General features: G+C 46.9%; 4 protein-coding genes, 1 long non-coding RNA gene and 2 pseudogenes across 11 annotated transcripts; 3 read left to right on the top strand and 4 right to left on the bottom strand.

The window, feature by feature from the left end:
- Positions 1–4,109: 4,109 nt before the first annotated feature.
- On the top strand, positions 4,110–26,529 carry BID (BH3 interacting domain death agonist). Of its 3 annotated transcripts, XM_068559678.1 has the most exons (7): positions 10,926–11,059; positions 11,765–12,423; positions 16,127–16,188; positions 19,539–19,740; positions 21,948–22,087; positions 22,794–23,006; positions 23,918–26,529. In XM_068559678.1, the coding sequence occupies exons 3-7, from the start codon at positions 16,177–16,179 to the stop codon at positions 23,927–23,929; spliced, it is 579 nt and encodes a 192-aa protein (XP_068415779.1). In that variant the 5' UTR covers positions 10,926–11,059; positions 11,765–12,423; positions 16,127–16,176; the 3' UTR covers positions 23,930–26,529. The 3 variants fall into 3 exon arrangements, 2 of the variants coding, with proteins under 2 accessions (XP_068415778.1, XP_068415779.1); XM_068559677.1 differs by lacking the exons at positions 10,926–11,059; positions 11,765–12,423 and adding an exon at positions 4,110–4,197; XR_011075906.1 differs by lacking the exons at positions 10,926–11,059; positions 11,765–12,423 and adding an exon at positions 4,829–5,020.
- LOC137774617 (uncharacterized) lies at positions 10,926–23,927 on the bottom strand. Its single transcript, XR_011075907.1, has 3 exons — positions 23,379–23,927; positions 11,720–11,830; positions 10,926–11,047 (listed from the first exon to the last, which is right to left on the bottom strand). It is a non-coding gene; the product is annotated as an uncharacterized lncRNA (long non-coding RNA).
- Positions 24,788–29,924, bottom strand: LOC137774616 (cytochrome b-c1 complex subunit 10 pseudogene; annotated as a pseudogene).
- A 71-nt stretch (positions 29,925–29,995) lies between these two features.
- On the bottom strand, positions 29,996–99,171 carry BCL2L13 (BCL2 like 13). 5 transcript variants are annotated; one of them, XM_068559670.1, is made up of 7 exons: positions 99,002–99,167; positions 88,786–88,956; positions 60,198–60,305; positions 57,601–57,757; positions 53,808–53,877; positions 47,157–47,300; positions 29,996–32,091 (listed from the first exon to the last, which is right to left on the bottom strand). In XM_068559670.1, exons 2-7 carry the CDS (start codon positions 88,904–88,906, stop codon positions 31,345–31,347), a joined length of 1,347 nt encoding a protein of 448 aa, XP_068415771.1. In that variant the 5' UTR covers positions 88,907–88,956; positions 99,002–99,167; the 3' UTR covers positions 29,996–31,344. The 5 variants fall into 5 exon arrangements, with proteins under 5 accessions (XP_068415771.1, XP_068415772.1, XP_068415774.1 ...); XM_068559671.1 differs by lacking the exon at positions 99,002–99,167 and adding an exon at positions 89,162–89,182; XM_068559673.1 differs by lacking the exon at positions 60,198–60,305 and having other exon boundaries at positions 99,002–99,168.
- On the top strand, positions 40,216–40,739 carry LOC137774620 (AP-1 complex subunit sigma-2 pseudogene; annotated as a pseudogene).
- A 6,978-nt stretch (positions 99,172–106,149) lies between the features above and the next one.
- Positions 106,150–125,852, top strand: ATP6V1E1 (ATPase H+ transporting V1 subunit E1). The gene is made up of 9 exons (XM_068561187.1): positions 106,150–106,303; positions 111,807–111,872; positions 113,667–113,776; positions 114,178–114,244; positions 120,308–120,397; positions 120,965–121,033; positions 122,205–122,299; positions 124,261–124,348; positions 125,289–125,852. The coding sequence occupies exons 1-9, from the start codon at positions 106,271–106,273 to the stop codon at positions 125,349–125,351; spliced, it is 681 nt and encodes a 226-aa protein (XP_068417288.1). The 5' UTR covers positions 106,150–106,270; the 3' UTR covers positions 125,352–125,852.
- A 1,400-nt stretch (positions 125,853–127,252) lies between these two features.
- On the bottom strand, positions 127,253–136,009 carry SLC25A18 (solute carrier family 25 member 18). Its single transcript, XM_068560820.1, has 8 exons — positions 135,940–136,009; positions 135,222–135,309; positions 134,932–135,172; positions 133,576–133,817; positions 132,679–132,812; positions 130,344–130,486; positions 128,518–128,893; positions 127,253–127,963 (listed from the first exon to the last, which is right to left on the bottom strand). The coding sequence occupies exons 1-8, from the start codon at positions 136,007–136,009 to the stop codon at positions 127,794–127,796; spliced, it is 1,464 nt and encodes a 487-aa protein (XP_068416921.1). The 3' UTR covers positions 127,253–127,793.
- Positions 136,010–142,458: the final 6,449 nt, after the last annotated feature.

The following is a 142,458-nucleotide window of genomic DNA, read 5'->3' on the forward strand; positions in this document are numbered from 1 at the left end:
GGAACTCCTATTTGTGGCTGAACAGTATTCCATTTATAGGTACACACACACACACACACACACACACACACACACACACACGTGGCTCACATCTTCTTTATCCATTCGTCAGCCAATGGACACTTAGGTTGTTTCCATGTCTTGGCTATGGTGAATAATACTGCAGTGAACAGGAGGGTGCAGATATCTCTTCAAGATAGTGATTTCATTTTTTTGATAAATACCCAGAAGCAGAATTGCTAGATCATATAGTAGTTCTATTTTTAATTTTTTGAGGAACCTCCATACTGTTCTCCATAGTGGCTGCACCAGTTTACATTCCCACCAGCAGTGCACAAGGGTTCCCTTTTGTCCACACCCTTACCACCAACACTTGTTATTTCTTACTTTTTGATAATAGCCATTCTAGCAGGTGTGGGTGATCTCACTGTGGTTTTGATCTGTATTTCCCTGATGATTAGTGATATTGAGCTTCTTTTCATGTGCCTGTTGGCCATCTGTATGTCTTCTTTGGAGAAATGTCCAAGTTCCTCTGCCCATTTTTTTAATCAATTTTTTTGTTTGTTTTTGCTGTTGAGTGGTATGAGTTTATATATATATATATATATATATATATATATATATATTTTTTTTTTTTTTTTTTTTTTTTTGGCTGCTCCACATAACGTGTGGGATCTTAGTTCCCCAACCAGGGATGGAACCCAGGCTCCCTGCATTGGAAGTGTGGAGTCTTAAGCACTGGACCACCAGGGAAGTCCCTTTTATATATTTTGGATATTAATCCCTTATCAGATGTATGATTTGCAAATATCTTCTCCCATTCCATAGACGGCCTTTTTATTTTGTTAATGGTTTCCTTTTAAATTTGATGTAGTCCCACTTGTTTATTTTTGCTTTTGTTGCCTTTGCTTTTGGTGTGAAACCAAAAAAAATCATTGCAAAGACTGATGTCAAAGAGCTTACTGCCTATGTTTTCTTCTAGGAGTTTTTTGGTTTCAGATCTTACATTCAAGTCTTTAATCCATTTTGAGTTGATATATTTGTGTGTGGGGTAAGACAGTGGTCCAGTTTCATTCTTTTGCATGTAGCTGTCCAGTGTCCCCATCACCATGATAGGGGTCACTGTAGGAGAGGCCAGCAGCCAGAAGCAGCAGTGAGAAACCTCAGGAAAAAGTAAAACCGAGGTCAGGTTCTGGCTCTGCTTAGCCGGCTACACCTCTCAGTCAAAACCGCACTGGGAGACTTCCCTGGTGGTCCAGTGGTTGACTCAGTGCTTCCAATGTAGGGGGCGTGGATTCGATACCTGGTCGGGGAACTAACATACCACGCAGTGCGGCCAAAACAAAAAAAAACAAACAAAACGCACTGGGTTTTGTGTTCTGTTTTCATTGCTGAGACCATCATTCTGTTTGTTTATCTATATTATTTATTTTCTCATTTTTAACACATGGATGGATTATAAAGCCCACAGCATAGCAGAAGCTGCAAATTAGAACTGGGGGCTGGATCGGGGAGAAGGGACCTTGGGGGGCCTACTGGTGTGGGTCCCACCTGGCCTAATGGGCAGTGGCCGGCTCAGTGTTCAGGATGAGACCCCACTGCTCACCCAGCCCCCCGCCCTCCCGTGTCACCCACTCCTCACAGCGACGTCCTCTGTGTGCAGAATGCCCTTCCCCTCTCGCCACATCTGGTCCGTTTCTGGCTCTCAGCTGCCAGTTTAGATGTCACCTTCTTAGATGACCAAGTCCCGCTGGCCACCCCGCTGGCCACTCTCCCTCACAGCACCCTGCTCAGCCTTCCATGCGGCACCCACCTCCTGTTCACACGTTCATTCCACGCTGAGTGCCCCTGGGTACCATGGCGAGAGAGTGACATTCCAGGGAGGGGACACCTTCCAACACATATACACAATTATGTCATATTTCAGGTGAAACGTGCTGGGCAGAATGGAGCCGGGCCCAGGGAAGCGCAGGGACAGCGGCGGGATTCTAGCAGAGAGGGTGCAGAGCACGGAGGACTTCGCGGGCTATTGAAAAGGCCCCAGGAAACCCAAGAGGGTTTTCAAGAGTGGGGTGTCAACACCTGACATTTTACAGCAGGAGGGAGGATACTGGAGCCAAGGTGGCAGGGAGAGAGCTGTTAGGAGGCTGCTGCCCTGACGGGAGGAGGGGCAGCTTGGACCCTGCGCAGGTGGGAGCTGCCGGGATGCTCGGACATGGCTGGCAGGAGTGGGGAATGGCACAGCCACTCTGGAAAACTGACAGTTTCTGATAAAGTTAAACATTCCCCAGCACTATGCCCCAGCAGCCCCACTCCTAGGTATGAGACTGAAGAGGAGTGAGGACACGCATCTACAAAATGGTTGGCAGGACAGTGTTCACAGCAGGACTACTGTGACCGCCATCTGGGGAACGTGGTGCTGCTGCCGGAGCCACAGCAGCCCTTCATGGCCGAGGAGGCTGTGATGTGGAAAGTGAAATCACAGTCAGAGGGCTGTGTAAAAAGGCAGAGACGCATGTCATCCATCACCCAAGTTTAGCGGTCAGAAGCGGTGAGAGTAAGAGGAGAGTTGGGTGGTGCTGAGGCTGGAAGGATTGCTGGCTCTATGCATTGGTTTGAAGTTAAACTCCTCCTGACAAGACCACAGTGAGAGCCTGGGAGCAGCTTTTAGGCAGCATGATTCGGCCTGGCTGGTCCACATAGGGTACTGGCAACGCATTTGTGGTCCTAGAGATGAACTTACGGCTCTAGAGTGTGGGTGCAGGGGGGGCAGGGGCTGATGGCTTATGCAGGTGGCCTCAGCGGCCAGGTGAGGAGTTCTGTCCCCGGCCATCGCAGGGAGAGAGCGCTGAGCTGGGACCCCTGATGGGTGGCTGGTCTTGTTGTCCCTTCACACCAGTCATGTGTCTGTTGGGATGAACCTGCTCTATTTCAGATTTTCTAGATTGTCCCTTCAGAGCTGCACATAAAAGCCAAAAATTTCATTTGAAGTTAGGTGTGAGACAAAGTTGGACTCTCTTGCAGTGGAAATTGGCAGCTCCATCCTTTCCTTGCAGGGCTGTGAAATCAGTCCCTCGCTCTGTCTCTCTTGTTTTGACTGCCAGGAGCCCCATTTAAAAGAAGTACTTGCTGTTTAATACTTTTATCACTTGGATATGCAGCTCTGATAAAGAAATCAAGTTGGGACATAGATAACACTGCCTAGATTTAAAAACTGTTCCCTCAGTGGCCTCTGCCAGGGGCACGTGGTTCCCAGTTCCATTATGTGATCTTTATTACATAGTTTTTTAAAAAAATTAATTTATTTAATTAATTTATTTTTGGCTGTGTTGGGTCTTTGTTGCTACGTGAGGGCTTTTCTCTAGTTGCGGCGAGCGGAGGCTACTCCTTGTTGCGGTGCACAGTCTTCTCATTGCAGTGGCTTCTCTTGTTGCAGAGCACAGGCTCTAGGTCGCGGGCTTCAGTAGTTGTGGCACGCGGGCTCAGTAGTTGTGGCTCGCGGGCTCTAGAGCGCAGGCTCAGTAGTTGTGGCGCGTGGGCTTAGTTGCTCCGCGGCATGTGGGATCTTCCCGGACCAGGGCTCGAACCCGTGTCCCCCTGCACTGGCAGGCGAATTCTTAACCACTGCGCCACCAGGGAAGTCCCTATTCCATAGTTTTTATTCACTGTAAAATTGGTGCCACAGTCACTTAAGAAAAATTGGGAAGTACAAAAAAGCAGAAAATCCTGCGATTTTATGATTTCACTGTAACCAGCCCATGGTTTCTGGTTGTATTTCTTTCCGGTCTTTTTTCTTCTTTTTAAAATTCAGTTTCTATTCCTGAGTTCGCGTGTAGCGACTGCCCTGGTCCCTGGAGGCCTCTGTTCCTGCTTCTCCGCGCGCGGCCTCCAGGGACCTGGCGAGGGGCGGGGCCTGGAGGTGGGCCTGGGGCGGAGCCTTGTCGGTGTGCGGCCGGGAAGGGGCGGGGCCGCGGCAAGGTTGAGGAAATGATGGAGTGGGGGCGTGGCCGTGCCGGGGCGGGCGTGGCCGTGCCGGGGCGGGCGTGGCCGGCAGTAAGGGGGCGGAGCCTTGTCGGGCTGGGCGGGAGGTACCGGAAGTGGGCTCGCGGCGGCTGCGCGCTCCACCCCCGGGACGTCGGCTTTTTCCCGCCCGAGCCTGGTGCGCAGCCGCCTCGCCGCCTGGCGCCGCCGTGGGAGGTGAGTGCCGCCGGGCGTCGCCAGTCCCCGCGCCCTCCGCCCCTGGGCCGCCCCCTCCCTGCCCCCGCGCGCTCCGTCCCGCTGCTCCCTCCGCGTGAGGCAGACGCGGGTGCGGGCCGAGGCGCGTCCCCGGCTCGCGCTGCTCTGGACACGCTGCGGGCGGCGGAAGTGGGTTGTTGAGTGACTTAGTGACCGGAAACCCTGAGAGATCCGAGACCCTCAGCCAGCAGGCCGGGCGCGGGGCGTGGGGCGCGTTTCTTTCATCCAGCGAGCGGGACGCGCTGCGCTGCCGGGGTGGGATGGCCCTCACGGGGGAGGGGGTGGTCTTCACTGAGGGGGGCCTCACCCCTGAGACCCTTTCGGGCGACTCCGCCCCGGCCGTGCCCCTCCTGCGGGTCTGTCTGCTGCCCAGGCCTCCGTCGGCGGCTTCAGCAGGGGCACGTGGTTCCCAGTCCCATCCCACCCGTCGGGACGCAGGCGGGTCGGGCCGGGGGCTCTCCTGGGCCCGGGTCCCTGCCATCTCCGGGCAAACCCTGAGTCCGCCGGGAGCCACGGGTGACTGTCCCTGGAAGAGGGTCTGCGCTCGAGCTGGGGGAGGGTGGGAGGAGCCCTCCGGCTGCAGGGGTTGAGCTGGCTCTAGGAAGGCACCGCGGGGAAGAGGATGGGGCGGCCCGCGGGGCGGCTTCTGGCCTCCTGCCCCGAGGGAGGAGCTCAGCGCAGCGCACGGGGCAGCCTTTCCGCCGGGGTCCAAGGACGGAGTTATCTGGGCTGGGCCCAGAGAAGACTCCGCGGGACAGGGCGCTGTGTGGTGGGAATGGCAACGGTGGGACACCGGGATGCAGGCTTTGGAGCAGAGAGCTGCCATAACAGGGGCTGGGTCCCGTTAAGTCTTGTCTGAGGAGGTCAGGCCATCCGAGGTGGACTCTGAGGGGTGGATAGGAGCTTGCCAGCAGTGCGGGAGTGCTGGGGGAGGGGCCCTGCTCCCGGGCCTTCGCAGACCCAGGACTGGAGGTCCCACTCACTGCAGATGCGAGCGGCCTGCCCGGAAGCCCCGGCACCCAGGAGCAAGGAGGAGGGGGACCGGCCTGGCGCTGCCTGTGGCGGGGGAGGGGTGGGGCCTGTGCCCCGATGGAGGAGCGCGCGTCGTGCGGAGGTGCCCGGGACGCCGCGTCTGGACTGTCGGCCCTGAGAAGCCTCGCTCCAGAGCTCTGGCAGGTGCTTCTGTGGCTGCGCCTCTGGTGGCCGGACGTCAGGTGGGGGCTGTGGAGGGAGTGGAGGCCTACAGTGCTCCCCACCCTGCTGGGCCTCCCTTGCACAGGATCTGACAGCAGCACCTGGGCCCCCGGGGGTCACACGTGTGCTCGCCCGAAGCACACGCGGAGCTCACTGGGCGGGACACGCGGGCAGAGCTTTGTGTCTGGACGAATGCTGATCCGAGACGAAGACGCTTGAGTACCCTGCCGCCCCAGAGCCCCAGCTCTCCCTGCGGGGCTGCGCTACCTGGGTTCCCGGCCGCCACCCCACGTCCCAGCCCTGCTCCCCTGCACCTGTTAGACCCGGGGTGGTGGTGGGGAGGGCCTGGCCTTTCTGCAGACCCCTCCCTGCGGGCAGCCTCGGGGGCGGGGGAAGCGTGGGGCGGTGCCGTGGACCCTCTCTGGGCCTTTTCCCCAAGAGCCCTCCCCGGTCCTTTCCCTCCTTCCTCTCCCTCCCTCCTCTTCCTGCCTGTGCTGGGCTGAATGGGGAAGTTTCCAGTGAACAGCGGACGGACGTGATCATCTATCTGGGTGAACCGCAGAGCAACCACTTCTGGAGGTTCTGCTGCAGATTGAGTTCTCGGTTGGCTTTTGTGTGGGTATTTGTGTCCAGGGTCCTAGAAGCCACCACTGAGACAGTGAGGAAGTGGCTCGTTTGCAGTTATCCCCTTCCCTCAGTGTCCTGTCATCGCGGGTGGGGAGGACACGAGTCCCCTCTGGGTCACAGAGCAGGTTGAAGAGGGGCTGGTCACCTTCAGGCACACGAGTGCCGTGGGGCCCAGGGACCTTCTGCCCTGGTGGAAGGATGTGGCGGCCGGCCGGGAGCGGGGCTGCCACGCGTGGGGAGAGGCCTCTTCCGGGGCCAGGGGTCCGGGTCACCAGGAGGGCCGTGGGACATCCCTTTTCTTCTCCCTGGCTCCAAGGCGAGGGAGGTTGTTGGGACAGAGGCCCACCTCGACGCTCTGGAGCGGCCCCCGGCACACCGGCCTCTGCGGGCCGTCTTGCCGCACCCCGTGTGCGCACACCTCTCGGCCAGGGCCTGGGCAGGTCGGGCGGCGGGAGACGAGGACACTGGGACTCGGAGGCTTTTCGCACTGGGGGGTGGGTTTCACTTCTGGGGCTTGTGTGACGGGGTGGCTCCCCCTCTTTATTCCGCCCTCCCTTGGGCTGCTTTTTAAACCTCTTATTGAGGTACTTCACATATCATAAAATTTCCCCGTTTAAAGTGGTTTCCAGTTTACTCTCAGAGTTGTGCAGCCATCACCACAATCTAATTTTTGAGCATCTCAGCAGCCCCCAAAGAAACCACGCACATTATCAATCACCCCCCAGTCCCCTTATCCCCACAGCCCCAGGTGACCCTAATCTACTTTTTTCTCTGTGGAGTTGCCTATTCTGGGAAGTTCATATAAATGGAGTCATACAACCTGTGGTTTTCTCTGACTAGATTGTTTTCATTCAGCATAATGTTTCAGAGTTCATCCAATGTTTCACATTTCATTCCCTTTTATGGCCAAATAAATATTCCGTTTTATGAATATACTACATTTTCTTTATCCATTCACCAGTTGATAGACATTCGGCTTTTTGCTGCCTTGAATGATGTCACGATGAACATTCGTGTACAAGTTTCTGTGTGGACGTGTGTTTTCATTTCTCTTGTACATATGCCTGCCTAGGAGTGGAATTGCTGGGTCTTGTGATAGCTCTGTTTAACATTCTGAGGAGCTGCAGAACTGTTTTCCAAAGTGGCTGCACTATCTTACGTTTCCACCTGCACGGTATGAGGCTTCCGGCTTCTCCACATCCTCGCTACCACTTGCTATTATTCTTTTGGTTCTAGCTGTCTTGGTGGGTGTGAAGGGGTATCTCATTGTGGGTTTTTTTCCTTTCTTTCTTTCTTTTTTTTTTGGCCGCGCCGCACGCGTGGCTTGTGGGGAGCTTGGTTCCCTGACCAGGGATTGAACCCGGGCCCTCAGCAGTGAAAGTGCAGAGTCCTAACCACTGGACCGCCAGGGAATTCCCCTCTCATTTTGGTTTTGATTAGCATTTCCGTAGTGGTTAATGATGTTGAGCATCTTTTCATGTGCCTGTTGACCACTTGTATATCTTTGGATCCTATTAAAATCTTTTGCCCAATTTTTAACTGGGTTGTTTTTTTATTGTTGTTAACAAGAATTCTTTGTATATTCTGGGTACAAGTCCCTTGTCTGGTAAATGATTCACAAGCATTTTTTCCCATTCTGTGGGTTGTGTTTTCACTGATCGTTTCCTTTGAAGCACAAAGGTTTTTTAATTTTCAAGAAGTCCAGTTATCTATTTTTTTCTTGTATGACTTGTTCTTTTGGTGTCATATCTAAGAAATCACTGCCTCTCCCAAGGTCATAAAGTTGTATTCCTTTGTTCTCTTCTAAGAGTTTGTTTTTTTTTTTTTAATGGTTTTAGCTCTTATATTTAGGCCTATGATATGTTTTGAGTTAGTTTTTATATATGATATGAGGTAGGGGCCCAAATTCATGCTTTCGCCCCTGTGATACCCAGCTGTCCCAGCACCATTTGCTGAAAAGCCTATTCTTTACCCTGGTCTTGGCCCCTTTGTCAGGGGTCGATGAACCATAAATATTAGGGTTTATTTACGGACTGTCATTTCTGGTCCATTGATCTGTGAGGTTATCCTTTGCCAGTACCACATTGTCTCAATTACTGTAGCTCAGTCATAAGTTTTGAAGTTGGGGAGTGTGAGTCTGCCAGCTTTGTTCTTTTTTACTTTGGCTATTTTGTGCCCCTTGCATTTCCTCATGAAACAGGAGCCATTTGTCACTTTCTGCGGAAAAGCCAGCTGGGAGCTTGAGGGTAACTGTGTTGGGTCCGTGGGTGTCTGGGGGGCTCCCACTGGTGGAACGGAATACATCCTCCAGTCCATGGACAGGAGTGATTTCATTTATTTAGGTCTTTACTTTCCTTCAACGATGTTTGTAGTTTTCGCTGTACAAGCCTTACACTTCTTTTGTTCATTGTATTCTGAAGTACCTTATTTCTCTTGATGCTGTTCTGTTTCTCAGTTTCATATTTGGGTTGTTTATTGCTGGCACGTAGAAGTACAACAGATCTTGCAGAGATTGTGTCCTGCAGCGCTGGTGAACTCATTTATTACTTCCAGGGGTGTTTTAGTGGATTCCTGGGGCTTTCCCATATGTAAGATCATGTCAAATCAGTATCTTAAAGTCTCTCGGTTGCTCCCAGTGTGTGCAGCCAGGATTGAAAGCCAGTGGTTCCCAGGCCTGTGGGATGGAGGGGAGGGCCGAGGAGCGGAGCAGGCACTGGGGTTTCTGAGGATGTGCCCAGCGTCTGGGGAGGCCTGAGGGACGGAGAGCTTGGCGCAAAGGAGCCAGAGAGACAGACCAGCGTCCACACTCCAGCTTCTGTCCTGGCGAATCCAGGTGGCAAGGGGCTGGCAGTGAGGTCACACTGTGTTCTGGGTGAGTGGCAGCTCCCACCCCGCCACGAATCGTCAGAAGGGGCCCACGTGGACACTGGCCTGGGCCTCCTGTGGCTCTGCGTTGACCCTGTTCACCCACTTCGGGGGAAGGACTGTCTTACATGATCTCAGCAGACCTGGCGGCCACCTTAGAAGTCCACGTTATCTAGAAACTGGTTGTTATCATCTATCTTACTGGTTCCCTCACTAATTAATGAGCTAATAAATAAAATCTTGGACATGTGTTCATTTTATTGTTTTGTATTTGTATGAAAGTCATGGTTTCGCCCTCTTCTTTGGCTGCCAGTTTTGGAGCCGTCCCTGAATGTGTGCCAGTGGGTTTCAGCCCCCAGAGGCCACATCTCAGGGCCAGTGGAGTGGCTCCCTCTGTCCTGTGTTTGGCTGGGTTTTGTGTTTGCACATGTGGACCAGTTACTCCGTTGGTGCCTTCGCTGACTGTGGTCCTTGTGGGCAGGTGTCAGAGGTCTGCCCTGTGTTGAGCGGGAGAGGACAGAGGATCTGGGTGGTCAGACTGTGGTTTGTGTCCTTGGTCTCTTTTGAGCTCAGTTCAGAATTTTGTGCCACCACGGAGAACCACTCCTTGACATCCGGACCCGTGAGCCTTGGTGTTTCTGTGTTTACTCTTGACCTGGCCCTGAAGTTGTGGGACCGACGCCGTGTGCCCTGTGGGTCTGTAATTCAGCAAGGCCTTGGCCTCTTGGTGTGTAAATGTGCCAAACGTTTTCTCATCATTAGGGAGTTAGGTTGTGAAGTGTCTCAAATTGGAGGAACTCTGTTCTCATTGGCTTGTGGACCTAAATAAATGCTTATATAAATCAAATATTTCTAAAATTTCCAGAAAATCAGGAAATCTCGTTTCTAATAATTTAAATGCATTAGACTTTAAAAAAATTTAAAATGCACAGAAAGGAACTCAAATTTTCTTTATTTATTTTTGGGTCTTTGTTGCTGTGCGCGGGCTTTCTCTAGTTGCGGCGAGCGGGGTCTACTCTTCGTTGTGGTGCGTGGGCTTCTCATTGCGGTGGCTTCTCTTGTTGTGGAGTGCGAGCTTCAGTAGTTGTGGCGCATGGGCTCAGTAGTCGTGGCTCGCGGGCTGTAGAGCGCAGGCTCAGTAGTTGTGGTGCACGGGCTTAGTTGGTCCGCAGCGTGTGGGATTTTCCCAGACCAGGGCTCGAACCCGTGTTCCCTGCATTGGCAGGTGGATTCTTAACCATTGCGCCACCAGGGAAGTCCAAACTCAGAAACGTTTTAAGAATACAGGTTTACAAACGGACTCACAGGTACAGAGAACAAACCAGTAGCTACCAGTGGGAGAGGGAAAGGGGAGGGGCAAGACAGGGGGAGGGGATTAAGAGGTACAAACTACTATGTATAAAATAAATAAGCTACAAGGATAATATTGTACACCACAGGGAATATAGCCAATATTTTATAATAACTATAAATGGAGTATAACCTTTAAAAATTGTGAATCACTATGTTGTACACCTGTAACTTATATTATACATCAACTATATCACAAAAAAGAATGCAGGTTCACATAATTAAGATAAATCTTTGGCAAATGAGGATAAATTAATAATTTGGGGCTTTAAAAAGCTGTGTCTTTTCTCTGATTTATTGGTATTATAGTTAATATTGATTACATGTAATAATCAATATTCAATATATCAGTATAACGTTGATATAATACATTTTATTCTAATTGGTTTCCCCCCAAACTTCTACAGGTTTACTTATCAAATCAGCTAATATTACTCTTACATGATGTTTAAAGTTAAGAGAAATGTAAATTTGTTTTCAACTAAGTTGAATAGAATTCTGACATTGTTTTTACTTTAACAGTATTACAGGGTGCAGCTTGGACGCACATTAAATTGAGTTAATGACGGCAATCATTGTCTACCTAGGTAACTTCTAAGTAAGACAGGATACCGAAGCATTGGGTACCAGGTGTAAGTTCAAGTGTTTTCAGTGTCCTCAGCAGAGGCTTCGTCTCTGGCTGGTGTCGCTCAGCGTGTCTGCACCATGGGGACGCCCAGGGCACGCGTGCTGCTGGAGATAGCGTCTGAGCTGTGACACCCGGGCACCTGGTTCTCTGTGAAGGAAGGTCAGTCACTTGGGTTGAGTTGTAATTAAAATGGATGACAGAGAAAAACTGTTGTATATGTGCTTTTATTTTCAAGGAAAGGGGGTCTTTTCTTCCCCCCCCCTCAAACTTTTTGGTCTCTCTTTTACACATAAAAATTACTGAGGACCCTGAAAAGCTTTTGATTAAGTGGGTTTTATCTATTTTATGTGTGAGAAAGTAAAACTGGAGAAAATTTTCAAATATTGTTGATTTGTTTGAAAATATCAATGGCTGTTGCTTAACGAACATTTTTTTAAAATACTGTATTTTACAAAACAATGTTTTTAGTGAGAACATTGTTTCATGTTTTTGTAAATCTCTTAAATGTCTGAGTCTGAGAAGAAGCTATGAAATCTCACAGTTTTAGCAAAGTTTGCTTGTTTTGATGGTCTTGCCTCCTTTACTGTCAAAACGATTTTTTTTTTTTTTTAATTGTTTATTTTTGGCCGCACCGCGGAGCTTGTGGAACCTTAGTTCCCCGACCAGGCATCAAACCCACGCCCCCTGCAGTGGAAGCGTGGCGTCCTAACCACTGGAGTGCCAGGGAAGTCCCGAAAACAGTAAATTTTGATGCTTTATGTTTTAAGGGGAAAAACAGCCCCACAAAGAACAAAAGTTGATCACTTATGAGGAGCTTACGGTTTTCTTAGTTTCGTTCATTGATAACCATGTCCTGTTTCTCAGGCATCCGTGACCCCATCTTAAGTGCCCAAGTGGACTCTGACAGAGCTTCCAAAGGTTGGACGGACCCTGAATTTAGAAAAAAAAAATGTTTTCAGGATATCTTTTACACCTAAGACTATCATTGAGACTTCCCAGAGTGCCCCTGGAGAATCCCAAAGGCCGTTCACCTTATAAAGAGAGCGATTATACAATTAATCAGATTTGTTTGAAGTGTTACTGTTGTGAGGCTGCTTTGGTTATGTTTACAGGAAAACATTACTCATTTAAATGTTTCAGAAGCTGTGTGCTATATGAGGACGCCTTTATTCTCAGGGGAAACACTGATCACGTTTGTTACGTACTGTACCCCAAAAGAGAATCTGACCCCCTTCCGTTCTGATGTTGTCGGTTAGAGAAACACATGAATCACCCCCGGCAGCCTGTGCCCTCTGGGGATGACTTGGGGCTTTTCGTGTGTGTCCTCAGCAAAGAAGGATGGAATCAGAGACTTGTGGAAAGGACTGGTACCAGGTACTTTGAACTAGTGATACTTCACAAACAGGCTTTTGTGTTCTCCTGGCTTCAACAACCCAGAGCTTCACCCAGGGTGCAGGTCGGGGTTTCCAGGCTCTTCTGGATGCAGACGGCGTGGGCGCAGCTGCTGGGACCCACAGACCAAGGTGGGAAACTGGTGGTTTGCTCGGAATATTGCTGACGTTTTCATTTCTGTTTTCTAGACACACGCAACTTTCTCTTTCTTCAGCTGTCTATAACCCATAGAAATTTGGTAGACGGAAATGACATCTAGTTCTTCCTGACAGAATTCTTGTTAAGTTTCCTCATTTTGTGTGATGGTACAGCTATTTGCATAGGTTCAAAAACAAGACTCTGGGGGGGGGTTTTTCTTGCAAACTTTTTTTATTGTGGTGAAATATATGTAAAATTTTACCGTTTTAATCATTTTAAGTGTACAGCTCAGTGGCATTAATAGGAATTAATAATTCTCTAGAAAACAGGCACGATTTCTCATGTAAGTGGGGCAAGACGGTGTGTGTCCTTCTGCGTCTGGCTTGTTTTGTTCGGTGTAACATCCTCAGGGTTCCTCCACATTGTCGCAGGTGTCAGAATTTCCTTCTTTGTTGTGTGTGTGGTAAAATATACATAAAATTTTCCACTGTAACCACCTGTGAATGTCCCCCGCACTGAGGTGCCACCACCCCCGTCCTCCCCAGGACCCTCTCATCTTCCCGCCCCGGCCCCCGGCCCCCGCCCTGGGCCAACAGTCCACTTTGCGGCAGAGAAGTGGACTCAGGAAGCAGCTGCCCTTGTGCGTCTGGCTCATGTCCCGCGGCTCAGTGTCCTCAAGCTCCGCCCTGTGCAGCAGGTGCCAGAATCTCCTCTCTGCGGCTGAACGAGACTCACTGCGTGATGGACGCACTGTGTCCATCCACTCACCCATCAGTGGATGTTGCGTTGTCACCACCTGTGCTGTTGTGAGTGACGCAGCCAGGATGGGTGTGCACGTACGCGGAAGCAGAGTTACTAGAACAGACGGTAATTCTGTGTATAAGTTTTTTGAGAAACTGCCTACTGTCCTTCGTTCTTTTTACCAGGATGTAATATAATTAGACAACTTGAGAGCCTTCCTCAGAACGTCCTATTTCTGAATGATGCTTGTATGATCGACTGTGACAGGCCACTTGTCACAGAACTGAGCTGCCTTTAGGGAGTGAAGGCTACAGAGCCCCCCAGAAAAGCCAGTCTGGCCCTGGGGTCCCCGTCCTCCGTGGTGGGAAGGTCGCTTCCTGCAGGCCAAGGAATCTGAGATAAGTGGGTACCCGAGTAAGAGAGGCCGGGACTGAATATACGAGTGGACGGTGGCAGAGCAGCCTGCCCGGCCCCTTCCCCCAGTCCCCCCAGTGACCACCAGCCCGAGAGGTCAAGTCAGAGTGCTCTCTGGGACAGTCCAGGAAGCTAACAATAACTTCAGGACTCGATTGATACCTGACAGCTTCTCTCCTTTCTGTTTGTGCCTCCGACATGGGGCGACACAGAGGATGCCATCGCACAGGGAGCCACGGCCAGCGGGCCCCCTGCTTCCCCCGCGGCCTCCTCTGCAAAGCTCCCCACCCGCTGCCTGCATTTGAGTCTCTGCCACGTGCAAGTGTCTGGATCCGTGGCCCCTGTTCCCCTGGCTGGGCTTCCTTTTCTCCGCACACATCTAGAGGGGCCGCAGGTGGAGCCTGTGAACTTGCTTGGCCTGGCCTCCTGCCCGCCTTCGGGGTAGCAGAGTCCAGCCTGAGCTTCCTGGTGAGAATTTCCAGACAGAAGCTGATCTTGTGGCATTAGTAGCTGTTTAATCTAAATTTGCAAAAGAAACCTAGGAGGCCTGGCTGGTTAATTAGCATTCTTCTGAGACCCACCCTGTTTGTGTGTGTCAAAGAATAACCTTTGAGATCATTACCAGTCCGGAGACTGTCAGGAAATCTGTGAAAGACTCTGAAGTGGGCAAAAAACCTGGATATTCTGGCCAGCTCACTGTTTCTGGTTTTCTTGTCTTGGAGCTATTTTACACCTCTGTAAGTTGCAGAAAACGGATGCTGATGCAGGTGATTTGTCCATAGAAATACAGGTGCTCTGCCGTCGGTGCTTGTGTGCTCTTTGAGTGGTTTTAACATCTTTGTTTCCCCCATTAAATAATCAGTTACATAAAATCTTTAGTAAGTGTTCATTTCAGAAGGAAAAAAAAGGAAATCCACCTTCTCCAAACCCACTGTCTTTCTGAGGAAAACACCGGGGCCCAGCCGTCCTGCAGAGGCACTTTGTCCTGTGGATCCATCCCGTCTGGGTCAGCATCCGTGTTCTGCTCTCATTCTATATCCTTACATCGAGGGAGAGCTCTGAAGACATATATGCACAGGTGACCTTCGAACAACAAGGGTTTGAACTGCATGGGCCCCCCTTCTGTGGGGATGTTTTTCACTAGTAAATGCCCCACGGGCTGTTGCTGGTCGAATTGGAGAATGCAGGTCGCGGATACAAGTAAATTCTGTACCCGCTGACCCCGCGTTGTTCAAGGGTCACTTACGTAAAGGCATTAAAACATTTTGTGGAAGTATGTGTTGAGGCGGGAAATGAGCACAGCGTCAGCGGTGTGGACGTGGATCAGGGCCGCGGGGACAGTGGGGAGGGCAGGTCCGGGTGGAAGGCAGATTTTATGTGAGTTACCCCTTGATGGCGGCCTCCCCGGTTTTCGGAAGCTCGTTCCTGAGAGGGCGCGGTGGAGGCCGAGGCTGTGACTGGACGTGGGTTGGCTTCTGCGGCCTTTCCCCCAGGGGCCTGCTCTGTGGCACGTCGTCCTGCAGCTCTGCCTCCTGCCCTGGAGGCCCGCGGAGGCCCTCGGGCCAGCGTCCTGCTGCTTCCTGTCTGTCCCTCCACGTTCACCCGCGTCCTTTGCAGCCTGCCCGGCCCCAGGGTGGGTTCATCCGACTCCCGGTGGGTGGCCTGGGTCCTGGGGATGCAGTCCCCCAAGGCCCCCACCCGCGCTCCCCGGGGGGAAGCCTTGCCCTTTCTCCCTGGAGAGGAGCTGTTGGTTCTCTTTTTACCCCCTGTGTTTTTAGGAACCGTATGGAAGTTCCAAATTTGACTGTTACTGCCCTGCAAAAGGACCGATTCATTGGGTTTAGCCTAATACTGTGTGTAAACACACATTCACTGGTGCGGACATTTTAACGCGGGATTATTCTGTTGAGACTGCTCTGCAGAAAATATTTCTGGTCTGTTTGGACGTCTCTACGATGCACACAGCTCTCATTCTTTTATATTTTCCATGTTGGGGGCATAATCTTTTTAAACTCAGTCTCCGATGGGCTTTTGTCTGCTCAGTTGTTTATGCCTGCCAGGTTATTTAGTGTGGATTTATGTGCCATCTGGAAGCCTGAATCTTTTGTGTGACTGTCAAATACACATTCTTTTCTTAATTTATACACATCTTTCTGTGCAAGACTGATCTCACCAGCCGTTGCAGCCACGTGGCCCTGGGCCCAGGCGTGCCTCGTTTTCCCACCCACTCGGTGCTCTGGGGCTGCAGCTGGGGAGGGTCGGTGGGGAGAGCGGTGATGGGGCCATGGTAATGACACAGCAGGTCCCTGGAAACGTCCAGGTGTTTTTCGTGGAGGGAGCCCGGTGCTCCAAGTACTGTATTGACTTGGAGAGGGTTCGGGAGCAGACGGCCCCGTCTGCCTGACCAGTGAGCTCAGGCTGCTGGGGGCTGGGCTGAGGTGGGCGGGCGAGGGCAGCAGGGCTCCCTGTTCTTCCCTGGGGGTCCTGGAGGGGTGTCCCCACGGGGCCCTGCACCCACCCTGTGTGTGTGTCCTCTTCCAGGCTGCCGACCCGCACCCCTGTGAGCTGGAGCCCACGACGCTGCCTGGGCCATGGACTCGAAGGTCAGACGGGCGGTGGTCCTGGGGGTGTGGGCGGCGGAGCCTCGGGTCCCAGCTCCGGGGAGCACAGGGCGGATAACCCTCTCGTCCCCTCACCGCTTCCGCCCGCTCCTGTGCAGCACGGGCTCAGAGCTATAGCGTCGCCGAGGTTGCGTGGGCCGGTCCCCCGCCTCAGCAGGATGGGGCCTAAATGGTGCCTTGTGCTTTGCGCGAGTTTAAAAGAGAAAGTCGCGCCTGGCCCAGCAGAAGCTCTTCTTCACCTCCTTCCTGTCTTTGCCAGGCAGTGTGGCATCTTCGGGCGTCCAGCCCAGGGCCCTTCGTGTCCCCACCGGTTCCATGGGGGCGGCCTGAGGACTTACTAGGTGGTTCACGAGCTTGGCCCGGTTTCTGCATCTCTGAGCAGACAGCGCCTGGGGGCTCGGTGTGCGCTTCTCAAACATCCCTCTGCAGGCCTGGGAGCCATGTGGTTCCCAGCTTAGCAGCTCAGGAGAAGCGTCAGCTACTTGAGCAGAAGAGGTTTCGGGAGCTGCCCAGGTGCCGCTTCTCCTGACGACTTCAGTGGGAAAGGGCAGACACACTCCCAGGGCTTTGCTTTCCCCTTTCTTTCCTTCAAGCTGAGAAAACCGAGACACAGGCGTGCCCCACAGTCAGGTTCATGGTGAGACATCCAGCAGCTTCCTCTTCCCCCGTCAGAAATTTCACCCTGCTATAGATTTTCTGACTTCCCCCCCCCCCTTGATTTTGTTTCCAGGTGTTTTTAATTACAGTAAAATTTACCATTTTAACCTTTTACTGATTGATTGATTGATTGGCTGTGTTGGGTCTTCGTTGCGGTGCACAGGCTTCTCATTGGTGGCTTCTCTTGTTGTGGAGCACGGGCTCTAGGCACACAGGCTCAGTAGTTGTGGCTCGCGGGCTCTAGAGCACAGGCTCAGTAGTTGTGGTGCACAGGCTTAGCTGCTCCGCGGCATGTGGGATCTTCCCAGACCAGGGCTCGAACCCGTGTCCCCTGCATTGGCAGGCGGATTCTTAACCACCGCGCCACCAGGGAAGTCCCCATTTTAACCTTTTTTAAGTGTCCGGCTCAGTGGCATTAAGAGCACTCGCGTCGCTGTGCCACCACTGCCCCCTTCTCTCTGTGCATTTGATGCCTCAGGGACCACACAGATGAGAGGGATGGAGCAGTGCATGTCCTCTTGTGTCTGGCTTATATCACTGAGCATAATGGCTCGGTTTGTTTTTTGTTTTTTGTTTTTTGTTTTACTGTTTGTATGGTGCTGTTCATCTATACTAATAGCATTCTTTGATTTTTTTTGATAGGTAGAAAAAGAAAATGAGATTGATTTTTTTTTTGTTTTGTTTTGTTTTTACTGTTTGGCGCTGTCTTCTCCAGGTTTGGACACCAGGATTAGTCTAGTTTATCACACACATTGGACAGCTCTCCATCGTTTTCTCTGCGCTGGCACTGATATTATAGCACGAGTTATTTTTGCCTCCTATAGATGAAATCTGTATTATGTCCGGCAAGATTTCCTAAGTCTTGATCATTTCTCTTAACATACTTTAACCTGTGACCTAAAAGGATAAACAACTACCCAATCTTCCACCTTCTGAGACATCCGTTTCAGCTTGTATCACTCGTCCCTCCTTGGCTTGTCACCAGCCTTGCTTGTTCTTGGTGTGAAATGCTGTTGGTCTTCTGGGCCGGCTGCCTGTTTGGGAGTCCAGGCCAGCCTGTTCTTGACATGCTCAGAACGGAGTCTGTCCACACGCTTCCCAGCCGGATGGCACTAAACGCTTGGCTCCGGGGCCTGAGCCCTCTAACACGGGATGCTCTCCTTCTCGCCTGGCCACTTCTGTTCTTTGTGTTTCGGGGGGAAAGGCAGAGGTCACTGCACCTGGGTTTGATACCTGACCTGGCGTAGCTGTTGCCAACCGCTGCCACACACCCAGACTCTGGACCCTGTTTACTAACCTCTGGAAAAAGACGGCCTGGTTCAGTTCCCTGGGGCTGCAGCAGGGAAAGCCCACGGCTGGGTGTTTTCCTGAAGTGTCTGGAGGCCACGAGTCTGGTATCAGGGTGTTACAGGGCTGGTTCCTCCGGAGGCTCTGAGGAGCCCGCTCTGGCCTCTCCAGCTCCGGTCTCCATCTGCACTGGCATCCCTGTGTGTGTCTGTAAGTCAGCCCCTTTCTCTTGTAAAGACATGGGTCATGGGATTAGGGCCCCAATCCAGGATGACCTGGCCTTAACGTGACATCTGCAAAGACCCCATTTCCAGATAAGGTCCTGCTCTCAGGTCCTGGCGGTCAGCACCTGGGCCTGTCTCTGGGGGACACGGTTCAACTGCAGCCCTGCCTCAGCCCCTCTTCTCTCCTGACCGGGACGTCTCCTGAGGTAGAGACGAAGCACGTTCTTGAGTTTCTCAGCTGCCTTGTGCCACTGGCCTCACTGTAAAGATTTAGTAGAGTAGAGCTTTACATACATTTTCCCCCTTTTAGGAGTAATTCTGGCGAAGTAAAGGCTGAATAGCAATACATAAGCACCTTATTTTATGCATTTTGTTTAAAACAATTTGTCCTCTAAAAACTGTCCTCTCAAAGTTTTCTGATTTTCCTAATCAGAATATTTTTCTAGTATTTTCTAATGAAAAACATTATGGACTTACTTAGAAGTAAATTTTACCTGCACCTTCATTTTCTCCCCGTGACTTCTCCCAGCCCAGGCCGTGTGTTTTGCGTGTGTTGATCTGGGCGGTCTCGGCATCCTAGCCTCTCACGATGCCCTCTCATCCCAGGTCTGGGGGTGACCTGAGCACCCCTGGCCCTACTCTGCACTTGCCTTCTTGTTGCCACGTGCAGCGGCCCTCCTGGCTCCCGCCGTGCTGCTCGTGGGCTTGGCCAGGGGCTTATCTACCTGAGGTCAGCCAGGCCTGCCCAGAGGCAGGTGTTGCCTGTGGTCACTACTGCCCGGGCTGTATTGAAAATCTGCTTTTGCACAACACCCTCCTGGGCCCACAAAGGACATGATGGCAGAGGATGAGCTTCTAACTGCTGGATGCACCCCCAGTGAGCGTGGGCTCTGGTTGGTAAAAGATACGCGAGGCCCGGCGCAGGCGTGCAGAGCCAGGATGGCACCTAGACGCATACGTGCCTGACCTCCCTCCCCGGGGCGCACCAGCTGGCCGCCGGCAGGTGGGCCACCTTCTGCAGAATTGGAGCTTTTCGGCATCTGTACGTGGCCCTGCGGACTGGCCCCTGCCCACTGGGAGGGTGTCCAGGCCCCGGGCCAGGGAGGCCCTCCCGGGCCCGGCTGCCTGGCCCGGGGCCACGTTCCCACAGGACTCTCCTCTCAGGTCAGCAACGGCACCAGCCCCCAGGACGAGCGCACCACAAGCCTGCTGGTGTTCGCCTTCCTCCAGAGCTGCCCGCACTCCCGCTGCCACCAAGAGCTGGAGGTGCTGGGCCACGAGCTGCCCGTGCGCGCGGCCCATGACGATGAGCTGCAGACGGATGGCAACTGGTGCAGCCACTTCCGTGAGGGGGCGGCAGAGACAGGTAGGCGCCGGGCCAGCCTCCACGGCCCAGATCCGGACTGTGGGGCCTTCGGGCTCAGGTCCACCCCGTGTACAGCGGAGCAGGCCTCGCCGAGTCCAGTCAGTTGAAACCCACTTGGGTTCCTGAGGATTCTTTGCATCTGTGCAGCGCCCACGCTTTACTCCTGTGCATGTCATGGCCATGATGATCTGCACGGTCACCAGGGCAGCGGGGACCTGGGGCTCTTTTCTTGGGCCGGGCCATCCTCCGTGTGCGGCAGATTCTAGGTGTGCGTCCTGTCCTCCCGGCCTCAGCTTTTGCCACCAGTGCTGCCTCCACGGAGGCCGCTGGGAGCTGACGGCTGGGAGCCCCTCTGGAGGTGGGCTGGGCACAGCACACCCTGGAGCTCCCTGAGGAATTCTGTCGGGTTCCTGAACCAGCCTGTGCTTCGGGGGTAGGCTCCCGGGAGGCCTGGGCTGGAGTCCGCCGCCTGGTGTTCGGGGGGGGGGGGGGGTGGCGGGTGGTCACTGCTCTCTCGCGGCTGATCCAGCCTCTGGGCCCCCAGCTGTCTTAATTCAGGTGGCTGGCGACGCGGCAGGGGGTCCCCACCAGCCAGGGTTGCCTTAGGCCCCCTTTGGGAAGGGGCAGGAGTAGCTCTGCTGTCAGGCCTGCTGCCCCGGTGGCCCCCGTCTGCACCAAGCCCCCCTCACACTGTGGAGCCTCGCTGGACGCACAGGGCAGGGTGGGCGCTCGGGTAGGACGCGGTGCGTGGTCAGGAGCCTGAGGGGGTGTGGAAGCAATGGGCAGAATAGAGGCCTGGCTGCCACTTGTCAGTGGATTTGTTCGCTCAGCTGGACGGGAGGAGGTGGGAGAGCGGGGCCGTGGGGGGCTTGTGCAGGAGGCGGGTCAGGACAAGCGCACGGGCCGGGCCGCGAAGGGGACCACGGGGTCGAGCGTGGCCGGGCTGTCGACCCAGGTGGAGGAGGTCTCGGCAGGCGAGTGGTGACCTGTCCCCAAGCAGAGGTGGGCGGGTAGTGGGAGGTTTCGGGGCGAGGAGGGCTCGTGTTGGGGGTCACACAGACACGTCTCAGTGAGGTCAGGGCTGCAGCCGGGCCCGTGGAACTCCACGGGTGCAGGGCTGTGCAGGCACTGCCGGCAGATTCCACCAACCACAGGTTGGAAATACTTGGGGGAAAAAAGTTCCAGAAAGTTCCCCAGAGCAAAACTTGAATTTGCTGTGCGCTGGCGTTGTATTAGGTGGAGGTGATCGCGTGAGGTTACGCCGGCCCCTGGAGTTTGGTGCCCGCGGGGGTCCTGGGCCGGCGCCCACCCAGACCCCGAGGGACGAGTGTGTGGGCAGGTGGGCGAGGTTGCTGGTTGGGGTCCAGACCAGAAGGCGCGGCACTTGGACCCTCTGGTTTCCCAGCACGTGTAGACGTTACGTGTACACTACACGGAGGTGTGTTCGGTGTGCAATAGTGCTGTCTTGACAGCATTCGTGCCTTAATTAAAAGTACTTCTTCATTGCTACATGCTAACCATCCTCTGAGCCTGCAGCGCGTTGAAGCAGTGACGTCACTGGTCACCATACAAATATATAATAATGAAAAAGTTTGAAATATTGCGAGAATTACCAAAATGTGACACAGAGACACAGAGTGAGCAAATGCTGTTGTTGGAAAAACGATGCCAACAACTCTCTCGATGCAGGGGTGGCTGCCACACGCCTTCCACACGCGTGACGGGTGGAGGGGGGCTGGAGGTGGGCCGAGTACACTTCCTGTGCTGCGGGGAGAAGCAGCGAGGGGGCTGGTCACTCAACGCCCCATGTCCCCAGCTGCGTACCCGGGAGTCAACCCACAGCTGGGAACCCCCGAGCCCCTGGAAGCTTCTGTTCTGGGGAGGGGCTCAGATGGTGTCCGGGAAGGAAGAGCGTGGTATCTGGCGGGGGGGGGGGGGAGGCGGCAGAGTCCAGGGCGAGAGGCCGCGGAGCCTCTGTCCTGACCGCTTCCTCAGCCTACAGCCGTTGGACGCTGGGCTTCAAGCCCGGGTTGTGGCTACCCCGGCATCACAGGTCCTTCTCCCGCCCGGCCCCTGCGCCTGGTCCCGTGTTCACACAGTCCTCACTGGGCTGTGGATGCAGGACCCACCCCTTTCCTGGAGCGGGTGGAGCGCGAGCGGGGTGTGAGCGGGGCGTCATCTGAACCCCCCCCTCGTCTGCACGTTAGACTCTGAGACTCAGGAGGAAGTGGTCCGGGACATCGCCAGGCAGCTCGCCCAGATTGGGGACAGGATGGAGTGCAGCATCCGCCCGGGGCTGGTGGCTGGCCTGGCCGCGCAGTTCAGGAACAGGAGCCTGTCGGAGGAGGTGAGTGAGAAAACCCACGGGGCTTGTCCTCTGCCTCCTGGCAGACAGACCAGCGTCCAGGGAGGTGGCTCAGCTCGTGACTGCTGGAGAGAGTCAGCCTGGCGAACTGTCTCTCAGAAAAAAGTCACTTGACACCTGAAAACCTGAACCTGAAGTCAGACTCAAGAGTTTGGGGACAGAGCCCCCCCAAAGATTAACAAGACGGATGTGACTCTTCCTGAAACAACGTGTTCCACTCTGACTGCTGAGGCTGCGGGGCCCCCGCGACCTAGAAACGCCCTCGGGCTGGGCCCGGCGGGTCGAGCCCTCCTGCCTCCGGGAAGGCCCGTCTGTCAGGGAGCCTCCCTCTGAGCTTCGCTGGCTGGCGTGGATCAGACACAGGCTGCCGGTGCCGTTCTTGCTGCCACATGTTGGCGCGTGGAAGGTCCTTTCCGGTCCGGCGGTCCACGAGGCCTCTCCCGGCAGGAGGTCTCCATCCCCCTCCCTGCCCCCATGTACCGGGGCCAGACCCCTGGGCAGTGACTGACCTTGATCTCAGGTGCCTTTGAGCAGGAGATGAGGACCCGCTGAGGGGGGGGTGGGGGGGGGGTGCCTCGCCTGCCCCCAGCTTTGCCTCCTTCTCTCCTCTGGCCTCCTCAGCTGTTTACAGCACTTCCCCCTCCCCGCGGGAGGCCTGGTAACCGCGCCTCTGCTTCCACCCGTGCAGGACAGGAGGCGGTGCCTGGCGGCCGCGCTGGAACAACTCATGCAGCTCTACCCTGCGGACGTGGACCACGAGAAGACCCTGCTCCTGCTGACCATGCTCGTGGCCAAAAAGGTGGCCGACCACTCGCCAGCTTTGCTCCAAGATGTCTTTCACACCACAGTGACCTTCATCAACCAGAACCTTCTCGCCTACGTGAGGAACTTAGTCCAAAACGTAAGAGCCAGTGGTGGCAGCTCCTGGGCTCTTAACCGCCCTTGGTGTCCGCCTCTCCCCAGCCCGGCCCCCTCTGAGCTCTGGGACCCTCACTGCAGGGCTGCCTGCTGGGGACAGACCCCAGGGAAGGTGGTCACGGCCCTTCCTGCTCAGGAAGAAAGGCTTGGTCCTGCGTCTGGGAGTCCGGCTGTTTCTGAGAGGAGCTGCTGTCACCGGGCAGCGGAGGCCGACTGTGCACCCTTCACAGGCTCATGAGAGCTGCTGGGGGGCGGGAGAGAGGGCCGGAGGGGCCCACGCTGGGCTTCCCCAGGCTGCTGTCGGCCTCACCTTGTCACAAAAATGAGTATAATTTAAATTAAAACACGTGCTTACCAAGGAGGGTGAGCGGTCAAAAGGGGGTAAAAACTGCACACATCTGTCCTCCACCCAGGATATTAGAAAGTCTGGTGCTTCAGTTTCACAGACCACCTGGAAGGGAAAGTGGATGTATCTTATCTGTAAATTTTGGGGTTTTATGTGTCGGGAGTCAGGCGTCTGACCCTCTTAACATGTAGTTGATGAGCCTTAAAAGCATTCTCTCTGCGTGGCCTTCAGTTACACGGGCTTTTAAAAGTAAAAACCGGAGGGAGAACACAACCCCAACTTGTTGTGAAACCAAGCTGAGCTGTTGTTGGAAGGAGATAAGCCTCTGTTAACAGCTTCCGGACACCGTGGGGCTGAAACAGAACCTCGGTCCAGTCCTCGCACCCACTGATATGCCTCTTGGCACCATAAGTGACTTGGTGAAAGCTGTGTTTGTTTGCAAAGCCCCAGCTGCACTTCTGCTGACTGTGGCCCTAGAGGCTCAGGTCTAGGGTCCTGGCTCAGGAGGGAGGCTGGCTAATCCCGGCTGTTGTCCTTTCTTGCTCCAGGAGATGGACTGAAGGGACGACTCAGCAAAAGCACGACTGGTTACAACTTGAGATGGTGACAGCAGTGTAGCTGTCCCCACACAGATGGAGCCTCTGCCACTTAAACATGCTCAGAGAAGACAGGCACGAGATGACAGCTGTGTATCTCTCACCATTTTAAAGGCAGGGACCATTTAGGAATTTCTTCACGTACACGTGTGAATGTTTCACATCATCTACATCTATCCACACACTGTGCCTTTACCTAATGTCTGCTGGAAAGGTCCCCGCCTGAAAATCAGATCTAAAAGCAGATCGTGAGTTCCCTGGTGGTCCAGTGGTTAGGACTCCTCTGCGCTTCCACTGCAGGGACCGGGTCTGATCCCTGGTCGGGGAACTAAGATCCCACAAGCTGCAGTCAAAAAAGAAAAAAAGAACAACAAAATAAAAGCAGATTGACAAATAAAAGGCAGAAGAAAAAGAACACACTTAATGTTTTTTTGTTTTTTAAAAAAACCCACTTGGGACTTTCCTGGCGGTCCAGTGGTTAAGACTCCGTGCTTCCACCGCAGGGGGCGCAGGTTTGATCCCTGGTCAGAGAACTAAGATCCTACATACCGTGCAGCGCAGGAAGGAAAAAAAAAAAAAGTGCACCCTTGGTGGTGGTGGTGTTACCACAGGCAGTGCCGAGTGTGAGGGGACCAGGGATTGGAGAGGGAATGCATGGACCTCTTACAAGTGAAAAATTCCCCTCAAAACAGGGACACCTTCATAGTAAGGAAGTGGTCTTTTTTTTTTTTTTTTAAGGTTTCATAGAGAGGTTTAATGCCGTGTGTGTTCACACACCAAAGCTATTTCCACCAACACAGGAAATCTCTCTCTCACCGTGTATTTCCTCGAGGTCCATCCCAAGAGCCTGGGCCATTCCAGATGCAGATGGAAGAAGGCAGCACCACCAGATACCGCAGGGGTCCAAGGGGATGGGTTTCATTAATCGTCCTTCTTGAACTTGCCGTTGATGTAGAGCACCTGGTCCAGAATCAGTCAGTGGCCCATGCCAGCCCCACGGCTCCCATGGCGCCCCGCAGGCCCACGGTGGGTGACCGGTTTCTGGCCAGCTGGCGGCAGCAAGGGCCCATGAACCTGCTCAGCATCGTGGCTCCGTCCCGCCTCGGGGTGACCCCAGCCCCGCTGGCTCGGGCGCACTCAGTCTTCCTGTTTAAAAACCAAGCAGCACAAGAGGTTCTGGACTCAAACAACAGGAAAATCAGACCTCAAAATGTGCTTGACTTTTTCACCGTGATTTCCTTTTACTTGAGTCAGGAACCACAGGCAGTTAAAAGACGTGGAGGTGATTTCAAGGCCTATGTCAACCAGTTTCCAAAATCATGTAACTAAATGCACCCTTTTCTCTTTCCAAGAAGTCAAGGTTTTGATAAAAATTTTAAGCTACTGGAGAAGCTACTGCATCCGTCCTGTGGGGAATGTCTGTGAAGAATCTTACACTTTCATCTTCCAGCCATGCCCCCAGCTCATCTGCACCTATGAAGCTGCTTATGGAGAGAACAGGTTTCTAGGCATACAAGATGAAAGAACAGTTAAGACTTAAGAATTCAGCATTTGTGGTGGCTCCCTTTTCTAGACACACAGTCAGTATACAAGTAATAACAGGGACTTCCCTGGTGGTCCAGTGGTTAAGAATCTGCCTTCCAGTGCAGGGGATGCAGGTTCGATCCCTGGTTGGGGAACTAAGATCCCACACGCCGTGGGGCAACTAAGACCCCGATGCAGCCAAAAATAAATAAATTTAAACAAAACAAAAAACTATAGTCCAATAAAATTTGAAAAAAAAAAAAAAAAAAAGAATAACAAAACGCAATCACTTAGCACCAGAGTACACCGGAGCACTTACTGTTAGAAGCAACAAAGCCCGGTCTGTTCCCAGCGCTAAGCGTTTCCTAGGATTGGTCTGCGTCCAAGTGCGATGGTGGGTAGGGTCCAGATCTCACATCACCAGTAACAGAAACGCCCTTGTTACTGTGACCATGATGCTCTGGGGAAGGACATGAACACTAGTAATTAAGTACTGATAAATACGTTGTTACCAAAACCACTTCCCTGTTCCCTGAGTTTAAACTTAAGAGAAAAGAAAAATGACTCCATGGTTCAGCATCCAACACAGCACCCCAGGGCTGGGTCTCAGGCTGACACCTGAAGAATGCTGCAAGTCCTAGAAGCAAGTAGGCGTGGCTGCGCCTCTGGAAACAATCTTCCAGATTAAAAGGGTTCATGTCACCGTGGAAACACGGTGAATCACACATGAACACAGACACAGGGGTCAGTCAGTACAATGTGTCTCAGCAGGGAGATACTTTCTTCCAGGCCCAGGAGCAATTTAAACTCAAGTAGTCAACTCTATAAACTAATGGAAGAGAAAGGAGCTCTAGAGCACCAAATAATCCCAGACTATCTCTTACAATACTTTAAATTTTTCAGGGACCTCCCTGGCGGTCCAGTGGTTAAGAGTCCACGCTTCCACTGCAGGGGGCACGGGTTTGATCCCTGGTTGGGGAACTAAGATCTTGTGTGCCGCGTGGTGCAGTAAGTACGTAAATAAATAATTTGTCACAGCATCTTTACCTGCCACTGTTTTGCTTATATTAATACAGTAAGCCACCGTTTTAATGCAGTTTATACATGTTTTGGTGTCAATTTTTCCAGACCAAGTCAGATATACTTTCTTGGTCATAAAGCAAGATAACCCGCTCTTCTCCCCAAGCCAGCGTCATACAGAGATTCCAGCCTTGAGCACATCCTGGCCACCAGGACTCAGGTACATCCTGGAAATTGGTGCATTTTACATCACAACCCTCGTGGACAGAATTGAGATTTTTTAATTACGAGAACGTTTCATCCTGCTTTTTAATTATTTGAATTAAGTGATGGTTAAGAGAACAAAAGATGCTCGGCATCACTGAAAGTCCAGAGGCCCATCTGGTGTACTCAGACCGGCTCCTCAGGAGCCAGCACTGACTGCTGGGCTGCTTCTCGGGGCTGCAGCCCTGGAGCCGCTTTTATTCTCCAGCAAGTTCACCAGCTGTGCGAGTGGGCCTTCGGGTGTTGCTAGTGTGTTTTCAGAACCTGCAGTCAAACCACATAGGTACGTACTTAAGATGACAAGGCTGATGGTCTGGAAGCAGCCCTCCCGAGTCGAGGCAGGGAGTTACTGTGTGAACAGAAAGATGAGTCATCAGTGTCTTCAAGGCTCATTTTATTACACCCTCCGGTGTCTGCTCCCAACGCTGCCTGCAACAGAGCACCATTCACAGAGTTGCGCTTTGCTGCTTTCCCCCAGCGAGCACAGAAGGCCAATGATGAAGGGAAGCGGAGCCGGAATAACCCACAAACCAGCTGTGCGGGAGAGCAGAGGGACCTCACGCAGGAAGAGGGTGTTACCACGGTGACCGTTTCACCACAGTACTTCGGAGGGACGATAGCATCAGAATCCATAATACCCAGACCTCAGCCAAGGAACAAGTCAGGTAGAAAGAGGCACTTTTAACCTGAAGAAGGAAATGAACAACTGTGACAGCAAGAGAAGCACAGGTCTAGGAAAATAATAAATTGTCTTTTCCTTCGGTGCTGACCAAGGACCCAGCCACTTAGTACAGTTCTCTCGCCAGAAATCGTCGTCCAGACTTAACGGGGAGGGGCCCACCTTCTGGCTGTCCCTGGGGAAGGAGGCCAACACTTGCTCTAAATAGCTCGCGGGAGGGTGCGGTGTGGCCAGGAGGGGCGGTGGGCTTGGCGGCCCTGCGGACGCCTGGGGAACAGCCCCCTGGACTACAGCAGCACTTGCGGTGTAGACACGGGCTGGTTTGGATTCAGGGACAGTGGAATAATTGTCTTGTGCAAAGAAAGGGGAGACGTGGATCAACACTTCAGCAACTGACTTCCCGATTAGGTCGCTCCCAGCGTCAGCTCCCAGGACGTGCCTGCGTCCGAGTGGGCGCCCCCCTGCACCCCGGGGGGCACAGACAGGCACCTGTCCCCACACCACCCGAGGAAGCCAAGGAGACACTAGTCCAGCGGGGCGGGTCTGGAACCGCCAGGTGCCAGGTCCATGTTGGGAGAGGCCCCTGGTGCAGTGAGCAGCTGGGACAGACTGACGAAACCTTGGCTCCCGCGTGTGGTCCCACAGAGCTGGCTCAGCACCTGCCCAACCGCGGCCTCTCCGGGGCACGGGCCGCCCCACGCGGGACAGGGTACCTGCCTGTACCTCTGCAGGTTACAAGGATGGGAGACGCCGGGGAAGCCCTAGACCTGAGTCAGAAACTGTCTGTCACCTGCCGCACAGATGCCAGGCGCCTTCGGGACAGTAGTGACCCCGAGGGGGTGCGAAGGGGAAGCGTGACGAGGGAGGCCCTCGAACAGCCCCTGGCGTGTTGTGACCGCTCAGCCCCTCTGCTGAGATGATAATGACCACCCTTGTTTCGGGAAAGGAAAAAAGACACTCCCTGAACTCAAGCCCAGCTCACAGCCGACCCCTTGTAGGGAGTGGAGAACAGGGGGCTCCACCAAGGGCAGATCCTGGTCTTCTGTGGAAGAGGACACATTCTTCTGGCATCAAGTGTGTTGCTGAGACTTGACATGAGATACTGCCTGCATGGAACTGGTCCAGAGGCTAGAAGCTGCTTCTACAAAGTGACCAGACAGCCCCTCTTGATGAAATGAGCACGTCAAATTCTTGGTAAGGAAAGTTTGTGCAAACAGACATAAGAAATTAAGAGAAGAGGGGAAAAAAATCTTACCTACAATACCTTTCATTTCTATAAAACATCTCTTAAAATAATTTAAAAATTCTACGGGCATGACATTTGTCCCCACATCAAGCCTTCAGGGAAAAGGCAAGGAACAGGCACGGCTTTTATATTAGCAAGAGACTGAGGAAATGAATTTCTACGGGAAATGAACAGGGGCTGCGGTTCACAAACCGCGTCTCTGGTTCCTGTCCCCCCAGGACACACCCAGGTAGAGAGACACAGGCGAGCGGAGGGATCAGCCTTTGCGAACCAGATGGTCAGCAGATGGCTTTCCAACTAGGAAGCTTTCTGGGGGCAGTGCGGATGCCCGTAAGGCACACTGGGACTGACTGGTTTCTGAGGCCCCGGAGTTGTCACTACTTTACTACAGAGAACATCAACTAGCATTCTTTAATCCTGGTATTTTTCTCAAGAAACCTTCAGTGGCTTTTGCCAAGTGATCAGAAATCATTACATTCAATACAGCAGTTAAGAGTTCTGCAGGACCTACCAACACAACAGTTCAAACGAGGGTGACAAAAGGGCGAGAGTCTGAGTTCCACACCTGCGTCCCATGATCCTCCTCCCTCTACCTTAGACTCAGATGTTCCAGCCCCACAAAAAGGGGGTGGGCAGCTGAGAAAGTTTTTAACGTCACAGCAAAACATGGGAGCCACTACCACCGCAGTCCTTACTAGGCGCTCCCTCCTGTCCACGACCAGAGGGGACGCTGAGGTCCTATCCCTCGGGAGCCCCGTGCTGGAAGGCCACACTGTCTGGGTCCCTGCCGAGCAAAGCGCGGCCCCGCCTTACCCCTCCGCCGTGGAGCACGCAGACCTCAGCCTCTGCAGCGCAGACCTCCCGCCAGCCTCTCAGAATTGAACCGGCTCCTGTTAGTGCTTCAGTGCGTTCAGCCAGTGGGCTTGAGGATCCAGAGTTTAAATGTAAACACTGGAAAGAGAATATTCTATCATAAAAGGGAAGAGAATGAAGACAACTCAGCAGTTCGCGCTTCCCCTACGAAGCACCAGTGCCGCAGTCGGAACACACAGAGGAAAACCCCACTTCCCTCACCTCTGGCTCCTCAATGAAGGACACCAAGACCCCGACCAACATCCCTCCCCAAGAAGACACTAAAACTCAGAACGCAAGATACACTGCCTGGTAAAGCTGCACAGACACACACACACACACATTCCAGACCTTTCTGACCAACTTCTAAACAGTATCGCTTTAGGAAGAATATTTAATTAAAAAAAATAAATTTTAAAAAATAAAGCACATTTAAAACATCAAGTTTTGGTGATCAGGATAGGTAAAGTAATTTTATTACAAATTTCAGGATTTAAAAAGTAATCTGTTACATTTACTAGGATAAATCTGAGATGACCTGTCTCAAGCACGTGTGTCCCGTCAGTGACACTGACCTCAGGCATGAAGAGACGCGGTCCCCCCGTGAGGGACGCGGTCAGCGGATGAGGCTACGCTGAGTCTCCACGGGCACGTGCTGACCGTGATCACTACGGTTTGTCACTCCGGCATTTGGGCCGTGACGAGCTCAGTGTAAGCCTCCGTTACGGAACTCTGAGAGCCAGGCTAGAACCCCAAGGGCAGCCTCTCTTTCCTGCTTTTTACTTCAGTGATATTTAGGAGACTGTGTACTGATGGAGAGTTATGATTCCCTGGCCTGTAAGCCCACGTGTGGAAACCCTCATCACCCGGCAGAGACCGCTGAGGAGCGGCCTGACTGGGAAGGAGGCTGAGGCCAGAACCTGGGAATCACGCTAGTCCAGGTCACGGACAGCGATGCCAAGCAAGAGGGACGCTGCCGGCCGGCGAGGCCCCGTCGGCTCAAGGCCGCGCACAGACAAAAGGGCTGGAAGCAGCCTCGATAGGCCAGCGAAGCCACCCTCCAGCTTCCCAACGCAGAGACAAACTTGCCCCGTGGTCACGGGCAGGGGCCCCGGGTCTCTTCTGTCTTGTATGTTTAAAGACTAAAGGCAGCATCTTTACAAGGGGAACTGTGGGAAGCATCGGGTGAGCCCTCTCCACGGGGCCTCGGGGCACCCTGGGGCGAGGCGGGCAGGGCAGTACCTGAGAGGCGGCTGAGACCCGGCAGAGCACCTGGGCTGCGGGACTGAGGGCGGGAGGAACAGAGGCGCCGAGAGCCTCCAGGCAGGAGCGCGCCAGCAGCCGAGGGGCCCACAGCCAAGCCCTCCTGCCTGGGGGTCTCCCCCCCAGGTGCCCCCACGGGGACCCTCTCGCTCTGAGACTGTGGCTCTCACGGGACAACGTTATCCCCGGGGGACGTTTGGCAACACGGGGAGACACGTGGGGTGGGGTTGTCACCACTGGGGAAGGCGCTACGGGGCTGGTGGGCGGAGGCTGCGCACCCTACACCTGGGAGCTACCCAGGGGCTGCGGACGCCAGGCAGGGGGCACTTCACACACAAGACCCTGAACCTGGCAGACCAGCGTGCGCAGCCTCCAGCTCAAGCCCTAACACGTGGGTCGGCCCCCTGCCCTGCGGACCCAAGTCCTCCTGACCCCGGAGTGTCCAAGGGATATCCAGCCAGCTCCTGGCAGCTCCAGTCCGGTCGACACAACTAAAACCTTACACCTTTTTGTCTTCTCTCTCCGAAAAATCTACTTCCTTCTCAGAACCAGTGCCAGCCCAACTGCCACCGCCAGGATGGCAACGGCGGCTGCCCCTCCGAAGAGCAGGAGGGACTTGCCCTCGGGCGGGGGGCCAGCTTTCTCAGGGCCGCCCGGGGAGGGCCCTGCCCCCAGCCCCCCCTGCCCGCGGGCTGCCTGCTCTCCGCCCGGCGGGGCTGCTGGGGGCTCCACCGGGGGCTCCAGCGGCGGGACCCCCTCCTGCTCCAGTTCAGCAGCTTCGGACGCGGCCGCTCCCGCCTCTTCTTCAGCAAGTTCCACGAACAGAGATGTCGTGGGACTGGCTGTCTGGCCGGCTGACCCCTCGGGGCCAGGCTCCCCGGCCGCCATCAGGGCAGGGGCCGCCGCGGCCGCCGCCTCCGCGCCCTCGGGAATCTCCTCCTTCTCCACGTGCACGATGTCGGAGTTGGAGGAGTTGTTCTCACTCTTCTCTCCAGCCCCGTTGCTGTCCAAGCTCTTGACTTCTTCGGGGTCCACCGTGACCTGCTGCCACGACTCGGGACCCAGGGACACCGGTGGGCTCTCGGTGCGCCAGCTCTGGCTGCTGGACAGCGACACGGGGAAGCCCTCGGCCTGCCAGGACGCCGTCGTGGTTGTCGGAGACTCTGGGGGGCTGGCGAGCGTGGAGGCGCCACTGGGCAGGATGTAGATGTCGTTGCTGTCCTCCGCGGCGCCAGCGGGGCGCTCCTCGTCCTCCGGCTCCAGGGTAAAGACAGCGCCCTAGGAGATGAGGAGGGAGGTCAGTGCAAAGAAGGGGAAACAGATCTAAAATAAATGTAAATCTGGAGGCAGCCCCTTTCCTAAACTGAACTTCCAGGGATAAATGCATTGTTTAAACCTACAGTTTTTGGAATGAACGTGTTTGCTTGTAGACCAACACAGAGGAAGAATTTTTAACAAGACAGTCCTCTGACCAGTTTCTTCAAAAAGCAAAAAGCTGATTTATATTCTATTCAATTTATACACATTTAATGCAATAAATAATGCAACACAGCGGAGAAAAAGGCAGGCAGTTTGTGCCCTAGGGATCTATCACTTGGCCGGGCTGGTGCCATCAGGAGCCCAGACGGGGAAGGACGTGTTTTGCTGGCAGCTGGGGAGGTGTGGGAGCCTGGCGGAGGGACGTGTGAAGAGCGGGGAAGAGCCACGGCCCAGCAGAGGCCCAGAAACGTCAGCCGGGGACAGGAAGCAGCCTGCCGTGACCAGGGAGGTGCCGGCAGCAGACGCCATGGCCCTGACTCAACGGCAAGGGAACGGTCATCGGCCACTCGGTCATGGATGAAGCCGCCCCGACGATGGGGAGGGTGCGGGGGACACAGGCCTCCCGCCCTCCTGGCGGCGGGAGCCACACAGCAGCAGCACGGCCACGGGGGCTCCAGGCTCTCCCTGCGGGGGCTGTGTCAGCTCCGGTCACTAGGAAGAACACGACTCAATTTTAGTTCTTGACAAATTCACCATCTAGACGTGAAGACCCACACAGGAGGCACACATTTCACCGCGACACTGGCAGCCCTAAAGCAGGGGATGCACGGGGACCACGAGGTTCGTGGCGGAGACAGACGGGAAGTCACCCAGAGTCTGGACGACACCCGCAGATGCTACGGAGTCTGCAGAGCAAATGCAAGCAAACTAATTCCCACTTCATTTTGTGATTACGGCCGCCATTTATATGAAGCAGAATAGTTCTGTAATCAAGACCAGAAACTTTCCGGTCACACTCGAGTTATTTGGAGATAAGGAATATAATCCCTTGTGTTCCCTATCCTTAGAGTCACATGTGCAGCCCCTTGACGGCGCTGCTCCTCAAAGGGAGGGCCTGAGGGTCAGAGAGACCCACGCGCTCACCAATAGGAACTCCCTCCAAGGGCTAAAAACAGAACCTCTTAACAGCAAGAACTGGTTTAAAAAGCAAAAGCAAAACAAAGGAACCATAACAAAACAGGTAAAAATTTTAATCCTCAGAAAGGAGACCTTTGCTACTTTTTATTTAGGGCTCGAAGCCAAAACAAGTGAAGTGGAAATTTCACAAGTTGCATCGTGAAGAACTGAGGGAAAAGTTAACAAACTAAAACAATTTAGCGTAAAACTCCTGCTCTCTTTATTTTTAACAGCTCAAAGCTGAGAGTCAGGAACATTCTTTGTCCCGTATCTGGAGGACTTCTTCATCCAACCAAGATACTGGATCAACACGGTTGTCAAGCGACGACTCTGGGGGACGATATGGCCCAAAAGCCAGTCAGACTTAGTTGCCTTTTTCCTTGCTGTCATGGACTCTCTACCTTACAACTTATTTCTGTATTTGGGACGTGATTATTTTAATGACGATTCACCAAAAGTTTTGTGCTTTTATGTAAGAAGTTTTAAAGAAAGAACAGATGACCATTGAGACTTTCATTCCTGGTCATCTGAAGCAAAAACATAAAAATAGAGGCCTCTCCCTTGACAATTACTGTCATTAATGAAGACCAGGCTTTCAATAAAAGATAAAGCACTGTTCTGGGTAATACTTTACCTAAAACTTAGCACATTAGGGGACTAACATCTACAACTAGCCTTAGATCCATTCCAACAATTTAAATAATTTTTAGCACAAAATATGTATATTGCTGGAAACAGCTATCTCTTTAGTCCCACTGATACAAAAAACAGAAAGGAGTAACTTCAAGGGCTCAAAAATATAAAACGAATTGGGACCAACTAGAGTTTAAATATGCATGAAGGGGAAACTCCATGGTGGTCTGGTGGTTGGGACTCCACACTCTCACTGCCAATCCTTGGTTGGGGAACTAGATCCTGCAAGCTGCACGGCGCGGCCAATAAGTAAATAAATATGTACAAAGAATCAGAAAACTATGTTTTGTTTAAACAGATGAAGCCCAGAGAGATCAGGTAACTTGCCCAAGGTCCCTCAGCTGCTGTGAGAACTGGACGTCAGTGTCCTTTTGAAGACTTTACTGAAATTAATTCATTTCACTTTCACAGATAAGGAAACTAAAGCAACTGAGATGGGTAAGTAATTGGCCTGAAGTCCAAAGCTGGGACTGGATCTAACCAGGCCGCTTACCTGCAGGGCCCACGCTTTCGTCAACTGTGCTCCCCTAACGCTCGAGCCCAAGGCTCCCCCTCAACCCCGGACTTCCACACTGGTGCTTTTCCTGAGTTTACAGCAAGAAGCAAATGGAAAAGGTTATTCTTGGTGTTTTCGTCAAGCAAATCCACAAAGATATGTTCATGAAACCCTTCAAAGAAAAAGGGAAGTAGAGAAGAAACTGAAATACAGAGGTAAAGGGACTCTTGTAGAATAAACGTAAGATAAAATGTAAGCGTAACCTTGGTTTTAGTGGTAGGAACGAAGTAAAAACAGCTTGGAGGTCACTCAAAGAACCATTTCAAAGTGTGCAGCAGTGCTTCACCACGTCTGTATTAACCACATTTGCTTCGAGTTTTGTTTTGGTTCACACCAGTTACAAATTATTCTGCCACTTCAAGCAGTGTTTCACACGCAGGGTCACAGCTGCTCCAGCTGAGGACGCCGGGGCCGACTCCCAAGACCCCACTCACTCCCTGGTAACTCAGAGACCCACGTCCCCTGGCGTGTACCAGCCAACCCTTATCACTACGATCTCTCTCTCAAGTATTCACCGGAAAAGACAAACACAGATACCTTGCTTCTCTACATTCAGTCAAACAGGGTACTAACGACCAAATGCCTCTTAGATCGCTATTAACCTAAAATAAGAAAAGAGAGGGAATTCCCTGGTGGTCCAGTGGTTAAGACTCCACACTTTCACCACCAAGGGCCCAGGTTCGATCCCTGGTCGGGGAACGAAGACCCACAAGCCATGCGACGCGGCCAAAAAAATAAAAATAAAACAAAAACAACAAAAAACCCCAAAGAAAATACTGTGAGAGAGACTCAGGGAAGTAACTTTCCACCTAATGTGATGACCAAGATCACAAAGAATACATTTTAAACACAGTGCAGTACACACGCACACTCACACATAAAACAGATCTCATGAAACACTAAACCAAACGCTTACTACACTGAAACTACTTCAGTTGCAAAACCCACTTAACTGATTTTAGATCACAAACTATGTGTCACCTCCCACACTCTGTTCTAACCAGTTCTGACCTAAAAGTTCCCAAGAGACAGTCTTCAAACGTCCTTGATTAAAACAAACAAACAAACATAAACTTTTTGAGGTTTGCAGTTCTTAAAACAGAAATGAGAAGCTTCAAGTCGGAAAAAATAGACAAAAATTAATTTTATTCAAACTATTTAATATTATTACAGATGACATTTCCCCCAGTAATCTTTTATGTAATCTAAATGTTTCACAGTAAGTATTTAGGTTAGCACATGCTGCAGGAGAAAACCCAGGAGAAGCCCGCCCCGTGGTGGCCCCTTGCGGGCTCGCAGGCCTGGCAGCGGGGGGTGGGGGGGTCGGCTGTCCCGGCTCACACCCGGTTGTGCCTGACTGCTGCCTGGCAAAGACAGTCAACATCAAAACTCGAAGGAAACTTCAATCAGACTCGAGAAGAGGAAAAACACACACTCTTAGGGACACATCTGAAAAGCTGATATCGTAAAAATGTAATGTTTTCACAGAACACTTTCACACCATCACTTTTGTGAGCTACAGAAGCTGCTCTTCCATACTGTAATTGATGAAACTGAGGCTCAGCGAAGTTAAGTGAATTCCCCCCAAAACTCAGGGCTAATATTTGGGAGAGCTGGGGCCACAAACAAATTGTGACTCCAATCTCAACTCCTGCTCTCTGGCCGGGGAAAAAATAAGGTAGAAGGCAAGCAAACAAGCGGGCGTGCACAACCCCCCCCCCACCCCCGCTACCCTGCAGTCCCAGTACCAACAGCAGCAGAGTCACTCTCCGCTTCTCTCTCTGGAAAGCTGGCCTCCAGCGGACATGTGCTCCTGACTGCACCCCAGCGACCCCGGCCTCCTCCTGTCCTCCGACCCCCATAACACAGCCACCTCACAGCACAGAACATGCCACCCCGTCCTGCCCTGAGCCCAAGGAGGGCCTATTTTACTCAACTTGTGGTAGCAGCACCTAGCGGAGGGGGCACAACATCCGCAATCAGTTAAGGGTTATTGGGTAGAAAACCGACACTGTAACTGAGGAGCGCTGGGGGCTCAGTGTGCACAAAACTGAGAAGCAAAACCTTCCGAGGGACTTGCAGGTTCCCTGTGGAAGGACTTGGACGTCTCCACTCCGCCCTGAAGTGGGTTAAAAAGCTGAATGACCAGAAAGCTCAAAGACTGTAAGAGAAGAGAGGTGATGCCACAGGGCAAACTGCTGCCCCGAGGCTGGAGACGGATGGGCGGGGCTGGGGGTCACCCGGGGACCAGTCCCAGGGAGGCCCTGCAATTCGGAGATTCACCTCTACCCCCCTGCTCCCTGCTCCTGGGTGAGCGGGAAAATGAGCCCTGATCTTCCTGACAAGCTGTGCCCTCAGGGGGAACCAGTTAACCACAGCCTAACTGCCCGAGAGGAAGGGAAGTTCCCGCTGGCAGCCCACTCCAACCTTCCAGCCCTGCCCCCTGTAAGGGAGGAGAGAGACACAGAAACTGGCCAAGTTCACGGGGGGCACAGGCTCGCCCACAGAGCCTCGTCACCGGACTCCAACGCGCCCGCCACACACCTCGCCACCACGCCACTGAGGCCTATTTACCTTTTACCCAGGACATCATGTCTGGCTATCCAGAAAAAATGACAAGGCAAACCAAAGGGAGACGAAAAACACGCACACATTTGAAAAGATGGAGCAAGTATCAGAACCAGACATGGTAGGGATGCTGGAACTATCGATCAGGAATTTAACACAATTATGATTAATTTGCTAAGCGCTCTCATGGATAAAGTAGACAGCACACAAGAACAGATGGGCAATGTCAGCAGAGATGGAAATCCTAAGAACCAAAAAGAAAAAAATGCTAGAGATTTAAAAACAACACTGAAACAGAAAGGAAGAATGCCCCCCGCTTTTTTTTTGGCCATGCCAAGCAGCTTGCAGGACCTTAATTCCCCAACCAGGGACTGAACCCAGGCCCTGGCAGTGAAGGTGCCGGTCCTAACCACTGGACCACCAGGGAATTCCCATGAAGAATGCCTTTGATGGGCTTATTATTAGATTCCACACTGCTAAGGAAAGAACCTCTTAGCTTGAGGATGTCTCGAGAGAAACATCCCAAACTGAAAGGCAAAGACAACAAAGATGGGGGAAAGAAAACAACAGGACATCCAAGGACTGTGGGACAACTACACAAGGTATAACACACACACCTGGAACACGGAAGGAGAAGAGAGAAAGGAACAGGAGAAAAATATCTGTAACGATAATGACTAAGAATGTCCCCAAATTAACGTCAGACAGCAAACCACAGATTCAGGAAGCTCAGAGAACACCAAGTACAATAAGTGTCCCAAGAACTACGCCTAAGCATGTCATTCTCAAATTACAGAAAATCAGAGATAAAGAAAAAAATTCTGTGACAAGTCAGAGGAAAAAATATCTTACCTAGAGAGGAACAAAGATAAGAATTACATCTAGCTTCTCATCAGAAACCAAGCAAGCAAGAAGAGAGTGGAGGGAAATATTTAAAGCGTTCAGAGAAAAAACCTACTGACCTAGAATTCTGTTCCTGAGAAGTTATCCTTCAAAAATGAAGGAGAGGGTGTGGAGAACAGGGAACCCTCCTGCACTGTTGGTGGGAATGTAAATTGATACAGCCACTATGGAGAAGAGTATGGAGGTTCCTTAAAAAACTAAAAATAGAACTACCATACAACCCAGCAATCCCACTACTGGGCATATACCCTGAGAAAACTGTAATTCAAAAAGAGTCATGTACCAAAATGTTCACTGCAGCACTGTTTACAACAGCCAGGACATGGAAGCAACCTAACTGTCTATCGACAGATGAATGGATAAAGAAGATGTGGCACATATATACAATGGAATATTACTCAGCCATAAAAAGAAATGAAATTGAGTTATCTGCGACGAGGTGGATGGACCTAGAGTCTGTCATACAGGGTGAAGTTAAGTCAGAAAGAGAAATACCGCATGCTAACACATATATATGGAATCTAAACAAACGGTACTGATGAACCTAGGGGCAGGGCAGGAACAAAGACGCAGACATAGAGAACGGACTTGACGGGGAAGGGTAAGCTGGGACGAAGTGAGAGAGTGGCATGGACATATATACACTACCAAATGTAAAACAGCTAGCAGGAAGCAGCCGCATAGCACAGGGAGACCAGCTCAGTGCTTTGTGACCACCTCCACCTACAGGGGTCAGATAGGGAGGGTGGGAGGGAGGCTTAAGAGGGAGGGGATATGGGGATATATGTATGCATATAGCTGATTCACTTTGTTGTGCAGGAGAAACTAACACAACATTGTAAAGCAATTATACTCCAATAAAGATATTAAAAAAAGAAAAATAAAAATTAAGGCAAGACATGTGATCTTAAAAAAAAATGTATTAAGTTGTACAAGAATATACAAAAAACCATTGAATTATACACTTCATATGGGTGAACTGTGTGGTTGTGAATTATATCTCAATAAAGTAAACTATTCACACACACACACACAAAGGAGAAACAAAGATTTTCTCAGACAAGCAAAAATTGAAGGAATTGCTAGTAGACATGCCTTGTAAGAAATGTTAAAAGAAGTTCTTTAGAGAAGGATAATGATATAAGTCAGAAACGCAGATCTACACAGAGAAAGGGAGGCCACTGAGGAAGAAGTAGGTGAAGGGAGAATAAAAACTTTTTTCTTATTCTTAATTGATCTTCCAGATAACAGCTGCTCAAAGTAATAATAGCAACAATGTATTCGATTATGTGTGCTTATACAAGTGACATGAATGACAGCAATGATACAAGGGATGCTCTTACAAGGTACTCACTCACTCACAGTGCTTGTGAAGCAGTACAGTGTTACCTGAAAGTGGACTTGGATTAGCTGTAAATGTATATTGCAAACTGTAGGGCAACCACTTAAAGAGGTAAAAAGAGAAATGTAATGGACATGCCAAGAAAGGAGAGAAAATGGAAACATATAACATCCTCAATTAAAACCACAAAAGGCAGAAAAAGAATGGGGGACAAAAACAGGAACAAAGAATAAGGGCAACAAGTAGAAAACAATGACAAATATGACAGATATTCATATAATTACATCAATAATTACTTTGGGGCTTCCCTGGTGGCGCAGTGGTTGGGAGTCCGCCTGCCAATGCAGGGGACACGGGTTTGAGCCCTGGTCTGGGAGGATCCCACATGCTGTGGAGCAGCTAAGCCTGGGCACCACAGCTGCTGAGCCTGCGCTCTAGAGACCACGGGCCACAACTACTGAGCCCGTGTGCCACGACTGCTGGGGCCCGCGCACCTAGAGCCCGTGCTCTGCAACAAACAGAGGCCACCGCAGTGAGAGGCCCATGCACTGCAGCGAAGAGTAGACCCCGCTCGCCACAACCAGAGAAAGCCCATGTGTAGCCAAAAATAAAAATAAATAAAATAAATAATTTAAAAACAAATACAATTTAAAAAAAAAATAATTACTTTGAACATCAATAGTCTAAACACACCAACTACAAGAAAGACATTGTCAGACTGGATGAAAAACAAAGATCCAACTGTCTGCTGTGTCTAAGAAACTCGCTTCACGTAAAGACACAGACATGTTAAGAGTAAACTGACCACGCAGACACTCATCAGAGGCAAGTGGGAGCAGCCGCCAGCCAGGCCCTCTCTAGCTGTTGCCCGCGGCCGCGAGCCAGTTTACATTGCTTTTTCGTCATGGGGGAGTTTCAACTGCAGAAACGGTACATCCCACTATCAGACAAAGAGAAAGAAAAGATGACAAGAGAAACTGTTCAAACCATTTAAGTACCAAAACCTAAAAGGTGCAGCTTTCATGAGTGGCAAGATCAGAGGAAGGTTCACAGAAGACGTGCTCATCTGTGTCTCTGCTGTGCCACTGAGGGTCAGGACAGGCACTAAGGACCCTGGAAACAACCCACTGCTACCTGGAACAACTTGACAAGGACCTTGGCTGTGCACGTGAGCTTGATATCATCCTTAATTCTGAGAAGGCTTACTGTATTTTGGATGGGTTTCCTTTGGGAGGGGAAACATTCAAGAAAAGTGTCCCTAAAGCAAGTGAGCAGGCTGATCTGGTACAGGAGCCACGTCATGAGTGCTTCAATGTCCCCGTGGACCAAGTGACCACTCATCCTGTGTGCGGAATTCACAGAGGAAACAAAGCTGATATGCTGATGAAAGAAAATATCCTCAGCTTGGTGACTGATTATCTTGTATAATAATAATAGAACATTTCAGGGACTTCCCTGGTGGCGCCGTGGTTAAGAATCTGCCTGCCAATGCAGGGGACACGGGTATGAGCCCTGCTCCGGGAAGACCCCACATGCTGTGGAGCAGCTAAGCCCGTGAGCCACAACTACTGAGCCTGCGCTCTAGAGCCCGCGAGCCACAACTACTGAAGCCCGTGTGCCTAGAGGCCGTGCTCCGCAACGAGAGAAGCCACCGCAGTGAGTAGCCCACGCACTGCAATGAAGAGTAGCCCCTGCTCGCCACAACTAGAGAAAGCACGCACACAGCAACAAAGACCCAATGCAGCCAAATAAATAAATAAATAAATAAAATTTTTAAAAAAAACAAACAACATTTCAGAACCAACACCTTTACAATTGTAATTTTTTTCCCTGTTCTTATTCCTCTTTTCTGTTTTATTTTCGTTCTATATATGATCTTGATATAGCTTTTTCCTGCTCACAACTGGTTTAATTTCTTCTTGAAAAAATATGACCTATGACTGTTTTGAGTAGTACTGCATATTAAAAACACACGTATCATTTATAAACCACCTGTGATTGATATTATAAGAGGAAAACCTAGCAATCGTTAAAATGTTTACCAAAGAAAATATAGCTGAAATGTTAGGTCGAATACTCAGTGCCATAATATAGTGTGGTTTGGTCTTCAAAGTGTTGGGGAAAAAACCCCTACAAAACTATATTTAGTTGATTATACTACAGTCTATATGAGCTAATGTGTTCTAATGTATCACATAAAAGTGTATTTGGAAATAATATAAGAAAGTAAAGTCTGTACTATTATATAATATTTAAGGTAAAACACTCACAGCTTTTAAGAAATTTGTAATGCCACATTTACTGAATCACATTTATGCTATACAACGATACCGAACAATCCCTTGAACTATCAGAAAGCTATGTCAGAAAAGGCTTTTCCCCAATATCTATTGCTCAACAGTAAGCCACCCTCTCAAAGTATTAATGAGGTTTATTTATATAGTTAAAATTCTAATATTGTTTAAATACTAATATTTTACTATTTATTGTTTTATAATCTAGTAAGTCTTCGTTTAGATACTTAATGCTTTGTTAACTATGGTTTTATATTTCTGAGTATTTAAACCTTTAATTTGATCATTGTTGTGTATACTTTTAATGAAACATGGGGGACTTCCCTGGTGGTCCAGTGGGTAAGACTCTGTGCTCCCAATGCAGGCGGCCCAGGCTCGATCCCTGGTTGGGGAACTAGATCCTGTATGCATGCCACAACTAAGAAGTACGCGTGCCACAACTAAGATCCCACATGCCACAAGATCGTAAATAAATAAATAAATAAATAAATAAATATTTAATGAAACATGGAACATATTTTATTATAAAGGGGAAAGTACCAAATACTTCACTGTTTATATCTAGAGAGTTTAAAGCCTGAGATAAGAAAGCTATCATTAAACAACAAATTCAAGACATGCTCAAACTGGTTTACCACTGAAAGAAGACCTGTGAAAATATGTTAGGCAGGTATGCAGATCGGTTGTCTCCATCCTTACCATTCTCACTGTACATCACATCTGAAGCACCCGGACGGGTCATCAAATGAGAAATTTAGCATTATACACTGACAGCACTGGAAACACTGGTCTTCACATTTCCATTCCCCTCTCTCCCCCTCGCAGCCCTGCAGCATGTTATTCACCTGGTTTTAATGCTACATAAACATTCACTGTCTCATGCCTATTTGCTTTGGATGCTGTGTGCCGAGCTGTAACAAGATGTTGTTTCTTTTGTTATCTGTATACAGCTGCTTGCTTTAAATTATTAGATTCTCAGATAGCTTTCCCTGCATGTCTAAAATACAAATCCTGCATGTTAAAGGAAAGAAGGAAAGGAAGAAAGGAAGGGAGGGACAGGGAGTAGCTACATTAATTTCACACAGAGCAGACTTCAGAGCAAGGAAACTTATCAGGGATGAAGAGGGGTGTTACATAATGATAGATGGGTTAAACCCCCAAGAAGATGTAATAGTCTTTGATATGTACACACCTAACCAAAGAGCTGCAAGAGGAACAGATGAATCCACCAAGACAACTGGAGACTTCAGCACCCTCCATCAGAAATGGACAGATCCAGGGGCCTCCCTGGTGGCGCAGTGGTTGAGAATCTGCCTGCCAATGCAGGGGACACGGGTTCGAGCCCTGGTCTGGGAGGATCCCACGTGCCGCGGAGAGGCTGGGCCCGTGAGCCACAATTGCTGATCCTGTGCGTCTGGAGCCTGTGCTCCGCAACAAGAGAGGCCGCGATAGTGAGAGGCCCACGCACCGCGATGAAGAGTGGCCCCCACTTGCCGCAACTGGAGAAAGCCCTCACACAGAAACGAAGACCCAACACAGCAATCAATCAATCAATCAATCAATCAATCAATAAACCCTAAGTTTAAAAAAAAAAAAAGAAATGGACAGATCCAGCAGGCGGGCAATCAGCGGGATACAACGGACATCTATAGACTACTTCCATCCAACCACAGCAGGATACACCTTCTTCCCAAGCTCATATGGAATATTCACCTAGACCAAATTCTGGGACATGAAACATACCTTAACAAATTTAAAAGAACAGAATCATACTATGTCTGCTCTCAAACCACAATGGGATACAACTAGAAATCAATAACAGAAAGATAGCTAGAAAATCCTCAAGTACTTGGAGATTAAACAATATATTTCTAAATAACACATGGGTCGAAGAATAAATCTCAAGAGAAATTTAAAAAATCTTTAGAAGTAAATTAAAAAAAAAATTATTAAAATTTGTGTGAGACAGTGAAAGCCGTGCTTAAGTGGAAAGTTACAGCATTGAATGCATATATTAGAAAAGAAGAAAGACTGAAAATCAATCATCTAAGCCTCCACCTTAGGAAACTAGAAAAAGCAGAGTAAATTAAATCCAAAGTAAGCAAAGATAATAATAAAAAGAGAGGAGAAATCAATGAAATTGAAAATAGGAAATCAATAGAGAAAATCAACAAAACCAAAAACTGGTTCTTTGAGAAAATAAATAAAATTAATAAGCCTCGGGACTTCCCTGGTGGTGCCGTGGTTAAGCATCCGCCTGCCAATGCAGGGGACATGGGTTCAAGCCCTGGTCCAGGAAGATCCCAGATGCCGCAGAGCAACTAAGCCCGTGCACCACAACTACTGAGCCTGCGCTCTAGAGCCTGTGAGCCACACTACTGAACCCGCAAGCCACAACTATTGAAACCTGCGTGCCTAGAGCCCATGCTCCGCAACAAGAGAAGCTACCACAATAAGAAGTACGTGCACCACAACGAAGAGTAGCCCCTGCTCGCCACAACTAGAGAAAGCCCACACGTGGCAACGAAGACCCAACACAGCCAAAGATAAAAATAAAATAAAATAAAATTAAAAAGGAACTACAGACCCACACATTGCATAGGCTTAAAGACAGGATATTTTTGAAACATTTGGAAATTTGAATGCTAACAGGATATTTGATGATATGAAGAAATTATTTTTAATTTTTTTGTGATGTGACAATGGTATTGTGATTTAAAATAAAAAAAGAACCTTTATTTTTCAGAGATCCATAGTGAAATCTTCACAGATAAAATTATAGGATGTCTGGATTTTGCTTCAAAATACTACTGTATTAAAAGGGGAAGTGATTAGGATGTGAATAAAGCATAACTGGCAGTAAATTAATGATTGCTAGGACTAAGTGATGGGGGTTCATTACACTCTCGTGTCTATTTTTATATACAAAATTCTCCAAAAGAAAACTTTTTAAAAAAGTAAGTAGTGTAAGAGAATTAAAAAAATTAAAATCCACTGGACCTTCCTCCAGAAAAAGAAAATATGAATAGCTCTATGCCAACAAATCTGAAAATTTAGGGATAATATTCTAGAAAGATTATCAAAAGTTGACAAGATAAAACAGAAACCTTCCCTCAAAGAAAATACCAGGTGGTTTTGAAGGAACGTTATAGGAAGCAAGGCACAGAATGATCTGAGTCTCATACAAACTGTTCCAGAGTACAGAAAAGGAGGAACCATTCTTCCCAACTCTAAATTCTTTTATGAAGCTAGCACACCCTTAAAACTGAAACCAAACAAGAAAAAGTACAGGCCAACCTCACTCATTGGGACTGATACAACTAAATGGTGGAACGATGAAAGGAAATTTAACTCACATTAACATCAGGAAAGACAAGGATGGATTCTAATACCATTTCTGTTAATATGGTGCTGACTAGTGCAATACATTCTTTTAAAAAGATAGACTCATCAAGGAAAAAAAATTGACATTATTCACACATGGTGTGATTTTCTATGTAGAAAACCCAAAGGAGCCCAGAGATAATCAGGATAATAAGATAGTTGGACAAATCTGCTGGATATGAAGTCAATGTGGAAAAGCCAACTTGACAAAGCAGCCATAGTTATGCATGACATTAACACTAGGGGAAACTGGGTGAAGGGCATGTGGGGATGCTTTATCTTCGTAACTTTCTTGTAAATCTAAAATTATTCCTGGGCTTCCCTGGTGGCGCAGTGATTGAGAATCTGCCTGCCAATGCAGGGGACACGGGTTTGAGCCCTGGTCTGGGAAGATCCCATGTGCCGCGGAGCAGCTGGGCCCGTGAGCCACAATTACTGAGCCTGCGCGTCTGGAGCCTGTGCTCCGCAACAAGAGAGGCTGCAATCGTGAGAGGCCCGCGCACCGCGATGAAGAGTGGCCCCCGCTTGCCACAACTAGAGAAAGCCCTCGCACAGAAACGAAGACTCAACACAGCCATAAATAAATAAATAAATACTTAAAAAAAAAAAAAAAAAGTAAAGTCTATTAAAAAAAAATTAAAAAAAATAAAATTATTCCTAAATAATCTTATTTTAATAAATAATTTTTAAAATTAATAAGTCTGACAATATTAAGTGTTGGGGAGAAGGTACAACAACAAAAATTCTCATATTTATAAAGAAAAACTCTTCTAAGCTGCTGACAGAGGGCAAGCTGGAAACCACTGTGGAAAACACTTTGGCATCATCTTGTAAATTAGAACATGTCTATACTCTTGGAACCAGAAATTCTACTCCCAAGTAAATACCCAGAGAAACTCCTGCACATATGGATGAGACTCTTTCCAACAGCAAAAAGGGAGAAATGTCTACTGGCAAGCCTGTAGATAAATAAACTACAGATAAAGTGTGACATATTTACACACGGAAACCAAACGCCCATCAACACATCAACGTGGATCATGTGTTCTCAAAGGGGATGAAGTCGAGGGTTAAAACTGGTTTGGGGAGATGTGAGCAATCTTAGATATTACAAAGGCCTGTGGCCCTCCAAAAGGCCCCAGTTCATAAACAGACTTATATCTGTGCTTCTAAAATTTCACATGGGGAGGAGGGAGATGATAAGGATAAAAATGTCTAAAGAGGAACCTTAGGGGGGTGATAATGAAAAAAAAGTTGAGAAACAATGACCTAGGTGAATCTTAAGAATACAACACTGAATGAAAACAGCAAGTTACAGAAGAATACATATGACACTATTTACATAAAGTTCCAAACATACAAAATAATATACTGTCTAGGGATATATACATATTAAAACTATAATTCAGAATAGAAGTTGTCCTTGTGAAGTAGGTAGGAACATGTGGATATCTAGGAGGGGTATATAAGGAGACTCAAAAGTGTTGGCTGTGTTCTTTTCTTCGACTGGGAGAGTAAATACATAGGTGTTCATTTATTATTCCTCACCTCTAAAGTGTAAGTATATAAAAGTTATTATATACTTATTATATATTTTTTCTCAGTATATGTTATTATATACTTTTATATACTAAGTACACAGAAGTTATTTATATACTTTTTGCTAGTATGAAATGTTTCATAATTACAACCACTTAAAAATACCACACATGGGGACTTCCCTGGTGGCACAGTGGTGAAGACTCCGCGCTCCCAATGCAGGGGGCCCGGGTTCTATCGCTAGTCAGGGAACTAGATCCCACATGCATGCTGCAACTAAGAGTTCACATGCCACAACTTAGGAGCCCGCATGCCGCAACTAAGGAGCCCATGTGCCGCAACTAAGGAGCCCACCTGCCGCAACTAAGACCCAGCGCAACCTAATAAATAAATAAATAAAATTTTTTTTAAAAAACCATATGTGAATTTAGGAGTAAAATCTTAGTTTAACTTAAACTGCATGAATAGTCTTTCCATCGATCACCATCCAATCACAATATTAAATAACACTGAACAATAATGTTAATGATATTTAACCTATGCTTTTGAAAACAACCATGAGGGGCTTAATTTTTTTTTTTCTTTTAAGAAGATTAAAAAAAACAAAAAAAAACTTGAAAGCGCATACCCAGCCACCTTGCTGAATGATGTACTCGGCGGCATGGTCCTCCAGGAAAGTCACACCAAACTCCAGCAATGCACTCAAAGGTTCTTGACCACGTCTTGTCAACTCCAAAAGCATTTGCCGTAGCAAAATCAGAGGCACCAAAACCTTTAAGGCAAAGATGAGAGAGTAAAAAACAAACTGAAATTCTTACAGTTCATTTTATATGTTCAACTGCTAGAAAATACACTCCAGTGCATCATTATGGAACTCCATTTTTATCATAATAAAGGAAATAAAATAGTGACCCCTACTAGAATTTCTGAGAATAATACATGTATGTTTTAAACCACAGGGTGGTAGAAATAATATTATATGAAAACAACTGGGCCTGTGTGTGTGTGTGTGTGTGTGCGCGCGCGCGCGCGTGTGCAACAACATATGTATAGGAAATTCACTAAAGCATTATTTATAATAGCAAAAGACCGGAAACGACCCAACAGACCAAATTTTGGTCATTCAGTAAAATATCAAGTAGTTGTTAAAAAAGAATAAGATTGTCTACTGCCCAATTACCAAGATTTACTTTCAGTGAAAAAAGATAAAGGAGAGTATGTACAATAATGATACCATTATTATTAACATTATTGTTAACAGAACAAAACATTTACACACACGTTTGTATAACCCTATAGTATTTTTGAAAAATACCTAAGAAACTGGTGATAGTGGTAGCCTAAAAAGAGGAAAACTAGGTAAGTGGTGACAAGGGTGGGAAGTATTTTCAAGTGTATGTCTTCTGTACTTTGTGCATTTTGTACCATGTGCTTTTATTCTATTTGAAAACAAGAACTTTCAAAATTATGAGCTATCTTATACAAGTCATCAAAAACCAGAAGTGTTATTATCACTCCTAATAACCTTGTGGCTCAATATTTTAAAATCATAAAAATTTATTTCGGAGACTAACTAGAGTCCCTTTCCTTCCAAAAAAACCCCCTGCATACTGAAAAGAACTAAGTACTTTCGGTTAACTATCTGCATGCAATCTCTTCTGTCTAAAACATCAAGAGGTCTCCACACAACTGGGAAGGACCGTGAAAGGAAATGAAACCAATTCCAGTTTCCTGTCACTGACCCGCCAAGGTCACAGCTCAGGGATTACAACACATTTCTGCAGAAGAGGACAAACAGAAAAGACAATGAGTTTATATCCTTACTAATACTCTTTGGGTTTTTTTTTTTTTTTAAGTAAAAGCAGCCCTGAAGGAATGTCTATCAAACTCTGAAAGAAAAATGCAAAAAAACACACATCTTCACTTTTTGGTATTCTAAAAGAACTCCAGCCCCAAATGCAGTGAAAACCCCTTCTTAGCACCAATGGAGGGGTATAGGGCTATAAAGAAGACTGTGTTAGGCTTTTCCTACAATCAGAAACCTGTATCACTTTTGAAAACAGAAATGAACACGGCTGTTCATCCAGCCTAGTATTCTGTCTCAGCTGGAGCAGGAGAGGAGCTTCTGAACCAGCCCTGCAGACTCACATCACACCAACTCCAAAGGCCTGAGATGTTCCATACCTCAAAACATTCTCATTTCCCATAATAATCTACGAACATGCATATTTTAAAGTTATTCATGTTTAAGCTCTATTACCTCTTAAAAAATGAGCTGCAAATATTTCATACTTGCTATATAAAAATAATACTCTTATTTGTTCCAAATTTACCTCTTTCATGTATCAAATGTAGTTGCCCCCATTTTACTATGTAATAATCTAGAGATAAATCTGTAATCCTCTTTCACTACTGTCTTTAGTCCTTAACCATATTCCCTCTCATTCACTATACTTTTTACGCTGAAATCTACTAATTTTTTAGTCCGTTCTTTACATAGCAATTCCTCCACTGCTTGTATCATTTAAGTTATCCATTCCTGGATCTTCTCCATCCCAATTACATCTTTCTTGAAATGCAGTGAGTGCAGAAACTTCCTTTTTCAAGACTAACATCTTCTATTTGGTTGACAACACTCTTGGTTATACATGTCCTGTGTGCTTCACCTATGTGACACACTATCTTCAAGGACCCACTACACTTTATAATTTAGATTGTCTTTATGTACTCATACCCACTTGCCCTCTAATTGCTATGATCACACACAAAGCTTCATGAGTATTTCTACAACTGACCTCCATCAATTCTGCATTTTATATCATGTGTACACCTGATATATATATATTTTTAAACAACACTTTTGAAATAAACTTTTATTTATTTATTTATTTATTTATGGCTGTGTTGGGTCTTCGTTTCTGTGCGAGGGCTTTCTCTCTAGTTGCGGCAAGCGGGGGCCACTCTTCATCACGGTGCGTGGGCCTCTCACTATCGCGGCCTCTCTTCCTGCGGAGCACAGGCTCCAGACGCACAGGCTCAGTAATTGTGGCTCACGGGCCTAGTTGCTCCACAGCATGTGGGATCTTCCCAGACCAGGGCTCGAACCCGTGTCCCCTGCATTGGCAGGCAGATTCTCAACCACTGTGCCACCAGGGAAGCCCCCACCTGATATTTTTTGTACTTCACTTCCCACAGTATTAAAATAATGTTAAAATAAAACTGGATCCCCAAGTATCCATTCCTAAAAGGTCCCACTATTTCTATCTCTAGCACTAAAAAGCAACCAAGCAATCTTACATTTTGAATTCTTTTCTGTAAGTCATTTCCTTACTGGGTAACAGTAATCGCACAACTCATGTAAGTTATTTGTTTGTTCAATAACTTCTGCAGTAGATGCTAAGGTGCTTCTGACCATCAGAAAAGGTTATCTCCACCCTCTGTCTCCCCATATACACCACGTGGTGTCTTCCTCCAATAGGTTATATGCACTTAGCTAACAGTGTTATCCTTCTACTAAAGAACATATGAGCTTGCCTGGTGCAGAAATGACATATACCAATTTATAGCTCCAAGAATCCCTTCCAGGAAAATACTGTGATGATAATTTTTGGTCCATGAATCTACTCTTTAACCCTTCTATGTCTCAGCAATTCTAGTAAATGTCACACCCCACAAATTTTATCTAAACCTAATCCATGGATTAGGTTTGAATGCCTCTGAAATATCTGCTTCAAAATAAAATTTAAGAGACAACCAGACATTATGTGTCACTCAGTGTGATGCCACAGGAAACAGAGAACACCACCACTGACACGGTCTTGCCACAAAGATTAAACCTGAATATGATCAGGCCTCTAGAGCAACCTACCAATGGAAAGGAGATGGATACAGTCAGCCCTTGAACAGCATGGGTCTGAACTGGAGGAACCACGGATACTGAGGGCTAACTATAAGTGATACACTGAGTTTTCCCAACAGTAAATACTACAGTACTACCCCATCCGCAGTTTGGTGAATCCGCAGATGCAGAACTGCATGTATGGAGGGACTGAGGACAGGGGGGCCAACTTTAAGTTATATGAAGATTTGCGGCTGGAGGGAGGGTCGGTGCCCCTAACCCCCGCATTGTTCAAGGGTCAGCTGTGCATGTTAGCTGGCATCTCAGTGATGCAGTCAATAAAATCCAGAGGGTAGAAAATTTAACAGAACAAATAATCTGTAAGGAATTAGAGAAAAAAAAAAAAAAAAACCCCAAGAGGAAGAGTAAGTCTGCAAATTAAGAGACTTAGGTCACATATTATGTGATCACATGTATATGAAATGCCCGGAACAAGCAAATTCATAGAGACAGAGTCAAGCCATATGGCCAGGGGCTGGAAGGAATAGGAAATGGGGAGTGACCACTCTAAGGTACGGGGTTTCTTTTGGGGAAGATAAAAATGTTCTGGAATTAGACAGTGGAGATGGCCGCACAACTCTGTGATTGTACTAAAAACCATTAAACTGTGTATTTCAGAAGGGTAAATTTTATGGTATATGAATTATATTTCAAAAAACTTTTTAAAGACAAGAGACATATCAACCAAATACAATGCATGAGCCTTGTCTGGATCTCGATTCAAACAAATCAGCTTAGGAAAATACCTTTGTGAAACAACTGGGAAAATTTGAATACTGAATAGACTAGGTCCTGATATTAGAATGACTGTTAATATCTGAGGTGTAATCATGGTATTCTCAGTTGTTAAAAAAGGGATATAATTATCCTTGGAAATACATACTAATGCATTTACAAGGTGTGCTTCAAGGTAATCTAGGGGGAGAGTGTGGGGAACAGATGAAACAAGACCAGACACATACTGAAAGCCGCCGAGGCTGAGTGACGGACACGGGTTTGTTAAATTATTCGCTCCGCTTTGTGCACGCCTGACATTTTAATAATGAAAGATTTTAAAAGATGAGTGACGTAATATGCCAGTAAAACTTAACCAAGGCAAATAGTTCACTCCTCTTTGCTACCGTGTCTCTAAAGCCGGTTTATTACATGTGAGCACTGTGCCCTAACACTCTAGCCTTTCCCTTTGATGGCCATTCTCCTCTTTTTCTATAAGCAGGTAAGTTCATAGGAAAACCAATTCCCATGAGGAAAAATAAAAGAAAATTAAAGAATAACCTACAATTCTGAGATAACTACTATGGATTATTTAATGTTTTGGCACACATTCCAATTATTTTTCTTGGCATATACATACTATACAGCCTACATTTATACATGTACTTAAAAAAAAATCATTCTATTAATATGGGTTTTGTGACAGCTTTATTCCTCCACTTCTTTTGATCTATTTAAAAAGCATTATACCAAGATGCTTTTAAAATCCCTATACAGATGAACTGACATTCAGTTTGGCAACTTGGCATGCTTTGTGGACTTTTTTTTCATTTGAGTCTTATGTACTTACCAGATAGCCATATTCATATAATGATGCTATATCAGAATTTTGCAAACATTCATGCAAAATATAAAATGCAAAATAGGGGCTAATTGCTTAAATTAGCCAATCTGATTTTGACTGGGGTGGAAAGAGGCATTTCAGTTTCCTATCATAATAAGCCAGGTTCTTTTTAGCCCTAAAGGACTTAGGAGAGTTATACTGGATTCATCAGAGCAAGTCATATTCTAACTGGCATGCTTCATTTACATGAGGTATTCAAGCCACAACCTTGGCAAGATGAGGGACTAAAATGAAGCAGGGAATGGGAAAAAAGGATGGGTGAAGAGGGAGAGTGAAGACTGGGGTTTACTCCAATTTTTTAGGATAAGCATAGGATGGCGGGGGGGAAGGCAGGGAGACATACGAGAGTTGATTGTGACAGTCCTAGACAAGGGTGACAGGAAAAGAACATAAAATAGGGGGAGAAGGCTAGTCATATTAGGTATCTAAATATTTGTTGTTTGACATACTAAGAAAGCTCATTTTTATTTATAAGAGAGGTTTGTTTTTTTCCACGAAAGCGAATGAAACAGTCAGATATTTTAACAAATTTTTTACAGCTAAGGAACATACTAAAACTCCATAATAGTGACTATTTGGTAACAAGGTTACATGTGTTAAATCTAACGTAATAGCCACTGTTTACAGAGTGCTTACTATGGGGCCAGACACTGCACTAAAATAAGCACTGAACAACACATTATGTCACTCAGTTCTAATAAAACTTCTGAAGTTAGTAGTATCATCTCCACTTCACATATGTGAAAATTAAGACTTCAAGTGCTTAATTCACCTGTCCAAAGATATGCATCTAGTCAGTGGCAAAGCTGATACTGAAACAAGTCCGATTACAGGCCTATGATGCTAATGATTATGCTATAATGCCTCCAAAGCCTGTATTAAGGTGAGTAAAAATAATATACATCAATTAGGTACATAAGGTCACACAGTCTGGCTCATAGTAGTGACAATTCTGAGTAGAGGTGGCTATTTCTAAAAATAACTGTACTGCACTTTCTCATCCCTAGCACCACATCACTAAGGGCCAGACTTCCTCCTCAGTGAGCTGGACCACCCCATACTGCCTCCCCCCTGAGACTCGGCCTCGGCCTCGTCGTCAAGGTGATAAGTGGATAATACAGCCTGAGACAATGGACCAGCAGCATGGTACAGTGGAAGAACACTGAAGCTGGAATCCAAAGATCTCAGCTCCAGTGCTGGTTCCAAAATTTACTAGTCAAGGGGTCTGAAGCAAGTACTTTAACTTTTTTTTCCTGATTAATCACCTGATTAATCAAGGGGTCTGAAGCAAGTACTTTAACTGGTTTTTTTCCTGATTAATCACCTGACCTAACTAACTAGCTAACTAAACGACAAAACGGAAGTTAATAAAATTCATTCTGCCATCTCCGAGGGATGGCCGTAATGCTCAGATGGTAAACTATCAGCACAACTGGGGCTACCCCTGTAAGAACCACAAGAAGCTGTGCCCCCAAAACATACTCACCTGTGAACAAATGACCACCTGGAGAGAAATGTCACATCTAAGGCAGAGAAATGAAGCGATCATGGGAAATTCAGGACAGACGGGAAGGCAGATGGCACAACTATGGAACATGTGGTTCTGCGCCAGCCTTAATCAGAAACACTGCATAACACAGCTGGATTTATGCATTAAACAACAAGCTCTAACAGTTTTCTCTTATACGATGCTAACAATCCCTCCTGTACTTTATCACTAACACACTAAAATCTTGTAAGAGAAAAGATAACTTGGTTTATACCTTATTCCAGCCGCTGGCATGAACTGTGGTCTCCAGTGTACATTCCCGATATGCCTGATATGTCAATGGCCTGTAGAGATTTTTTTTAAAAGTCTGTGTCACAAAGAAGGAAAATTCTAAATTTCCAGATGAATAAACATACAGTCACTACTTTGCTGTTGAACTTTTTGCTAAAGTAACACAGATTTTTCAACATACAGTTTTCTATGAGACATGGCTTTTAACATTTGGTATGCATTTTTCTTTAAGCATCCTCTACAGGCTGAGATTTATGCTACCAGCTTGGGAAAGCAGTTTACAACATAGGAAGAGAAAAATATATAATAACAAATTTTTTACAATTGCTTGAAACTTATCCAACAAGGCTTCTACGTTGCAGATAAATATAAACACTTGGGTTATTAATACAGAATCAATAATAACAAATAACAAAAATTATCTCATTAATAAAATTGAAAGAACAAGTTAAACTTTTTAAAGGCAAAAAATGTAAAATATTTAAAAATTAAAGAGACATTGTCACTGGAAGACCTTTCAAACTGGGGACATAAGAAGTTGGAATAAGCAAGGTCAATAAATGAGCTCTATTTTTAACCTGGAGTCTCGTGACACCCAACCCTGGGGCGAGGCTCTCCTTCTGATTATTCCCGTTACACAGACACGCGTTTCTGAGGGGATGTGAGTGCTGCGTTCTCAGCGTGGGCCCGTGTGCAAATTAACACCAACGACAAAGGCACTCCACAGCAACTTACCCATGAAGGCACCAAGGCTCTTGGATAACAGATTTAGTAAAGATTTACCTACCCACCCCCCACCCCCGCCTTTTGTTGGCAAAGAATTAACATATATGTAAAAAAGGAGAGGAGCCTTGCTTTTATAGGATTTTAAAATCCATTCCAAAGGCATTTTCTGCTCTGACCACCCTGGTCTGTGATCTTGTCAGCCTATGAATATTTAAGATTGATAACAGGTACACTTACTGGTAGCCTATTGCTATGTTTTATATTTTTATACATTTGTGTTTTATATTCTATTGCATACTAGGAAACTGAAGCTCAGAAAAGCTAAGAGACTGTCCCAGATCCACAGGGCTGCAAGCAGCAACAGAGGAATAGGAATTCACACCCAATTAGTGCTGGCTCCAAAGGACACGCCGCTGCTCCTATTCCGAGTCAGGATTTTGAAATGGGCCACGACACACTGATGCCCCGTGTAGCTAACGAGCATCTGGACCAGGGTAATGAGGTCCAATAATCCTCATTATTACTGAGGAACACACCAGACTGCAGAGACTTGCTAAAAAGAAAGAACCTACGACAACTCACCAATAATTTTTATAATAAATACATGTTCCAACTGTAATATTTTTAACACACTGAATTAAATAAAATATATTTAAAATCTGTACTTAATCTTTTTATGTGGCTGCTAGAAAATTTTAAATTACATACATGTGACCTGCATTTTATCTGTTGGACAGCGTGTGGCTCTAGATGTTTCAGAAAACAGTTCTGATGACAAACGTATCGTTCTTTTCTGTAAGTCAATGTAACGTAGCAGCACAGTGACACTGAAGGAGTTAAGATACGAGGGATGACCGTCTTAATAAGATGTTATGTGCGACCTTCCTGCTATCGCACTGCCACTAAAGTAAGCGTAGAACTGTTTGAAGACCCGGGCGACACACTAGGTGGTTGTAACACAGGCCTGAAGCAGACACGCTACCGTCTAACCTGCCTATTGCTCCCTGCAGCTCTGCTTGCGTGCATCAGTCCCTTCACGTCCTTTCCTGAACTGCCTGCTGCGCTGTGCGCCACGCGAGTCCTGACGGGGAGTCTATCAGGCTGAAGTACTTTAGCATCCTTCAGAATGAAACATGATTTGAAACATTATACGTACACACATATATGCACATAAAAGATCCAGCAGATTAAAACACTCAAAGGAAATCTTAAACGTAGAAAAATAAGTAGTTAAAAAATTAGCCCTATCTAATGAGCTACTTGAATTCAGCAAAGAAGAAAGAGGAGGGGAAAAACTTTTCTTTCTTTCTTTCTTTTTTTTTGGGCTGCACTATGCAGCTCACAGAATCTTAGATCCCCCGACCAGGGATCGAACCTGTGCCCTTGGCAGTGAAATGGCAAAGTCCTAACCACAGGACTGCCAGGGAATTCCAGGGGAAAAACTTTTCAGATTGCTGGTGCTTGGCTGTATGAAGAGTTCAGGATTAGTTTCCCTACTTTAACAAAACTGTTTGGGGGAATAAGTGGTATTTTCCACCTTAAAAGATACTGCCATCAACCTGTACAATACTTCTAGTTCATCATCAGTTATTTTCAGGATATTAATAACTTTTTGAAGTTGTTAAGCTTTTGGGGAAAACAAAACAAATATTCATCCAAGACTGTATTTTTTAAAATATAATTTACTTTGCAGTGAAAAGATCAATTTGTCCTGTAGATCATGAAAAGGACTCCAAATACATATACTATAATACTGTTCTTCACATACATTGTACATATATAAAACTATAATGCTGTTCTTCGGAGAGCTCATAATATCCCAGTAAAGTTGAAATGAACAGAGAAGCTATGACAGAGTGAAATGACTTGACGCAAATAGTCTGCATCAAAGCTGGAGACCATTTTTTGCCTTATGCTTCTCAGTTACTTTACTCCCAGTCCCAACCGCTTTTACAAGTTCTTTATGTTTGTATTGGCCAAACAGTAGGCTCCTTCAAATCTAAGATGAAAGCTCAATATACAAACTACATGCAAGTATGGCTGCTCTGGCTTAAGAAGAGTGGAGCGGGCCTAACCACCTCCCCTCACCTCCTCACAACACTCTGAAAGCCACTGCTGTGCCTCCAAATTTCCTGCCTCAGTTTTACTTCCCACACCCAGAATCTTCTGTCCACATTTATTTTTAAACTTTCTACGTATAAAGTTACGAAAATCCAAATATGACTTTCATTTCACTGTTTCTTATGTATAGCTGGGATTTTTACATTTGCTCATGTCACCAAAATATGCAGAAACAAACTGAATCATCCTTAAACCCAAATTGCTTTCTTCTAACAAACGGTAACCTAAAAGCTTTGCCTTTGTGAAAGTAAGGGATTACTTTACTACAACAGTAATTTGGCATCTGAATGTTGGCCCCTTGAGTGAAGGGACAGTCTTCACCTTGTTTTAGTCGTCAATCTTCATTAAACCAAACATTTTTTTCAATTCATACCAATCTGTTAATGATTCTCATCAAAGAATTAAGGGAAACAAATTTTTAAGATTTACAATAAATGACTTGGTTCTACTTAATATACTTTCACGATGAGCTTCTTGCCTTTGGCTTTAATAGCCAGCACGACAGCTGGGAAAGAAGTTCCCACAGTAGGAATGTGGCAGCAGTTCCACAGGTAGGTGTGCAACCCGAAAGTGTACCAACATCCGGGACGCCCCAAATACAGACACAATGTCAATCCCGCAGTACAATGAATAAAACCCCAGTCATTCCACTTACGCTGGTCACGAGGGAGTGCTGGTAAAAAGTGGTCAGCACAAGTGAAACAGCTTGTGTTTACAACCGGTGAAAGCATTTGTTGAAACCTGACAGCCCAACAAGTAAACACAAACGGTCAAATTCATGCTGGAACAGTTAAATCACTGCTCAAAACGCAAACAGAGATGATTTGGGAAAGCAAAAAAAGAAAAAGTGAAGACAAGTAAGTGAGAAAAGAAGTGACACTGTTCACCTAAAACGGAGGCTTAAGCGCGCAGAGGCCGTGGGGACTCACCGGCTGAGGAGCGTCTGCAAGGCCCCGAGCAGAGGCGCCCTCAGCTCCTGCGACGCCTTCTCCCCGAGGTGAGCCAAGCAGTCCTCTACAGAGCTGTCGGGGTTTGCGGGGCTGAACACGGGCGAAGTGTGGCGGTCAAAGCCTGTGCTGGCGAAGGCTGAAGATGACAGAAGGAAAACCCAAGTTAACGAGCACTGTCAGAAGCTGTGCTGTAAAAGCTCAGGGGGTTAAGATGCCAACCACTGGGAACTAGCTAATAGTTAGTTATAAGCCACTTAAAAATGTCAGATAATCGTTATGGGATATTAATGTTTCCTTTGAAAGGCCCTAAATTTAGAGGTTTTTTTTTTTTTTTTAAGGAAAGATTTTTATGAAAAAATCTTAGTTTCAAGAGAAGAAAAAGGCTAAACTGACATGGCAAAATACACAAACCAATTTTGTATATTACCGCAGACCCATTCAGTCAAAGAATGATAAATGAGAGCAACTCCCAGCTCTATCACCCCTCTCTTAAGATTTGTTTTTACCTTTACAAATGCGGCTCTTCTTAAACCAGATTCTAATCAGTTATTCCACCTTAGAGGACCTCATGACTTTCATCCCCTTTTAGAGTGAACTTCCCAACTCACAATCATGCACATGAATATATTTTAAAAGTATACAAGCTGCCCACTCACACAGCCAGCTTCTCCTCTGCTTCCTCACTCCGTTACACAGACACAGCCCTGCTCTAACTGCAGGAAGGAGAGGCCAGATCATCCCTGGTCCAGGGTACAAATGGGATGCAGGGCATAGACTCCCAGGAAAGCAGGTGGCTTGTACCCACTCCCAAGGGTTATCAATAACCTCCATAAAGCATTTATTGCATTAATCCAAAGCTTGCTCCTAGAAGGCTGCAAATTTCACTAGAGTTAAGTATGTATTTCTTCAAGAAAGATATACATGGCTACAAAGTTCACAGACGCTGCACGGTCTGAGCAAGCCGGAGAACGCCCACTCTGATGCCAAGTCTTGGGGAATACAGGTTCAGTGAGGAAGTGCATATAAGCCTTCGTTGCCATTTTCTTTTCTGCCTTTTGCTCATTTTGCCATGCAGTACTGTTATCAGAAATGGACAAGAATTAAAACAGAATTATAACATTAATCAGTTAAAAATGTCAGTAAAGGAAAATAAAAGAGAACATTAACATTAGGTTTCTGGATTTTTGTAAATTTCTATTCATATTTTTTCTTTACTAACAGGGAGCTGATTTATAAACATGATTTCTATTTTTTCTTGTTAAAAATTACTGGGCAGAGAATTCCTTGGCAGTCCAGTGGTTAGGACTCGGCACTTTCACTGCCATGGGCCCGGGTTTGATCCCTGGTCGGGAACTAAGATCCAGCAAGCCGTGTGGCATGGCCAAAAAAAAAAAAAAAAAAAAAAAAAAGAAAACAACTGGGCTTCCCTGGTGGCGCAGTGGTTGAGAATCTGCCTGCCAATGCAGGGGACACGGGTTCGAGCCCTGGTCTGGGAAGATCCCACATGCCACGGAGCAACTGGGCCCGTGAGCCACAATTACTGAGCCTGCGCGTCTGGAGCCTGTGCTCCGCAACAAGAGAGGCCGCGATGGTGAGAGGCCTGCGCACCGCGATGAAGAGTGGTCCCCACTTGCCACAACTAGAGAAAGCCCTCACACAGAAACGAAGACCCAACACAGTCATAAATAAATAAATAAATAAATAAAAGAACGTGAATTTCTTTAAAAAAAAAAAAATTATAAAAAAAAAAAAAAAAAAGAAAACAAAAAACCAAACAAATAAAAATAAAAAAATAAAAATTACTGGGCAATACACATCTACACAAAAACTTGTACGTGAATATTCATAGCATCATCATACATAATAGCCAAAAAGTGGAAACAACCTAAATATCCATCAACTGCTGAAAGGATAAACAAAATGTGCTGCATCTACACAGTGGGATATTATTCGTCATACAATGGGATGAAGTACTGATCTGTGCTACCGCGTGGATGACCCTTGAAAATACTCTGCTAAGTGAAAGAGCCAGTCACAAAACACCACCCAGTGTATGATTCCATTTACGTGAAGACCCATAATAGGCAAATGGAGACAGAAAGCAGATGGACTGGGGATGGAGACAGGGGGCTGGTGGGACGAGAAGTGGGAAGTTGCTGTCAACGTATATAGTGTTTCTTTTGGCGGTGTTAAAAATGTTATCGCTGCCACCACCATCTATAGCACATGAAAAATGAAAGCAGCACGCTTACATTTCTCCCTTTAGTGTTATTAATATAAAGATATCAATCACACTGAACGGAAAGTAGTACCTTAACATGACTGTTCAGTGCATTACTTAACACCAGAAAAGGTTCCATCTAATCTGTTGGGTACAGTTGAGAAACTTATAAACAGATTCCCCCAGGAAAGAAAGAGGTACTTTCTAGTTTCACCCCTATAATCCTAGACCCATGAAGCTGTGTAATGTTGTGAACACTCCACTGTAAAAAAAAAATAAAAATAAAAAAAAAAAAAGAAAGAAACCATACCAAACAGAACCCACTAATTAACCAGGAAAATAAGGATAAAGAGACCTTCAGAAATTTCTTTGTCCAGGGATTTTAGCTCTTCTTCAATTTCAGTTTTAACTTTTAATAAAACTTCTTGATCCAGAGATTGTGAAGCTATATCCTGTTGAACCCCTGAAACCAATAAGAAAGGTTACTAGTGAAAGAGGGGGAAAGAAAACATTAGAATATGGGTAGGATTTTAAGCATTAAGTCAGAAAATACAAAATCAAAACTCATTATCTTGACTAGGGGCTAGGAGATAACGTAAAGATGAGGAAGCTGAGGCCTGGGTAGGTTGTCCCACAACTATGGAGGAGCTGTGACTGGAATTCAGGCCAGTGTGAGTACAGAACCGCTAATGCAGGCTGTGTCCTCCTCATCATCTGGCTGGGCTGCTAGGAAGGAAACAGCTCAGAAACAGTTTTGACATAACAGAAAAGGAAACCTACACGACTGTCTAGATCAGTGATAATGTCTCCTGAAAATGACATTCACGGCCCCTTACCTTCACATCTTCATGTAAACTGCAGCTCAAGAGAAGGCCCATTATCATCAAAAGATTTATATCCTCCAAATTAAGAAAACCATGAATATACCAAAAGTATAGGGCACAAGCTATTCTCATGCAGTAAAAGGAAAAGTAAGGTCCTGGTCTGTAGCACAGAATGGAGAACAAAGAGGAAGACTCCAAAGGAGAAAAATAAACCAGATGCTTAACAATTTACTAATTTCTCCTGCCCCAGATATTTGGGGCAGAGTGTCATCATTTCATCTAAAACACTGAATCCAACTATGATAGCTCACTCCTCCTATTCAGAATATATCTATATTCAGGATATATTTATTTTATATATTCCCAGTATTTTTACAGTTGTTTGTATCACTGACAAGTTTTATAAACAGAGGTTTTAGGCTTTAATATGCTTTCATCCTTTGCAAACAAAAAATTCTGAATTCAGAGATGAGCTTACTAATTTAATTTAGGTCAAGAAACTTATCAGAGCATCTGTAGGTCTTTAAAATTCATTTGAAAAATAAAAGGTTAAACATTTCTATATGTCACAGATTATCTGATTAGATTTCAACTTTCAAAGTTGACAAAAATAATTTTCCTTCAGGCTACATAAAACATTTTCCTTCTGAGCTGAGACTAACTAAAATAAAACTCAGACCCTCAAAAGGTTTTTTTGTGGAAAATATAAAATTCCTTAGGTATTTCTAGTTGAAATGCAACAGAAAGGATCCCCTCAATGTCATGGTTAAATATATATTTTATTTAATGACATTTCATTTAACATTTCTGCCTATATATGTATCTTAGTTGAAACTACATACATAAAAATTTTAAAACATTACCTAAAACAATATGCTACTAAACAACCAGTGGGTCACTGAAGAAATCAAAACGGAAATTAAAAAAATACCTGGAGACAAACGGAGATAGAAACACAAGAATCCCAAATCCATGGGATGCAGCAAAAGCAGTTCTAAGAGGGCAGCTTTTAACAATACGAGCCTACCTCGGCAAACAAGAAAAATCTCAAATAACCAACCTAACCTTACACCTAAAAGAAGTACAAAAAGAAGAACAAACGAAGCGCAAAGTTAGAAGAAAAGAAATCATAAAGATCAGAGCAGAAATAAATGAAATAGAGGCTAAACTCAGAAAAGATCAATGAAACTAAGAGCTGGTTATTTGAAAAGATAAACAAAATTGATAAACCTTTAGCCAGACTCATGAAGAAAAAAAAGAGAGGACCCAAGTAAAATAAAAAGTGAAAGAGGAGAAGGTACAATCCACACCACAGAAATACAAAGGATCATAAGAGACTACTATAAACAACCGTACACCAATAAAATGGACAACCCAGAAGAAATGGATAAATTCCTTGAAACATGCAATCTCCCAAGACTGAATCAGGAAGAAATAGAAAATATGAATAGACCCACTGCCAGTAATAAAATTGAATCAGTAATTAAAAACCTCTCCCAAAACAGAAGTCCTGGACCAGACAGCTTCACAGGTGAATTCTACCAAACATTTGGAGAGGAGTTAATATTGTACCAATCCTTCTCAAACTATTCCAAAAAATTGCAGAGGAATGAATGCTTCCAATCTGATTCCATGAGGCCAGCATCAACCTGATACCAAAACCAGACAAAGATATCACAAAAAAAGAAAATTATAAGCCAGTATCACTGATGAACACAAATGCAAAAATCTTCAACAAACTATTAGCAAACCAACTCCAACAATACACAGTACACTAAAAGGATTATACACCATGATCAAGTGGAATTTATTCCAGGGATGCAAGGATGGGTCAATATCTGCAAATCAATCAATGTCATACACCACCTTAACAAATTGAAGAATAAAAATCGTATGACCAGGGGCTTCCCTGGTGGCGCAGTGGTTGAGAATCTGCCTGCCAATGCAGGGGACACGGGTTCGAGCCCCGGTCTGGGAAGATCCCACATGCCACGGAGCAACTAGGCCCGTGAGCCACAATTACTGAGCCTGCGCGTCTGGAGCCTGTGCTCCGTAACAAGAGAGGCTGCGATAAAGAGAGGCCCACGCACCGCGATGAAGAGTGGCCCCCGCTTGCCGCAACTGGAGAAAGTCTTTGCACAGAAACTAAGACCCAACACAGCCATAAATAAATTTAAAAAAAAAATCATATGACCATCTCAACAGATGCAGGAAAAGCTTTTGATGAAATTCAAAAGCTTTTATGATATTTATGATAAAAACTCTGAACCCATTTATGATAAAAAAAAAAAACTCTCAACAAAGTGAGTAAAGAGAGAATATACCTCAACATAATAAAGGCCATATATGACAAGCCCACAGCTAACACAAAAGACCCTGAATAGCCAAAACAATCTTGAGAAAGAAGAACAAATCTGGAGGTACCACACTCCTGATTGCAAACTATACTACAAAGCTACAGGAATCAAAACAACATGGTACTGGCACAAAAACAGACACAAAGATCAATGGAACAAAACAGAGAGCCTGGAAATAAATCTACGCTTATATGGGCAATTAATCTACAACAAGAGAGGCAATAGGGAAAAGATAGCGTCTTCCATAAACGTTGGAAGGGACTTCCCTGGTGGTCCAGTGGGTAAGACTCCTTGCTCCCAATGCAGGTGGCCCGGGGTTCAATCCCTGGTCGGGGAACTAGATCCCACATGCACGCCACAACTAAGAAGTCCACATGCTGCAACTAAAGATTCCACATGCTGCAACGAAGAGCAGCCAAAATAAATAAATAAATTTTTTTAAAAAAAATGTTGGGATAACTGGACAGCTATATGCAAAGAATCAAACTGGAACACTTTCTCACACCATATACACACACAAAAAACTCAAAATGGAGTAAAGACTTGTAAGACTTATAAGACCTGAAACCATAAAACTTCTAGAAGAAAACATAGGCAGTACGCTCTTTGACATGGATCTTAGCAATATTTTTTTGGATATGTCTCCTCAGGCAAGGCAAACAAAAGCAAAAATAAACGGGATTACATTAAGCTAAAAAGATTTTGCACAGTGAAAAAAACTAGCCACAAAATGACAGCCTAATGAATGGGAGAAGATATTTGCAAATGATACTACCCAGAATATACACAGAACACATACAACTAGACACTGAAAAAAAAAAAAAAACTCAATTAAAATTGGGCACAGGACCTCAACAGACATTCCAAAGAAGATGGCCACCAGGCACATGAAAAGATGCTCAACATCACTAATCATCAGAAAAATGCAAATCAAAACCACAATGAGATTATCACCTCACACCTGTCAGAATGGCTATTACCAAAAAGACAATAAATAACAAATGTTGGCGAGGTCGTGCACTGTTGATGGAAATGTAAATGATACAGCCGATATGGAAAACAATATGGTGGTTCCTCAAAAAATTAAAAATAGAACTACCATACAATCCAGGAATTCCACTTCCGGGTATTATTCTGAAGAAAATAATTCAAAAAGATATATATATATATACACACACACACACACACACACAGGCACCCATGTTCATGCAGAACTATTTACAATAGCTAAGATACGGAAACAGCCTAAGTGTCCGTCAACGGACGAATGGATAAAGAAGATTTGGGTGTGTGTGTGTGTGTGTGTGTGTGTGTGTGTGTGTGTGTGTGTGTGTGTGTGTGTGTGTGTGTGTGTGTGTGTGTGTGTGTGTGTGTGTGTGTGTGTGTGTGTTGGGTTGGCCAAAAAGTTCGTTCGGGTTTTCCTGTAAGATGTAACAGAAAAGCCTGAATGAACTTTTTGGCCAACCCAATACAATGGAATACTGCTCAGCCATAAAAAAAAGAATGAAATCTTGCCATTTGTGACAACATGGATGGACCTGGAGGGTATTATGCTAAGTGAAATAAGTCAGACAGAGAAAGACAAATACCATATGATCTCACTTATACGTGGAATCTAAAAAAACAAAACAAATGAGCCAACCTAAGAAAACAGAAACAGACTAACAGACAACAAACAGGTGGTTGCCAGGGGGAGAGGGGTGAGGGAGAAGAAAAAAAAAAAAAACAGTAACTATGTGAGGTAATGAATGCTAATTAGCTTGCTTGTGGTAACCATTTCACAGTATATTTATATGAAACCATCACGTAGTACACCTTAAATATATGCAATTTTTCTTAATTATACCTAATACAGTTGATAAGTTTTCTAATTACATAAAACAGACACAGGGACTTCCCTGGTGGCACAGTGGTTAAGAATCCACCTGCCAATGCAGGGCACACAGGTTTGAGCTCTGGTCCGGGAAGTTCCCACACGCCGCGGAGCCACTAAGCCCGTGAGCCACAACTACTGGGCCCACGTGCCACAACTACTAAAGCCTGTGTGCCTAGAGTCTGTGCTCCGCAACAAGAGAAGCCACCGTAATGATAAGCCCATGCACCGCAACGAAGAGTAGCCCCCGTTCGCTGCAACTAGAGAAAGCCCACACGAAGTAACAAAGACCCAACGCAGCCAAAAATAAAAAAAAAAAAAGAATCTGCCTTCCAATGCAGGGGACAAGGGTTTGATCCCTGGTCAGGGAACTAAGATCCCACATGCCACCGGGCAACTGAGCCCAAGTGCCACAATTAGAGAGAAGCCCATGCGCTGCAAAGAAAGATCCCACATGCTGCAACTAAGACCTGACGCAGTCAAAAATAAATTAAAAAAAAAAAAAGACAATCTTACGCAAAATTTGAAGACAAAATGTATCCTATAAATAAGGTAATCTTTGTAAATTCTCATAAAGCATAAAAATCTCTCTTTACATGTAGGCTTTGTTTTTCTAACTTTTTTTTTTTTTTACTGTGGTAAAATACATCTAACAAAATTTACCATCTTAACCGTTTTTAAGTGTACAGTTCAGTAGTATTAAATACATTCACAATGTTGTGCTACCATCCATCTCCAGAACTCTTTTCATTTTGTAAAACTGAAGCTCTAGACCCACTACACAGTAACTCTCCATTACCTCTTCTCTTCAGCCCTTGGCAAACACCATTCTACTTCTCTCTCAATTCTGACTACTCTAAGCACTTTATACAAGTGGAATCATACAACATTTGTCTTTCAGGAACTGGCTTATTTCACTTCCAGACTTGTAAGAAATCTCAAGTACTGCTTATAATTAGAACAGGTTTTCCTTTTAAAAGTAATCTGTAGTTTAGACAGCTCTACAACATCACTGATTAATATAATTACACTAGGTAAAGTGACTTCCAGAATATACGTAACATTATTAAAACAAGGCAAACACAGACTGGGGAATATTTGGGGTCAACAGACTGGGGAATTATTTGGGGTCAATCTTACTTCTTTCACTGAAATTCTCTCTCTCCCTCTGGCTTCCTGGAAGGCGGGCGTCTCAGTAAAGGGGAAGGTAAGCTTTGGGGCCAAGCATTCCAGCTCATTACACGTGACTTTAGGCAACGAAAATAATCTTCTTGAACCTCTCCTCTTACGTAAACAGGAGAATAATACCTATCACAAAGAGAAGCTGTCAAGGGCAGTGAGATAAATTAGTTAAGCTCCACCACATCAAAAATGCTCAAAAGATAGTGGCTCCCACCCACCAATCCTTTTGACTCTCTAAAATGGGTTGTTACCATTGCACAGTGATCTTACCCCAAACCTTGTCCCTGTGAATAGAATCAGCTTATCATAGATTCCTAATCAGTGATGCTCACACAGAATCTGTTTTCAGTACTCTTAAGTCTGGACCAGCAGAAACAACCTTCTGACAGTTTAGATAATGCCAAGTGACAGAAAGTGTCTCTTATAACACCAACAGTTACTCTCACTCTTCAACTGCTGCAAGAGAGAATGGCTTAATATCAATTGATCGATCTAAAACTAAAATACAGGAACTTCCCTGGTGGTCCAGTGGTTAACAATCGTCTTGCAATGCAGGGGACACCGGTTCGATCCCTGGCGGGGGAAGTAAGATCCCACGTGCCGCAGGGGCAACTAAGCCCACATGCCGCAACTACTGAGTCCACGTGCCACAACTAGAGAGAAGCCCGCGCACACAACAAAGAGCCTGCATGCTGCAACTAAGACCCGATGCAACCAAAAAATAAATATTAAAAAAATAAAACTAAAATATATTTTTTCCTGAACACATGTCCAACAGAGTTTCATTAATTTATATTAAAAAAATACAGAATGAAAGTTAATTTTTTAAATATAAGGGTACATGTCACAACAAATTCATCTGGGAAGTTTTACCAGGAAGCTACAGTCGCCCCTGGTTTTCCAAATTTCCAGCAGATGTGACTGCCTCGAAGAGACTTGCCTTCAAACTTTTTCCAGGCTCAAATAATCTCTGCCGTGGTCAACAATGGAAGAATTTTGATCGGTCACTGCCATGAGCTACAGCGAACACAGTGCTTTTAGGACAAACCCTTCTCTTACCTAGCTGACCCTCCTTCACATGCACTCCCACAGCAGAAGCAGGGTGAGCGCCATGCTGAAGAGCTTGGGTGAGCCTTTTAAGTGCTGCAAAAACATCTCAGACTCAACATCGGCCAGCTTGCTTCTGACCCGTCCTTAATCAGAAATATAGAGCTCCTGAATATTTCAGACTCTTTCCAGGGAATACAACCTGTTGGAGGAAACTTTTTATAAGGCTTCCTGACATGAGAAGTAGTCCCTCCATTCCCTGCATTCTAGATTTTATCCTCAAATTAAGCTGGATCATCAGAAAAATCCCCAGATAATATTACCTATTTGTTATAACTGAGCTGCACTTTGGTGCCATTTCCTTAGCTTTTATCCACAATTACATTAACAAAGTGTCTTGAAATGTAATACTGTATTTGATATTGACATTTTCTACTGCATTTCTTTGTGCCCTATGTAATAAAGCTCTAAGTGAAAAAACAATCCTCTTAAAAGAATAACATTCCACTTTAAGGAAAATAGTATAGCTTCTGGTTATGGGGAAAAAATCCTGGGAACTAAATGCAGTAGTCCCCTTTGTGGTTTCAGTTACCCGCAATCAGCCACGGTTGGAAAATACTGAATAGTAAATTCTAGAAATAAAATTCATTACTTTTATATTACACACCATTCTGATTAGTGTCGTGAAACCTGGTGGTGTCCTGCTGCATCCCGCCTGGGACCTGAAACACACCCAGCATATCCAGACTGTACACACGACCCGCCCATTATTATAGGAAAACACCAGTACACACAGGGTTTGGTACTAACCGGCACCGTTTCAGGCATCCCCTGAGAATCTTGGACCAGATTCCCCATGGATAAGGAGGGCCTACCGTATACCTTCGCTCATTTTTGGCTTTGCCTCAGAAGCCAATTCACTGCTCTCACTATGGAAATGTAGAGTCTTCCTATTCTGACTTGATTGGGACTTATTTATTTATTCCCATTATGTATTAATTATAAGGCACATTAAATGATATATGGTAAGAAATTTTTAAAAATTAATTCCTCTTCCCACCCAGTATGAACTCACTGCCAATTTCTTCACTAACAAAAAAAGACATTTTTACCTAACCTGGACTGCTCTTCCTTTTCCTGATTATTTAATTCTGTCCACCCTGCAAGGACCAATTTTTTAAAATTAATTAATTAATTAATTAATATACTTATTTATGGCTGCGGTTGGGTCTTTGTCACTGCGCAGGGGCTTTCTCTAGTTGCGGCAAGTGGGGGCTTCTCTTTGTTGCGGAGCACGGGCTCTAGGCATGCGGGCTCGGTAGTTGTGGCTCGCAGGCTCTAGAGCGCAGGCTCAGTAGTTGTGGCGCATGGGATTAGTTGCTCTGTGGCACGTGGGATCTTCCCGGACCACGGCTCAAACCCATGTCCCCTGCATTGGCAGGCGGATTCCCAACCACTGCACCACCAGGGAAGTCCCAATTTTTTTTGGCCTCGCCGGGCGGCTTGCAGGACCTTAGTTCCCTGCCCAGGGATTGAACCCGGGCCCTCGGCAGTGAAAGTGCCGAGTCCTAACCACTGGACTGCCAGAGAATTCCCTGCAGGGACCAATTTAAGTCTCTCTACTTTTCCACGGTAACTTCACTGACTACTTACGTATCACTGATGTTTGAACATGTATATCATTTAATCTGTGCCACATACTTTAACACTTAAATATATACTGTCTTATATCATTCAATGGTATTATAGTTTATTATCATTAATCTGACCTGATTACAAACTACAAACTATTGGAGGTAGTCTCTTTGTCCTAGACTTGGGTCAAGTAAGGACTAAAAAAGTACACGAATACTTGACAGCAATAGCTATCACTGTCACTGCGATGAAGACTCAAAGTATTACAATGTATGACACGACAACTCTACTGGGAAGAAAGGACACTTAAAAAAAAGACAATAAAATAAAAGTTATAAACAGATTCAGAGGAATTAAAAAAAGTTATCAGTATATTTTGAGGCTACCTCAAATGACAAAAGTTAAAAGAAATAAAGAAAATGAGTAGTCATTTTATGTAAGAGAGTAAGAATACAGAACAACTACCTACACAGGACAGTAACGAGAACATTTATTTATGGTGATGGATTGTGATGGAGAACACTGAGGAGGAGGAATGGAAAGAATAAGACCTCAACCACCATCTCCAAGCTTATCAGTTTTCAGAAATGACTTGCCTAGGCTCAAATAAATTATACAGAAATAAGATTAGAAAGGAGGTATTCTGATAAGTAAAATTATTACTGAATTCAAAAACATACGATTACAATTTTTGAAGTACAATGAATGAAAAATAAGGAATATTTGAATGTTTTATCTGCCATCTGCCCCTCTCAGGAAAATCTGCACACCTAAGACACATACACACCCTCACACCCATCACAGCACCACCAACACCACCACCAGGCCGCAAAGTAAATGACAGGAATGTCTTGGTTACCGTATGCCTCATCCTGCCCGATTAAAGAAAAGCAGCTGATTAAAGGCGTACCTATTCTCATGAGACTAATGTGATGCTAATTACACACGACAAGTTGTCGTACTTGATAATAAGCCATGTGGAAAACCTAAACCAGAAAAAGTCTACTGCTGTCAGGATACAAAAGGCTATTTCTGTAATAACCAATGACACAGACAGATTCACTGCTTTTTCACTCAACCAACCCCCACCCCACCCTGATTTTCAAAAGCACAGAGCTACGCAGTAGCACCAATGCAGCATAAATCCTGCACTATAAACCCAGAAAAGTATCTCAAAGATAAACAGACTTTAGTACACTAAATCCAACCCACCTCCGTGTCAAAGGAAGGGTCAGGTGAGTCAGCAATCATCATACTCCAGCCCTGAAATGCACTCAAAATGAATATCAGACCAACAAGCTTAGAACAGCTGTATGTATGGCCTAGACCTTCCAGAGCAAATGCTTTCTAAATCTATGGTTCCCCAAACTGGGGCACATTAAAATTACTGAGAGAATATTAAATAATAATGAAGTAATAATTAAAGCTACAGATTCCCAGGACCCAGTATGGCGCATCTGGTTCAGTAGGTCTGGGGCAGGGCTCCATAATCTTTGTTTTAATAAGTGTTCAGGCAATTAAACTTGACAAATACTGCTCTTGACAACCCAAATAATTATAACCAAATAATTATAATCAAATTATAATCAAATCAGATTATAATCAAACATCTACTGAATAGTACAGACAACATAGTTCAATTATTCATTCAATAGCAAAAACAAATACTCCAAATGATACCATACTGGACCAGTGTAAGTAAGAAACCAGATTTTTAAGAAACAAATTCTGGACTTCCCCAGTGGTGCAGTGGTTGGGAGTCTGCCTGCCAATGCAGGGGACATGGGTTTGAGCCCTGGTCTGGAAAGATCCCACATACCATGGAGCAACTAAGCCCGCACGCCACAACTACTGAGCCCACATGCTGCAACTACTGAAGCCCGTGTGCCCAGAGCCCATGCTCCACAACAAGAGAAGCCACTGCAATGAGAAGCCTGTGCACCGCAACGAAGAGTAGCCCCTGCTCGCCACAACTAGAGAAAGCTCACGCACAGCAACGAAGACCCAACACAGCTAAAAAAGAAAAAAAAAAAAAAAAAAAAAAGAAACAACGAAATTCCAAAATAGTCAATCACAACAGTAGTTTTCAGGCTCCAGTGTTACCACATCCCCAGCTATCCCGCAGATTAGGGGAGAGATTTGAGGAAGGACGGATTTTAAAGAGAAGAATGCAAAGAAAATCCAACGAGCACCCGCTCAAACTCTGGGTTCATAGTAGTCAGGATCAAACATCTCCTGTTCCTGATAGAAAGAATGTAAAAAAATTAAACAGTACACATCTCTGGAAATAATGAATTGTGAAACACTACTGGGATCGGGTTATGAGAATCTGTCTTGAAAAATTGATTTGAGATGGTGATACTCCCCAAAGTGATGTACAGATTCAATGTAATCCCTATCAAAACTCCAACTGCAGGGCTTCCCTGGTGGCGCAGTGGTTAAGAATCCGCCTGCCAATGCAGGGGACAGAGGTTCGAGCCCTGGTCCGGGAAGATCCCACATGCCGCAGAGCAACTAATCCCATGTGCCACAACTACTGAGCCTGAGCTCTAGAGCCCACGTGCCACAACTACTGAAGCCCATGCACCCTAGAGCCCGTGCTCCACAACAAGAGAAGCCACCACAATGAGAAGCCCGCGCGCAACGAAAGTAGCCCCCACTCACCGCGACTACAGAAAGCCACGCACAGCAATGAAGAACCAACGCAGCCAAAAATAAATAAAGAAAATAAATTTATTAAAAAAAAAAAGATGTTCAACATCATTAGCTACTAGGGAAATGCAAATTAAAACCACAATGAGGTACCACTGCACACCACCAGTATAGTTATAATAAAAAACATGGACAATAGTAAGTTTGGCAAAGATGAAGAGAAACTGGAACCCTCATACACTGCTGGTGGGAATGGTACAGCCACTTCAGAAGACAGCTTGGTAGTTTCTTACAAAGCTAAACATACTCTAACCATACAATCTAGCAATCATGCTCCTTGATATTACCCAAATGAGTTGAAAACTTATATCTACATAAAAACCTGCACATGAATGTTTACAACAGCTTTATATATAATTGCCGAAACTTGAAAGTAACCAAGATGTTCTTCAATAGGAGAATGGATAAAAAAACTATGGTACATCCATACAATGATGTATTATTCAGCAATAAAAAGAAATGAGCTACCACAGTGAGATACCACTTCACACCCATTAGGATGATTGTTACAAAAAAAGCGGGAAACAACAAGCATTGGTGAGGGTGTGGAGTAATTGGAACCCCCGTGCATCGCTGATTGGAATGTAAAATGATGCAGCTACTGTGGGAAAAAAAGGATGGCACGTCCTCAAAAAAATTAAACATAGAATGACCCACCAATTCTACACCTGGGTATATGCCCAAAAGAATTGAAAGCAGAGACTCAAACAGATTATTTGTACACAAATGTTTATAACAGCATTGTTCACAATAGTCGACAGGTAGAAATAATCCAATATCCATCAGTAGACGAACAGATAAACAAAATGTGCCTATGCATACAATGTAATATGATTCAGCATTAAAAAGGGGTAAAATTCTGAAACAGGCTACAACATGGATGAACCTTAAAGACATTATACTAAGCAAAATAAGCCAGACGCAAAAGAACAAATATTGTGCGATTCCACTCAAATGAGATTCATAGAGACAGAAAGTAGAATAGTGCTTGCCTAGGGAGGGAGAGGAGGGGAGAATAGGGGGTTAGTGCTTAACGGCTGAACGAATAACAAGCCAGCATCACGACATGTATTTGACAGTCACATTACTAATTAACAGACATGAACTTACTCTCTTTCCTAACCTAAGAAATGTCTTAACTAAATCCCTATTAATGACTACAACACCAAGGTGCTCTACATTAAAAGATGCAAAGGTGAACAGAACAAGTTATTATCTGGCATCATATATGTAAGTCAGCAGGACTTCTACTAGTGAGAATATATAATCGTGAACATATTCAACAAACTAACACAGTCTGGAAGAGCTGACAACTTCTGGAAAAGTTCAGAGTTAACTATTTATGGAAAAGTATGTACCCAGCACATGACTCACTTAGGAAAAAATGAAAGACATTTAACGTGACAGAAGTCTTGAGTCATGAATAGGGTCACCTCCTTTAGCCTCTTCTTTTCACACCTATTGCTTCATGAATTTGAAACCAAACCCTAACCACATTGCACCAATGCATGCTACAGCAGGCCCTATTTATAACAGCATGGCATAGAAGGGAGTTCTACATCACATTTTAGATAACAAATCGGACAGCAAAGCAGCAAAGACGGCAAGTAGGACCTAATTTTTCCTTCTAAGAAGTTAGCATACACATTTGTATTTATGTATTGACATAATACTCTGTATTTAGGCTTAAGGAAACAATACAAGGGTAACAACCAAATTTCAAAAACAAAACAAAAACGTCAAAGCAGGTAAACTCCTCAGGTCCTACAATGTTCAGGTAGAAAAAAATTCTATGCTCAAGCAAGGGGGAAAAAGTTGATCAACACAGGCTTATGTAATTGCTTAAGGTCCTTACAAACTTAATAATCACAGGGGTTGAAAAGGCCTGGTTTTCTGTGAGCATGAAGTCTGTTACAGTTGAGAAATACCATAAATAAGTGGAATTTGGGTAGATGGGAAAGTACTTTATGTATTAGGGTGACCAACTCACCCAGTTTGCCCAGGATTTTCCAGTTTTACCCACTCCCGGGCAAACTGGACAGTTGGTCACCCTAATGTGTAAATATGGGAGATATGTTAATTAGGACAGGGTAGTCTATGCTGCAGTGATAAATAAAGCCAGCAATTTCAGCAACTTAACCCAAAGGTCCATCTCTCCCTTGTGCTCCATATCTAACCCGGGAAATTGGAGGTAAGGAAACTGTCATACAGTCACTCAGCAACCCTGCCTGATGGTGGTCCTGCCCTACTACAACTATGCCCTTAGGAACATACATCCCCCTTAACTCCACAAGGCAAGGGAAAAAGAATGGGGAGGAGGCATACTGGCTCTTAAATGCCACAGCCTACAAGTGCCACAAACCCCACGCACTCACATTTCACTGGCTAGGACTAGTCGTATGGCCCTGCCTAAATGCAGTTTCCCAGGGGCCCGGGAAGGAGACAAGAACAGACAGGGGAAGCAGCAGGAACCACTACCAGAGAAGCCTACTATTCTAGAGCAGCTCAGCTCAAGGGGAAAAATACAGATAGGAATAAGCATAGCTCGTTTACAGTCCAAAGCAACGACAGACATGAGACACAACAGGTAATAGGATCAGGAAAACCAGCGAAAGTCTCTTTTGTAGAACAGCCTGAGGGAAAAGGGAGGAACTGTGGGCTCTCCATGTAAGAGGCAATGTGAGGAAGCTCAATCTGCTTGTAGCATGCAAAATACACGATGGAGAAAACATGAAATGAAGGAGAAACATCAGGAGACATTTGCACTACTTTGAGGCAGGACCTGAAGGATAATGGGAGAATCATCACAAAATTGGAACAGTTGATAACAGTTGACAAAGAGGGAAGGAAGCAGAGATAAGAGTTAAAGGATGACCCCTGTGTTTCAAGCCTGGATAGCAGGTGGTACCCTTAACAAATCACTGTAAGAACAGGGGCTAGCTTAGAGAGGAAGATAAAAAACTGAGTTCTAGACCTGTGTGTCTAATAATATTACAGCCACTAGCCACATGCAGCTTTTTAAGTTTAAATAAAAATTAAATAAAATTAAAAATTCAGTTCCTCAGTTGCACTAGTCATATTTCAAGCATTCACATGTGACTTGTGACTGTAATACTGAAAAGAGCAGATACAGAACATTTTCATCACTGCATAAAGTTCTATTAAATAGTGTTCTTCTAGACCTATCAGGCTATAACTAGTAGGGGAAGGTTTTAGAAATGTAAATGAAGCTAGAACTGGAAAGAAAATCTGCAGGCTAACAGATTACCTTTTACCAGCAAATACTGGTGAACATCCTAAATATCCTACAGTACGAGACTGTAGGTATCTGTTTATTGATGTGGACAGATGTTCAAGTATATTGTTAATTTTTTAAATGTTACAAAATGGCATGTACATGATCTCATTTTTGTAAATCATAAATTCAAGTTTATATGTATCTATAAAAATGGAAAATGTTAATATTTCATAATTTCAGTTACTGGATTATAGGATTTTTTCTTTCACTTTTTTTACTTTTCTAAATACTTTCAAATACATATATATAACTTACATAATTAAAAAGAATTATTTTAGTAAAAAAAGAAATATGATTAAAGGAAACGGATTTGGGCTTAATATAAAAAAAGAACAGGGACTTCCCTGGTGGTGCAGTGGTTAAGAATCCGCCTGCCAATGCAGGGGACACGGGTTCGATCCCTGGTCCAGGAAGATCCCACATGCCACGGAGCAACTAAGCCCGTGTGCCACAACTACCGAGCCCACATGCCACAACTACTGACTCCCGCGTGCCTAGAGCCCATGCTCCGCGACAAGAGAAGCCACCGCGATGAGACGCCCGTGCACCACAACCAAGAGTAGCCCCCGCTCGCCGCAACCAGAGAAAGCCTGTGCGCAGCAACGGAGAACCAACGCAGCCAGAAATAAAAAAACAAAAACACAGCATTTAGTTTTGTGCATAAATAGACTGAGCTCCTCAATAATAATGAGAAAAACACGTGTTCATTCTGCACTGTCATTGGGGGTTAGCAAATTAGGGCCCATCAGCCAAACCTGCCCCCTGCATATTTTTACACAGCCCACAAGCTAAAAATGGTTTTTACGTCTTTACATGCCTGAAAAAAAGGCAAGATTAGTACTTCGTGACATATAAAAATCACAGGAAATTCCGTGCCTGTAAATAAAGCGTAACTGAACCACGCTCACCCAGCCGTGCGTTCCCCACGCTGCTCCAGTGACAGTGGAGACGAGCCGCCCACAGAGCCCGCGCGGCAGGGACACGGCAGGGACATGAGGGCACTGCCGCACCCCCAGCCTCACTGCACCTGTGCACGAGCACATGCCAACACAAGAACAGAGCTGGACTCGGGACGTCGCGCTCCTCAGACACAGGGGAGCACAGATCATCCTGTCACCACACGAGGCGGCACGGTCCCGGGTGGCCTGGCTGTGCGGAAGGAGCACGACGCGCGCCACTGTCGCCAGGCTGAAAGCGCTCATCACCGGACTCCCAACTCACAGGACAGAGTCCATCAGAAAAGCCAGAACATTTTCAATGTAACATCTCATCACGAATTTCCTTGTGAAATAAGCAATGAAAACGAGGCCACAACCGAAGTTCCGAAGGGGCTCCACTGTTAGCCAAGCAAGGAAATTGTGTTCGACTGCAGCAGCTGAAGAAATGTGCCCAGTAAAAACAAAAGTTGAATACTATTAGTCTTCTGAAGAGAACAGCTGCTCCGTGAGTGGAGGACACTGAGAACAACATCAACAATTAACTGAAATACAAGGCAACGACTCTCAGGGGCCTTCCTCGGCCCCGACACACGGCTGAGACTCAGCGGTTACCCGTGCTAGGGGCAGCGCCGCGCCGGAACCGACTCAAGAGCCGCCACAGCCCGCAGAGAGCAACCACACACAGGGACGCCTGCAAAGAAACCGTGGCAATGCGGATTCACCACACCCCAAAGCGGAATCCACCAAGCTGCGTAACTGATAGTGGCAAAACTGTGAGGAGCAGAAAAAGACGAATTCACAAGAACTGAAGACGTAAGGTATTTACACCCTATGCTCGTTCACTGTACTCCTCAGTAGTACTCTGGAAAATACTTAAATCTATCCTGTATAATGAACCAGGAGTTTCAACAGTGAACTTCACTCGCTGTCATGGACTTAATCATTAGCTTCATGAATTTTTGTCAGACGTCTAAGCTGGATATCCTGACGTACCCTATCACATAGCAGTTCAATGTCTAAAGAGTGGTAGCATTTCACTGCAAGTTTTTGAGCTCAAAAGTGACACCAAAGTTTTTCTGAGGAAGAAGAACCGCCCTCAACCACTATTATCAAATGATGAATAGCTTTGGAAACTAGCTTTCACTGCAGACTGGAAAATGTTTCTTAATGAACTAAAGCTAAAATCACAAGGCCTGCTGTTTGCCAACCCTGCCCTGGACAATGTCCCTAAGAGTCAATGGCACCCCCTTGGACCGAGAAGGCCGTCCTACCCGGGACACACTGACTCCTGGGTCCACTGTTCCCTGGTGTGGGAGTTCATGTCACACAGGTAACAACCCGGAACCTATCCTTATCTTTAGCTACCACAGCCCGCAAGACGGCAGCCCTAGGAGGTCAGCAGGTTAGTCAAAATGCCCTTGTGTGGAGTACGAGAGACTGGTCTTGGCCTGCATCCTGGATGAACAGGGAGGAGTACGTGTGGCTACCAATACCTCCTGCTGAGCTGGATTATTACTACTGGTTACGTGGAACAAGCCACACAAGCTAAGGAAGAAAAACAAGTGATTATCTGAAAAAAGTCCTACTAGTCCCTCTGGGACTTACTCGCTTGGCTGAACCTGGGGTCCTGAGGTGGATGGCTGAGATCGACACTGCAGAATCATTATCCCCATTATGCTCATTTGAATTCTGTTGATAACAACCTCAATCAGGTGTTAATGAAACAAATGAATGGATTTCACTGCACGTAACCTGAGGGGCGGGTGGCTGGGAGCAGCAGCCTGCCACGAGCCCCAAGCATCCCTGTACGTCCTTGCTGAGCATGACAAACTGCAGGCCTAACTGTCCTCTGAGCGAGCCCTCTCCACAGCTAGCAGTGAAGACAATCAGGCAGGTCCAACGACCACATGACTGCTCGCTTCTCGGGAAAGGGAACTTGACGTGCTTACTGTTTGCTGCAGAAGGCGCTGAGCCCTCGGGACCGGGTTCCTCAGCTGCAGCACGACTCCTGCTTGAAAAGCCACCACGTGGGTTCACGGCATTGCCCTATGGTCCTTGAGGGCAGGGGAACCACTGCCACCACAGTAACACTCCTGCTGTTTGCTGGGCTAGAGTATTAAACTGTCTTGCTCTAATCCACTGAGTCCTGATGTCTACTTTGGGCACCTATGGAATTAGGAGGTTGAAATATAAAAACCACATATGTTTCATAAAATTAATTCCCAGAATCCTCCTCCCAAGCTGAAATACTGAAGACATAATCCCTGCCTCAGGGGACCTAACCATTTATGGAGTAAACACTATCAACACAGCTACTCAGCTGGACTCCCAGAAAGTCTATTATGATAGATGCTCACTGAGTCTAAACACCTGAGTCTTAAAACAACAGAATCCAGCATTTTCAGAAGTTATAGTTAGTTCTTAAGACAATGTTTAGGGACTTCCCTGGTGGCCCAGTGGGTAAGACTACGTGCTCCCAGTGCGGGGGACCCAGGTTCAAACCCTAGTCGGGGAACTAGATCCCCCGCATGCATGCGCAACTAAGCAGCCGGCATGCCGCAACTAAAGAGCCCGCATGCTGTAACTAAAGAGCCCGCATGCCGCAACTAAGACCTGGCACAGCCAAAAAAAAAAACAAAAAAGACAATGTGTAAAAACTTAAAAAAGGGGCTTCCCTGGTGGCGCAGTGGTTGAGAGTCTGCCTGCCAATGCAGGGGACACGGGTTCGAGCCCTGGTCTGGGAAGATCCCACATGCCGCGGAGCAACTAGGCCCGTGAGCCACAACTACTGAGCCTGCGCGTCTGGAGCCTGTGCTCCGCGACAAGAGAGGCCGCGATAGTGAGAGGCCCGCGCACCGCGATGAAGAGTGGCCCCCACTTGCCGCAACTAGAGAAAGCTCTCACACAGAGGCGAAGACCCAACACAGCCATAAATAAATAAATAAATACAAATTAAACTTTAAAAAAAAAAAAAAAAAACTTAAAAAAGATGTGCTACATGGTATGACAACCTATAGAACACATATTTATTTTAAATGGCAAGCTCCTCATAAAAATATTACTCTGATTCAGCAGTTTGACGCTAGACAATTTAGAAAAGTAAATAACTGGGGAAAAGTAAAAAGCAACACATAGAAGCTCTCTTAACTACCCTCCACAAGTGATGTGCTGAGTTACAAGACCCACTGCTGGCTGAGCACATGTGTACAGGGCGTGTGCCTACCAAGAATCAGTTATCGTTCTCCCAACCTGTTTAGGAAAGTTATACTGGGAATACTGGGACTTCCCCAGCGGTCCAGTGCTTAGGACTCTGTGCTTCCACTGTGGGGGGCACGGGTTCGATCCCTGATCAGGGAACTAAGATCTCACAAGCTGCACAGCACGGCCAAAAAAAAACATTATACTGGTCACTGAAATTCTGTAATTTATTTAAAATCACAGATATCATTGAAAGATGACATGCAAAGAGGCGTGATATTTCTATGAAAGCTAAATTAAATGTTTTGCGAAGTGGCTTTAAAAATACCACATCAAATTGGGTGTGAGAGAAACAACTGTAAAAGATTAGGGGGGAAATCATAAAAATCTAGAATGACTCTTCAAAGAAATTGCTTTACAAGTGTCTTTATTTCTTGCTCCACTTCAAATAAGCATAAATTTAAAACTATAGGCAATAGATATGGAGATACGGTTTATGGTAGAAAGATGACATGGACTTCCAATCAAGAGACCCATATTCAAAAACAAAAAAGCCTTGGCTGTACGCCAAAATTGCCATGTACGTTTATTAACATTTTAAGTTAGAATTTCTTATGATAACCTCTTTATTTAGGATACCCTCTTGCCTTGACTTTTTCAATTAAAGCCCTACTACCAGTGTTAGTGACCTGGGTGGCCCGGTGGATAAGACTCCGAGCTCCCAATGCAGGGGTCCGGGTTCGATCCCTGACCAGGGAATTAGATCCCACAAGCCGCAACTAAAAGATCCCACACGCACAACGAAGATCACGCGTGCCACAACTAAGACCCAGTGCAGCCAAATAAATAAATAAATAAAATATTTTTAAAAATTTAAAAACAGGGGGTGGTGCTCTATGGTAAACCAAAAACTGTACACAGCAATGCTATTGATGTTTAAGGTGATAGAAACACTTAGACATGCAACAATGGAGATAAAATACACAAACACGCAAACATGTTTTAAGATAAAACAGTGAAAAAAATCGCAAATAACTGATTACAACTATTTGAGAACTATGTGCATACTGATTAATATCAGAGGACAACAGAAAGTAAAATAGCTGCTGTGTGAGTTTGGTGAAATAATCAATATTTGGTATCACATTTTCTTTTATGAGTTTTTAAAGCCATTTTGAAGTAATTTTCTTTAAACAGCAACCTATCTCGGGGTACTTAAAATATGACTTGAAGTTTAAAAACAGAACACACCCACTAGTTACATGTCAGCAATTCAATGAACTTTCTTAGGACATCTTTGGTCATCCCTCCTGCTAGAAGGGTACTGGAGCCCATCATTTCTCAATCTCAACACTACCGTTTTTTACAAATTTCATTTATTTTTAAAATTTTATTATTTATTTTTCATCTTTATTGGAGTATAATTGCTTTACAATGGTGTGTTAGTTTCTGCTTTATAACAAAGCGAATCAGCTATACATATACATATATCCCCATATCTCCTCCCTCCTGCGTCTCCCTCCCACCCTCCCTATCCCACCCCTCTAGGTGGTCACAAAGCACCGAGCTGATCTCCCTGTGCTATGTGGCTGCTTCCGACTAGCCATCCATTTTACATTTGGTAGTGTATATAAGTCAGTGCTACTCTCTCACTTCGTCCCAGCTTACCCTTCCCTCCTCCCCGTGTCCTCAAGTCCATTCTCTACATCTATGTCTTTATTTGTCCTGCCCCTAGGTTCATCAGAACCCATGTTTTTTTTTTTTTTTAGATTCCATATATATGTGTTAGCATATGGTATTTGTTTTTCTCTTTCTGACTTACTTCACTCTGTATGACAGACTCTAGGTCCATCCACCCCACTACAAATAACTCAATTTTGTTTTGTTTTATGGCTGAGGAATATTCCATTGTATATATGTGCCACACCTTTATCCATTCATCTGTCGATGGACACTTAGGTTGCTTCCATGTGCTGGCTATTGTAAATAGTGCTGCAATGAACATTGTGGTACATGACTCTTTTTGAATATGGTTTTCTCCAGGTGTATGCCCAGTAGTGGGATTGCTCGGTCATATGATAGTTCTGTTTTTAGTTTTTTAAGGAACCTCCATACTGTTCTCCCTAGTGGCTGTTATCAATTTACATTCCCACCAACAGTGCAAGAGGGTTCCCTTTTCTCCACACCCTCTCCAGCATTTATTGTTTGTAGATTTTTTGATGATGGTCATTCTGACTGGTGTGAGGTGATACCTCACTGTAGTTTTGATTTGCATCTCTCGAATGATTAGTGACGTTGAGCATGCTTTCATGTGTTTGTTGGCAATCTGTATATCTTCTTTGGAGAAATGTCTATTCAGGTCTTCTGCCCAGTTTTGGATTAGATTGTTTGGTTTTTTGATATCTAGCTGCATGAGCTCCTTGTATATTTTGGAGATTAATCCTTTGTCTGTTGCTTCGTTTGCAAAAATTTTCTCCCATTCTGAGGGTTGTCTTTTTGTCTTGTTTATGGTTTCCTTTGCTGCGCAAAAGCTTTTAAGTTTCATTAGGTCCCCTTTGTTTATTTTTGTTTTTATTTCCCTTTCTCTAGGAGATGGGTCAAAAAGGATCTTGCTGTGATTTATGTCATAGAGTGTTCTGCCTATGTTCTCCTCTAAGAGTTTTATGGTGTCTGGTCTTACACTTAGGTCTTTAATCCATTTTGAGTTTATTTTTGTGTATCGTGTTAGGGAATGTTCTAATTTCATTGTTTTACATGCATCTGCCCAGTTTTCCAAGCACCACTTACTGAAGAGGCTGTCTTTTCTCCATTGTATATCCTTGCCTCCTTTATCAAAGATAAGGTGACCATATGTGCATGGGTTTGTCCCTGGGCTTTCTATCCTGTTCTATTGAGCTATATTTCTGTTTCTGTGCCAGCACCATACTGTCTTGATTACTGTAGCTTTGTACTATAGTCTGAAGTCTGGGCGCCTGATTCCTCCAGCTCTGTTTTTCTTTTTCAAGATTGCTTTGGCTATTCAGAGTCTTTTCTGTTTCCAAATTGGGCAATTTTTTGTTCTAGTTCTGTGAAAAATGCCATTGGTAGCTTGATAGGGATTGCACTGAATCTGTAGACTGCTTTGGGTAGTATAGTCATTTTCACAATGCTGATTCTTCCAATCCAAGAACATGGTATATCTCTCCATCTGTTTGTATCATCTTTAATTTCTTTCAACAGCGCCTTATGGTTTTCGGCATACAAGTCTTTTGTCCCCTTAGGTAGGTTTATTCCTAGGTATTTTATTATTTTTGTTGCAGTGGTAAATGGGAGTGTTTCCTTAACTTCTCTTTCAGATTTTTCATCATTAGTGTATAGGGATGCGAGAGATTTCTGTTCATTAATTTTGTACCCTGCTACTTTATTCATTGATTAGCTCTAGTAGTTTTCTGGTAGCATCTTTAGGATTCTCTACGTACAGTATCATATCATCTGCAGACAGTGACAGTTTTACTTGTTCTTTTCCGATTTGGATTCCTTTTTCTTTTTCTTCTCTGATTTCTGTGGCTAAAACTTCCAAAACTATGTTAAATAATAGTGTTGAGAGTGGGCAACCTTAGCAACCTTGTCTTGTTCCTGATCTTAGAGGAAGTGGTTTCAGTTTTTCACCATTGAGAACGATGTTGGCTGTGGGTGTGTCATATATGCCCTTTATTATGTTGAGGTAGGTTCCCTCTATGCCTACTTTCTGGAGAGTTTTTTTTATCATAAATGGGTGTTGAATTTTGTCAAAAGCTTTTTCTGCATCTTTTTCTGATCATATGGTTTTTATCCTTCAATTTTTTAATATGGTGTATCCCACTGATTGACTTGCATATATTGAAGAATCCTTGCATTCCTGGGATAAACCCCGCTTGATCATGGTGTATGATCCTTTTAATGTGCTGTTGGATTCTGTTTGCTAGTATTCTGTTGAGGATTTTTGCAGCTATATTCATCAGAGACTCTGACCTGTAGTTTTCTTTCTTCGTGACATCTTTGTCTGGTTTTGGTATCAGTGTGATGGTGGCCTCGTAAAATGAGTTTGGGAGTGTTCCTCCATCTGCTATATTTAGGAAGAGTTTCAGAAGGATAGGTGTTAGCTCTTCTCTGAATGTCTGATAGAATTCACCTGTGAAGCCATCTGGTCCTGGGCTTTTCATCGATGGAAGATTTTTTTTTTTTTTTTTTTAAAGAAATTCACGTTCTTTTATTTATTTATTTATTTTTATTCATGACTGTGTTGAGTCTTCGTTTCTGTGCGTGGGCTTTCTCTAGTTGCGGCAAGTGGGGACCACTCCTCATCGCGGTGCGCGGGCCTCTCGCCGTCGCGGCCTCTCTTGTTGCGGAGCACAGGCTCCAGACGCGCAGGCTCAGCAATTGTGGCTCACGGGCCCAGTTGCTCCGTGGCATGTGGGATCTTCCCAGACCAGGGCTCGAACCCGTGTCCCCTGCATTGGCAGGCAGACTCTCAACCACTGCGCCACGAGGGAAGCCCCGATGGAAGATTTTTAATCACAGTTTCAATTTCAGTGCTTGTGATTCGTCTGTTTGTATTTTCTATTTCTTCCTGGTTCAGTCTCAGAAGGTTGTGCTTTTCTAAAAATTTGTCCACTTCTTCCAAGTTGCCCATTTTATTGGCATATAGTTGCCTGTAGTAATCTCTCATGATCCTTTGTATTTCTGCCGTGTCAGTTGTTACTTCTCCTTTTTCATTTCTAATTCTGTTGAATTGAGTCTTCTCCCTTTTTATCTTGATGAGTCTGGCTAATGGTTTATCAATTTTGTTTATCCTCTCAAAGAACGAGCTTTTAGTTTTATTGCTCTTTGCTACTGTTTCCTTCATTTCTTTTTCATTTATTTATGATCTGATTTTTATGATTTCTTTCCTCCTGCTAACTTTGTCTTTGTTGTTGTTGTTCTTCTTCCTCTAATTGCTTTAGGTGTAAGGTTAGGTTGTTTATTTGAGATTTTTCTTGCTTCTTGAGAAAGGATTGTATTGCTATAAACTTCCCTCTTAGAACTGCTTTCGCTGCATCCCATAGGTTTTGGGTAGTTGTGTTTTCATTGTCATTTGTTTCTAGGTATTTTTCTGATTTCCTCTTTGATTTCTTCGGTGATCTCTTGGTTATTTAGTAGTGTATTGTTTAGCCTCTGTGTGTTTGTATTTTTTACAGTTTATTTCCTGTAACTGATATCTACTCTCATAGCGTTGTGGTTGGAAAAGATCTTGATATGATTTCAGCTTTCTAAAATTTACCAAGGCTTGATTTGTGACCCAAGATATGGTCTATCCTGGAGAATGTTCCATGAGCACTTGAGAAGGAAGTGTATTCTGTTGTTTTTGGATGGAATGTCCTATAAATATCAATTAAGTCCATCTTGTTTAATGTGTCATTTAAAGTTTGTGTCTCCTTATTTATTTTCATTTTGGATGATCTGTCCATTGGTGAAAGTGGGGTGTTAAAGTCCCCTACTATTATCATGTTACTGTCTATTTCCCCCTTTATGGCTGTTAGCATTTGCCTTATGTATTGAGGTGCTCCTGTATTGGGTGCAAAAATATTTACAATTGTTAAATCTTCTTCTTGGATTGATCCCTTGATCATTTGTAGTGTCCTTCTTTGTCTCTTGTAATAGTCTTTCTTTTAAAGTCTATTTTGTCTGACATGAGAATTACTACTCCACCTTTCTTTTGATTTCCATTTGCATGGAGTATCTTTTTTTTTTCCATCCCCTCACTTTTAGTCTGTATGTGTCCCTAGGTCTGAAGTGGGTCTCTTGCAGACAGCTTATATACTGGTCTTGTTTTTATATCCATTCAGCCAGTCTACGTCTTTTGGTTGGAGCATTTAATCCATTTACATTTAAAGTAATTATCAATATGTATGTTCCTATTACCATTTTCTTAATTGTTTTGGGTTTTTAAAAAAAATCTATTTATTGGGCTTCCCTGGTGGCGCAGTGGTTGAGAATCTGCCTGCCAATGCGGGGGACACGGGTTCGAGCCCTGGTCCGGGAAGATCCCACGTGCCGCGGAGCGGCTGGGCCCGTGAGCCGCAATTGCTGAGCCTGCGCGTCTGGAGCCTGTGCTCCGCAACGAGAGAGGCCGCGACGGCGAGAGGCCCGCGCACCGCGATGAAGAGTGGCCCCCGCTTGCCACAACTAGAGAAAGCCCTCGCACAGAAACCAAGACCCAACACAGCCATAAATAAATAAATAAATAAAAATTAATTTAAAAAAAATTAAAAACAAAAAAAGAGTGTAAAAATCTATTTATTTATTTTATTTATGCCTGTGTTGGGTCTTCGTTTCTGTGCGAGGGCTTTCTCTAGCCGTGGCAAGCGGAGGCCACTCTTCATCGCGGTGCACGGGCCTCTCTCTATCGCGGCCTCTCTCGTTGCGGAGCACAGGCACCAGACGCGCAGGCTCAGTAATTGCGGCTCACGGGCCCAGCCGCTCCGCGGCACGTGGGATCTTCCCGGACCAGGGCTCGAACCCGTGTCCCCCGCATTGGCAGGCAGATTCTCAACCACTGCACCACCAGGGAAGCCCCTGGGTTTGTTTTTATAGGTCTTTTCCTTCTCTTGTTTTTCCTGCCTAGAGAAGTTCCTTTCACATTTGTTGTAAAGCTGGTTTGGTGGTGCTGAATTCTCTTAACTTTTGCTTATCTGTAAAGGTTTTAATTTCTCCACTGAATCTGAATGAGATCCTTCCTGGGTAGAGTAATCTTGGTTGTAGGTCTTTTCCCTTTCATCACTTTAACTATGTCCCGCCGCTCCCTTCTGGCTTGCAGAGTTTCTGCTGAAAGATCAGCTGTTAACCTCATGGGGATTCCCTTGTATGTTACTTGTTGCTTTTCCTTTGCTGCTTTTAATACTTTTTCTTTGTATTTAATTTTTGATAGCTTGATTAATAATATGTGTCTCCGTGTGTTTCTCTTTGCATTTATCCTGTATGGTACTCTCTGTGCTTCCTGGACTTGACTATGTCCTTTCCCACGTTAGGGAAGTTTTCAACTATAATCTCTTCAAATATTTTCTCAGACCCTTTCTTTTTCTCTTCTTCTTCTGGGACCCCTATAAAATTCGAATGTTGGTGCGTCTAATGTTGTCCCAGAGATCTCTGAGAATGTCCTCAATTGTTTTCACTCTTTTTTCTTTACTCTGCTCCCTGGCAGGTATTTCCACCATTTTATCTTCCAGCTCACTTATCTGCTCTTCTGCCTCAGTTATTCTGTTATTGATTCCTTCTAGAGTGTTTTTAATTTCAGTAATTGTGTTGTTCATCACTGTTTGTTTGCTCTTTAGTTCTTCTACATCCTTGTTACATTTTTGTTGTATTTTCTGCATTCTGTTTCTGAGATTTTGGATCATCTTTACTATCATTACTCTGAATTATTTTTCAGGTAGGTTGCCTAGTTCGTCTTCATTTATTTGGTGTTGTAGGTTTTTAACCTTGCTCCTTCGTCTGTAACATATTTTTTTGTCATTTCATTTTTGTTTTTGACGATTGGTGCTGTATTCCTGTCTTACTGGTTGTTTGGCCTGAGACATCCAGCACTGGGGTTTGCAGGCAGTTGGACAGAGCTGGGTCTTGGTGCTGAGATGAGGACCTCCAGGAGGCCTCACTCCGACTGATATTCCCTGGGGTCTGAGGTTCTCTGTTAGTCCAGCGGTTTGGACTCGGAGCTCCCACCACAGGAGCTTGGGCCTGATATCTGGCCTGGGAACCAAGATCCTACAAGCTGCATGGTGCAAAAAAGAAAAAAAAAACGGAAGAAAGACAAAAAGGAGCAGTACAATATCAAAAAATAAAAAACAAAATAAAATTAGTACGATAAAAAATGTATTAGGAAAAATAAAACTATAACTGAAACAACTGCAATAAGGTAAAATAAAACCACAGCAGAAAAAAAAAAAAAAAAGAAAAAAAAAGTGCCTTGGCCTTGGGGAGGGAGTTTATGTGGGGCGTGGAACTTAGGCAGGGCTGGGGTTTAGGGTGGGGCGGGACTTAGGCAGGGCGACCTTAAGTGTGGGGCAGCGCTTCTGCTTAGGACCTGCCCGGAAGGGGAGCGGCAGCACGTGGAAAGGAGGGCCTCTGGAGTGTGGGGTTCTGGAGTCTGGAAGTAGGGCCCTGAGTGAGCGTGTGTGGGTGGGGCTTCGGCCCAGCACATTGGAGGGGGTCTCGGAGGGGGTCTCCGAGTGTAGAGGTGGGGCCCTGGCTGGGGGTGCAGGGGCGGGGCTTGGGCCCTGCACGGCAGGAGGGAGGCTCCGAGGGCAGAGGATTAGGCCGGGAGCCCAACAGGCTCCCCGGTGCCTAGGTGGACAGGGAAAGCGCTGGCCCCGTTCCCGTCCGTTCCTTCGTGCCCCTCCCCCACCGTCTCCCCCAGGGTCTCTCCGGTCGCCGCTGGACCCCTAACTGTGGGTGGGTCCCGCTGGGTGTAGGAACTCCTCCCCTCCCCCAGCCGCCCCCAGGGGTGCCAGTCCCAGAGGTCCGGCCTTTACTTTTGCTCCCCCTTACCTCGCTCCCACTCCCTCAGGACCTGCGTGGCTGGAGGGGGCCTCGGTGGGCAGAGGATCAGGCCAGGGATCTCAGCAGGCTCCCGGGGGTCCAAGTGGACAGGGGAAACCTGGCCACGTCCCCTTTTGATCCTCTGCCCTCCCAATGGTTCCCCAACTTCCCCCTTCAGGCATGGGATCCCTTCCTCTCCCCCAGCCGCCCCTCAGGGGCTCCTGTCCCACCCGGCCTCCACTTCTGCTTCCCCTTCACTCCCCCTACGCCCACGTCCTCCCCAGTCGCTGGGGGTTCCTCCTGTCCCCTTAGGTGTCCGTGGTCCCCCACTGGTGCCTGGTGGGTGCCCTAGTCGTGAGGAGACGCTAATTCCGCGTCGTCCTAGTACCAACACTACCCTTTCTTGAGCTAAAACAGCAGCAGGTAAATGAGAACTACCTCCATGGCTGCAGCAAAAATCTATGCGTAAGAATATTTAAGATGATGATGTTGCATCTTAATGAAGATTAATTCAGCCTCTAGTAACTGTTTTAAACTTCGTTTGGCAAGTTATTTAAAGAAGGATATATACAACTTCGCAATACAAAGAACTGTGCTAAAAAACTCTCGAAGTCTGATAGACTGTTTACATCTAATATCCCTATTACTATATATAAAATAAACAACAAGGACCTACTGTATAGCACAGGGAACTATACTCAATGTCTTGCAATAACCGATAATGGAAAAGAATCTGAAAAAGAATATATATGTATAACTGAATCACTTTGCCGTACACCTGAAACTAACACAAGATTGTAAATCAACTATACTTCAGTTAGAAAAGAAACCCTAATACCCTTGAAAAAAGGTAACTTGAGGAACTTAATGTGTTATAACCTTTAAAAATAACCATATAATTCTAATCTATGGCTTGTTGCGTATGAAATCTCTAAAGGCAGATGGGTTTCTGTTTATTTACGTGTACTCAGTGCATTTTTCCCTGTATCAGCGGCAATCATTTAAAATGTGGAGCTCTTGGGAATTCCCTGGCGGTCCAGTGGTTAGGACTCCACGCTTCCACCGCAGGGGCCACGGGTTCGACCCCTGGTCAGGGAACTGAGATCCCGCAAGCCACATGGTACGGCCAAACAACACATAAGCAAACTAAAATATTGAGCTCTTGAAATACGTTAAAAGTCATGCTTGGGGATGGGAAGGGGTGGAGTGGCTCTTATTCTTTAAGAGCCTATTAGTCTTATTCAATCTTATAACCAGAGCTGTAAGTTACTTCGGTACGTGTAACTTTGCGCACCCATGAAGTAATTATTACTACTTAATACAACCTCCACAAGCCAAAGACAATACCTTGGGGTGAGGAAAGATGTCGCTCCCGCAGCTGCCCCAGAGAGAGTGGTCCCAAGTAGCTGAGGACAACATACTTTGTTTCACAGTGAAATCCTAGAGGCACAGTAGTAGAGGACGCCATGGAGTCGGCTGGCAGAGCTCCGGAAAGGTCCACTCACAGATGTGTAAAACCTAAACACATAAAAGTACGTTTTCAGTTCAAAGTTTATTACAGGGGCTTCCCTGGAGACACAGTGGTTACGCATCCGCCTGCCAATGCAGGGGACATGGGTTCGAGCCCTGGTCCGGGAAGATCCTACGTGCCGCGGAGCAACTGAGCCCGTGCGCCGCAACTACGGAGCCTGTGCTCTAGAGCTCGTGAGCCGCAACTACTTACTGAGCCCACGTGCCACAACTCCTGAAGCCCGCACGCCTCGAGCCCGTGGTCTGCAACAAGAGAAGTTACCGCAATGAGAAGCCCGCGCACCACGACGAACAGTAGCCCCCGCTCGCCACAACTAGAGAAAGCCCATGCATAGCAACGAAGACCCAACGCAGCCAAAAATAAGAAATAAAAATAATAAAGTTCCCTTAAAAAAAAAAAAAAAAAAAAAAAGCAAATTTCCCTTTCTACCTCTCCCTAGTTACTCTATTTTCACCTATGTGGCAAAAACACTAGCTCTGCCCTCTCTTTACCCTCCCCCACCAGCCAGTATATGTTCTCTTATTTCCTTTACTAATAAAGCCTACTAAATTTCAGCTACGTCCATGTCCACACAGCTGCAAACAACATTTCCCTGTTTCCTTTACAGGTTAGTGTGCTACAAGATTAGTCTGAGCCTGAGGAATAAGAGAAGTTACATGTGCAATGTGTGTGTGTGGGGGTCTCTCCTCGAAGACTTCCTCTTTCCTCCTCTCTGGGTTTGAAACGTGCATACGGCAGACACCTCACTCTGACATGCAAACAAGGACACCGCTGCTGGGGACAGCACAAGACAAAAGGGACCTGGGTCCCTGAATGACCCCATGGAGCAGAGCTGCCCTGCCCGCCTTGACCACTTGCCTCTGACTCCTAGTCAAGCCACTGTATTCTGAATCTCTTCGATAGTTACTTTAACTTGTACCCTAATCAATGCAAGTACAATTCACTTCTCCATGTGGACTTAACAGCTGTTTTACATACCAGGTACCCCCCTTTTTAAAAGACATACTCTCTTAGAAACTTTCAAATATGCAAGGCAGAATTACATACTACAGTAACCAGGCTGTACATTACATCCCCAGGACTTATTTATTTCACAATCAGAAGTTTGTACCTTTTGACCCTTACTGTGTACCTTAACAGTTGTTTCAAACCAAAATGTCTTATTAAGAAGTTTCCAAAGAATTGGTTTCTACTTAAAACAACGATACAGACTGTTTTAAGATCTTAAGAAATATCTGTGCATTGGGCACAAAGGCTTAAGATCAATTGCCTGCCCTCAGGAGTCTTCTATCAAGTAGAGGAAAACAAAAGCATAGAAACAAATAAGAACAATAAAACTCTATGATACGAGTCAGTATCCATGAGTTGGAGGGGCAACCCAAAACAAGGAACAGGTAAGTCTCTCGGGAGAAAGAAAAAAAGAAGTGGAAATCAGGAAAGAAGGTAAAATCGGAGCAGATCTTGGAACGTGAGTAGTCACTAACTGAACCAGCTGGGGAATGGGACGAGGTGAACTTTAGATGTCAAGTAGACCAGGAAAAGGCACAGAAGTGTTTTGGAAGAGCAGGGAACAACGCAAAAATTAAGCATTTGACATGGCAAAGTCCTATGATACAAGGAGGATGGGGCTCAGCAGTAGTCAGCATTTGGCCTGCCTCGTATGCTACAGGATGCTTGGAAGCTCGGGTTTTATTCTGTAAGCTGGAAAATTATTTTAACCATGCCTATTAACGAACTCCCAGAACTGTATGCAAATTCTGTGTGCATAAGCATTTTTTCTGGAGGGGAAAAAAACACTCAATTTCTTTCGGTAGCCTGTCAGATTAGATCATGATGCAAAAGAACGCTAGGAACTCTGTAGAACACCAGTAGGAATCACTGAAGGGTTTTAAGCAAGAGAAGCACATGAACAGATTATATTCCAGAAAAATCATCCTGGAGGCAGTGTGGAAGACAGAACGGAGACTGGAGAAAAGAACACAAGTTAGGGTACTATTGGAAAAATCTAAACAAGAGATGTATGAAGGCATGACCGAGAGCAGGGACGCAGGAAAGGAGAAGGGGATGGGATAGGGAAAAATATGAAGAGTTCAAAGATGTGTTCACAACTCCATGACAGTTGCCAGGCAGCTGTACGGAAAGTGGTGCCGCTCCTACTTCTCAAATCAGATAAAAACAGGAAGAGCTGGTTTGGGGGAGAAGGATAACAAGTTCACGTGGGGGCATACTGAGTTGTAAAATGCCCACAGCCATCCAGGTGGAAATGAACGAAACGGCAGACATACAGGTCTTCAACTCAGAAAGAGGTCTGCACTGGAGATAGAAAGCTGTGGTCTGCACAGAGGCGGGTCTACGGCACCACCTAAGGAGAGTGGATGGAGAGCAGCGACGTCCAAGGGGAAGGACGCGCCAAAGCTTCCAGGAGGTGGGAGAAGGGGTGGCTTGGTTTGAAAAAGCATATTCATACTTGGAAAAGCAAACATTACCTACTGTTTTCAGATTATAAGGTATAGAAAATAAATCTGAGTAAACCTTCAATCTTCTTTGTATCACTGACTCTCAGTGAGAGGATGGGAGGGAAGAATCACATACCCACCGCCCCAACCCCAAGCACCACCAGAAGAGGAGCCAGAGATTTTTATTTATCAAAGGGAAAAAGCGTTTTTAAAAAACATGTTGAGAAACACTGGTTTAATCTGAAAAACAAACCCAATTAGAATTCAAGGCAAAACTACCATTTCAGGGGTGACCAAAAAGATGAGAAGCTGGCAGAGGAGCCCACTAAGGTCTGCAGTGGACAGTCAGAAAGGCATAAAGGGGACAGGAGGGTGTGCTCAGAGTCAGGGGAGGCGCTTCGGGAAGAAGGCAGTACAAACAACACACCAAAAAAAATGCAACGTCAGGATGATGGCCCCGACAGGATGGGTTGATCTGACTGGCAGGGCAACGGCAGAGGCCAGGGACGTGATGAGCGAATGGAGGACTTCCCTGGTGGCGCAGTGGTTAAGAATCCACCTGCCAATGCAGGGGACACGGGTTCAAGCCCTGGTCCGGGAAGATCCCACATGTCATGGAGCAACTAAGCCCGTGCGCCACAACTACTGAGCCTGCGCTCTAGAGCCCGCAAGCCACAACTACTGAGCCCACATGCCACAACTACTGAGCCCGCCTGCCTAGAGCCTGTGCTCCACAACAAGAGAAGCCACTGCAATGAGAAGCCCGTGCACGGAAACAAAGAGTGGCCCTCGCTCGCTGCAACTAGACAAAGCCCGCGTGCGGCAATGAAGACCCAACGCAGCCAAAAATAAAATATAAATAAATAATTAAAAATAAAAAAGAAGAAATGAGCAGAAAAGAAAAAAAAGAGTGAATGGAAAGTGAATCAGTAGAGAAAATGGGTTTTAGTCTATTTCATGGTTTGAAGGGAAGACAAGAATGGAGGCTGGGGAGAGAGACAAATGGTCTGAGAGTTCATTAATTTTGTTTTGTTTTATATACAATGAAAGAGACTTAAGCACGTTTACATTCAGTGGAGGAGCCAATGAGATATAAATAGAGAGCAAGGAATAAATTATTAAGTTCCAAAAGAGAGAACAGAGCAAATCAGTAACAAAATTTAACATATAAAAAGTCTCAGAATTTTTTGGTAACAGGAAAAAAGAAGTACTCATCTTCTGAATAATGCTTTATATTTTAAAAAATTGATGTTCTAGAATTTGTTATAATCAAATTTCTTGTATTTATCCATGCACCCCAATGTTGACTGCAGTACTATTTACAGTAGCCAAGACATGGAAACAACCTAAATGTCCACTGATAGATGAATGGATAAAGAAGATGTGGTGGTAATAAATAATGCCATTTGCAGCAATATGGATGGACCTAGAGATTATCATACTAAGCGAAGTAAGTCAGAAAGAGAAAGACAAATACCATATGATATCACTTACATGTGGAATCAAAAACAGGACACAAATGAACCCATCTACAAACAGAAACAGACTCACAAACATAGAAAACAGACTTGTGGTTGCCAAGGGTGAGGGGGTGGGGGAGGAGGGATGGATTGGGAGCTTGGGGTTGGGAGATGCAAACTATAATATCAAGGATGGATAAACAACAAGGTCCTACTGTTTAGCACAGGGAACCATAAACAATTTCCCATGATAAACCATAATGGAAAAAAATATGAAAAAGAATGTGTGTGTATATATATATATATATATATATATATGTGTGTGTATAACAATCACTTTGCTGTACAGCAGAAATTAACAGAACATTGGGAATTCCTTGGCGGTCCAGTGGTTAGGACTCGGCGCTTTCACCGCCGTGGCCCAGGTTCAATCACTGGGTTGGGGAATTAAGATCCCACAAGCCTCGCAGCCAAAAAAAAAAGAAAAAGAAATTAACATAACATTGTAAATCAACTATATTTCAATAAAATAAAAATTTTAAAACATTTCTTGTATTTATCAAAAAAAAAATCCATATCTCTTAAGACAGTTTCAGTTACACACCAACCCAGATGCTACAGACAAAGCATAGTTCACCAAGTTTCCAAACTGGATTTTTTAACCTAGTGCTCTTCAAATTTTCTTACAAATCCCTATTGACTAACCATAAATACCATCTTTTTTTTTTTTTTTGGCCGTGTTAGGTCTTCATTGCTGCACACTGGCTTTCTCTAGTTGCAGCGAGCGGGGGCTACTCTTCATTGCGGTGCGCGGGCTTCTCATTGCGGTGGCTTCTCTTGTTGCAGAGCACGGGCTTCAGTAGTTGTGGCACGTGGGCTTAGTTGCTCCGCGGCATGTGAGATCTTCCCGGACCAGGGCTCGAACCCCTGTCCCCTGCACTGGCAGGCGGATTGTTAACCACTGTGCCACCAGGGAAATGCCATTTTAATCATGGATTTCATAATTCTCCACTGTAAAGTCCTCAGCTCTAGTACACGTTACTGTCCATACGTCCACACAGTTGGTGACTGCTTCCATGACACTCAACCATTCTCAATGACTCACACTAACGGAGAAGCTGACCATACACACTTCCATCATTTAAGTTTAGTGCGTGGTCTTTAGGCTTCAAGTTTATCTCTGCCGTTCCAGTCATAAACAAACCAGACCCGCAAGACAAAACGTCCTTCCAACTCCTCTAACTTCGCCTGAGCTGCCAGTTTACAGCAGTGAAGCAGCTCGTGCAGGCCTGTGTTCAGGTGATGGGGCAGGCAGACCTCAGAAACACTACTATGTGTCTACAACACAGGGAATATAGCCAGTATTTTATGATAGCTATAAATGAACTATAACCTTTAAAAACTGTGAATCACTATGTTGTACAACTGTAACATACAACACTGTACATCAACTATACTTCAATTAAAAATAAATAAACAGAAAGAAATGCTATCATAGGTCTTGTGCATTTGTATTAAATTACAATTTCTCAAAGGCACTGAAAATATGCCAAGTGTGAACTCTGCAGCACTGCTGCAGGGTATTCTGGGGAGAGAGGGCATCACTCCCTCTGCAGGCTCTGTGGCGACTAATCTGCATGTTGCACAAAGAGCTCTTGCATTTCTATAAGATATCATAAATAAATCACCTCTGCACGAGACCTCTATTTCTGAAGCACTTTTCCACGTGTTGTCACAGTAATCCTCCACACCAGAAGGAAAAGATAACAGTCTCAACTTTGATGGAAAAACAAGAATAGACAATTTATTTGCCCAAAATCATAACAGCTAGTTAACAGTGCAACCATTTAGTTGAGAACATCCTCTTCCGTTCCGAACTCTTAGGCCTTAATTGTATTCATTCAATGCACATCTCCTGCAAGCCAGGCAACGTGCTGGGTGAGAGGAACACAGAGGTGGAAATACTAACACTAATGATAACAGGAAAAAATGGTAGAAAAACAAGGCAATTTCCCAAATATCAGACACCCACAATACCGAAAGAAGCAAATTTGTCAATTTTGAGAATGGGACGGGGGGGCAAAAAGGAAAAAGACAGGTTAAAGAAAAAGTAAATACAATCTGAGACCACCACCCAGAGCTTTCCTGGAAGCAGGGGACCATGCTCAGGTCCACCCCACTAGTTACTCACCAACCAGAGGACATTTCATGCCTACGACAGCTCAAGCTTCCTTTTAAATGATGAAAAAGACATAGCTACTTTTACTCTTTAAATTTTATCTAGAACCCTTTAGAATTCAAATTATGTATAAGTGTTCTTGGTATCAAGAAGTGATTAAATACAAGAGTGACCTTCAATATAAAAACTCCTGCTTTTTACACAATTCTAACAACCTACCGAATACAGCTGTGTTACCCACCTGTTTCTTTCTCTGCCTTACACCTTTAATTTGCTCTTCTCTCAAGTTACAGGTAGCTGTCAGCCAGATGCACGGCCTGAGGAAGCTTAGGGTAACTTAATCCTGTGTTTATACATACATTTGGTGGCATCTCCAAAACATCCATGATCCTTCAGTAACAAATGTAATATCCACAATCTTACAATAAATGGTCTGCTTTTTTTAAAACCAGATTTCTATTATGAGTACCAGTGCAAATCCCAGGATGTTAATATAGATAGTACTGTGGGAATTAGGCACATTTTATGAACGGTAACCAGAAGGTATACAGCAACTATTAAATTCTACTTTAAATTCTTATGAAAAGCAAATCTGCAGCAGCATGAGTTTTTTGTAGTTGTTTCCCAACCTTGTCTGATCATAATCATCTTGGCGGCTATTAAAAACAAATTTCTAGCACCCACCTCAGAAATACTAACTTAGAATATCATACCTATGTTCTATTTCTTAACCCCATAGAACCAGAGCAGAAAAATATTACAATCTAACATGATGTAATTAAATTATTTCAGGAAGCTTTGTTTTTAGACTATCTCCTCCCACTAAAATAAAATTGTAATAAGATTGTTAAATACTGCAGTAATGTGGAGTTTAGTAGATATACAATCCCAGTTTACAAAGAGAAAAGTGAAAATCCACAGATAATTCAGTCACAAATGAAAACTCTGGAGTTTTAAGCACTGACAAAGTTTTTGATTCCCAGATCCCAGTCTCCAGACCCACTGGTGGTTTTAGCAAAGAATTTTTAAGCTCCACAAAGTAGCATGAAGTCCAACGACTTTATTTCTTCAATCTGTACTTTATTAGGTCTCATACAATTCTAGGACTTTCTGCAAAAGAAAAGTTACATAATCCTAATTAAAATTGTGAAACTGCAAAAATTTCACTGGGTCCAACTGAGAAATGCAACTAAGCATTTGAAAACTCAGCAGACACTAAATATTTTACTGTACACTATCCCTTTCCAACTGCAATGTGCCTAACTGAAGACGCTAGTTCAATCTTGTGTTAAGGGCCGTCCAAAAATGTTTCCACTCAGCAGTTGGCACTCCAACATAATGTACTTAAAGAGGAGTGCCTCACTCTCACTCTCCCCACAAACACATAGTCTGACTTTCACAGCAAGTAATCAGGCTTCCCATATATGTGTAGATAACGTGCACAAAAGGGAGACATGAAAGTCAATTTCTCTGCTCCACTCCTACGTATGTGCCACAGAGAAATGAAAACACATTGTCTACGCAAAAACGTTCACATGAATGGTCACAGCAGCATTACATATAACAGCCAAACAGTGGAAATAACTGCCCGTCAACTGATGAATTTTAAAAATGTGGTCTATTCATACAATGTGATATTATGTGGCCATAAAAAGGAATGAAATGCCAATACCTGCTACAACATGGAGGTAAAAGCCAGTGACAAAAGACCACATATTGTATAATTCTGTTCATATGAAATATCCAGAACTGGCGGATCTACAGAGAAGTAAAATAGTGGCTGCCTAGGTGGGGGAGTGTGGGAATAAAGAATGACTGCTAATGAGTACGAGGCTTCTTTTGGGAATGATGAAAACTGCAGTGATAGTTGCACACTCTGTGACTACACATGTGAACAACTTAACGGCATCTCAATAAAACGCTCCTAAAAAAAATCAGCAACTCTGAAAATAGCCCCCTTTCTTCAACCCTGTTAACATATATTAATTAAGAACTCTTGGGCTTCCCTGGTGGCGCCGTGCTTAAGAATAGCCTGCCAGTGCAGGGGACACGGGTTCGAGCCCTGGTCCAGGAAGATCCCACATGCCGCGGAGCAACTAAGCCCGTGCGCCACAACTACTGAGCCTGTACTCTAGAGCCCACGAGCCACAACTACTGAGCCCGCGTGCCTAGAGCCTGTGCTCCGCAAGAGAAGCCACCACAATGAGAAGCCCGTGCACCGCAACGAAGAGTAGCCCCCGCTCACCGCAACTAGAGAAAGCCCGCGTGCAGCAACGAAGACCCAACACAGCCATAAATTAATTAATTAATTAATTTAAAAAAAAAAAAAAAACCCCTGGGGGACTTCCCTGGCATCGCAGCGGTTAAGACTCTGCGCTCCCATTGCAGGGCGCCGGGTTCCATCCCTGGTCTGGGAACTAGATCCCGCATGCATGCTGCAACTAAGAAGTCCACGTGCCGCAACTAAGACTCGGCACACCTTAAATAGACAAATAAATAAATATTTAAAAAAAAAAAAAAAAGGAACTCTTGGGAATTCCCTGGCGGTCCAGTGGTTAAGACTGTGCTTCCATGGCAGGGGGCGCGTGTTCCACTCCTGGTCCGGGAACAAATAACCCGCATGCTGCGCAGAGCGGCCAAAAAAAAAAAAAAAAGAACTCTTGGTGACCACTTATTTGGAATAAGATATGCATCAAAATCAAGTTTGAAAAAACAATGATAAAAAGCAGGATGGTGGTACTGTGATTGGTTAAAACTTTTGTTTTGTATGTCTAAAATGTTTCATAAGAGAAACATGTTCTTAAAACAATACTTATTGTTGCAAATCACTTGTCCTAAAAGCTGAGCAAGATATGTAGTAAATATTCACTAACTGACAGGCTAACGAGCACCTTTTCTCTACAAAACGGCTTGGACTCAACCGTCTGTATCCCTCAACTGAACTCAATTACTGGGGTACGGTCCTCCATAAGAAGATCCATCCTTTGAAAAAAAAAATACTGAGAATGGTACCTGACCAATCAGAGTAAAAGAATTTTCAAAGTCCCTAACGGCCTATTATCAAAAGAAGAATATTCCATAGTGGTTTAAATATTTTCAATTTACAGTGTACATTTATTTATCCCACGGTGTACGTGAGGTATAAGCAGTTCACTACCTACACTAACACTTGTTTAATTTTCTGGCAGACTGAAGAAAAGAAGGTACTAGAAGGGTGTGGCAACTCATCCAAGGTCACACAAGTCAGGGCAGAGACCAGCATTCTGGTTTAGACCAAACCTCCCGGGGAAATCGCACTGACAGTTTCGCTGGAGGACTTGCTTGTTTTGCTCCACGTCGTAAAAAAACAGGGGAGGGGGGAGACCGTCAGTTTCGTTAAGAACTTGTACAGAAACGGGGCGCTGGCTGCACGGGTAACCGCGCGCTCGTGCGGGCATCGGGCCGACTCCGCAGGGCGGCGGCCAGGGCCCAGGACCGCGGGCCCGAGGCCCCGGCTCCCAGCGGGGAAGCCCCAGCTCGGAAAGTCCGGGCACGAAGGAGAGACTCTCGGGGTCTCCCTGGGATGGTGGGAGAAAGACCAAAGGAAGAAACGACCTAGCGCGAACCATGCCGCCTCTAAGGGTGGCAAAAACGAACACGTGAAATAGCAACAGCAATGACAGCGGCGTCGGAGCCGCCGGGAGGGGCACCAGGAACCTTGAGGAGAAGCCGCGGCCCGGCCGGCTGGCGGGCACCCAGGCCGCGAGCCCCGCGCACGTACCCCTCGCCCGAGGCCCACGGCCGCTGACCCCGCGCCCGGACACGTCTGAGGAGCAGCGGAACGGCCTCGCGCCCTCAGCCTCTCACTCCCCCCTCTCTCCCGCGTCGGCCTCGGGACGCCTCGGGCGAAGCTGGGAGAGGGCCCGGCGCGGCCTGCCCGCGACCCCGCTCCCCTCACCTGGCCCAGGCCCGTGCCCCCGCAGAGGTGAAAACGCGGCAGCGGGTGCTCCGCACAGGATCCCACGGTGGCGGTGGCGGTAGCAGTGGCGGCGGCAGCTCCGACCCGCGGTCCTAATCTACCGCCGCCGCCATGTTGGCGGGTGAGGTCACCCGGCGTGCTTCCGTCAGCGCCGGCGTCGGGGCGGGGCGCCAGGCGCGCCGCCAGGGGCGGCTCCGCCTACCCGAGAGGAAGCCGGGACCACGGAGTCCCGGAGGCCTCTTTGTGCAGACGTGACCCGGAAGAGCCGCCCTCTCCCGGCCTGCTCTCCTCTTGGGGAGCAGCTCTATGGTTCCGGGCGGCGGCGGCCTTGGACCGCTGGGAAGGAGGCGGACTCGGGCGGGCCCACCGTCGTGGGTGCGGAGGCTGGCGACGCCCGCCGGAGGAGCTGCAGGCGAGCCGGCTGACCGAGCGTGGAGTCCCGGGAGCTGCGGCGCCGCAGCGCTGGGTGGGGGGCTGGGCCTTGAGGGTACGGAGCGGGCGGGGGGGCGGGGGCGCCGTAGCGCCGCGAGGAAAGAGCGCATCTGCAGCGGCCACTGGGAGGCGGTGTGGCGTCTCCACCGCGCCCTGGGGGAGCCGCTGTGTCCGGGCGCCTGATACGGCCGGGCGGAGGAGCCGAAGTCTGCCTGAGGACGAAAGGCCGATGGGCACTGCCTGCTAGTGGGGTCAAGGGTTCTTTCTGGGGTGACGAAGATGTTCTCCGGGTGATTGTGCTGGTGGTTGCGCAGCTTTGTGAATACACTCACTTGAAGCCATTTAATTATACTCCGTTATACACTTCAAAAAGGTGAATATCTCAATACAGCCGTGAAAAAAGAAGTGATAAAAACCTGAACCGATAATGAGGGTGGGTGGCGGAATCCGAAAGAAGGTTGGAGCTCCGAGGCTTTGGGCCCGAGTGACTGAGAACTCGGGCGGTGCTGTTCATAGTGAAATCGGACAGATTTACCAAGAAGAGACTTAGTGAGCTAAGAAAACTATCAATAATTCCCTAATAGTATCTATTAACCAGGCCATATTAAATTCCCCCGATTCTCCAAGTAATGGCTTTTATAGTTTCTTTTAATATCTTTATTGGAGTATAATTGCTTCACAATGGTGTGTTAGTTTCTGCTGTATAGCAAAGTGAATCAGCTGTACGTATACATATATCCCCATATGCCGTCCTTCTTGTGTCTCCTTCCCACCCTCTCTATCCCATGCCTCTAGGTGGTCACAAAGCACTGAGCTGATCTCCCTGCGCTATGCGGCTGCTTCCCTCTAGCTGTTTTACATTTGGTAGTGTATATATGTGAGTGTTACTCTCTCACATCGTCCCAGCTTACCCCTTCCCCCTCTCCGTGTCAAGTCCATTCTCTGCGTCTGCGTCTTTGTTCTCGTCCTGCCCCTGGGTTCATCAGAACCTTTTTTTTTTTTTTTTTTAGATTCCATATAGTTTTTGATTTAAACCAGGGTCATGCATTGCATTTGGTTGTTAAATCTTTTAAGTCTCCTAGTCTTAATTTTTAAAAAGTTGACTTTTTGAATTATACAACAGAAATTAGTCAGCAATAAAAGAAAAGCTGACCGTTGTTACATGTGACCATATGGATTAATTTCAAAAGCGTTGAGTCAAAGAAGCCAGACATAAAAATGTACCTACTGTGTGGTTCCATTTATATGAATTTCAGGAACAGGCAAAATTAATCAATGGTTATAGAAATCAGCACTGTCGACTGGGAGTGTGGGATTGACTAGAAAAGAGCTTTCTCTCTAGGGTGATGGAATTAGTCTCTATATTGTGGTGATCCACACAGGTGTCCTAACTCATCTAATTGTACTTTGTAGGTCTATGCAGTTCATTGTATGTAAATTTCAACAACAACAAAAAAAGTCACATGGAATAATTCTGTGTAGTTAGGTTGCCAATTTGATATATGGTTAGGTAAATTTCTTTCAGATTGCTTTCAGTTTTAGGGTTTGCTTTTTCCCCTTTTTAAAATTTTTTGAATATATACCACAAGGATAGCATATGGGCCAATGGAACAGAATAGAAAGTTCAGAATGGTCCACTGATTTTCAACAGAGACAATTCAATGAGGAAAGAGATACTCTCTTTAGCAAATGGTGTAAAATATATAATGCTTTTACAAAAATTAATCACAAGCAATTCATGGGTTTTTGGGGTTTTGGGTTTTTTTTTTTTTTTTCTGACGGATCTTATGAGTGACACAGAGACCTAGACTGCAGCCTGATGTGGTAATAAAACCTAAACTCTAGATTCAACTCATTCATTCTCATTCATCAGTTATTTATTGAATGCCTACTATGTATGTACCAGGCAGTATGCTGGATGCCGGCAAAAACCATGACATGGTCCCTGTTGTGAAGCTGACATTTTCGTTGGAAAACCAGATAAGAACATAGAAATGAAAGGAAAAAAACAAAATAGTTTAAAATTGTGGCATGTCCTGAGGTAAACAAACAAGGGACAGGAGTAGAAAATTAAGGTGACAGGGTGTTGATGGAAACCTCTCTCCAAGGAGGGGATATTTTAAGTTGAGACCTAAAGACTGAAGAACAACCCAAGGGGCAAGTGCAGGAAAAGACCTCAGGCAAAAAGCTTGAGAACAAACCAGTAAAGCTTGGAGCTGGTGAGAAAGGGAGGAGGAGTGATGAGGTCAATGGGCAGGGCCAGCTCCTCCAGAGCACACAGGAGCCACCAGAGGTTATAAATTAGGGAGTGATTAGAGGCCAGCTAGGTTTTAAATTACTTTCTGCTGTGCGGAAAATTGGTTGGAAAAGGCTGTAAGTGCAAGCACGTAAGTTAGACTTTCACTGCTTTCTGCCACCATTTGTCTTTTTTTTTTTTTTTTTTTTTTTTTTTTTATTTATTTTTGGCTGCGTTGGGTCTTCGTTTCTGTGCAAGGGCTTTCTCCAGTTGCGGCGAGCGGGGGCCACTCTTCATCGCGGTGCGCGGGCCTCTCACTATCGCGGCCTCTCCCGTTGCGGAGCACGGGCTCCAAAGGCGCAGGCTCAATAATTGTGGCTCACGGGCCTAGTTGCTCCGCGGCACGTGGGATCCTCCCAGACCAGGGCTCGAACCCGTGTCCCCTGCATTGGCAGGCAGACTCTCAACCACTGCGCCACCAGGGAAGCCCCTGTCTTTTCTTTTAAAAATTCCTCAACATTCAAAGACATGATTTTCATCTACCTCCAGTTTCTGTGTGTATGTGTGTGTGTGTGTGTGTGTGCACTCCCCAGCAGACAAACTGAAGCCTTACCTTATCTATTCTAGTGACTCAGTTTCCAGATAAACCACAGACTGAGGCCTTAGCTCGGGAGCAGGTAAATCAAGGAGCAGGCAAACCATCTCTTAAGTGACTAACCTGAAAGGAATTTAGGTCGGCAGTTTTGGTGAAGCCATAGTCAATAAACTTATCTGGGAGTGGGATTTTTGGAATTTGTCTGAAAAGCTGTTTTAGTAAAACTTCTTCACAAGACCTAAGCTAGTATAGGAGGAAATTGGATTTGGAAAACTACCAACTAGTTAATCTTTGCATGTACTCATAATAACTTTTTCACTTGTGCTTCACTCTCTGAAGCTTACCACGTTCTTACCAGATAGCACCTGGCCTGTTCCTCAGTGAATCAGCAAAATACTGCAGAAAGTAGTTGTAAGAGCACTGACATGGGGGAGAGGAAAGCAGAACAAAAGGCGATGTTAAGTATACCTGTAACACTATTTTATTTAAAAAATGAAGTCCTAAGGCAAATGTGACAAATGTTAATTGTCAACTCTGGGTGGTGGTACATGGTACATAGACATTTGAATTCTTTGTACTTTTCTGTATTTTTTAATGTCTGAAAATAATGATAAATCATAAAAATCAGCACACTGTTTTCCAAAAAACAAAAGCACATTGATCTGGATAGTATCACATCTCTTCCAGACATTGTTGTCTTAAGTGATTAGACATGTATTAGGTTGAGGCTCCCAGTCTTCAGCCCCAGGCATTTGCAGAACATTGTAAAAATAAACAGGAGGAGGACTTCCCTGGCCGTCCAGTGGTTAAGAATCCACGCTTCCACTGCAGGGGGCATGGGTTTGATCCCTGGTCGGGGAAGTTCTGCATGCTGCACGGTGCAGCCATAAATAAATAAATAAATAAGTAAACGGGAGGAAGGATTGTAATCCAAATGAGTGAATACCACCTCATCCTGACCTAGCTTGCTAGAGGCATGCATATGCCTGTCTTCTGGGATGATGAGGAATGAAATTATTAGTGCAAAAACTAGTTAGATGAGAGAAACAAGCCTACCATCTGGTTCAGTTGATTAGACTACCGATCAAATTGAGATCAAATGCATGGATTTCCGTCGCCCTGTTAGTTTTACTGTTTTGTGGCTGAACCCTTCCCTTATTCAACACCACCACTTTTCTCAAATACGTGTACCAACTTCTCATACGCTACAAAGAAGTGTCCACTAGCACAGCTGGACAATAATTTGGCATTTATAATTAAGAGCTTTAAAAATGGGTGTGCCATTCCCATTAAAAGGACATGCAATGCACTGAGGACACAATATCACACATGTACTTCTCCTGTAATGCAGCACCTGAATGTAATTATGAGGAAACTATCAGACAAAACCCAATTGAGGGACTTTCTACAAGTGGCCAATTCAAATGACTACTACTCTTCAGAAAGGTCAGTATCAGGAAAGGCAAAGTCTGAGGAACTATTCCGTATTAAAGGAGACTAAAAAGACAAGGTAGGGGCTTCCCTGGTGGCGCAGTGGTTGGGAATCTGCCTGCCAATGCAGGGGACACGGGTTCGAGCCCTGGTCTGGGAAGATCCCACATGCCGCGGAGCAACTGGGCCCGTGAGCCACAATTACTGAGCCTGCGCGTCTGGAGCCTGTGCTCCGCAACGAGATAGGCCGCGATAGTGAGAGGCCTGCGCACCGCGATGAAGAGTGGCCCCCGCTTGCCACAACTAGAAGAAAGCCCTCGCACAGAAACGAAGACCCAACACAGCCATAAATAAATAAATAAATAAATATTAAAAAAAAAAAGACAAGGTAATTAATACAATAGGTGATGTTGGATTGGATCCTGGATCAGAAAAAAAAATATTGGTACAAGGAATACTAATGGAACATATGGCAAAATTTGAATATGGACTTATTAAATTTCCTGAATTTGACTGACGTACACCCTTAGTCTTATGAAACACACACTGAACTATTTGACTCGTGAAATTTTATATATATATACATATATATATGAAAAGTGATAAAGCAAATATAGCAAAATATTAATAGTTGGTGAATCTAGTTCATGGGAGTTTATCGCACTATTCTTACAATTTATATTTGAAATTTCTTCAAAATAAAAAGCTAGTAATAAAAATGTGTGTACCCTTTGGCCCATAATTCTATTATTAGGAATCTATCCTAAAAATAAGTTTTCAAAGTATTTTGCCTTTATAAAATGTGGGCTCGAAGAATTTCTCCCTTAATTTTCTGAATAATTTCCTGTAAATGGATCTTGGTAATGATGTTGAAAAATGCACATGCTCATTCAGAATTCCAAATCAATTATGTAGGTAGTCCACGCTAAAGAACGTGGAGCGTAACTCCTCACTCCTTAAGTGTGGGCTGCACATAGTGCATCTTTCCAAAGAGTGAAGTATGGAAAGGGGAAAAAAAGAGTAACTTTACAGTGGAGAAACCTCACAAGCACTGCTTCAGCCAAGTGATCAAGGTCAACACCAACAGTCAAAAATCAGGCTGAGAGCATGAAGCCTTGATGTGATGTGATGAAAATGGCACTTTCCCTCTGTGCTCTTCCTCCCCAAAACCCACAACCCCTGACCAATTATGTGAAGATCCCCAGAGGTGTACCTATAATATACCTAACAGTATCCCTCAAACTGTCAAGGTCAACAAAGAGGGAAGTTTGAGCAACTGTCACCCCCAAGAAGAACTTAGGAGGCAGGTCAACTAAATGAAAGGTGGTATCCGGGATGGGGTCCTGTAACAGGAAAAGGGTATTGGGGTGTAACCGAGCAGGACCCTGTGAGGCCTTCCCAGAATAACCCTCACCCATGTCTTCTGCCTGCCCTTTGTCTGCAGAAAAACTTCAGTCAAGGAATACATTTAATCAGACAAGTGGGAAAATGCAGAAAGGCAAACAGTCAAGCAAGCCAAAATAATAATACTTTAGCCATTACACAGTCAAGGACCTTTAGCTCTCCGGCAAGGGCTGTACAGTTAATGTTCTGAGCCGGGTCCTTCCAGCTGTTCTGCAGACACGGAAGTCCCCACCAGGCGGGAGAGGTTAGCTGCTCGCTGCCCACGGCACACAGGCCTCAGAGCGGTTGGAACTAGGTTGATGATGCTGATTCCCGATTACCTCACCACCAACCAATCAGAAGAAGCTCCACGAGCTAATCATGCCCTGTTCCTGGAACACTGTAAGACTCCTCACCACCCCCTCCAGGTGGGGGACACAGTTTTGAGGGCATTAGCCTGTCGTGGACCCCTGTGCCTGGCAAAGCAATAAAACTATTGTTTTCTACTTCACCCAAAACTCCGTCTCCAAGATATAATCCGGCACTGGTGTACAGAGGCCGAATTTCCGCAACAGAAGACTACTAAGGAAATTGGTTGAACTGTGGGCTTTTGTCAACACATTAGCCTCGGTTAATGAAATATAACAAATGTACTCCAGAAAGAGAGGAGGCTAACAATATGGGAACCTGAGCTCAATTCTCCGTAAATGTAAAGCTGCTCTAAAAATAAAACCTGTTAATAAGTAAAATATTGACGCATTTGCTTCCATTAGGGCCAGGAAAGTAAAACAAATTCTGGTTGGCAGAAATAAACTTTTTTTAAAAACGCAAGGGCTACAAGGCTCAGTCAACGTCACGAGCAGGACAGCAGACCTTCCCTCCCGCCTCGGAGCGGGCTGCTGGGGAAAAGACCGGGAGAGGTCACGAGAAGTCACGAGAAGTCACGAGTGAGCAACAGGAAGCGAGGCGGGGCGGGGCGAGGCGGGGCGGGACTTCCGGGCCGCTCTCTCCCCACTGGCTGGGCTGCCCGGCGACCTGCGCAGGAACCGGAAGCCGCGCTCACAAAACAGAAGAGGTCGGAAGCGCATCTGGCTTCAGTCTCCCTTTCGCCTGGTGCCCGCATCGGTCCTGAGCTCCGGCCGGTAACCCGCTGCCTCCCGTCGCTTGCACCATGGCCCTCAGCGATGCCGACGTGCAGAAGCAGGTGAGCGCTGGGCTGGGCCCCGAGAGGCGGGCGGGTGCCGCCCCGGGCCTGGGGAAGCTCCGCGGCGGCCTCGTTGGCCAGACCTCCCCGTCCCCGGGACCCCGCCTCGGGGCTGTGCGGGTCGGGGCCGCGTCGGGCTTGCGGGGGAGCGGCCGGCCCGGGGTCGCGGCGTTGCTCGGCGCTTTGGAGTTCGCGGGCGGCGGGCGTTGACCACCCAGGCCCGGACTTCGGGGAAGGGCACTCAGGCCGCAGTTTAGAGAACTCGTCTCTTTCTAGCTGAAGTTCTCGGAAAACCCTGACTAACGCTCACTCACTGCCTTGTGAGCCTTCTTAGATGAGCAGTACGGTGGTTTTTCCTTGGATGTTTCCAGTGCCTTTAAAACGCTTCTGCACTTTATTCATTAGGTGATATGCTCTCAGAAGCGTGGTGGTTCTTCCTTTCAGGGGATCTTAGGCTGATCACGGAGGGTAACAAAAATAGCGTCTGTGGGGCACTGTAGGAAATCTTACCGCATGCTTACAGAAGAGCGCGGGTTTTGAACATTAATCAGCGCTGCGTCTGAGTTTTACTGTAGGAAAAAGGACGCAGTGCCCTCCACATAGTCCAGTGGTCACACCCCTAGTACCAGCTCTCGTCCTCCTCTTCGCCTTCGTTTTCCGCCTTGTTGTGATGTATTGAAAACTAGGGCTTCCCCAGGAAGAATACATGGCAAAGGTAAAGCAGTGAAACTAGGCCAGAACCACGTTTTCTTTCTGTAAAATAGTAAGAACGAGGAAATGTATCGTCTGTACTCCTCCACACTACACGCCGTCCCCATCAGGGCGGTGCCTGTGTTCCCCGTATTCCCGGCAGTGACCAGGCCTGAGTATCGAGCACCGAGTAGGCGCCTAGAAATCTGGGTTTCCTTCAACTTTCTGCTCTTTAGGAGTTAGTAAAATTTTAATATAGTTATTTCCTGCTTTTCATCACAGTTGATTTCTGGAAACCACATTGCAAAGCCGAATGGTGAAACTATCTTTAGTCCTCATGCACTTCGGGTTAAGTCAAATCTTGTTACTGTCTTTGTTGTCAGATGTCTGCTTCAGTAAAGCAAAGTGCTGATTTCGGTAAACATCACTGCTTTTAGAGCTGGGAGAATCTGCAGACTTTCATGGATTCTGAGACAAGGGGGAAGCATAGATGTTTTTCAGGCACCATTAGGTGTGGGTCATTGAAACCCTAGGATGCTCTGTGAGATTGCACTGGAGCGGCCAAGAGTGCTAAGCCAAACAGTCTCCTATAGGAGATATATTATGAACATACATCAGAAATGGACTGCTCGTTCCTGTTGGTTTTTCCATCACAAGTAGGTAAATGTATTTAAAAAGAGCCCCCTAGAATCTACTAAATCTTCTTAACTCAAGGATGAACTTGAGTGCTGGAAATAAAATACTAATACTTAAGTGTGAAAAGAAATCTTGGGTTTCCTGATTTCTTCCCCACTGTATTAAAGTATTTGTGTATGTTGCTTTTTTTTTGTCTGAGGAGTATGGTCATTTATTTCATCAAATTTTCAAAAGAATCTTGACTCCAGATGTGTAGAACCCAGTAGCTTTAGCAGGAAGAAGAAAAGTATATTTTAAGGGCAGATTTTTCTGCCTTAAGGGTGGAGTTAAATGTCCTGAAGGGGTTGACTTTCTCTTGTTGGAACTCCTAAAGGCAGAATGTGTTCTTGTTGACTGTAAACGGGCTTCTCTGACCTGGGTTAAAATGAGCGTGTTTTGCTCTAGGCTGTGCAGATCTTGTCAGATCTGGCAGCAGAGGGTCCAGCACGAGAGATGGAGGCAGATAATGCAGGTTTGAGTCAGGGTTCACCTCTAGAGGCCAGTGTCTTGTAGCATTTATAAGCACCTGAGCTGATTACTGTCTTTAAACTACTTTCAAAGTTCCAGACAGTGCACTGTGAGTTTGATCTGAACTTGTGACGATTCCATTCCTCACCACAAACAGAAACACACACACAGGCACAGGTGTGTGGAGGTTGATCCATTTAGCAAGTTCCCTGTGGTTTTTCTTAACAATGTAGATTTGGGTTCGGTACCCCAATTTTTCAAGGCTTGAGATTTTATAAGTATTGTATTACCTATAAAACGGGCTCTGATTGTCATAATTATTTTGGCTCCTCACTGGTAGGGAGCTCCTAAGAATTTTGACAAAAAATAAGTCTTCCCTTCTAAAACCATACCGTGTGTTTTCCTCAAGACTTTGATGCCATGAGGTTGTATTCTTTTTTTTTTTTTTTTTAAAGCACCTGCTCTTTATTTTCCCTTTTTTTAAAAAATTTATTTAGTTTTTGGCTGCGTTGGGTCTTTGTTGCTGCACGCGGGCTTTTCTCTAGTTGCAGCGAGCGGGGGCTACTCCTTGTTGCGGTGCACGGGCTTCTCATTGCCGTGGCTTCTCTTGTTGTGGAGCACGGGCTCTAGGCACACAGGCTTCAGTAGTTGTGGTGCACGGGCTCAGTAGTTGTGGCTCACGGGCTCTAGAGCGCAGGCTCAGTAGTTGTGGTGCACGGGCTTAGTTGCTCCGCGGCACGTGGGATCATGGGCTCGAAGCCATGTTCCCTGCATTGGCAGGCAGATTCTTAACCACTGCACCACCAGGGAAGTCCCTAGGTTGTATTCTTAACTCACTTTTTTTAATTGTGTAAAACACATTACGTGAAGTTTACCTTTTTAACCATTTTTTTTTTTTTTTGGAGTATAGTTGCCGTACAACGTTGCGTTAGTTTCTGCTGCACAACGAAGTGAATCAGCTATAGGTATACACATATCCCCTCCCTCTTGGACCTCCCTCCCACCCACCCCCCATCTAGGTCCCCACAGAGCACCAAGCTGAGCTCCCTGTGTTATACAGCAGGTTCCCACTAGCTATCTCTTTTACACGTGGTGGTGTATTTATGTCAAACCTAATCTCCCAGTTCATCCCACCCCCCCTTCCCCCACTGTGTCCACATGTCCATTCTCTGTCTCCGTTTCTATTCCTGCCCTGCAAATAGGTTCATCTGTACCGTTTTTCTAGATTCCACACATACGCATTAATATGCGATATTTGTTTTTCTCTTTCTGACTTACTTCACTCTGTGTGACAGACTCTAGGTCCATCCATGTCTCTACGAATGACCCAATCTAGTTCCTTTTTATTCCATTGTATATATGTACCACATCTTCTTTATCCATTCATCTGTCGATGGGCATTTAGGTTGTTTCCACATCCTGGCTATTGTGAATAGTGCTGCAGTGAACATTGGGGTACATGTGTCTTTTTGAATTATGGTTTTCTCAGGGCCTTTTTAACCATTTTTAAGTGAATGATTCAGTAGTGTTAAGTATATTCACATTCTTGTGAAACAAATCTTAACTCACTTTTGTACAGACTCTAAAAAGTAGTTGGGGTACCTGAGAGGGCTTGAAACTCCCAACAGATTCTCACTCATTCACCAATGTTTACTGAGCACCTACTGTGGGGGAAGTAAACCCTTAACCCCGTGTCCTGGGTTTATGGTGGTGTTTACTTTTATGCGGGACAATTAGTAAGTGAAATGAGTTAATAACCTAGAGGCTCTACATTAAATTTTTTCAAGCTGCTTTTTTTCTTTTTAATTCATTATTCCTTTCAGGTAGAGCCCCTATGAAATGAAACTACCAGTGAGTTTGATTAGCTGTGTTGCTTGTATATTCATTTGGGTATATTTTACATCTGCCACTAGAGACAGTACTCTGTTTATGAGTATAAATTAGATCAGTCACCCCAAGCCCCATTCAGAAGACTTTGGGGACTTCATTCTTCAATTGTAGCCAGAGATCTAAAACCCTTTAGCAAGTTCCTAGCCTTATAGTTTAGTTGAGGAGAGGCACAGGCAAGCAGACAATTAGGACTGTGTGTTTAGGCGGAGAAGTGCAGAGTGTCCTGGGTGCAGATAAGTGAGAGGTTCAGGAGATTTTCCAAAGGAGGTGACAGTTAAGCGAGCTGAGGCTCAAGAAGATAGCTGGGCTGAGGGTGGGGGAGTGTTCCAAGTGGAAGGAACAGCATGTTTGAAATCTCAGAAGTAGAAAGAATGGCGAGCTCAAGGAAGTGAAAACCTGAAATGAGTGTAGCATGGGGACTTCCCTGGTGGCACAGTGGTTAAGAATCCACCTGCCAGTGCAGGGGACACAGGTTCGAGCCCTGGTCTGGGAAGATCCCACCTGCCGTGGAGCAAGTAAGCCCGTGCGCCGCAACTACTGAAGCCCACGTGCCGCAGCTACTGAAGCCCACGTGCCTAGAGCCTGTGTTCCGCAGGAAGAGGAGCCACCGCAATGAGAAGTCCGCACACTGCAATGAAGAGTAGCCCCCGCTCGCTGCGACTAGAGAAAGCCCGCACACAGCAACGAAGACCCAACACAGCCAAAAATAAATTAATTAATTTTAAAAAATGTAGGATGACAGGAACTAGGAGTCTGAGGAGTGGCCAGTGGTGGAGGTTACATTTCATGTGATGCTGGAGAGGTGAGCAGTGACCACATCACAGACCTTCTAAAATCTCTGCACTTTATCCTAAGGGGGGGTGTGGTACGTGACGAGAGGGGCATTTGTAAAGGATCTTCCTGGTTGCCAGGTAGAGTTGGTTAGCAAGGGAACAAGACTGAGAGCCCGGAGAAAATATGGAAGCTGTTGCAGTAATTCCGCCAAGAGATGACGATAGCAAAGATGAGATTGTGGCTGTAAAGATGGAGAGAGACGGACAAATTAAAGAGGTGTTAGAAGAGAGAACTCTTAGGACATGGTGACTGGATGTGGGGCCTGAGATACGGGAGGAGACGACTTGGATGTTGGTGCCGGTCCTCGAGGCAGAGGTCAAGCGGGAGGTGGGAGGAGAGCAATCAGTGTTCCTTACTGAGCGTGTGGAATTTCAGTTGCTGCGAGTAGGATCTCCTGGAGGAGCTGTCTAGGAGGCGGAGGAGGAAGCGTATGGCCCCAGAGCAGGCTGAGGAGGAGAGCAAGGACGTGGTAGGAGCGAAGGGAAGCGCCTGCTCAAGAAGGGTGGTGGTCAGTGTACCAAGAGACACTGCAGATGCAGTAAGATAAGGGCGAGGAGATCGCTGTCATCTTACGAGAGTGATTTCACTGGGTTGGGGGGTGGGGACTCAGGTTGGAGTGCCTCGAGAGTAGGAGGTCCTCTGGTACACTCCATTAGAAATGGAGAAGGGGAAAGGACGGTCTGGCTGAAGGAGGCCGGAAGTAGAGGAGGACGTGTATTCAGTCCTTCCTCCCCATAGACTCTGAGTTCCTTGAGAGTAGGATAATGGCCTGTTTACCTGTGTTGTTGAATATTGCATCTGGTCCATTTGCTGGAGTAAATTCCAGATTGTAAGTTACCTGAGAACAGAAAGGCATTCCATAAATGATTGTTGAAAGAATCAGAAAAGATAGATATTTTTTCTTGTCATATTCAAAAATAAAGTAACCTTTTCCTTCTCCTTATAGATTAAGCACATGATGGCTTTTATTGAACAAGAAGCCAATGAGAAAGCAGAAGAAATAGATGCAAAGGTGAGATTCCACTTCCTAGGTTTAAGAAGTTATCAAAGTTTTGTACTGTCTTGCTTTGCTAATTAGTACTTAGTAAAATTGTTTAACAGAGCATTGCATAGGACCAGTAAGAATCTCTTTAACGTTAAAAATAAATTTTCCTTTTTAAACATTCTTTAATTTTTTTGCCTGTGCCGCGTGGCACGCAGGATCTTAGTTCCCCGGTCAGGGATCGAGCCTGTCCCCCTGCAGTGGAAGCATGGAATCCTAACCACTGGACCGCCAGTGACGTCCCAAAATTCTGATTGTCAATAAGTGTCCTGAAATTTTATGGTAGGGAGTAGAAAAGTAAGGGATGGATTAATTTTCTCATGGAATCCAAACTCAGACATTGAGCAACTGTGGCTAACTGATAGCTGGTCAGGGGAGGATGTAGTATTTTTTCATTGTTGTGTTGCTTTTTTATTTGTGCTTGCTGCAAAAAAGGTAAATACACAGTTTGGCGTATGTGAAAGGCATAAAATGCCTTTGGTGTATGTGAAGGCATAAAATGAAAGCCCCTGTTCATCATGAAGGCAGCGGTCAGCATCTAGAAATTTTACAGATATTTTGAGTTGCACAGTGTTTCTGTACAGTATATAAAATTGTTCTTTTCTCTAGGTATAATCATAGTAGGTCAGAATATATCATCTAATACTTGATTTTCATTGTCCTTTTACTTTATTCTACAGTGGTTACATTTGTTACTTATCAGTAAAGCCTTAAAATTGTGTGTGCCTGGTATCCTAGGGCCAAAACTGAATGTTTGAACTATTTGAGTAATTTATCATCTAAGGAAGAAAAGACTTATTTTGCCTGTCACTGAAATAAAACAGTTGAGAGGGTATTGTTTAATATATATATATTTTTTTATTGAAGTATAGTTGGTTAACAATATTATATTAATTTCAGGTGTACAGCATAGTGATTCAATATTTTTATACATTATACTCCATTTAAAGTTATTACAAAGTAATGGCTGTATTTCTCTGTGCTGTACAATATATCCTCGTTGCTTGTTTAACATTGTTTTGATGGCCATAGGAGCACTGCAGTTTCTCGTATGGCTAGTTTCCTTATTTCTCTCTGGGGCAAATACAGAACTTCTATTTCAGTTGGTAAATGCATTTCTATTTAAAGTAGTCTTATCTCGTGTAATACCATCATCTGTACTTATTTCCTGTGATAGGTATAGAAATAATCTGTTAGGCATTTATTTTAGAATATGAAAGTTCCAGTATCTGTGCCAAGCATTAAACATCTGAATCAATAACTTTAGCTAGCTTCCAAAGTCATAATTTCTTACTGCCTGAAAATCACAGATGGCTGATATACTAAGATACCCTTTGTAAAAAGTGACTGCTCAATAATTAACACTAATAAAACTAATAACTCAAATTTATGTAGTTTATAATTTTAAAAGGACTGTTAGGTTTTGACCTACAAAGGAAAGAATACTATTTTTATTTTTTTATTTTATAGGGGAGGACACTTAGACTGAGATTTCTTGACCAAATTTTTTAGACAGTAACTCAGATCTTCTAACTCCAAATTCTGTGTCCTTTTCATTAGCCCTCTATTAAACACATGGATCAAATTTAAAATACATAATTTTTTTCATACACAGAATCTTCTGATTATATTCATTGAAACCTTGTTGGTGGATACTAGATATGGAATAAGGTGGAATATAAGCAACTACCCTGGTCATCAGCTGCTTAAAATAAAACTGTCGAAATCTGTATAATGAATTAATAATAATAAATTCCTTGGTAGGCAGAAGAAGAGTTCAACATTGAGAAAGGTCGTCTTGTGCAGACCCAAAGACTGAAGATTATGGAATACTACGAGAAGAAAGAAAAGCAGATTGAGCAGCAGAAGAAAATGTGAGCTTTGAAAATCACTGGGACGAGAGGGTAAAGCAGGTGCTTTGGAGTCAGGCAGTTACGGGTTCTGGTCTTAACTGGACCACTCACTGATTAACTAACCTTGGTCAAGTTGCTTAACTTCTCTTTCCTCATTTGGGAAAATGGAAGGCTCACAGGATTATTGAAAGATATAGTTGAAATAACGGATAAGAAAGTCTTGCCACTTCATAAGCATTCAATAAATATTTCCTTATCTTTGAAAATAAGTGGGTAAAAACCGCTACATGTATTTCAGGGAGTTCTCTTTGGGATCTGTACAAAGAGAAGTGTTTGCACGTATGTAGGAGGTTGTACCTTTCTTTCTCTACGGTGGTTGTTTTTTATGCTGTAATGATACTACTTCTCCGTGCCTTTTGCAGTCAGATGTCTAATTTGATGAATCAAGCGAGGCTCAAAGTCCTCAGAGCGAGAGATGACCTTATCACCGTGAGTAATTAGTCCCTTTAGTTATAGAATTATAAAATGTTTATTCATTTGTCTGTTATAGAGAATTCACTAGTTAACGTTAGATTAAGGAGCTGATGAATGAGTTTTAGAGAGAAAACATTTGGTCAGCAAATCATTACACTAGGTATTGTAATAAATACGGAAATGAATAAGATGTGTGTCCAGTCTTCAAGGACCTGCTGCTCTAACAGAGCATGTAGCTCCTGGGTATATAGCACGTGATGGGGGGACCATACAGTATCTGAAGGCGATGGGGACTAATAAGGCTAGAAAAGTAGGATGGAGTTACTATGGGGCCATGAGTGCAAGTGAAGAGCTGTGCTTGCTTTCAGTAGAAAGCTGTTGAAGGTTTCATTTTATTTTATGAGGAATATCATAAATAGGGTTCATGATATGTGAGTACGTAGACTAAATTTTTTTTTTTTTTTTTTTTACGTAGACTAAATTTAGCAGAGAAGAGGTTAGACAGAAAACCATTTGGGGAGTACTGTCACCCAAAGGAGAGGGCAGAAACATACCACTTAGATGAGACAACCTGAAGGAATTTGAATTAATTCAGAAACAAGGGACTTCCCTGGCGGTCCAGTGGTTAGGACTCTGCTCTTCCACTGTAGGGGGCACAGGTTCGATCCCTGGTCGGGGAACTGAGATCCTGCAAGCTGCGTGGTGTGGCCAAAAAAAAAAAAAAAAAATGTAGAAACCAAGCGGAGGCCTCTGTTTCCGCTGTTACTCATTGTTATTGTGGAGGCCCTAGATTTCTTACAAAATGGAGAGACAAGTTATATAAATATTGGGAAGGAAGAAACAGTTATTTTTTTGAAGATACGATTGTATACTAAAAAAATACAACATCTGAAAAACTAAGAACTAGTAATTAGTTCAAAAAGGTGACTGGCTACAAAGAGAATATACAGAAATTGATAGTTTTACTACATGCCAACAGTAAGCAATTAGGAATAAATGTTGGTGAATAGGACCTATATGGAAAAGCTATAAAACTGAAAATATAATACTTGACTAAGCAGAAGACATACCATCTTCTTAGATGACTAGAGAAACAAACTAATATTGTAAGATACCGGTTCTTGTTAGGTGAGTCTGGCATGGTGGCAGCAAGGACTGAGTGGGGTGTCAGTGGTGACACGTTTTATAGGAGGAAGCCCCGGACGTTGGCTACTGATTGACTCCTCCGCCTCCTCTTCTTTTTTAAAAAAAATTAATTATTTTTGGCAGTGTTGGGTCTTCATTGCTGTGCGCGGGCTTTCTCTAGTTGCGGCAATGGGGGGCTACTCTTTGTTGTGGTGCGCAGGCTTCTCATTGCAATGGCTTCTCTTGTTGCAGAGCATGGGCTCTAGGCGCATGGGCTTCAGTAGTTGTGGCGTGCAGGCTCAGTAGTTGTGGCTCGTGGGCTCTAGAGCGCAGGCTCAGTAGTTGTGGCGCACGGGCTTAGTTGCTCCACGGCATGTGGGATCTTCCCGGACCAGGGCTCGAACCCGTGTCCCCTGCATCGACAGGTGGATTCTCAACCACTGTGCCACCAGGGAAGCCCCCCACCTCCTCTTCTAAGGCTGACGCCAAACCCTGAGTTTCAGGCCCGGCTGCCTAGGAGGGTGGCTCCATTAACATGGTAGGAAGTCAGGAGGGTGGGCTCTTTTAAGAAGAACCACCAGATCACGTTGGACATTCTTTGAGGGGCCAGGAAGCCTCCAGATGGAAGTGTCTGCCAGGATGTCGAGTGTGAGGATACACAGAGGTGACTCACTAACATAACTCCCTTAACGCTTAATAGACCAAACTTAATAGACCCCAGAGTAGCCAGAGTTCATCTGCTTCTAAAATTGTCACAACTGAATGTCTTTCTGCTTTCGATGCTAACTTGATCTTTTAGTTTTCACTCTTCTATTTTCATTTCATAGTTAGCTGGGTCCCTTTGGCAGTCAGCTGTTTGGACTGCAGGGTTTGCCTGTGTTGGTCCTGCACTGTGTGCTCAGTCCTGTAGGAGTCTGCTGTCTAACTGGGTCTAGACCAGAGACTGTATCTATACTGCAGCCTCTTGAGTGTGACTGTGAAGAATTAGTCATTATCTCGGAGACGGAAGGGAGAGAGCAGCCTGAACCAAAAACAGAGGCCTGGAATTGACAACACGGGCAGGAAATGGAATTGTCCAGTAGAGTGGGGAGTGTAGGAGCCGAGGCTGGAGAGAGAGACTAGGGTTCAGCTGGAAGAGCCTTGAATGCCTGCTGAAGAGTGTGGGACAAATCCTTTGACCAACTCTCTTAACTCTAATAGGCATAGAGATCACCTGGAGGGCCTTGTTAAAATTCAGACTCCCGGCCCCACTTCCAGAGATTTTCTATGTTCTCATCAGGAATAAACAGCCCAGAGTAATCTTGTTGCAGGGGGTCTGAGAACCACACTGAGAAATACTGCTTTAGGCTTAGATTTGTGTTGGAGAAAGAGAACTGGTGACGTGGGGAGAGGAAATGAGGTTATGGCTTAACTTTGACCTGAAGGTCAAGACATAGAGAAGCCTAGACCACGTGGCAGCAGAGGACATGAAGAGACGGCATCCACAGATGCTGAAAGGTGTGGTCTGTAGGACTTGGTGACTGCAGGTTGTGAGGCGTCAAGAAAGACCTAAGCTTTCTCACCAGGTCGCTGGGCACTTGGATAGGTGGTGAGGGTTAGAAATACAGGGGGAGGAGCAGGTGGGGAATGGTGATGAATCTTGGCGTTTGAATCGCCTTCGGAGTCCAGGCGAACTTAGGGGAGGCTGGGGCTTCCACTCAGACAGCACACAGGTCCCACGTGGAGCTGCGTGGCATGGGTGAGGTCGCCAGGTCGTGGATGGAGAACTACAGGGCCAGGGGAGCAAACCGAGAAGCCTCCAGCTTACGGCAGGAAAATAAGAGACTGCTAAGGAACATGGGGGGAAAGCAGTCGTGTTGGAGGAGAAGAAGGAGAAGCCAAGGGGACAGAAAACTTGAAGAACAAAATGGTAATCAAATACAGTGTCTCATGCTTCAGCGAGTCCAAGGGGGAAGAGCGCAGTGGTCTTTGGAGTTGGGGATCGAGGTTTCACTTCTAACTCGTACCAGAGCAGCGCCATTGGGTTGGTAGAGACAAAGCCTGGTGGTGAAAGCTGGACAAGCGAGCATGCGGTGAGGGGCTGAAGGCAGCGGGCATGTGAACTGTCGGGGTTTTCTTGTTTTTCTTTTATTTTTTCTCGTTTTGTTGAACTGTCCATGTTTTGGTAGATGGCAAAGCCAGTTATTCTGTAGTGTGCAACTTGGTTTCAGAGCACAGCCTGAGCTTTTGTTTTGCTAATGTATAATGAGAATTTTGTTAAAATAAACATTTCTGTAATTTCAGTTGTTCTAAAGCGCTTGTTTCCTTAGTCCTTTGCAGCCTAACATCTTGCCGTCAGGTAGTTTGCAGTTTAGTGAACCCCAGTAATGAAGCGGCACGGAGGGTGAGGAAACCGGCTGTGAGATGATGGGGAACAGGGCTACACGTGCATGTTTCTGTGGATTTGGCTCTTTTATAACGTTTATTTTTTCAGCTTTATCCATAGAATAAGAAACTGTGAAAGGAAGGGCATTTGTCAAGCAGTTGGCTAGAAAAGGATGTTGACAAAAGATGGAAGGAAGGAGAAAATACAGAACCAGGATAAAAATGGAAAGCAAACAGGCAAGCTATTCTGCTACCTAAAGTGCATGGTTGCGTAGTCCTTTAGCTACTTTTCTCTGCTGTTTACCCTTTTCCCTGCCTGCCATGAGGCTTTCCAGGTGTAAGAGCCCATGCTTTGGAATCCCTGTGAGGTGTGTTTCTATTTCACCACTATCTGCTGTTCGGTGGGCGAATTTTTTTTATCCTAATATTTCTTCATTTATTTATTTGGCTGCATCGGATCTTTGTTGCAGCACACGGGCTCAGTAGTGCAGCACGTGGGCTCTCTAGTTGCAGCATGCGGGCGCTCTAGTTGTGGCGCATGGGCTCTAGAGCGCGTGGGCTTAGTTGCCCTGCAGCATGTGGGATCTTAGTTCCCAGACCAGGGATCGAACCCGCGTCCCCTGCATTGGAAGGCTGATTCTTTATCACTGGACCACCAGGGAAGTCCCGGTGGGCAAATTTTTTAACCCTTTTGAACCTTCCTTTTCTTATAAAATGGGGAAAGCATATGCGTGAAGCTTCTTTAGAATTAAGTTGGTCCACATAGGAAAAGTGACCGTGCAGTGCCTCACACAGGACAGGCCTGGGGTAAGTAACAGCTCTTTACCGTCACTTCCTAAACCTCACACTGTGTAAGGTGTTGATGTTGTCGTTTAAGGGAGATAAAGAACAGACCGACCTTTAGAGATTGTGATTTGTTGGTCCTGAAGTAGAGATTTCTGGTGTTGCGGTTAAAGAGACAAAACAGAAATGTCTCTGCAGGAGGCCCCCGACTCTTCACACCAGGCACGAGCAAGGAGACGTGATTTCGATGTTGTCGTCATAATCGGGTTTTAGTTTCTTGCTTTCCAGGAGCAGAGTCTAATATTTTCAGGATCCTAGAGGCAGTTAGGTTCAGGTGGACAGATAGTGCCCTTCCAAACTCTCAAAATACTGATCTGTAGGCTGACACGCGAACGGCAGTAACCTACACCCCTCTCCATGGGGAGTCAGACTACAGCCAGAAAGTTGGGTTTAGAAGCAAAGAGTGTCACTGGGGTATTACTTAAGTTACCTTCCTGACCTGTGGGGCATGTCTTTTAAGTGGACAGGAATAATTCAGACAAGGGACACTACAGTTTATGTCGATTAGGTTTCAGCTTTCTTAGCTGGAGTAGAGTTTATTCCAAGTTCCTACTCCGTTGATTGGACTTCTCGGTGGTGTTAAGACTCCTCATTTGTCCATTTCCAGATTTTTCATAGTGGGTTGTTTTTACAAGTGGCTGGCATCACTCTTTACAGCTTGACTTGATGCTCATTCTTTTAGAGTAAACCTGTCCCGTACTCTTCCTGTTCACCCCTACCTGCTTGACCAGTGTGGACAGTCAACTCCAGCACAAAGAGAGCTGTGCTTGAGGGGTCTCCTGGTGAGGAGGGGCTGAGGTTCCTTTCAGCCAGATGTCTTGTATCATAAACGCTTCAAATCTTTGTGCCGTAAGCGTCCTAGATTCTAAGGGCTTCAACTGCTCGGCAGTGGTTCCAGGCTGGGTGTGGCTCCAAGGGTGACTCTCAGAACCAAATACAGGGCCACTTCCTTCTCTCCACCCTCACTCCTCAAATTCTGATTGGCGTCTGCGTGAGCATGTATGTTCTCCCTCTTCTTTAAATCCCCCAAATCGTTCGAGAGATCATATTCAGTAACGGAGACATGTATGTGGAAGGTTTACTAGGATGAAATGTTCTCAGCGGTGTTGGGTGGCCAGCAGTGGTACTGAGAGGCGCCATCTCTGCCTTTTCAAGGACCTCGGTCCTCTTTTACCAGTAAGCCTGTACGTGCTTACCACTTAATGAGTAACTGCCAGCGTGCTCTTCTCAACCATGTGAGATTTGTCTCCGGAGTCCCTTTCAACATCTGTTTTAGTTATAGAAGCCAGCGTTTATTATAGACCATTAGAAAATACAAACTAACATAAAGAAAATTGAAATCATTGACAGTCCAGCTTCCCGCAGGTAAACATTGATGACACTTTGTTCTCTGTGCAGAGACTGCTTTTTCTAATAAAAAATGGAACCATCTTGCCCACCTGCCTTAATAGGTTGCTTTTCACGTCTGTGTGATGTAGCTCTTTCTGTGTCGGTCAGTCATGACTGATCATCTGGGCTCTTCTGCCCGAGTGTGAGTTCCCTGGGAGCCGTGGCAGTGCTCTTGCTGCCTGTATCAGTGTCCTTCGGGCAGCATCTGCTTTATCGCACACCTCAGAGAACGTGTGTGGAGTGACAACACAGCCAGAAAGTGAGAAGTGATTGGACACAAGCTGGGCCAGCCCCAAGTGGGTTCCAAGCTGACTACCCAGGTGTGTAGATAACTTTTTCTTTTTCCACTCTTTGTAGGACCTACTAAATGAAGCCAAACAGAGGCTCAGCAAAGTGGTAAAAGATACGACCAGGTACCAAGTGCTGCTGGATGGACTGGTCCTCCAGGTAAGTTTGTAGGTCAGATGCGCCACTGAGAGCCACGTCCCTGCAGAGTCGACAAGATGGGATAGAAGCCAGCTGTTTCTCCTGTGTTCTCATTTTAGCTCTTTTCCTTGTCTGGTCGGGAGATGTGTGGGAGGACGGTGGTGTCTGGCTGGTGGATGAGACTGATGTTGTCTTAACTTGTCCTTTGTAACCTCCAGCTGTAAACTTTCCTAATTTGATTTTACCACTAAAATGCTTGCTTTAGATATTGCGGTTCAGACCACAGGCTGTACAAATTTTAATTGTTTGCTGTTCAGCTGTTAAATACAATATTTGTCTTCAACCTAGTTGATGTAAGACTCCCGTATGAATTTCGTTCCCATCACCAGAGCATTGGGTATATTTATCTTGTTTGTGATATGAAGATCTTGCCATGTTCTCATACTATGTAGGCCATCTTTGGGGGAACTTAAACAAGAGGACTGCTTTCCCAAACTAGATGGAAGAGTTATGAAGACATCTTATTTGCTGTTGTTTTATTTTATAGTTTGCAGTTTTTACTAATTGTATCTGATTGTGCTTTAATAGGGTTTGTACCAGTTGTTGGAGCCCCGAATGATCGTTCGTTGCAGGAAACAGGATTTCCCTCTGGTGAAGGTAGAGCTTGAAGCAATCCTTTTTCTTTTTAAAGATCAAAATGTTGGGGACGAAATGCATGCTGTAATAAATGACAGCTCAACCATGGGGATTAGAAGAGTCTTAACATGTTGTAGATACTAAAGTGTACCTGAGCCTCTTATTTATTTTCTTAAACAAATCAAGTTGCCATCTGAGTTAGTACCCTCCTCCCTTTCTGGAGACCTTGTAATATCATAATCTTCTGAAAATTCAATAAAAACAGTACCTACTAGATTGGAGCAGAGGATAGACAATACCATCTAAATAAAAGAGACAGAGGCGGGGGGAGGGGCAGGTGGAGACGGTGTTTAATGGGGACAGAGTTTCAGCTTGAGAAGGTGGAATGTTCTGGAGAGGGATGGTGGGGACAGTTGCACAACAATGAACGTACTTAAAGCCACGAACTGTACACTTAAAACTGATCACGATGGTAAATTTCATGTGCATTTTACCGCAGTTTTTAAAAGCAGTGAGCTGGGGGAAGTGGAGGTGTAGGACAGATGGAAGAGGGTTTCTCACGCTGCACTGCACTGAGCGTGGCGTGGAAAGTCCCATCTTCGGACAGCACTGTAGGCTCCAAGAGACACATGAGAACGTTTTCTTGAAGGAACTTTATTCTTTTTCTGGCACGATTACTAGTTGAACAGACTGACACATACATTGGGGCTCAGACAGTATCTGTGCTTTTGTGACGGGCTTATTTCTCTTGGCAGTAATGTCTTCAGCGTTCATTCATGTTGTAGCGCGTGTCAGGATTTCTGTCTTTAAGGCTGAATTATATCTATAGACCACATTTTATTTATTCATTTATGTGTTAATAGACACCCGGCTCGTTTCTACCTTTTGAGTATTGTGGGCAATGCTGCTGTGAACGTGGGTGTACAAATATCTGTTGGGTCTGTGCTTTTACTTCTCTTGGATAAATACCCAGAGGTGGACTTGCTGGATCCTGTGGTGATTCTGTGTTTCATTTTTGAGGGACTACAGTACTATCTGCCACAGCAGCTGTACCGTTTTACATTCCCACCAGCAACACGTCTGTTCTTTTACTTGAAAAATAAGTAGGAATATCTGTTTGTACAGATCGTTGGTTTTTTGGATACCTGCTCCATAGTTTCTGATAAAACCTCTCTGCTTTTTGTTTTTCCAGGCTGCGGTGCAAAAAGCAATCCCCGTGTACAAAATCGCCACCAAAAGAGACGTTGATGTCCAGATTGATCAGGAGGCCTACCTGCCTGAGGAAATGTAAGGAACGTTTCTGCTTTTAACACCCGAGCTGCTCTGGCTGCGCAAACGGCCGTCCGCCCGGCCTTGCGCGTGTCCTCTGGGCGCCCCTGGCAGGATGGCGGTGTGGCCACCCCACGCGTGCCTCGTGCTGCCTCGCGTTGGTGCCTGTTGGTCTCCCCCTTGTTAACCAGCTTCTTACGGCTCATCTTGCCGAGAAGCAGCACGGATTCTGTACCCAGAACTTGAAGCTGGGTCCACGTGTGTCCTAGGTGCTGAGAAAGGTGATCACGCCCTCTGACAAGGAAGTAGCCGTGTCTGGCTGGCAGACCCCTTGGTGTGGAATGCGAGCACCCGTGGTGCTTCTGCTGAGCGCGGGGAGACTTGGCGTGGTTGCGGGGGGTGGGGTAGGAGCTCCTGGCCGGGGAGAGCCCAGGGCATTTTCCCCGTGCGCCTGCCCGCTGGTCCACCCCATGGGCCAGCATTGCGGAGGCCCTGGGACACATGAATTTAGGATTGCAAGACCTAGTTCTGAGTCCCGATTGGCCTGTTGCTCGCTGCAGGACCTCGAGCCCAAATCCCATCATCTGTAAAAGGGATCAGTCTTGCTTGCTTCATAAAGTGAGGATCAGAGATAGGGTGTGTGTGTGACGGTGCTTTCCAGCTGAGGGCCTGTGGGAGCTTAAGCATTATTGAGCATTACTGTCAGATCGAGGTCTGCTTCTCCACTCTGCCAAGTGTCGGCCACGTAGGGTTGGACTAGTTACTTAGTCTTCCTCCTCTCCGCCTCACTGAGCGGAGTGTGGAGACCATGCAGGACTCAGCAGTTCCAGTCAGGACCACTGTGCCTGGTGCTTTGAGTTTGGGCGCTTAGAGAAGCAATCCTGTACATGCCCTGCGTGTTACAGCATCTCCCCCAGAACTAAACACATGGATGTTTCTGAATGGAAGCAGGAGCGCTCACACCCGAGGGGTAGTTATGAAGGGACACCAGCCATTTGCTGACAGGTGACTGGAGCCCAGTTCAGGCTCCGGAGCCACTCAAATTAGATGGTTCTGTTTTCAGAGCCTTTGAGATTCAGAATTGCAGGTGAAGGACTGTGCAGATTTAAAGTGGAGTTTTATTCAGTAAATCGGTCCTTTTATCCACCTCTTAAGCCTGTTTCCTGGTTTATAAATGGTGAGGAGACCCAGACTCCAGGTCCCTGGGGAATAGGAGTCACGGAAGGCCCTGGACTTGGCGTTCAGGAGCGCCTGGCGCACAGCAGACACACCCCTTCCCCTGCTGCCCGCGTGGGGACAGGGCCTGTTCAGAGAAACAAAGAGGAAAGGTGGGAGGAGGATGGAGTAAGAAAATAATATTCATGTCAGAGCCCTTTGAAATTTTCTAGAGAAAATTGGCAAAATTTTTTCCAGCCTTTGTCTCAGAGCCTGCTTATTTCAAGAAATATTCTGTAAAAAATAGAATTGTAATGCAGCAAAAGAATTTCATACCCTGAGGCTCCTTGTAGTAGGATGTGACCTATTGGCCTTAAACCACTGAGGACTGGGTTTGGCACCTGCTGGGATGGAGCCTTTTATCTGAGACACAGGCACTGGGGAGGATTGCCTGTCAGCACCCCGGTACCTGCAGCGTTGGGCCTTTAAGAAGCACTCAGATGAGGACTGTATGTATTGATTTGCAAACTGGGACACAGTCTTCCCCCTTTTTGTGCAGTTGGGGAGGGCTGGTTGTTAGAATAGCATAAAATCAGATTGGCACATAGTCACTTGGTAATGACAGTTATTATCAGCCTCTTTACCTTAAATCTCCAGAAGCTTCTGAATTAGCTTCAAACTTATTGCATATGTTTATTGCCACTAAGAGTGTTGAGAGACCATCCACACACCAAGACAGCTATTCTCCAAGAGAAGAAGGTAATTGTACGTGTGTCTGTTTCCCTCAAATCTGTAAACGTGGTTATTTCTGGTGTTCTCTGTAGAGCCGGCGGGGTTGAGATCTACAACGGGGATCGCAAAATCAAGGTTTCCAATACCCTTGAAAGCCGGCTGGACCTCATAGCCCAGCAGGTGAGTGTGGGGCCACTTCTCATCAGTTAGTTGGCCTGTCGTTACAGGAGGAGGAGGTGCTGCAGAGAACATGTCAATTGGGTGGTATTTGGAATCTGTGATTCTTTCTACGTTTTTTGACATTTTCTTAAAAGGAACGGGGATTCAGGCATTTAGTGCCATTTGCTGAGAGGATATCGTTTACATGAGGGTGGCCTTGGGGTCAGAACGAGGGCTTTGTGTGTCTAGGATTTTAATGTATCTGTTTTACTGCATGTGGAGATGCTGACCCAAAGCCCCAGAACCCCAAACCCCAGCAGGAATAATGGAAAGTCAAGCAACTGCTCTTAAAGGAATTGCCACAGGGCGCCAGGCTCTTCAGGTGTTTCCGGGTTTGCAGGAAACTTGAGTTGTCCCGAGTGCGGGGCCTCTTCCAGGGGTGTGGTGTGCTGCCCCGACCTTGACCATCGTCTTCTGGTAACTTAAACCTCAGAGCTGTGCTACCCACCAGCCACATGTGGCTAAATGAACTAAAACTAGGTAAGGTGCACGGTTCGCCGCCTCAGCTGCACTGGCCGCACGCGGCTGGTGGCTGCGTCCTGCGGTCGAGTCCTCAGGCTTTTCCAGTTGCTGCCGCGCGCCTCAGCACAGACCAGCACAGACCTGCAGTCAGCTTTCCACCCGGCGCGCGCTCAGCAACTGTTGAAAGAACGAGTGTAGGTGCTCCAGGATGTCACCTCTTCTCCCCGTATCAGAGCGGGACGGAAGCCTTAGACGGTCATGGCGCCCGTCGTTTTTTCTCTTTCCCCTTAAGCAGTGGCCTTAAGCCCACGTTTGCGATCGCTGAGTCTCTTGGTCGGACTCTGGCGGTGCTTGGCCAAGTACTGGGCTTCATGGCTTCGTGGCGGGGCTGAGGCGCAGGGGACGGCACCGCCTCACGCAGGAGCTTCTTTCTTCACAGATGATGCCCGAAGTGCGGGGAGCCTTGTTTGGGGCAAATGCCAACAGGAAGTTTTTGGACTAAGCCTGAGGGAGGTGGCGTCCGCCCACTGCGTGATGTGGACGTTTCTGATGGTTGAAGAGACAAGACGGCCCGCGTAGCTTCCTCTTTGCTGTCCTCCTGTCCTGTCCTGCGTCTGTCGGTGGAAGCCCTGCTGTAGCAAACGCCCCGGCTGGTGGGGACCGACGGGCGAGAGTCTCACTTAGTACGATCGAGAAACCTTCCTCTAGCTTGTCTCCAAGTAACACAGCTTCCCGCTGTTCTGCAGCACGGAGGCGAGGGGTCTGGTGGTGGGTGCATGAGTGTCCCCAGGCCTCCTGCTCTCCTGGGGTCCAGCCTCGGGGGGCGGGGTGGTGGGCTCTGGGGTCAGGTCTCCGCTCTCTGGGCTTCAAGTGCATGTGGGGCCTCATTTCTTCCAGCAGCAGCAGCTTCAGTGTTACCTGTTTGGGCCTAGAAATGTCTGTAAATGTGATTTAAGATCTAAGCCGTGAATATGCTTAATTATTTATTAAAACATAACACGTACGTGGATGTCACTGATTTATTACACAAGGCGCTCGCTGCAGGTTGTGGTTTGAGAGGGTGAAGTTCTCACTGAGGGATCTGGAAAGAGGAAGCATTTTCCAAACCCCTGGAGCATTTGTGGGTTGACAGCCATCAGCAGTTGAAACCACGAACCCTCTCTGTGTCCCTCAGGCGCATCTGCTCCTTTCTACCAAAGCCTCACCTAGAGGCGCGCTCCCAGCCCCTTAAGACTGTCCGCACACACACAGGTGTTCAGGGTCACCTGTCCCTGGAGGGCCTGGCAGCTGGAATAAGGGAACAGTTCTATTAGCTTTGGCAGCATCAGGAAAGAAGAAACTGCAGTCTTGGGGGAGAGGGGCTGCTGTGTGCTCATTGCATCAAGACAAAACCCACCGTGACCTGAAGATAAAGCGTCTGTTCTCCACCCTCATGAGTAACACGGGTCGTCACGAGTGTAGCTCGGTCCTGAGGGGACGTAGCTGGGAGGACGCACTGTCCGCGCCACCCGTCTCCTCCTGGCCGAACATGGGCAGGCGGGTGCCGCCTTGGAGGGCTGTCGTGGTCCCCTTGAGCTAAAATAAAATCCTGCCATTCCCCGTATCAGTGCTGGGACAAATTATTTAACTCAGAGTTAACGAGACTAAAGCCTCAAACTGATTCAAGGTGCTGCGTGTGAGATGATAGATAGATGATAGACATGAAATGCAGAGATGATTCCATCTGTGCTGTCTGTTCAGGGGGTCGGGGCTCCTGAGGGTCCCCGGGCTGGACTACCAGAGCAGTGAGGGCTTCGGTCACCAAGGGAGGGGGAGGGGCCCGTGAGGTAGAGGGCAGGCGGTGAGGAGGGCCGGGGCTGCCGCCACGCCTACTCGAAACCCTTGAGGCGCTTGCCGATGCTGAGAAGTAGGCGCCGAAGAGCATCTCCTGGGTGACCCCGAACAGCAGGGCTATGACTGGGGCCCTCCTGGCTCCACAGTCTCCTGGGGGGAGAGGAGCCCCCAGAGCTGACCCAACGGGCAGGGCTCCAGGCCTCCCTCCCCCCCCACCCCAGCCAGCAGCTGGGCGGACACCAGTGCAGAGGGAGCCACGGTCTCCAAAGGGACACAGCCCTCACCTGGCACAGTCGGTGAGGCCGCTGTAGCTGTCCTCACCCCGGCCTTTCTTGAGGGTTTGGATTCAAGTTTTCAAAACGAAATTGAGAACTTCCCTGGTGGCGCAGTGGTTAAGAATCTGCCAATGCTGGGGACACGGGTTCGAGCCCTGGGCTGGGAGGATCCCACATGCCACGGAGTAACTAAGCCCGTGCGCCACAACTACCGAGCCTGTGTGCCTGGAGCCCGTGCTCCGCAACAAGAGAAGCCCCCGCAATGAGAAGCCCATGCACTGCAATGAAGACCTAATGCAGCTGAAAATAAATAAATTTATGTATTAAAAAACTAAATTGAGCAAAAGTTACAATGAGTGAACATCTTGCTTTTGGCGTCCTTCCCTCGACACAAAGTGCCGGGTTCCCTGTGCGAGCTGGCAGACTCGGCTGAACCCTGAGGCCCGTTCTGCCCTTGTGGGCTCTGTAACAGGGACCTTCCCGTCGCTGAGCCTCCTTTACAAAATGAAGGGCTCGAGCCCTAGGGGACACACTGCACGAGGGCCCAGCTCATGGGGCAGAGGCAGGGGCAGCCCTGAGACAGGGAAGCCTCTCCTCCCACCATTAGCCTCAAATTGTGGAAGGCCAGCGGTCACTGATAGCTGGTGCCCAAACCCTCCTGGGGACAGGAAGCCCCGAGAAGGTGGGGTGTTTGTCAGAGATGAGAGTTTCTGCAGGGGCCGCAGGTCGTGACCCTACGTGGTTTTCACGTTGGGGCTGTTCCATCTCTTGCATCCTGAAAGCGCAGAATGTTCGTCCTACAGACGAGTCCACACACGCCTCCTCTGGAGAGCAAGTCAGGCTGCTCCACCTGCAATGTACTCAGCTTCCAGAGGCGTCACTGGGCCTGCGACACAGCCGGACGTGAAGGAGTGAGCGAAGGAGGCCTTCCCCGTGGGCTCCCTGACCCCCAGGAGGTTCAGTTTGGCGAACAGGGGGAAGTAGATGACGGAGAAGGGGATGTCCCCACGGAGGAGGGGGCGGCCGCGCTGAACTCCCAGCCGCTCGTAGCGGGGCGGGTAGGAGCCCGGTCACCATGGCCCCCCGGTGACAGTGGCATTGACATGTGGGTGGAGACGGCAGAGAGAAAAGGACTTGCTTCCCCACCCGCCTGCCGGCACCCGAGGAGCCAGACACGGACTCAGTGGGACTGGCCTGTGAAGGGGCGGCGGGCTGGGCCGGGCACTGTGATGGGAGAACACTGGCCCCCGGCCTGGGTGCTCCTGACCAGCCAAGGAATTGGGTTCTCCCCGCTTGCTGACTGAGGAACGATCTGCAGGCCTTTGCAGGCAGGCCTTCCCGGGCCCCAGAGCACCTGACTGTCGTGTGCGCCTGGTCCCCGCAGAAGGGCCTAGACTAGTCTCCCAGGCCCGACCCTGCAGCCCTGCCCTGTTCTGCAGTCCTGGGTTTGAATATCCTAGAAGAGCACAGAGGCCCGTTGGGGAGCCGTCCCTCTGGCCTTGGGTTACTCTCCCTGTTCCTTGGGGCCCTTCTGTGTCCAGCTTGGGGAAAGGCCTCACCTGAGAAGGGCAGCTCCCAGCCCCCGGTAGAGCCCCACCAGGCCCTGGGTGCGGAGCAGCTCCCTGGCGATGAGGGCCGCGGCTGGGCGCCTGCCGGGGTAAAGGGGGCCCCGTGGGGCAGGGCTGGCGGCGGAACCCTGGCGGCGGGCTGCGGGGAGGGAAGGCAGCCCCTCGGGCCCCGCCCTTCCTAGAGCTGAGGGTTGTCCTAACTTGAGGACATCAGTTCTTGGCTCCAGGGAGCGAGCTCTCGGGTCTATGTTATCTAATAGGATGTCCCTGCTGCTTAGGCTGCTTCCCAAGGGCACGGCCACTGCCTGCCCAGCTTTCTTTATAGGAAACTGTGGTAGGACCCCCTCCTCCGTCAATTCCTTATCCTCCTGTTAAAACTGTGGTTTTGATCTTTCTTCCATTCCTCAACCATCTCTAAACTTATCTGCATAGTTTCACGCGACTTGTACTTTGGGACACAGGAATCCCCGTATATCTTCTGCGTAATTTGTAAACCAGCAAATTATCTTTGTTCAAAAACTGCCCTTCAGACTTAAGGGGTGCCTCCTTTCTCTAGAATTCCAAGACTAGGGGAACATGTCCCATTTTATGGAATTAGATTCTTTAGATGTCAACCCTTTTTAGTGGAGTAATTCAGAGCACATGATCTGATGAGTTAAGCATCTAATAAACAGAACCGAGTTTTTCCCCTGAAAATTGGTTATTGATGCAAGCGTTTTGAATGTGGGTGAGTCTCATTAATGATCACAGCATTCGATGCACTGAAATTGTGAGAATATTAATTTTTAAAATTCTCAGTGTTTGAGACACTTGGCCTAGATTTTAAGCCCTAAAAGGAAGATATTTCCTGCCTCAATTTTGATTGGTATCCAGCAGAGCAACAATGCATACTAAGAAGGTACTTGCTGCCCCTTTTACCATATTTCATAGGGTAGAAATCTAGGCACAGGTCTCAAACGAGTAGCTTTAAGGTGGTCAATCAGTGAACATGATTTCCCCATTGTCTGCCTTAGATGTACATAATTTACCCATCCATCCATATCCTGAATTTTACTTCTTCTTGAGTGTTGGAGGAATACTAAGACTTCTTGTCCAGGTTGAAAAACGAAACGTGACAGAACCTTACCCTTTGCAGATCAGAACACAGCGGGGGCTTCCAGTGTCCGGACTTCACTCTTTCTGCAGTTATGTTTGCTTCAGGCTGGTCTGATCCAGCCTGGAAATCTGGCTAAATTCCAGCTCAGCATGTGTGGCCAGCTGGTTGGAGGGGAGAAGCACACCCAAGGCCTCACAGGTGCCGTGTCAGTCCCGTGGCACAAGGGCTGGGCCTCGCCCTGGGGAGACACCCTCTGTGCCCCCCGCTGGCCTCCTTCCATGGGACACACCCCTGTCCTTGATAGATGCTTTGATACCTGACCACTGTGTCTTTGAGAAGACCCGGATTTAGGAAAGGGCCAAACTTCTTTTCCAGAGAAAAGCAAAAGAATAGGAATGGTCCTCTTCTCCCTTTCACTGCCTTCCCACGAAAGGCCAGCTTCCATAGCAACACTGAAGTGTGCGTGAGCAGGCCACTGACGTTTCTTAAAATCTTTAGGAAATCGGGCCTAAATGTTAAGGCAGCAGGACAGAGGTAATAGGGAAACATTCTCTCTCCCTCCTGAACTGAGTCTCATCCCTGCTGTTTGTCCTACAGCTGGAGGTGTTGAAATCCACAAAATAAAGACTTCTACTGACCTGGAGCGCTGACTGGGTCACAGTCTGGCGGATGAGTGCGAACGTGGGGAAATCTGTTCTGACAGCCCTTTATCGATCCCGTGCGAAGGTGGGAGAGGCCTCACCCAGGCGCCCAGCACGCTGCAGCGGAATCTTGAGCACTTCCAGGGGACAGGTGACCGCCGCCTGGCACAGCCCAGCTCCACACCCGGCGAGCATCTCCAGCTTCAGATTCCACTGCGCCCCGTGGGCCGGAGTCAGGCTCCTTCGGCTACAGGCCAGCCCTGCTGCCCCGCCCTGGCCCGTCTACCCTCCCTAGGTATCTAGTCCCCATGGGCTGGCTGCCACTCACCCAACTGGGTAAGTAGTCAAGCTCAGTCTCCTTAATGACAAGAGACTAAATTTAAAACAGGCTGCCAGGGAGGCTGAGACCAGGACCATGAAACAACCCACTGCAGGACTGCTTCCTTCCTGATCCCCCAAGAACTGTCACTGGGGCAACGGGAAGCACAGAGAGAACTACAAAGTGTCTGCAGTTGATCTGTTTCATCAGCATAAAAACAGACACAGAAAGATGGAACAGAATCCAGAGCCCAGAAATAAACCCCTGCATATATGGTCAACTAATGTTTGACAGGGAAGCCAGGAATACTCGATGGAGAAATGACAGCCTCTTCAAGGAATGGTGCTGGGAAAACCGGATATTCACATGTAAAAGAATGGAACTAGACCTCTATCTTATACCACTCACAAAACTAACTCAAAATGGATTAAGGACTTACATGTAAGACCTGAGATCATAAAACTCCCAACAGCGGGGGAAGTTCCTTGACACTGGTCACCTAAAGCACAAGCAAGAAAAGCAAAAATAAACTAAAAAGCTTCTGCACAGCAATGGAAACTGTCAACAAAATGAAAAGGCAGCCTACTGAATAGGGGGGAAATAATTGCAAACATATACCTGATAAGGGGCTAATATCCAAAACATACAAAGAACTCATACAACTCAATAGCAAAAAAACACCCCAAATAATCCAATTTAAAAATGGACAAAGGACCTGAATGGACATTTTCTGAAGAAGATATTCAAATGGCCAACAGCTACATGAAAAAATACTCAGTGTAATTAATCATCAGGGAAATGCAAATCAAAACCTCTAAGCTATATCACCTCACACCTATTAGACTGGCCATCACCAAAGACAACAAATAACAAAAATTGGTGAGGACATGGAGAAAAGGGAGCCCCTGCATTCATAGCAGCATTATTTACAGTAGCCAAGATGTGGCAGCAGCCAAAGTGTCCATGGATGGACTAATGAATAAAGAAGACGTGGTGTATATCTTTTTATTTATTATATACAATGGAATACTACTCAGCCATTTAAAAAAAAGAAGGAATTCCTGTCATGTGCGACAACTTGGATGGACCTTGAGGGCATTACACTAAGTGAGATAAGTCACACAGAAAGAGACAAATACTATATGATCTCACTCATGCGTGGAATCTATAAAAATGCAAACTCATAGAAGAAGAGATCGGATTTGAGGTTCCCAGAGGCAGAAGATGGGGACTGAGTGAACTGGGTGAGACGGTGCGGAGCTGCAGTTACAGGTCAGTGCGTCCTGGGGACGTGATGCACAGTATGGTGGCTGTAGTTAGCGACACCGCTGTGTATGTGAGGGTTTGCTAAGAGAGCAGATCCCAGGAGTTCTCATCACAAGAAACACATCTTTGTAAAAAACAAAAGGCGACTTCCCTGGTGGTCCAGTGGTTAAGACTCTGCGCTGCCAATGCAGGGGGCCCGGGTCTGATCCCTGCTCAGGGAACTAGAGCCCACATGCAAGCTACAACTAAGGAGCCGGCGTGCCGCAACTAAGACCCGGCACAAATAAATAAATAAATAAATTTTAAAAATAAAAGAACTCTTAAAAAAAAAACATTTTTGTTAACTCTGTGAGCGGATGGGTGTTAACTAACATCATTTTGCAGTATATGGATGTCAGGTCGTCAGGCTGAACACCTTAAAGGTACCCAGCGCTGAACATCAGTTGCCCTCAATAAAACTGAAAAAAGAATTCGTCTGCAAAGCCACCGCAATGAGAAGCCCACGCACCGCGACGAAGAGTAGCCCGCGCACCGCAACAAAGAGCAGCCCCCGCTCGCCGCAACTAGAGAAAGCCCGCGTGCAGCAACGAAGACCCAACGCAGCCAAAAATAAATAAATAAATCTATTTAAAAAAAAAAATTCATCTGCCGGTTGATGACGGAGCATATAGATTCTATACGGCCTGTCTTTCCAGATTAGAAATCACTTTCCATCTGCCAAAGCACACCAGCGCTCAGCCACCTATGCACATTTACACACTTGCTGACAGGTGAGCCAAGGCGTGGTCGCCACCCGCTCCCGCCACCTTCCAGAAAAGAGCGCGATGCACCCCTCCTCCAGGAGCTGCTGCCGGACGTCACTGGCCGCCAGCTTGACGGCCTTCTCTGGGGTGACTGCGGTCAGGTTCACCACAGCTCCTGGAAGGAAACCGCGAGGGTGGGGCGTCTGCAGCCATAGGGACCCCCTCCCCCAGCCAGTGAGCTTCCGGGATGAGTGGGGCCCCTGGGAGTCGGGGGGCTCCTCTGCCTATTTCACAGAAACGCCCTTTCTTTTCCGCCACCCCGCTGGGACTGCGTGTGCCCGACGGCTCCTTCGTGCACTTCCCACAAGTCACCTGTGTCTGGTTCGTGCCACCCGCCCCCCCGACAAGTGACCAGTTCCACAAATTCAGCCTGATCGCGAGGTCCTGCGGGGCAGGGCTGGCAGCCGTGTGGGTCCCAGGGCTTCGCCTTTACGTTCGGGGCCACTGGCACGTCAGCCCCTCTCAATCCAGCCTCGTGTCCATCTCGCAAGGCTCGACAGTCACAGTGTGCGGCCCTGGCTGCACACTGCGGGGGCGGGGCCTGCGGGGGCGGGTGCCCGGGAGTAGCCCCCCCCCCTCTGCAGCTGTCCAGGCTCTGGGGCGGGGGGTGCAGAGAAGGTGGGGCTCACTGGCCTCCACCGTCACACACACTGGTGCCAGGACGGGGCCCCCGCGCCTCATCACATGCAAATGTGTTCCCCCTCCCCTCACAGAAGCCAGGTCAAGCCCCCCAAGTCTGTGCCACCCCGGGCCCTGAGGAGCCTGCCTCGGTTCTGCCAGGAAGCCCTCCCCCCGAGCTGTCTTCCCTGGCAGTCTGCTGCGGTGGAGGCGGAGGCCAGCAAGGTCAGGGTGAGCAGGCAGCCGCCCTGCCCTGCCCAGGCCTGCTGGGCCCCACACCCCGATGCACCCCCGGCCCCCCACATACGTTCCTTTGTAGCTTTCCTGTCCACGCTGGTTCTGTAGCCGAGCCTCGGCCAAGTCGATGGGGAACACACGGGTCACCCCCAGGAGCCCGGGCACGCCTCCGCTGATGAGCGTTGCTGTGACACTAGGCCCAGGGTCGGGGGTGGGCACAGCGGGGGAGGCTGGCCGCACAGCCAGGATGGGATCAGGGGACGGAGGGCAGGACGGAGCGGGGAACGGGCAGGAGAGGCCGCTCCTCGGCCCCTGCCCCACAGGTGTTCAGAGGCCCCTCTCCTCGGCCTCCCCCAGCCCCACAGGGAGCCAGGAGGCCAGGCGGGGGCTTCTGGGAGGGAGGCCAGCTCCGCACCCAGGGGGTTCAGCTGCTTCAGGTCTGCCTCCAGGCTCTCTGGCTGGTCCCCACCCTGGAACCACGTGTAAAAGCTTTCAAACGCTTTTTCAAGCAGTTTTATTTCCAGCTTAAGGTCAGGACTGAGTGTGAATCCTGGCTGTGCCGTTTGCTTCAAGCAGTCACCTGCCTCTGATCCCTCACCCCCATTCCCCAGGTGAGGCTGGCCTCACTCCAAGGTTTGTGAGGACAAAGAGGTTATGCGTTTGGAAAATGAGAGCCACAATCAACAATAAGAACACACGCTTCTGATAAGGAAGAGAACCAGGGTTAGAACTTGAGATGATCTGATTGTGGCCAAAAGGAAAGAAAGTCACACTACTTACATCATGAAGTCCCTCGTCCTGGAGCTTGGGAGACTGAAAATGGAAAACAAGGCTCCTCGGAACCTAGCACAGAGTCCCTCCGTCTCAGGCAGAGGCAGAGCCTTGGAGGTAGATTACCTGAGAGCGGATAACAGGATGTTTTTCTCAGGAGTGGACCTTGATAAACAAGCCAGAAACTGTGGCAACAAACAGACTGTGACTTAAGTTTTGCAGCCTGAGGAGATGCAGGGCCAACAATTACCAGTTACATGACGTCCAGGGCGCCGGGGGACAGATGCTCTCCCTTGGGACCGGGAAAGAAGCCGTTTACCTCAAATCCTGGTCGGACATCGTCGGGAAGTTCCCAGGGCCGCGGCTCCAGTGCAGGGGGAGGTCGGTCACCTGGGAACCCACGCCAGCTGCCCACGTGCTCAGTCCGCTCTCTTCCTGGACCTCTTGGGCCTTGGGATCAAAATGTCAGAAGAAAGGGGGTGAGGATGCTGGCGCTGGGAGGGGAGTCCCGGCACCTGGAGGGCCCGTCCTCGTTCCCGGGCAGCCGACGTGGCTCAAGTGTCTCCAGGGATTTTGTTTTGGGGAAGAAAAGAGATCAACGTTTCTCTTGGTGTGTATTGACCCTTTCAGGAAGAATGGACTGAGCGCCAGGCACTGGCTGCCCCAGGTCTGGGCGAGAACGCTGGTTGTCAGGAGTCACACGTGAAGGAGGAGACAGGCGGTAACTGAAGCAAATCCTGGGGGACAGCCAGTGACCTGCCTCTGCCCAGAAAGATGCAGCAGGGAAGGCGGACAGAGACTCCGGGATGGGGAAAAGGCGACCTGAGGCCCCAGAGGGCGTGAGGGCGAGGGCTGTGGGTGTCCGGGAAGAGCATCCAGCGGGGCAGGTGCCGTCCCTGCGAGCAGGGACACCAAGTCACGGAGGTGACGGGGCCGAGGCCTGACCTCCTGAGGCCTCTCGCCTTTGGCTTTTCTTCTGAAAGAAGAGTCCACTGGAGAGTGCTGAGTCTCAAGGTGACGGGACCACCGGCCGCTGAGTGGAGAGCAGATGGTGAAGGTCAGAGGTGAGAGCGGACAGAGAGGATCCAGGCCACAGGGGAAGGTGGGCGGGGGGTACGCGGTCGGAGCCGGGACAGGGAGGCTGCAGGCACCGGGTCTGAGGGCTGGCAACATGGGAAACTGGGTCTGTGGGAGGAACAGGGCCGGAGGAGACTGGCAGGCGGGACGCTCAGATCCCTGCCCTCAGGATCCCGGCAGTACACGAGGTTATTAGCACCGGTTTGCGGTGCTCCCGCCCAAGAGCCTTAATCATCCCCGACATCAGCAAAGGGACTGAGCATCTGCCAACCTCACACCCGGGCCTGGAGTTGGGGAGAGGAGGTGGCCGGCGCCAGGACTGGAGCCTTAGGAGCCCGAAGGCCAGGAGCTTAGTGTCCTGGCTGTTCTTCCAGACACTTGCTAAGCTGTGGAGAGGACCTGTTTAATTCCAACTGCAGGAAACAATGGGCCGCACGGAAAACCCTGTCGGAATCCAGACAAATAATTGAGAATCTTGCAGCTGTATCCCCTGCTGTTTGTGAAACTAAATCACTCGTTTATAAATTGTGGTTCACTGGCCACTGGAACAGGGGTACCTAGGAGAAGCCGGAGAAACCAGGGGCACCCCGATCCCAGGGCCAGTGGAGCCGCAGGCGCTCCTCCACCAGATGGCGGACCCATGTCCCCAGCCACATGCCAGGCGCTATGGCCTGGCAGCTCCCTCGAGCCGTGAAGGCAAGGTTTGTGAGTGGTGAGTGGATTGTCAACAGTCAGCAGAAAGGGAACCGGCAGCCAGGGCTGTCCTGGAGTCACGTTCCACAGATGCTCAGCCCAGGGCGATGGAGGCCCAAGTGCCTGCCGCTCTGCCAGAGCTTGCTGGGTGCCTGCCGTGTGCAGGGGGGGGACTCAGCTGAGAACAAAAGCAGGTCCCCCCCTCCCAGGCCCCGGGCAAGGGCGATTCTTCCAGAAAGCAGGCCCGAGGCACCGTGCTGCCCGACCCAGGGGCTCAGTGTGCACTACAGGGCCCGGGCCACCGGGGTGTGGGCGCCTCCCTCACGAGAACCTTTCACCCCTTTGACTTGCGAGGCCCCCCAGCCTCCTGGGACCTGTGTCGCTGGATCCCAGTGCCCCAGGACACCCCTCCCTCCGCACACCGCCTGTCTGAGCGGCCCGGCTCCCCCGTCAGCAGCCTCCCCGCCTTCTGGCCATTCCCTGCCACTCAACACCCAACCCCCCAGCCCCCGGTGGCCTCTCCCTCCCATCCCCAAAGCCAAGCAGTCTCTGCCTTCACGCTTCCACTGAAAAATAGGGCCACGCACGTGCTGGGCTAGGACTCGAACAGAAGCTGGGTCAGTGTTGAGAAACCTTTATGGCAACTTGAGTAATTTCATGTTTTAGAATCTATCAATAAAGATGTGCGCTTTATTTGTTTTTTTAATTCTATTTTTCTAGTAATCCATTTTTGCTGTATTTCACAAAATTACTGGTCCATAGTAGGCTGTGGGGAAACAGACCCTTCTTCATGGGTAGAAATGCTGCCCAGACGCCAGCTCCCAGCCTCCACCCGGCGCCCAACCTGCTCGCAGGACCCTGCCCCTGCCCGGGTTCTGCCTTACTGCACCCCCACACCCTGCTGCCTTTGAGCCCCGCACTCACTGTCCCCCTGATGGGACGGAGGTCCTTTGGGCCCCTGCTCCCCACATCGGCCCTTTCAGCCGCTCCAACCTTGGCCTCTGTGGGCCCACCTGACGCCCAGGTACAGGCCCAGCCCAGGGCTCCAGCCAGAGTCCGTGGCTGGCATCCCATCCAGATGCTCGGTCTTGGGGAGTGGCCTGAGCCCCATCCTGTGCCCCCCTCCCCTCGCCCTTGGCTCCCCAAGCATGCGAGGCCCTGGCCACCTACTGGAGGCCTCCAGGATTGGACCCCTGACGCTGCAGTCCCTAGGGCACTGCACTTCCGCGCGCATACGGTGCCCGTGCACCAAAGGAAATGAGGCCGTGCCGCAGCCTCCTGTTTGCCTGAAGCGGCTCCTTTCCTCCTCACTCTAAGCTCGACATGGACAGTCACCCGCCTTCAGCCAGAGCGTCTGCCTCTCTACTCCCTTGATGGAGGTCAGATCCCCGCCCGCTGCGGGACGACTGCTCTGTGAGAGCCCTGCTTGCCTACAGCAGCCCCTTCACCCCGAGCCATCTCCCCTCCTGTTTCTCCAACAGGCGGGCTTGAACGAAGCCCCAGAGGCTACTACTCGGGGTGGGGGGGCGGCCCCACCTCCCCAGGGGCCTAGAGGTCAGGGAGGAGGACAAACAGCACCGGCCTGCAGGCCTGTTTTGGTATTGTGCTGGCCTCTCCTCACGGGATACCTTCTGTCCATTTACGGGCAGAGGGCGCTGCAGGCTGGTTTGCAAGGTCCCTGCACTTTCAAGAACATTAAAGCTGAGATGGGAACTCAGTGCTGCCCTAAGGATTCTTCCAGCTCAGGGGCTGGAAAGCTTTAGGGAGGAATGTGATGGTCTTAAAGACCAGCTTCCCGAGCGGTCAGGCTGCGGGTGCAGATGCAGGGGACCTTGTTGCCCAAGTCAGCAGCCCCTGCTTAGGCCAAGTGATCTCACTCAGTGCGTTTCGTCTCCACGTCACAGCCTTGCTGAGGACCACGCGGGGCAGTGGGGCAGAGTGGGCTTTGCAGTCAGGCTGCTTTTGAGCTGCATGATCTCCTGTTTACCACTCACTAGCTGTGTGACCTTAAGCAAGTTACTTAACTTCTCTGTGCTTGTTTCCTCAACTATGAGACATATTCCGACGTAGAGAACCTGGCACAGCACCTGGCACATACGAGGCGTCCACTTAATGATACTGTCCCTCCCTTTCCTGGTGGCAGTGGATGCTGACACAGGGTGTGAAGCTGGGTCCAGAGGGCACAGGCCAAGCACATTACGATAATCCAGCAAGAGGCAGAAGTAGAACCTGCAGTGGGAGGGAAGGGATGTGAACGATTTCTGTGAAGCAGCAGCATGGCCAGATGCCCCGTGTGAACCCCCAGCCAGCAGGAAGAGATCAGGACTGCGGCAGTGAGGCGGTGGGGGCAGAAAGAAAAGCCTGGCTGTTGACGTGAGTGTAAAGTGTAGCCACGGAACAGACACCATCGCACACCAGCTAGGGTGCTACAGACAGAGCCGGAGCTGCTGGCTGGGCCTGGCGCCCTGTGGGTGGGAGCGTGAAGTGGTGCCGCATCCGTGGGAAACAGGATGGCAGCCCCGCAAGAAGTTAAAACCTGAGTTACCTTATGACCCAGCAATTTCACCCCTGGGTGTGCACCCAGATTTGAAAGCAGAGTCTCGGACATGTAACTGCGCACCCATGTTCACTGCAGCATTGTTCACGGTAGCCAGAAAGGGGAACAACCCAAACATCCATCGACGGGTGGTGGATAAACACAATGTCGTCCATCCGCACAGTGGAGTGTCACTTAGACTGAAAAGGACGGAGCTTCTGACACCTGCTATGACACGGATGCACCGGGAGGGCACTGCGCTCAGTGAAATAAGCCAGACACAGAAGGACAGCTACTGCATGATCCCACTTATCCGAGGAAACGGGATCAGTCAAAATCACAGACACAGAGTAGTAAAAGTGGTTACCAAGGGCGGGGGGGTTAGTGCTTAATGGGGACAGAGTTTCAGTTTGGGATAAAAAACTTCTGGGGCTGGATGGTGTAGTGGTTGCATGATGACGTGAGTATGCTCAATGCAACTGAAGCATGCACTTACCAGTGCTTAAAATGGTAAGATTTATGTGTATTTTACAATAAGAAGCAAAACAAAGAGGTGAGTAATGAAGGTAGTAAATTACATTTAAACATGAATGGGGGGCACTGGGGAGCGGAGGAGGGTGTCCACATTAATGTGAATTACAGTCAAATGGTTAAGAAAGGGTTTTATAAACAAAATAGAGAAGGTGTAGGAAATAAAGTCTGGAAATAAAATTGCAAATTGTTTACTAATTGAAGAATTTAAAACACTGGCAAACGAAAAATTACAAAACAGCAGCAGGACACATGGGTGTCAAAGTCCAACAGGAATTTGGAAAGGGTGTCAGCGTCTCAGAATTGATGGAAGCGCCAGTTGGCTGCAGTGACAACTGAGGTTACAGGTAAAAGTCTGGTCGTCTGGAGGAGGCGTCCAAAGGAGAGGGGGTGGGAGTGGGGTGAGATGGGGCTGTGGGACAGGCCTGGGCCATTCCGGGAGGGGCTGATGCACTGCCAGGGGCCACGGAGGAGCGGAGAGCTGTGAAGTGGGTGTGGTCAAGGCAGCAGCTCAGTCCCCGCCTCCAGGAAGGGAAGGGGGAGCCAGATGCTGGGAGGAAAATGCCAGGTGAAGAGCTGGGATGAGTTGGGATGAAGGTAAAGAGAGGAAACTGGGGCAGCGTTTATGGGGAGGGGACCCAGGGGAGGAGATGGGTGTGGTCAGAGGACTTGTGGGGGGGTGGGGGGGGTGGGTAGAGCGAGGACGGTCCTGCCCCCACGGACCTCGGGACGCCCCAACCCAGGGTCCAGGGTCTGATCTTAATGAGCCCTCATAGGATTCCTGTGCACACCGAAGCTGCAAGTTTTGGAGAGTGGTTTGCAATGCTGACGGTACAAAGGTCACCAGGAGAGCTCTGAAAAACCCCGATGCCAAGGCTGCGCCCCAGACCAGGGAAAAACTCTGTGGGGAGGGCCCAGGCATCTGATTTTTTTAAAGTCCAGGTTTTTAAACCCCTAATGGGTGGCCTAGATTGGCAACCATTGGTCTAGGGCATTGCAAAGCCGAACATAAGGTCACTAAAATTTGTTGAATCAATCACAACAGCAGCAGCAGGAGACGGACGTCAGTAAACGGATGGATGGCAGAAATGACTGGACGGCAGGTCTGCTGGGTTTAGACACCAAAGCATCCACCAGTCCTAGGGGGGGGACTCGAAGCAGAGACAGGCGAACAGGGGCAGGTGTCAGGAGGGCGGGGCCGGGGACACAGGGGCGTCGAAGGGCTCATCAGCCCTGAAGCCATGCGCACTCTGCACCCTGCCTCAGGCCCACAGGCGCTGGCTGAGGCCCAGCTCGCTGTGGTTCCTCAGGTCTGGGACGGGAAGCCGGAATCCGCACTTCTAATGAAGCCCCGGGCAGTGCTGCAGCCCAGAGCCACACTGGAGCCCCCTCCCTGGGCCACGGGACACACAGGACTCCTCCCAAGGCCAGCTCCACCCCTGCGCCTTGGGGATCACTTCCGGAGGCTGTTTTCTGCACTGTGTCACCTTCACTGCAGTTCAGCCTGGCGGGAGCAGAGCCGGGGTGAAAGGGGAGAGAGGGACTCAAGCCAGAACAGGGCTCAGAGGAGACCGAACGGAAAAGGCCCGAGACCCTGCCCCTCAGGGTCTGGCCCTGCGCCAGCGTCTCTCCCGACCCACCATGGCAGCTCAGCACTGCGTTCTGCTCGTATGTTGCTCTCGTCCAGCCTTTCTGCCCAGCTTTTCTCCCTTTACTGTGAAGTCTGCAGACAAAGCCATATTTTTCCTTCTGTCCTGTTAGTAAGTATGCGAGCGCCAGGCACACAGAAGCGATTTATTAAATACTTACTGAGAAGGTGACTGCGAGTTAGTCTGTTTTCATCTTAGTTCCTGGGGCTGGGCCACGTCCTTGCCTTCCTCCTGCCGACTCAACTCCTCCCCAAAGCAAAAGCTGTGGACGTGCTCCAAGGAACCAACTGCAAGGCTCTAAAAAATAACACCCAGCCTTAACTGGCCAGAACAGCTCCGCCATCCTGCCACCTGCTGTCCGGAATGAGGTTCAGACCCAAGCAGCTAGGAGCGGGCAGTGCTTTTCCAAGTCGGAAGACTTCTCAAAGGCACCTGAATTGGTACCCACATCAGGGACGCAGAGCGGGTGGGGCTTCAGAACACAACAGCCAAATCTGGAGACTTTCCAGCTGTCTCCTTGGCTAGTATTTCACCGTCCATCTTTCACTCAAGATTTTTGCCAGAATTGCCTAAGGAAACTAAAGGAGTGAACCTCGGTAGCAGAAAGGGAACAAAACCAGGTGCACAGATGTTCCCCTTTTAAAAACCCAAAGGAAAACCATGAGGCCAGGAGACAGATCTCCAGGACGCAGCTGGGGGAGGGGACAGGTGGGCTGCGGCAGCCTGGACACTCAGCCCAGAGGCATTTCTCCCAAAGGCCTCTCCACAACATTTCAGGGCGAAGGTCGCCTCCAAGGGCCCGACCCTGGGTTAATCTCACCCTGGAGGTGCCACTTGTTTACAAAATTAAGACATCTTTCCTCCCAATGACAGGAATAGGTTTAGAGACAAAAGCCATTACTGTCTAACAAGACCTCTGGATGTTTCCAAATGTCAAAATGGAAAGTTCTGTCAGAATTTTGAGACTAACCCGCATTGATCACTCATGGTTGGCTTCCTTCCTTTTCCCTAAATCTTCCCCACCAGCTTTCTTTTCACGTTCCAATCTAAAGTAAGCATGGGTATCAGATATGGTACCCGTGGGGCTTAACAAGTGTAAATGTCAAACAATGATTCTGAAAACAGGGACAGATTAACACCATCTGCTGGACCAGGTCTTGAAACAGAGTTGACCAGTGGAAGACACTTTGTTTTGGTCCCAAGGAGATAAATCTGGGAAACACCCTAAGGGCATTCAGCTAAGAGCTAAATTCCTACTAAAAAGTCAATCTCTGGCTAAAACTGTCAGAACATTCTGGCCTTTGTTTGGTGAGGAATTCATGTCATAGTAGGAGGGGTTCCACAGTTGGGAATCCAAAAGTTAGAAATCAAACTTTACACGTATTCATACGACCACACACAGGTCCACACATCAGGATGCAAAGGGGGCCAGGCCAGGGTCCTGGCCACCTGTCCCCCGCCCCGCCCAGGCTGAGGGGACTGAGAGTCAAGCGAGACAAACACTCCAACTGGCATCACATCAAATTCGGGGTTTACTAACAACTTCCACTTTAAAGTTCATTTTTTTGGGTTTCAAAAAACATATGGAAAAAAAAAAAAAACAAAAAAAAAACATATGGAAATGCAACTACTCAACTAGAAAATGTGATTGACATAGTATTTTATAGGAAAAATGCTTTGTGTGGGGGACTGACTG

This window comes from Eschrichtius robustus, chromosome 13 (genome assembly GCF_028021215.1).
Source record: "Eschrichtius robustus isolate mEscRob2 chromosome 13, mEscRob2.pri, whole genome shotgun sequence".
Taxonomy (NCBI): Eukaryota; Metazoa; Chordata; class Mammalia; order Artiodactyla; family Eschrichtiidae; genus Eschrichtius; species Eschrichtius robustus.

Coding starts and splice junctions, on each gene's coding strand:
- SLC25A18 (XM_068560820.1), bottom strand. CDS start 136,009: ATGTGGCTGGGGACATGGGTCCGCCATCTGGTGGAGGAGCGCCTGCGG. Junction 135,310..135,939: donor CCACTGGCCCTGGGATCGGG/GTGCCCCTGGTT, acceptor CTCTCCACTCAG/CGGCCGGTGGTCCCGTCACC. Junction 135,173..135,221: donor AAGGCGAGAGGCCTCAGGAG/GTCAGGCCTCGG, acceptor CCCTGCTCGCAG/GGACGGCACCTGCCCCGCTG.
- BID (XM_068559677.1), top strand. Junction 19,741..21,947: donor TGAGGGGGCGGCAGAGACAG/GTAGGCGCCGGG, acceptor TCTGCACGTTAG/ACTCTGAGACTCAGGAGGAA. Junction 22,088..22,793: donor ACAGGAGCCTGTCGGAGGAG/GTGAGTGAGAAA, acceptor CCACCCGTGCAG/GACAGGAGGCGGTGCCTGGC.
- ATP6V1E1 (XM_068561187.1), top strand. CDS start 106,271: ATGGCCCTCAGCGATGCCGACGTGCAGAAGCAG. Junction 111,873..113,666: donor CAGAAGAAATAGATGCAAAG/GTGAGATTCCAC, acceptor ATTCCTTGGTAG/GCAGAAGAAGAGTTCAACAT. Junction 122,300..124,260: donor GCCTACCTGCCTGAGGAAAT/GTAAGGAACGTT, acceptor TGTTCTCTGTAG/AGCCGGCGGGGTTGAGATCT.
- BCL2L13 (XM_068559670.1), bottom strand. CDS start 88,906: ATGGCGTCCTCTACTACTGTGCCTCTAGGATTTCACTGTGAAACAAAG. Junction 60,306..88,785: donor ACATCTTTCCTCACCCCAAG/GTATTGTCTTTG, acceptor TATTGGTTTCAG/GGGTTCAACAGGATATAGCT. Junction 47,301..53,807: donor ATGCCAGCGGCTGGAATAAG/GTATAAACCAAG, acceptor TTTGCCTTAAAG/GTTTTGGTGCCTCTGATTTT.